The sequence below is a fragment of the Dromaius novaehollandiae genome, chromosome W (genome assembly GCF_036370855.1).
Source record: "Dromaius novaehollandiae isolate bDroNov1 chromosome W, bDroNov1.hap1, whole genome shotgun sequence".
NCBI lineage: Eukaryota > Metazoa > Chordata > Aves > Casuariiformes > Dromaiidae > Dromaius > Dromaius novaehollandiae.
In genome coordinates this window covers 3,909,128-4,043,066 of record NC_088130.1, presented here as the reverse complement: position 1 = coordinate 4,043,066, position 133,939 = coordinate 3,909,128, and the positions used below count along the sequence as shown (strand labels likewise).

The following is a 133,939-nucleotide window of genomic DNA, read 5'->3' as shown; positions in this document are numbered from 1 at the left end:
TCCTGCGAGTTAACAACTGGCTGTGTGGCTGGTGGCACAGGCAGCACTTTGACTTTTATGACCACAGGACTCTCTGAGGAATGAGGACTGCTGGGGAGAGATGGGATCCATCTGACAAAGTGGAGCAAGAGCATCTTTGCCAACAAGCTGGCCAACCGGGTGAGGAGGGCTTTAAACTAGGCCCATCAGGGGATGGTGATAACACCTTCTAGTGAAGTGAGGGACTGAAGGATAGAGGTGGAAAGTACATGGGGTAGGGTAATGGGAACAAGAGAGCCCTTAGGAAGGATAAAACAGGACAAAATCCCCCTCCCCCCACCAAGTGCGTGCACACAAATGCATGCAGCCTGGGAAACAAACGGGAGGAGCAAGAACCCTGTGTGCAGATGAAGAACTGTGTTTTCATTGGAATAACTGAGCTGTGGTGGGAGAGTGTGGCGGACTGATGAATGAATTTTTTGCCTTAAACATTTCTTGGTGCATGGGGTGCAGGCAGGCCACAACCCCGAACAAGCCATCTGTCCCTGGCGGAAACAGGAAACATGCTATCCAATCACATACTGTTCAGATGTGCATGCTAAATGAACATGTACCAATCACTGTATAGTTTGATTCACATGATCACGGTTAAGGCATATAAAAGACGCTATTTGGGCTCAATAAAGTGTCAGCATTTAATCATATTGATTGGCGTGCTGTCCATTTATCTCCCGCATTTCTGGGCCCCCTTCTTCTTTCCAAGACCACCACTTTTCAGGGACCCTTCCTTTTTGTCATTAGCCCCTGGTTTTCCCCACTCTAAATAGTCTATGTGCAGAAGCATAGTGTAAGGGTGAGGCAGGGGCACTGCCTGGACTCCCAGCAGGGACAGATACACAAACACAAGGCGTACGATGGTCAATATGGAGCGTTTATTACCTCTGCGTCTGAACGGGGGTTCCCTGGCGTTTTCCCGATCAAGGCAATAATGGAGCAGGGGATCCCTGGCACCGCTGAGCGTCGGTCCAGGGTGAGGAACACCGAGGGGGGGACACTAGATGAAGTTTTTATGCACCATACACATGCGCAGTAAGCACGTTGAGCTCATTGTTATTCTCGGTTCAAAGCCCAGGTGCAGTGCCACCCTGGCACAGGCTGTGGCGGACTGATGAATGAATTTTTTGCCTTAAACATTTCTTGGTGCATGGGGTGCAGGCAGGCCACAACCCCGAACAAGCCATCTGTCCCTGGCGGAAACAGGACTGGGCTGCTGCAACCCCTGAGATGGTCTCCCTGCGACCACCCGGGACACACCGAGCCTGCACTGAACGAGACCGCAATCGGGCAGAGACTTTGGGATCTGGACTGTAAATTATTGTCCGTTTTTAGCACAACTTCTATAAAACCTGCTTGGCATGAGTGGCTAAATTTGCTGAAGCCTTAGGCCGCACTCCCTAGTACAGTGAGAAAGGGCCCAGAGCTGCTGCAGGCGGGAATGATAAGGGCGTTACCAGCAATTTACATTCCTGTGCACTGCTGAAACAGTGCTAATTGCTGGAGTTATCACCTTCTTTGTCAGGACCTTGAGAGCTAATGGCTGGACCTAAGAATGGAGACACACCTGTCAGCAGAAAACGGCAACAGTAAACGGCCTACCTAGGGACAGTGATGAGACCCAATAAGGAGCAGGAGACCCCAGACCCAAATATTACTATTGGTCTGAACTACCACGTGAGGGGTGGGAAAACTTAATTTGAAAAAGCTGTAATTGCCGAGGGATTTCTTTGTTTGGCCCCCCCCCTCTTGCTCCCTCTCTCGGCCCTCGCTCCTCGTCCCTCGTTGGAGGCCCCCCAGCTTGAGCTGTGATTTGAGCGGAGTCAGCGGAACATCATCGGCCTCGGAGTGGTGGTAGCTAGCTTCCTCTCTCCTTTTCCAACTTTTCTCTATCTTTTCCCCTTACCCTTGTTCCCTTTTTCCCTTCGCCTCCCCTTCGCCTTCCCCCCCCACACACACACACACGCCTTTTCTCCCCAATTCGTGGAAAATAAAGGTAAAAGGTTGTACGATATTTGACCGGTTTTAGCGTCTTAATCTCGTCCTTGGGATCGTAACGGAACCCTCCCGATATTGGATCGGGACAGAGAGCTCTAATGCAAATGACATGTACAGGAAGTGGTGGCAGGCTACTAAGGAGTTACATAGAAACATTGCTCAGGCACACAGGGATGGTGTTAGGAAAGCCAAAACTCAACTAGAATTGAGATTGGCAAGGGATGCCAAGGGCTACAGGAAGAGCCTCTGCTGCTATATTAGTAATAAAAAAGATGAACAAGGAAAACATTGGCCCACTGCTGAATGGGGCAGATGACTTAGTGACAGCAGACACAGCTAAGGCTGAGATACTCAATGCCTTCTTTCCCTCTGTATTCACCAGCAAGGTTTCTTTAGCCCTTTGTGCCTAGAGGCAGGGTTCAAGGAGAAGAGGAACTACCAGCAGTGGAAGAGGATCAACTTGGGCATCTCTTGAAAAGTCACGACCCACACAAGTCCACGGGACCACATGAGATGCATCCAAGGGTGCTGAGAGAGCTGGCTGATGCCACTGTGAGGTTGTTCTCTATCATCTCTGTAAGGTCATGGCGATCAGGGGAGATCCCCAATGACTGGAGAAAGGCCAATGTTGCACCCATCTTCAAAAAGGGCAAGGAGAATGATCTGGGGACCTACAGGCCAGTCAGCCTGACTTTGGTCCCTGGGAAAATCATGGAGCAAGTCCTCCTGAAAGCCATTTCTGGGCACATAATGGAGAAGAAGGTGATTGGGAGCAGCTAGCATGGATGTACCGAGGGTAAATCATGCTTACCCAACCTGACTGCCTTCTATGATGAGATGACTAGAGCAAGGCTTTTGACATCGTCTCCCACAGCATCCTTGTATCCAAGTTGGGATGTTGCAGTCTGGATCATCTGGCTCAAAGGGTGGTGGTTAATGGTTCATATTCTACCTGGAGCTTGGTTACAGGCAGAGTTCTTCCAGGGGCCTAGCCCAGGACTTATCCTGTTTTTAATATCTTTATTAGTGACCTGGGGGAGGAGACTGATTTCATTCACATCAAGTTTGTGGATAACACAAAAGGGGGCAGGGAAGGGGCAGTCAATATGCTCATGGTCAGGGGCTACCATTCAGAGACCTAGATAGGCTAGAGCAAGAGGCTGAGATGAACCTCATGAATTTCAACAAGGACAAGTGACAAGTCTTGCACCTGGGGTGGACTCACCCCCTGCAATGCTACAGGCTGCAGACTGGTTGGGGAGCAGCTCTGCAAAAAAGGTGCTGGGGGCACAGCTAACAGAGGCAGCGAACAAACGCAGCAGTTTGCGCAGCAGTTCGCGCAGAAGGGTGCAAGAAGGCACCTTCATTTCCAATCCTAGTAGTGTACACTTCCTCAGATATGGTCATGACACGCCGCAGGGCACATTCCCCAGTAGCTGTTGGAGTCGCTGCATCAGCCGTGTCAGAGGCTCCGACCCAGACAGACCCTCTGACAGCAGCTGCAGCTCTACAGGTCTCAGGCTGTAGGGAATACTTGGGGCCTCTCCATGAGGCCTGGGCTGACAGTCAGCTCTCCTGCAGAAGGTGTGCTGTTGTTGACGAGTTGTGTCATCAGGTAAAGGAGTTACGGGAGGAAGTCAGTAGGCTGCGCAGCATCTGAGAAGATGAGCAAGAGATAGACAGGGTATTCTCGGAGACCATACAGCTCCAGGAGTCCCAACCCCCCCACAGCAGTGGAGTTGCCGGAGGGCTCTGTGCTGTGTGAAACGGTACATCATAACACTGTAGAAGGCAGCTGGAAACTGGTCACTTCTCGTAGGAGGAGAAAGGCTCTTACTCCTCCTGAAGACTTGCAATTGAGGAACAAGTTTAGTGCCTTCCAGGCTGAGGAGGAGCTGGGCATGGCTTCAAGGGAAGCAACTGGGCTGACAGACCCTGTGCCTTGCAGGAACACCCGGAAGAAGCAGCAAGTGATTGTTGTGGGTGAGTCCCTGCTGCAGGGGACAGAGGCACCTATCTGCCGACCTGACCTCTTGTCCAGAGAGGTTTGTTGCTTGCCAGGGGCTCAAATATGAGATGTCATGGAAAGACTGCCAAGGCTTGTCCACGCGTCAGACTATTACCCTCTGCTGCTCTTCCATGTGGGCACTAATGATACCAAGGGCAAATTGGAAACCATCAAACAGGATTTCAGAGCTCTGGGGATGGTGGTCAAGGGTCTGGGAGCCCAGGTCATTTTCTCCTCAATCCTGCCAGTGAGGGGGAAGGATGGGAGGAGGAGTAGACGGATTTTCCAAGTTAACAACTGGCTGCTCCACTGGTGTTGGCAACGGGGTTTTGGTTTCTATGACCATGGGATCCTGTTTGAAGATCAACAACTGATGGGGAGAGATGGGATCCACCTCACTAAGCGGGGCACACGTGTCTTTGCCAGCAGGTTGGCCAGCCTAGTAAGGAGGGCTTTAAACTAGGAAAGATGGGGGAAGGGGAGAGTTATAGAGACAGGGTAGTCAGCAAAATGCTGCTCAAGTCGGGATGCCTCCAGCGGGTGCATGCAGCTGGGGAAGTGCATACAGGACATGACTATGGAGGATCCTCTTGCACCCTGCCTGGGAAACCTGCATGCTCGATTACCTCTCTGAAATGCCTGTACACCAATGTACACGGCATGGGGAATAAACAGGAAGAATTAGAGATCTGTGTGCGGTCACAGGGCTATGATCTCATTGCAATTACAGAGACATGGTGGGATAGCTCGCATGACTGGAACGCTGTCATGGATGGCTATGTGCTTTTTAGGAAAGACAGGCCAGGAAGGCGAGGTGGTGGAGTTGCTCTTTATGTGAGAGAGCAAGTGGAATGTATCGAGCTTTGCCTAGGGGTGGATGAAGAGCAAGTCGAGAGCTTATGGGTAAGGATTAAAGGGCAGGCTAACATGGGTGACACGGTTGTGGGTGTTTACTACAGGCCACCTGATCAGGAAGAGGAAGTTGATGAGGCCTTCTACAGACAGCTGGAAGTAGCTTCACGATCACAGGCCCTGATTCTCATGGGGGACTTGAACCACCCTGATATCTGCTGGAAAGGCAACACAGCTAGGCACAAACAGTCCGGGAGGTTCCTGCAGAGCATTGATGATAACTTTTGGACACAGGTGGTGGAGGAGCCAACAAGGAGAGGTGCGCTGCTGGACCTTGTACTGACAAACAAGGAAGGGCTGGTTGGAAATGTGAAGGTTGAGGGCAGCCTTGGCTGCAGTGACCATGAGATGGTGGAGTTGAGAATCCTGCAAGGAGGAAGCAGGGCAATAAGTAGGATCGCAACCCTGGACTTGAGGAGAGCAAACTTTGGCCTCTTCAGGGACCTACTTGGAGGAATCCCATGGGTTAGGGCCCTAGAAGGAAGGGGGATCCAAGAGAGCTGGTTAATATTCAAGCATCACTTCCTCCAAGCTCAAGATTGGTGCATCCCTATGAGCAAGAAGTCGAGAAAAGGGAACAGGAGACCTGCATGGATGAACAAGGAGCTCCTGGCAAAACTCAAACAGAAGAAGGAAGCATACAGAAGGTGGAAGCAGGGACAGGCCACTTGGGAGGAATATAGGGACGTTGTCAGAGTATGCAGGGATGTGACGAGGAAGGCTAAGGCCCATTTGGAGTTTAATCTGGCAAGGGATGTCAAGGACAACAAGATGAGCTTCTTCAAATACATCAGTAGCAAAAGGAAGACTAGGGAAAATGTGGGCCCGCTGCTGAATGGGGTGGGTGCCCTGGTGACGAAGGATACAGAGAAGGCAGAGATACTGAGTGCCTTCTTTGCTTCAGTCTTTACTGATAAGGCCAGCCCTCAGGAATCCCAGACCCTGGAGACCAGGGAGAAAGTCCGGAGAAAGGAAGGCTTCCCCTTGGTGGAGGAGGATCGGGTTAGAGATCATTTAGGCAAACTTGACACCCACAAATCCATGGGCCCCGATGAGATGCACCCGCGAGTGCTGAGGGAGCTGGCAGATGTTATTGCTAGGCCACTCTCCATCACCTTTGAAAGGTCATGGAGAACAGGAGAGGTGCCTGAGGACTGGAAGAAAGCCAGTGTCACTCCCGTCTTCAAAAAGGGCAAGAAGGAGGACCCAGGAAACTACAGGCCAGTCTGCCTCACCTCCATCCCTGGGAAGGTGATGGAACAGCTCATCCTGGCTGTCATCTCTAAGCATGTGGAGGACAATAAGGTGATCAGGAGTAGTCAGCATGGATCACAAAGGGGAAATCATGCTTAACTAATCCGAGAGCCTTCTATGATGGGATGACTGGCTGGGTAGATGAGGGGAGAGCAGTGGCTGTTGTCTACCTTGACTTCAGGAAGTCTTTTGACACTGTCTCCCATAACATCCTCATGGACAAGCTCAGGAAGTGCAGGCTAGATGAGTGGACAGTGAGGTGGATTGAGAACTGGCTGAATGGCAGAGCTCAGAGGGTTGTGCTCAGTGGCACAAAGTCTAGCTGGAGGCCTGTAGCTAGCGGTGTCCCCCAGGGGCCAATCCTGGGTCCAGTATTGTTTAACTTATCCATCAGTGGCCTGGCTGAAGGGACAGAGTGCACCCTCAGCAAGTTTGCTGATGATACAAAACTGGGAGGAGTGGCTGATCCACCAGAGGGCTGTGCTGCCATGCAGAGGAACCTTGACAGGCTGGAGAGATGGGCAGAGAGGAACCTCATCCAGTTCCACAAAGGGAAGTGCAGGGTCCTGCACCTAGGGAGGAATAGCCCCATGCACCAGTACAGGTTGGAGGTTGACCTGCTGGAAAGCAGCTCTGCAGAGAAGGACCTGGGAGTCCTGGTGGACAACAGGTTGACCATGAGCCAGCAGTGTGCCCTTGTGGCAAAGGAGGCAATGGTATCCTGGGGTGCATTAGGCAGACTGTTGCCAGCAGGTGGAGGGAGGTGATCCTCCCCCTCTCCTCAGCCCTGGTGAGGCCACACCTGGAGTACTGTGTCCAATTCTGGGCTCCCCAATACCAGAGAGACATGGAACTACTGGAGAGAGTCCAGCGTAGGGCTACGAAGATGATTAGGGGACTGGAGCATCTCTCCTATGAGGAAAGGCTGAGAGAGCTGGGACTGTTCAGCCTGGGGAAGAGAAGACTGGGGGGGGGCGGGGGGGGATCTTATCAATGTATACAAATATCTTAAGGGAGGGTGTCAAGAGGATGGGGCCAGACTATTTTCAGTGGTGCCCAGCGACAGGATGAGAGGCAACAGGCACAAACTGAAACACAGGCATTTCTGTCTGAACATGAGGAAAAACTTCTTTACTGTGAGGGTGACTGAGCACTGGACCAGGTTGCCCAGAGAGGTTGTGGCGTCTCCTTCTCTGGAGATATTCAAAACCCGCCTGGATGCGATCCTGTGCAACGTGCTCTAGGTGACCCTGCTTGAGCAGGGGGGGTCAGACTAGATGATCTCCAGAGGTCCCTTCCAACCTCAACCATTCTGTGATTCTGTCCTAGTGGACAGTAGGCTAAACATGAGTCAGCAGTACACCCTGACAGTGAGAAAGGCTAATGGCATACTGAACTGTATCAACAGGAGCATGGAAGTGATTATTCCCCTTTACTCATCACTTGCTAGACCACATCTAACTGCATCCAGTTTTGCTGCCCTCCCCCAAATACAAGACAGACAGTGATAAACTGGAGTGAGTTCAGCAGAGGGCCACCAGTATCGCCAGGGGGGCTGGAGCACATGCCCTGTGAGGAGGGGCTGAGGGAACCAGGCTTGTTCAGCCTGGAGAAGAGAAGGCTTGGGGGTGTGGGGGAATGACACCTAATATCAGTCTTCCAGCGCCTCCTCTTAAGTATGAAGAAGATAAAGCCAGGCTCTTTATAGAGGTGCACAGCTGCAGCCTATGAGACACTTCAAACAAGGTGGTGAAACAAGGGAGGTTCTGACTTGACATAAGGAAAATCTTTTTCACCATGAGGACAGTCAAGCACTGTAATGGGACCAGAGAGGTTGTGGAATTCCATTCCTTGAAGGAAGCCCTGAGTAACCTTGTCTGAATTCAGTGTTGACCCTGCTTTGAACAGGAGGTTGGATGAGTTGGCCTCCTAGCATCCCTTCCAACCTGAAGGATTGATTCTATGAAAATAAGGTGACTCACAAACCAGATGATGGAGGTACCTCAAATTGCCTATTCTACTTCATAGTTTATAGCTTAGTTATCTAATATAAATTCTTAAACCAAGTGGAACAGATTCTACAGAGCAAACATACTCCTCCTTCCCTAGATTTATGCACGAGTTCAGTGAGGAAGTTATTCCCCAAGATGACTTTCTTCCAAAGGAGGCAAAACCAGGACTTGTGATCAAGTCTATTTTCCTAACACTGAAGACATGCTTAAGAAGTGTGAGCAGGCCAACTCCAGCAATAGGATGGGAAGAAGGTCATTAGCTACAGTCTTGACATTTCTAAGTAGTAGAAGCCAGAACAATAAAATCAGTGCTATTCCCTAAGCACCTAACTATTAGCAGGCACAGGCAGGCTGTCAGCATTTCACACAGTGGAAGAAGCCCCTCAAGTGTCAGAATACCGCAAAAAGCAGGTAATGTGGGGCTTTTTTTTAAAAAAAACCTTTCGGTGTAGATGTAGTCATGTACCATACTCCCGCCTGTTATTCATAACTATAAATGGCTCTGTTCTCACATGCTGCTTTTAAACCATCTTACACTGTTGCTCTTTATCTAAAGAATCTTCAAACTCAAGCTCATTTTCTTCCCCTCACACAGCTGTCTGAAGAACCAAGGCACAGTAACACTCTCTCTCAAAGGCAGAGTTGTAAAAACAGGCAGTTTTAATATGCATTCATTCCCTCCCTCTATTCCCTTCCCCCCAAAACAGGAAGTGACACCAGATAATTGCACTTCAATCTTTGACATATATACCTCCACCTCAACACAGTAGGTGAATCAGATCATAAACAGATGACAAGGAATTATCTTGCTGAACACTTAAGTTGCATTTTGAGCAATGACCACATTTTCTTCAAAAAAAAAATCACACTGCACTCTAGAGTAGGCTAATGTGGATTCTTCAAGTGAACAGAGTCAAAGTTCATTGCTTTAACTATTGAAAGGCTTTCTACAGGCTCAAATTATTTATAAGAGACCGGCCGCTTCTGCCCCAAAGAGGTCACATTATATCTATTTACCTCTAATTTCAGTTAGTATAGCAGTTTGTCAGAAGTGATTGAGACTGTTCTCTCCCCTCTGTAAGCAGATAAGGGGGTGAAGCAGGAAGAAAAAAGAGCATCCATCTTAGACTCAGCTTCTGAGTAACAGCAGACTCAATTGCTCAAGTTTTGGCTTTCAGATACTAAAAGCCAAATTTGGTCCACCCCCAGGAATTAAGTATAGCCACAGCTGCAAACTAGCACTTTCATATGCTGATATGATTACTAGTTCAGCTATACATAGCTAGTAAGGACCATTACAGAAAGTGTTTGAACAAAAGTACACATACAAATAAGCCAAACTGCATATTTAATGCATTTCTATCCCCCCATATATGTTAAGCTTTGAAAGTACAGGTAGTAAGGTTTTCCATTGTCAACACTAGACATCAGAAGAGCAATTGGTTCTGAAGCATAATGGAATACTTTCCTCTCCTGCTCCTCCAGGACCATAAAGACAAAGTTGGGAAATAGCATCTTTGCCAAGAGGCTGGCCAACTCGGTGGGGAGGGCTTTAAATTAGGCCCATCATGGGATGGTGATAACAGCTTCTAATGAAGTGAAGGACTGAAGAATAGGGGTGGAAAATACATGGGGCAGGGTCATGGGAGCAAGAGAGCCCTTAGGGAGGATAAAACAGGGCAAAAGCTGCCCCCCTCCCCCTGCTCCCCCTGTGCCTGCACACAAATGCATGCAGCCTGGGAAACAAATAGGAGGAGATAGAGCCCTGTGTGCAGATGAGGAACTGTGACTTCATTGGAATAACTGAGCTGTGGTGGGAGATCTCATATGAGTGCAGTTCTGTAATGGATGGATTCAGGCTCTTCAGGAAGGACAGGGATGGAAGAAGAGGAGGAGGATTACCCTCTATGTTAAAGAGCAGATTGAATATATGGAGATCTTCTATGGAATGGGCAATGGGCTGGTTGAAAGCTTGTTGGTCAGAACTTGAGGAGAGGCCAGTATGGGTGACATCGTGGTGGGAGTTTGTTACAGACAATTCCACCAGGGTGAAGAAGTGGACAAAAGCTTCTTTAAGCAATTTGAGGAAGTCTCCAGATCACAGACCCTGGTTCTTATGGGGGACTTTAACTTCCCTGACATCCCCTGGAAGGGCAACAGAGCATGCTTCAAGTAATCCAGGAGGTTTCTGTAGCGTATTGGGGACAACTTCTTAACATGGGTGCTGGGTAGGCCAACCAGGAGTGATGATCTCTTGGATCTACTTCTCAGGAACAAGGAAGAACTGGTTGAGGGTGTGATAATCAATGGTAGCTTTGGCTGTAGCGACCATGGAATAGTGGAGCTCAAAATCCCGAAGGCAGTGAGGAAGGAGAGTAGCAGAGTACAGACCCTGGACTCCAGGAGAGCAGGCTTGGGCTAATTCAGGTACTGGTAGGTGGGATCCCATGGGAGGCAGCTCTGAAGGACAAAGGAGCTCAGGAAATCTGGCAGGTCTTTACAGACAGCCTCCAAACACAAGAATGGTTCATCCTGATACTCAGGAAAATGAGCAGGCAGATCAGAAGAGCAGCTTGGCTAAACAGGAAGCTCATGACTGAGATCCAATGCAAAAAGGATGTATAAAGGAGGCAGAAGCGAGGACAGGCTACAAAGGAGAAATATGGAAACTTTGGGCATGAAGGGATGGTGCTAGGAAAGCCAAAGCTCAACTAGAGTTGAGAGTGGCAAGAGACATCAAGGGCAAAAAGAGTTTCTGATTAAAAGAACAAGGAAAATATGGGCCCACTGCTGAATGGGGCATGTGACTCAGTGATAGCAGGTACAGACACGACTGAAGTACTCAATGCTTCTTTGCTTTGGTCTTCACTGACAAGTTATCCCAGGCCATTTGTGTCCAGAGGCAGGGTTCAAGGAGGAGAGGAACTACTAGAAGTGGAAGAGGATCAACTCAGGGATTACTTGAGAAAACTTGACCCATAGAAGCCCATGGGACCAGATGGGTTGCATCTTAAGGTGCTGAGACAGCCAGCTGATGTTATTGCGAGGCCACTATCTATCTTGAAAGGTTCTGGAGATCAGGGGAGGTCCCTGATGACTAGAGAAAAGTCAATATTGCGCCCATCTTCAAAAAGGGCAAGAAAGACAATCTGAGGACCTATAGACTGGTCAGCCTCACTTCAGTCCCTGGGAAAATCAGAGAGCAAGTCTTCTTGGAAGCCATTTCTGGGTACATGAAGGAGAAGGTGGTGATTGGGAGCAGCTAGCATGGATTTACCAAGGGTAAGTCATGCTTGCTCATCCTGAGTGCCTTTTAAGATGAAATGACAAGATCTGTGGATGAGGGCCAAGCAGTGAATGTCACCTACCTTGAATTTAGCAAGGCTTTTGACACTGTCTCTCAGCATCTTTGTATCCAAGTTAGGATGTTATAGTCTGGATGGATGAACTATTAGATGGGTGAAAAACTGGGTAGATCATTGGGCTCAGAGGGTGGTGGTTAATGGCTTGTACAAAATTCAGGTGTGTGGTCCTTCCCAGGTGCAAGATTTATTGACTAACCCCTTGCAATGCTACAGGCTGGAGAATGATTGGCTGGGGAGCAGCTCTGCTGAAAAGGACCTGGGGGTCTTGGTAGACTGCAAGCTGAACATGAGCCAGCAGCATGCCCTGGCAGCAAAGGCAGCCAACAGCATCCTGGGCTGTATGAACAGGAGCATAGCCATTAGATCAAGGGAAGTGATTATCCCCCTCTACTCAGCACTTGTTAGACCACATCTAGAATGCTGCATCCAGTTTTGGGCCCTCCAATACAGGGAAGATATTGATAAACTGGAGTGAGTTCAGTGGAGGACCACCAAGATAGTCAGGGGGCTGGAGCACATGTCCTATGAGGAGAGGCTGATGGAACTGGGCTTGTTCAGAAGAAGAGAAGGCTTTGGGGAGACATAATAGCTGCCTTCCAATACCTACAAGGAGGTTATCGAGAAGATGGAGCCAAGCTCTTCAGAGAGCCTCTTCACATGGTACATGGTGGGATGAGAGACAACAGGCATAAGTTGAAACAAGAGAGGTTCAGACTGGATATAAAGAAAAGCTTTTTCACCATGAGGACAGTCAAGCATTGGAACAGGTTGCCCAGAGAGCTTGTGTAGTCTCCATCCTTGGAGATTTTTAAGACCCAACTGGATAAAGCCCTAAGTAACCTGGTCTAATCTCATTGCTGACCCTACTTTGAGAAGGAGGTTGGACTAGAGACTGAGGTCCCTGAATTATTCTGTAATTCTGGAAATTGCATCAGCAAACTTACACAAAGTAAGTGAACAAATGGCATGGAGCCAGTAATAGACTGCTCTGAAAAAAGAAACCACAGAACAACAACAAAAAGGATAGTTTCTAGGGAGAATCAATATCTGAACTTCTTTAAAGTCCACAAGCACTTTGGATTGGGGTACTAATTTAGATGCATTTCTGGTTTGAAGCCAAAGTTCTGCTGAATCTTTGGAAGGCCTAGAATAACTGTTTTAGTCAGGAAATGGCAAGTAGAATCATAGACTAGTTGAGGTTGGAAGGGACCTCAGGGGGTCTCTAGTCCAACCTCCTCAAAGCAGGGTCAACATTGAATTCAGACCAGGTTGCTCAAGGCTTTGTCCAGTTGGGTCTTGAAAACCTCCAAGGATAAAGATGCCACAACCTCTATGGGCGACCTGTTCCAAATAATTTTTTCCTGATGTCCAGCCCCCAACCATCTTGGTGGTCCTCCACTGAACTTGCTCCAGTTTATCAGTGTCTATCTTGTATTGGGGAGGGGGAGGGGCAAAACTGGATGCAGTATTCTAGATGTGGTCTAACAAGTGCTGAGTAGAGGGGGATAATCACTTCCCTTGATCTAATGGCTATGCTCCTGTTCATACAGCCCAGGATGCTGTTGGCTGCCTTTGCTGCCAGGGCACGCTGCTGACTCATGTTCAGCTTGCAGTCTACCAAGACCCCCAGGTCCTTTTCAGCAGAGCTGCTCCCCAGCCAGTCATTCTCCAGCCTGTGTTGTTGCAAGGGGTTCTTCCTTCCCAGGTGTAGGACTTGGCATTTGTCCTTGTTGAATTTCATGAGGTTACTCTTGGCCTGTTCCTCCAGCCTGTCCTGGGCCTTCTGAATGGCTGCTCTGCCCTTGAGCATATTGACTAGCCCCCTTCTGTCTTCTGAGTTAAATGAGTGAGTGTCTCACCCCAGCTATCAGACTTTCTTTGATATTGCTAAACATATCTTTATTAAACACAGCCAAACTTGAACAACTGTACTTACACATCACTGTTTGTGGTATAAACACTGTAATTCAATGATTCAATTGCCATCCATCGCACTGGAAGCCGTCCCTGGAAATTGTTATCAGAGTTGATTTATTAGCAATTATGTTAGTAGTTGGGATAAAAAATTATACTGTACAGATTGTTTACAGTAGTTATATTATTGAAAGCTTAATTTGTATAAGTCAACATTATTAAGTAGAGTTATTTTCTTAGGTGTTCCACAACTTGAGTTGTACATTCAGTTTCCAGGTGTACAGCTCACATTAAACCTAACAAAACTTAGAAATGATCCTGTTTGAGTGATGTCTTGATATCTCTAAGCATTCCTGGTCTATTGACCATGAGCTATTATTCATGGTCTGGATTTGCATGAGGTTTATTAGGCATATAACTCACTGCTTCTGGAATATTACCTCTGACAGTTTCTTCTTTTCTCCCTACAGATCTTCGTATGCCTCTGATCGTCATTTTGTTAACTTGGGCCCTGATCATTAGAATTAGATCACCTCACCTCAGCTGAACAAATTCTGGCATAAAAGCTTAATTTTCATAGCTATGTTCATACACACACATATGCATTCATATATATTTCCATAATATAATTTGCTTGAGTCTCATAACTGGCTTATAAATGTAATTATTTTATCATCATCTATATTAATAGAATTAGTTTTCATTTATATTATATATGAATAGTTTTATAAATGCATATTATAGAATTTGTTTACATACATATTTATAATACTAAACATTTAATATAAATAGCATTTTAATATATGTAATTTGTTATAATAATAGATATAAATATACAGTTTTGTTTATATGAAAATAAGAAATAAGGAAAACAAATAGACTATACTAATTTGGTTTGAACCTTACCATGGTCTTCTTAACATAAATTTCTTGACCTCTTGATAAGCCAAAGTCAGCTATTTTTGCAACATAGTTTTCTCCAACCAAGATGTTCCTTGCCACCAAGTCTTGATGAATAAACTTAAATTAAAAAAATTGAAATTATCATGGTAGCCATGAGCTTTGCATATATTAATTCTATATTGAAAACTGTAGACACCCAAAACCAAAGGAAAACTTTTGTTTTTTATTAATTTTTGGCAAAAGAAGAAAGTAGTTACACTATCAACTGTAAGTTTCTAATATTTCTTACATGATTCTCCATGATGTAATATTTGAAGTGGGCCAAATGACCCCCCCCCCAAAATATGGTTGTCTATCAGGCAGGAAGTATACAGAAGGTGGAAGCAGGGACAGGCTACCTGGAAGGAATATGGAGACACTGCCCAAGCATGCAGGGATGGAGTTAGGAAAGCCAAAGCCCAGCTGGGACTGGAACTAATCAGGGATGTGAAGGGCTTCTGTATGTACATCGGCAGCAAAAGGAAGGCTAAGGAAAACGTGGGACCACTGCTTGATGGGGCAGGGGGCCTAGTGACAAAGGACATGGAAAAAGCTGAGGTACTCAATGACTTTTTTGCTTCAGTTTTCACTGGTAAGGTCTGCTCTCAGGTCCCTGAATCTAGTAGCAGAGTCTGGGAGAGTGAAGCATTACCTACAGTAAAGGAGGATTGAGTTAGGGAGCACTTAAGCCATTTGAATATATACAAGTCCATTGGACCAGGTGGGATGCATCCAAGGATGCTGAGAGAGCTGGCTGATGCCATTGTGAGGCTGTTCTCTATCATCTTTGAAAGGTCATGGCTACTGGGACAGGTTTCTGATGACTGGGGAAAAAAAGCAAATTTCACACCCATCTTCAAGAAGGGCAAGAAGGAGGATCTGGGGTCCTAGGGCTGGTCAATCTTACCTCAGGCCCTGGGGAGATTATGGAGGAAATCCTCCTGAAAGCCATTTACAAGCATGTGAAGGACAAGAAGGTGACTGGGAACAGCCATCATGGATTTACCAAGGGTAAATCATGCCTGACCAACCTGATTGCTTTCTATAATTAAATGACTGGCTCAGTGCATGAGGGGACAGTAGTGGATGTTGTTTACCTTGACTTTAGCAAAACCTTTGACACTATCTCTCATAGTATCCTTATAGTCAAATTGGTAAGATATGGACTGAATAAGCAGATTATAATGTGGGTGGAAAACAGGCTGGATTGCTGGGCCCAAAGACTTGTGATCAGTGTTACGAAGTCCAACTGGTGTCTGGTCACTAGTGGCATCCCTCAGGTGTCAATACTAGGTCCAATACTGTTTAATGCCATTATTAAAAACCTGGACAACAGGACAGAGTGCACCCTCAGCAAGTTTGCAGGTGATACCAAATTAAGGATAGTGGTGGGGTTGATATTCTGGAGGGCAGGGTTGCTATTCAGAGTGTCCTCGACAGACTGGAGAAAAGGGCTGACCGGAACCTCATGAAGTTCAACAAAGGCAAATGCTAAGTCCTGTACCTGGGACTTGTACCATGCAACAGGACAGGCTGGGGGCTTACTGATTAGAAAGCAGCTTTTCAGAAAAGGACCTGGAGGTCCTGGTAGAGAGCAAATTGACCATGAGTCATCAGTGTGCCCTTGCAGCAAAGAAGGCCAACCACATCCTGGGCTATATTAGCGAGAGTGGAGCCAGCAGGTTGAGGGAAATGATTCTTCCCCTCTGTTTGGCACTTGTGAGACCACATCTGGAGTGTTGTGGTCAGATTTGCATTCCCCTGTACAAGAATGACATGGACATACTGGAGTAAGTCCAGCAGAGGGCCACCAAGATGGTTGGGGGCTGGAGCATGTGGAAGGAGGCAAGGCTGATAGACCTGGGTTTGTTCAGCCTTAAGAAGAGAAGGTTGGGGGGAGGGAGTCTTATTGTTGTCTACAACTACCTAATGGGAGGGTGTAGAGGAGACACAGACAGACTCTTCTTCTTGGAGGTGCACAGTGACAGGACACAAGGCAATGTATACAAGTTGGAATATGGGAAATTCCAATTAGATATTAGGAAAAAAATTTTACCATGAGGCTGGGCAAACACTGGAACAGGGGCCCAGAGAGGTTGTAGCACCTCCATCCTTGGAGATATTCAAAACTTGACTGAACACAGCCTTGAGCAACCTGCTCTAACTGGCCCTGCTTTGAGCGGGGGTTTGGAGACCTCCAGAGGTCCTGTCTGACCTATATGATTCTATGATTCTAGAAGCTAAAATTTCAAACATTTTGATTTCATTAAGATACATAGTCTCTAAAAAGAAATTGTTGTGCTCTCAAAAGGCAGGGAGTTCAGCACTGACCTGTTTCTGGCTTAAGTAGTCCATCCCTCTTGCTACATGTGCTGCAAAATGCAGAAGTTGCTGAGAAGATAGTGTAGAGGCAGTACTGTTGGTGATAGCAAATGCTGGGTCTGTCTCTAGCACTCTGCTTTTCCGCAGGAACTCCAGCAGATTTCCATGGGGGGCATATTCAATAGCAAGGTAAAGATACCCTAATGTAAAAATCAGAGCAATAATTAGTACATCACAAGGTAAAAAGATGATCAGTAATAGTATTTGTGCATTTCCATTACTGTAGGTTAAAAAAAAAACAACGGATGAAAGGAAAAATATCAAACACTATAATTTCCAGATACAGAAAAGAAGTTAGAGCTATTGGTGGTCATCAATTTCAGAAGGATTCTTGTGGTTTTGTAGCTCCATACCCAGGTTTGTTTGGCTTTTTAATAGAAATGTTGCAATTCACAAGGTCACAGAAAGGAACTGTATATGACATGCTCACAAACCAGTGGTTCTATATGCTATATTATTTCTTTTATAACTAACTTTTTTAATACATGTACCCAAAAGTCTCTTACCCTGATGTTCACACGCTCCCAAAAGATTTATGATATTGGGATGATGACCAAGTTTACAAAGAACTTCAAGTTCTCCAGCAAAGTCTCTGTGATCATCTTTTGAGGCATACTCTGGAAATCAAGCAAACATGCATTTTTGTTTTTCTTTGAACTGAATTTATGATGATATTGTTGTTAATTATGATGACTTTGGACTGCCTGGGGTACTACTGCTTCATCCCTAAAGAAAGAGGAAGACTCTAAGATACATCAATCTTTATAAAATATTAATGTTTTTTCAATTAAAATGAACCATGTCTGTAGCAGCCATCTGCACCAAAAAAAAGCCTTAGCGCACCACACGTCATTTCCTCTATTATTTGAGAATGTAGCATCCTATAGCAGATCATGCAAATCTAGGAGTCTAAGGATTCTTCCTGTTGTGTGCTGTTGATCATATCTGCCTATACGCAGAACCCGGTGCTTACCTTTGTTGATCATCATATTTAGAGTCTGTCCTAATTTCCTTATATAATTACCTAGAGAATTGTAAGAAAAAATATCTCAATTCTTGTAGTATTCTAGTTATTGTGGGTATTTCTGGATCTTGGCAATCATGCCCATTAAGTACAAAGTTAAGTGATCCTGATAGTATAGTGCTATCTGAACTACTAAAGTAAGGCAAGATGAGCAAATTTTGTGCCGCAAGGTGAGCTCTGTGCCACATCACTATGAAATATATCTTTTAATAGCTCCCACACAGCAGATAAACTTACACATGAGGTTCAGTGCTTACTACTACAGTACGAATTGAGCAATAAATAATAATTGTTAGTAATTAAAAGGAAATAGAATTGTTACTTCACATAGCAGAAATACAACCCTCAAGACAAATCTTGCTCTGATTACAGATGATATGATTTCAAAATTAATTTGGAGTATTGAGTATTTAAAATTATTTTAGTGGGGGGGCTATTAAGCATTTGTTATGATAGGGCAGCACTTGGCAGGAATAAAATAACAGGTCTTCAATCTCAAAGAGTCTGTGATTTTTACCAACCTTTCATCCTTTTAATTGCAGCATCCATGCGTAAGCCATCCTTTTTAATTCGTGCTTTAAGGACTTGCCCAAAGTTACCCTCCCCAATCACATCTTGAAATTTGATGTCATTCCACTCAAGAACTGGATAGACAGTGGGATCTGGGCTGCTTTTAGCTTTCCTGCTTAGGGTGAAAGTACCTGCATTAAACTGTACAGTTGGCTCTTCCCTCTGTAATGGAATTAAGCAAATGACATTAGCTGTGGTTTATATCTTACTGAGCAAATCTTTGATTACACTGACTGTATGCATGTGCATTCACTGTGTACAAATACAGAGCCTGATCCATCTCTTGCTTACATTGAGTGAAGTAGAACTTATGCCTATTTCCGACACTGATTGCATCAAGCACTTGTGCCTAGAGCCACCAATCAGGCTCCTAACTTGTACTTTTGTAGATTTAGGCCTCCTGAACGATTTTATGATCATCTTGGAGACTGAAGGGGCTGAGCAAAAACTCACAGGTAAAAATGCTTTCAGAACCAGTTTTAAGTTTCAAGGTAAGATCTAATTCAAATTAGGATTGACCGAAGTCTATGCCAATCAGGCTCAATAACAAGAACGAGGAAATAAGAAACATGGTATGAAAAGACAGAGAAAATTATCTTCTTCAGTATTTGAGGAAATATCTCCACTTCAGTCATACATGCCCATGGAACACTTCTGTGGGGAAAATATTTTGAGGACAAGGCAGAGCTATGGAGGATGATGAGACCAACATGAATAACCACACTGACACAGGAAGACTGGAAACCCACCACCACATTTTGGAAGGCCTGAGCCATTCTGTGCTGGATGTTGGTTCGCTTTAATTTCAGTATGATGAGAAAGGCCAGGAGGACTGTTATACAGGTCATCCCCGCTGAGCCAAAGATAGCAATAAGCAGCATTTTATCTCCTTTTGATTTGTATAGAGCTGTTGAGAGAGGAAAAAAAGGGGTCTTAATTACATCCAGTTAATCCTGGGAGAGCTGTGAGTTAGTATATACCATAGGTAAATACTCTCATCTTACAGACAAACAGTATAAATGCATGGAAATGTATCTATTTGCTTTCCAAAAATGGCACAGATGTTGGATGGTCTGATTTTTAGATGTCTGAGCACCTGCAACTGCCCTTGTATTCAGTCAGAGCTGAGAACATGCAACTTCTCTGCAACTTGAGTAAACTTAATAAAATTCACTGGCTAGTGTAATCTAGAAGGTCAAATTCAGTGATCCTTACTTATCCTCAGCTCCATGAATTTATTGACTGTTGGGCACCCACTAGTAGAGACACACAAACACTGTATGTTGTCATTTCGCCAAGGCCATGCAATGAGCTGAGGATCAAACTCTGGGGCTGTTCTGTCTGTGTGTGATGTGTGTCAAAAATCAGAGCAAAATCAAAGTAATAAAAAAATTAAATATTAAAATTTCTGTTCATCTAGCTAGTCTATACCACCTGCCCTGGTTTGTGCTGAGTCCAACATGCTGGAGTGACCTACCTTTTGTTTCTGGAAGAGTCTTCAATTCAGAAGATGTGTTTGGGTTGCTCAAGCCAATGTTGTTTTGGGCACTAATCTGGACCTGATATACAGTGTTTGGCTCAAGACCCTTGAGATGATACTGAGTAATGGTGGTATTCTTTATCATAATATTGATGTGGTTGTATTCAGCTTTGCCATAAATTTTGTAGCCGATGATGATGGAGGAGATGGAACGTCCTTCAGGAGTTGTCCAAGAGATGACTGAGGATGTGTCTGTGGTGTTAGAAAACTTGATGTTGTATGGTTCAGGAGGGATTCCTATGAATAAACACACACAAAATATCCTAGCATACATCCACTCTTTTCTCCTTCACTCAGTGGAACAAATACTTTCCTTAATGTTCTTGCTGTCTTAAATGGAATCAGATTTTTTTTTATAAGCTATGAAAAATGAATTAAAAAAAAAAACAACTTAATGTGCTGTATTGTCACCAATATTGCAGTACTGCATACTTCCAGCAGCGGTCCCAATAGCATTCAGTATGCATCTGTTCTTGGAAAAAGAAGTGAATGTTCCAGGCAGTACTGCAAGGACAATATGATTGCCTTTGAATTAATGCAGAGCAGTTCATTTACTTCTATATTGAATTGTCACCCCCGTGTGATTCCAAGATTACATACTTTCCACTGCTGCAGAGGATTATTCCCTGTCAGGCTACAGGCTGTTTTAGAAAGGAAGGAAATCAATACCAGTATTCCCAAAAATTTCATCAGGAAATCATCAACAGGATTAAGACTTTGACTTGTGGCTACACCCACAGCTGCTAAGATAAGTATCTTCTCTCAGAAAAATGTACCCTAGTCATTTGGGTTTTTTAGTGCAGGTTGGCATCAGAGGTCAGGTAAATAGTGTATGACAGCCATTGATATTTCTGTAAATATGTGCAGGGCCTAAGTCAGGGTCTCAGTGAGGGCTTCCTCACATGATCTTTAGGGATTAAAGAAGTAGTCCAGAGCCACATTACTGAGTAGTGCACCTCTCCAGTGTATGGTATTGGCAAGTGGTGCTTGTCAGGCAGGCACACTACCTCTGTGAGCAGCCCTCAGGGAGAGGGTCTGTTGTGCCATTATGAAAGGATACTATTCTTACCACTTCCTATGCACTTTGGGAATTCAAACATGCTTATTGACCTTCAGTGCAGCACACTCAATTACCCTTCTTTCTCAGGGTCTTGAAAACATATTGCATCTTCTCTAAGTATCAACTTTTTCAGTATTGACATAACTGAATTGACAGGGCCTGAAGATTTTTTTAGAACAACAAAATAGCTTGGAGTATAGAACTCTATGAGTTCATCATTCTAAGGTGAAAAAGCACCTAAGTGAGTTAGAAGCATGAATCTCACTGAAATATAGAAAGCCTGGGCATCCAAGTTTTCTGTTTGTTTTTTTCCAATTTTTGGAAAACATATTCTTAGTGCCTGATAATTCCCAGGATAATAATTTGTTTGGTCACTTAGCTTGCCCTCTTAAAAATAGAATCATAGAATCATGTAGGTTGGAAGGGACCGCTAGAGGTGTCTAGTCCAACCTCCTGCTCAAAGAAGGGCCAATTAGAGCAGGTTGCTCAGGGCCTTTTCCAGTCAAGTTCTGAAGAGCTCCAAGGATGGAGATCCCATAACCTCATTGGGCCTCTGTTCTGTCATTTGACCACCCTCATGGTGAATTTTCTTCCCTAATATCTAATTAGAATTTCCCATGGTGCAGCTTGTGCCTGTTGCCTTTCATCCTGTCATTGTGCACCTCTGAAAAGAGTGTGGCTCAGGCTTCTCTATTCCCTCTTATTAGGTAGTTGAAGATAGAAATAAGATCCCTCGTCAGCCTTCTCTTCTCAAGACTGTATAAACACAGTTCTCAGCCTCTCCTTGTACGTCCTGTGCTCCAGCACCCTAATCATCTTGGTGGCCCTCTGCTGGACTCGCTCCAGTATGTCAATGTCTTCCTTGTACTGGGGAGCCCAAAACTGGACACAGCACTCCAGATGTGGTCTCACAAGTGTCCAATAGACCTGATGGCTACACTCTTGCTAATACAACCCAGGATGTGATTTGCCGCCTTTGCTGCAAGGGCACACTGCTGCTGCTGCTGCTGCTGATGATGACGACGATGATGATTAGTGGTCATCAGAAACTGTGTGTTACCAGAACAAAGGAGGATTACATTTAATGGAGTCATCAAATGATAGTCAAATTCTGATCATTGGGGGAAAAGGAAGAATTAAACAGAAGGAAGTGAATCAGCTACTTACTGTCACTGAAAGTCCATGCATATAGGTGGTTGCTCCATTCTCCTTGGGACCTGGTGTTCACCCATACCCTGCACACATATTGCTGCCTGGGCTCAAGGTCTTTAATGATCAGAGTGGACACATTTCTTGGCACTTGGGTGATAACACTGTTCTTACCACCATTGTCATTCACACTCTTCCTTTCTACCTCAATATGAATGTCATCCTCTGTCCTAGGTGTTAAAGGATGCCATGACAAATTCAGTGATGTCATACTTTTCAGAAGGAGAATGAGACCTTCTGGTGGAGGAAGACCTTAGAGAACCCACAGTGAGAGAGGGAACATTATTTTATGTCCTTTGGATATTTGCACACCCATGCTAGTATTAATCAAGAATCTGGTTCTGCCTGACTGATTTAGTGCCTGCTGGTTCCAAATGAAGCCATCATTCTAATGTGGTTCTCTAGACCTAGCAGAGACATGGATTGCTGCTGAGGCAGCATGCTCAGCACAAGAAGTGAATGCTTTGTTCTGTTTATCTGGGACACTGGAAATGGTTTTAATGGCATGATGTATCTTTTTCTCAGGCAATGGGATATGAGCTTTGTGGTACAGAGGAATAAAAAGAGGAAGGTTCAAAAACAAGGGTCTGATATGCTAGCTAAAATAGCTGGTCCCAATCACATGCCTTCTCTCAGAGTGACAAAGGGAACTCCTCCTCCCCCCCCCCCCCCAAATTTGGCAACAATTACATGAGTGACTCTTAGATGTTGATAGGCTCAGAGTACCTTATCAACAGTCCTTGGTGTGGGTGTCAACAAAAGGGTCCCTTCACTGGACCAATGATGTAAAGTTCACTTTTTAGCCATGAGAAGGAGCTAGCTCTTTCACTCGTTAGATAATTTCTACTGGAATGTTCATTTATTTTGTATTTCAGTATTCAATTCGGGCTGTATCTTCAATGAACTGAAAGTTTTTCTGCTTGTTCAAACATTTTAATTTTAAAAATAAACTGATTAGTATTGAGAGGAAGGACTGGCATACAGAACTGATCTCTATCCCCAACACTACTGCATGTTCACTGAGTAATAAGTATCAGGCAAAATATCCAAATTTTCCATTCCAGGTTTTCCCACCTACAAATCAGGGAGAATAATATCTATCTATCTCCCCTAGATGAGGTGCTTTTTTTCCCCTTCTCATTTTTCTTTGCTTTGCCTGAGATTACTTTCATAGGATCTGAATAGACTTTAGATTAAGCCCTTTCTCTGTACAAATGAAAGTGTTCCATCGGAGTTCAGGGAACACAGAGAAGACTAGATGAAACCTTGCCTTTTTGAAATGCCAAGATCATGACATACCAAGCGCAGCTGTTGTGAAGCTGGCCTCTGGTCCAGGATGGCCTTTTCCACCTTCCCCCTGCCGACTCAGCTGAACACAGAACTGATACTCTGTTTCTGGTTCCAGATTATCAAATCTTTTGGTTTTTCCTTTTACTGAGAACAAAAGGAGAAAGGAACAGTAAAGCCACATGCTAAAAGTGATAAGGAAGAAAAGACTTAGAAAATATTCCTGAATCACAGTATATGCAAGGTAAGACATTCAAGCTCTTCTGTTGTCTACACACTCTAGGACAAGCTATTTAGAAGTATAAATTACTTATTATTAATGAATATAGCATAAACCGTTTGTGGCCACTGGGCCCAGATCCAGCCCAAGGGATGTTTCTATCTGCTTTTCCTTCACAGTAGAATGAGCCTGATTGCTCAAGCAGTGTATATTGACAAAGAGCTGACCACTGCCTCCTGTGCATAGCCCAGCACTTCAAGGCCAGACCGCCACTGCCACATCCATTTGTGGAGAGCAAGGTGTGTTGGAAGCATACCTTTGCTTGCCCATGTGTGTGACTCAGCAATTAAAGCTGCTGTCACACAGTATACAAGGAGAAGCAGGCCAAAATCTGGAACCTGACCCCAGTGTGTCCAGATTTTGGACTACCTTGTTTATTCATTATTTATTAAAGCCCCTATAATGTTTCCCATAATGTTTTAGGCCTTGCATGGAGTCATAGAAAAACATGGCTGTTAGAGATCTTCTAGTCCATTTCCTAACACAGGCAGACTCACCTTTACCTATACCATTCCCGACAAATGGTTTGTTTAAGATCTTATTTTTAAAGACTTTCAATGATAGACAGGAAGGCAGATTATATATGTTCCAGGGAAGCTCTGTAGTGCTCCCTACTTTTGAAAACCTGGTATCTGAATGAGAGTTTTCAGCAGCTGAGCCCAACAGTGAGGGGTATTTATTTTAGGGCAGGAGTGGGGAACCTTTTGGTTACTGAAGGTCAAATAGACCTTTTTAATAACTTGGTATACCACATCCACATTAACATTATACACTAATATGAGAAGAGTCACATGGCCAATCATAAAAGAGCCAAGGGTAAGAGCAAGCACCACATTATAAATATGTTTCAGCATGCAGATGAAGTTTGTGTTTGATGGAATTAAGGAATCGCCTCTTACCTTCCACAGATAGCCAGGACTGATCGTATTTTGCTGGCTTGTACAGGAGTTCTGTTGACACAATGGGTCCATCTCCAAGATGGGAATCAGCATTGATATTAATAATGAGAAAATTATGTCCACTGTCTGTCAGCCTTGGGGCATATTGCGGCACAGGAGGAACTGAACAAGAATGAATGCATTAAACCAGCCTTTTAATTCCCTGTATCAGCAAAACTCTGGCATCTTCCTAGATTTACAGGAGAATGGGAGAGAGTCTTTCAAACTCTTGCAAAGTAGACAGAGGTTTGTACCCTAAAGCTGAAGGTTTAGATCTTTCCCAAAACACTTGTGTTTTCTTTTACTCCATGCCATCACATTTATTTTTCAATACACATAATCAGGCTGCTGCTTATAACAGGCTTCTGTTCATATTTTGAATGTAGATATTTATTAAGACATTTTCCTGAAGTGCAGAGAATAGAAAGCCCTGCCATGTTGGATTAGCTTATAAACCTCCTCCCTTAAAAGTAAAGAGGCAAAAACATTTAAAGTGATCTTCAATCTTACCTTTAACTGTAACTTGGAATAGCTTCTCTGTCATTCCTGCTACTGTCTGAACACTGCAGACCCAGGTTCCTGTGTCACGAGGCTGGATTTGATTAATAGTAAACATTGCCTCTGAGTGATTGCTGGTAATAAGTAAGGAAGGCTGAAATGGCAAAACACATACAGGACCTGAAAAACATGGGCATTTGGGAATATGCCCCATGTCACTTTTCTCTCAATTTAGGAACTCATCTAGAGTTCAGTGATGTCAATTGAAAAGCCCTATGAAGGTCCATTTCATATATTCCTGTTGTGTTTCCATTCAGGAGTTCTTCTAGTGTAGATAAGGAAGCCCTGATAACTGCTGGATTTGACCATGCATCTCATTTCCTCATGTGTTAGTCTACAGTTTTAGTATTCCTATTGTCATGGTCCTGAGTGCATTCCCCCTGTCTAGGAGTTTAGCTCTCCCTGCTCAAGGCCAGCTGGCTGGTAACAGCTGTTGTGAAGAAAACAAGAAGAAGCTTCAGCAGAGGCTCCCCTCCACACTCCCCTCCTTTCCCTTGGCAGCTGCTTTTAAACTGAGGATCTCTCCCTGGCCCTACCTGAGCCACACTGCAGCTGCATTGCAGCTATGTCTGTGCCTGAGATTGTACCTCCCTCATTATCGACCTCAGACCTGCCTCATCACTACAGACTTGCCTGGTGATCGCTGGACTGTGGCTGACCCTGGTTACTGTCTCCAGATCTGATCCTGACCCTGACTTGCTGGCTTGACTTCCTGGCTCCTTGTCGGTGAGGCCACTGCTCTGCCTGACTTGCTGTCACCCTCAGCTCCTGGCTCCCCTTCACTTGTGGAGCAGCCTGCCCTTGCTGCTTCTTGACACTTTTTTATTCTTCACATAATGAATATAACTTTCATTCACAATATTCTGTCCAAATAATCACTACTTCAGAGACAGAGGTCGGTTTCCACTCTATTTAGTGACAAAGTTTACATTTTTATCAGCTCTTTATATAGGAAGAGCACTGTAAAATGAGGCTAACACCACAGTAGATATGTCATGGCCATTTTTCCACTTTATCCAAAAATTAAGACTTATTTCTGTTCTCATTTTTGAGAATTTCAACATAGTCAGACTTATTTGTTGAACAGTTCATGGATCATGTGTTGTTCATGAACCACTCATCTAAATTATTTGCTGTTTATTATTTGGGGGGTTGGGGTTTTTTTTTTTGGCTGGCCCTCTAAGTCATGTGGATTCCTGATGTGTCCTGAATTTTTTTAATAGGAAGACAGAAAATAAGAAATAGCAAACATGAATAATGTGGTCATCTCAGAATACTGGAATTTCACACTTCATGCCTGAAAGGCATAGTGTGCAATATTTATAAACAAAAGCAATAAACATAAGAAATAATAGAAAGTAATTAATCAAGGACCTACCTTAAGGACAGTTCCATCTTGTTTCAAAAGTTTAAACTCTTCAGATTTAGGAAGTGGTTTGCCAGTAGCTATACAAAAAGGCTTAAACTCTACACCAGAATTGAGTTCCACAGGTTCTAATAAATTCTCTATCTGAGGTGAAAGATCTGCTGAACCTAGAGAAGGTATACAGTATTTATAATGTCATCTTTAGAAGAGAACTTTAAAAAGGTAGCTCCAATCCAGATTTAGGAATATAATGAACACACATACTGGACATCATAGACAAGGTGTTCAATTCTCCCCTCACTCACACAGGCATACACAAGGATGAATACCTCAGCCTATAATAAAAGAAGCGTGAAATCAGGAGAGGATAGAATCGTCTGGTTCAATTATGGCCTCACTTTTCCCACTCTTTTTGAGCATGAAAGCTTCTAAAAGCTAACAGCAGGTTTGTCACTTTCTTTAACAAGCAGGAATAATAGATGCTGAGGGTACTTTATAAAATATTGTGTGCCAACCTTGCCTGAATCCCAAGAGTGCTATGAGATAGCAACCATTTAAATTCATCACCTTCTATTCAGTTCTGCAGGTTTAATTCTCCTAGAGATAGAGCCGCTCTGAACTATAGAGTTGTCCTGATGTCTCAGTATCATGAGGTAGATGGTGTATGAGTATATGCACCTGAATAAAAGGTAGGCAATGGTAAAGCACCATGAGCCAATTCAAAGGTTGATCATTGCAGACCACATGTGCAACTTTTACTTGCGTCAGTGAGTATTGTAGTCATCCCTTGATGTTAATGTCAGTGTCAAAGCCTATGGAGTAAGGGGTGCAAATCTACCTCTAAAGAAAGATGTTAGATGTAACTCTAGCATACCAGATGGTGCAGAGGTTGTCAACCACTGCCTTACAACAAAGGTGTGTGGATGTGCCCTGGGCCCTTGTAATGAAACAGACAGTGTGGGGATATCAGCCTTTAGTGGAAATGCTATACCAGCATGAAGATCAGTTTCAGTCACACTGGAAAAAGCCATTTACTACCATGTTACCTTGCTTTACCTTCTTTTTCACATTGCAGACCATGCCAGCCAAGGGAGCAGATGCAGCCCTTAAATCTGTCGCATGTTCCTCGACTGTGACAATTACACTTGAGTTTACAATCCGATCCATAAAAACCAGGTTTGCACTCTGCAAGCACATGTGTTCCTGGTAAGTGTAATGATACTAGAAAATGTCTTCTATTAATTCTAAATCTCATGAATCAATTCTCCAATACAGTTTACTTCCCCCAGTTGGGCTGAGTTTGAAACTGTAAGTGTTAACATTAAATCATCAACAGACGATCCTGAGAATCTATTAGAACTAAAAAAATGGAGCAAGTTTGTATCCATGTTTGTCATTTTTAGGCTAGATGTCACTATGGAGGCATCTTCAACCCCCATTGTTGTTTCACTTGCACTGCAGTAGTATCCAAAGGCTTCATTAGCGTTATGACAACACTGAGCACCATGGTACACAGTCATAAAGGAGGATGTACTTCATGTCCCAAATAGATTACAGTCTAATTAAATCAAACAAGGCTGACCATGATTAGTATTTTGCAGCAGTGAATATATATATAAAAAAATATTATATTATCCACATGATATAACAGATATATAATACAACAGGACCCTGGATATTACAGAATTTTTAACATCTCAGCAAAACATCAATTCATTTTGTAGAATAATTCAAATAATTTGCAAATCTGTTGTAACCTTCTTATGAGGAGCTCATGGCTCCTCCTAGGTGGATAAATATTCTTGTCTCTCTTTTACAGATTCAGAAAATTCCTGGCTTTGATCCTCCATTGTTAGTTCCCTTCTGTATTTTCCATGTGCTAAGCACTAATGACTCTTCAGTATTCTCCATATTTTTTATTGTACCTTTATCACATTCCAGTCCCATCCATCCTGCGGCACAAGAACAACCATATGGATCTGGTAAGCAGAACATATAGTATTTGCAGCCAGAGTTTTCTTTACAGGTCTCTTCACACGTTCTGCCAAATGTATTGGCTCCACAAGCTATTAGGGGGAAGCGGGGGGAAGAATGGCCCAACAGCATTAAGTCCACAAAAGAGCTAATACTTCCAATGATACAGCCTTAGGCAACAATAAAGATAAAGTAAAATGAAAAAAATAACTTTTTTTTACCCTCCAAATCCTAACATCCATAACACCCTAAACCACTGCTGCACTAATGGTAATTTCAGGCAATAGAAACAAACATAGTTTTTCTCCCTATGTGCTGCCTGCTCCAATTATCCCAGAGTTCAAACTAATTAGCACAGATGCAGATATACACTACCACAGCTATACTGCTAATGCCCCTCTATAGAGATGCCCTTGGCTTTGAGAATGCACCAGCTTGTTCAGAGATAGCCTGGAGATCTCTAACACAGGGCTGCATTTCCCAATAGCGATGTACCCTTAAGACCTTATATTCATCCTCTCTGTCAATAGAATCTCTTTTGGAAGGGGAGAGGGACAAGCTAAATCATAACCATAAGAACAGACATACTGGTTAAGAGCAAGGGTTCATCTTGCCCAACATTGTCCTGTCTCCAACACCGGCCATAAATGGACGTCTAGAGAAGAATAAAACAGAGCAAGCATATTTGATACTTCCCTCTCAATACTCTGCCAACCTCCATTACTGTGTACAAATAAATGAGCAATTTACAAAAAGAATGTTTGCTTACCTTTCTCACATGTTTTTCCCATAAAGCCTGGAGGACAGATGCATTCCCCAGTATCTTCATGACAAATGCCATTGTTCATGCAAATAGGGCAGCGAGAGCTACAGGTAGGGTCCCATTTCTGAGCTTCACACCCTTTTATTTAAAAGTATAATAGAACATGAGTTGTTTTTCTTATTCAATAACAAACTAATCAATCTGTAAAATTCCTTTTGATTAAGACAAGTGGTAAAGGCTTTGATATATAGCAATGTGATCCATGAGGATGCCCAAAAGCCCTGGCCAACCGACCTAATGTAAGGAGACACTTCATTCATTATGGAAGTGCCCCCCATTTTTGGAGCAGAACTGTTTCACAGTACACAAAAACACTACGCAACATCTTCAAGGCATGAACTGAAAATCTCTTCATTTTTTTGAAACTAGAGGTAATTTTTTTAGGTTGGAAAATTTTGTTTGGAAGTTGGCAAAGATATTATGCTTAATAATTCTATTCTTGTGACAAGGGCCCAAGACCTACAAATCCTCCAGACTTCAGCATTCTGGTTCACCTCGAATTTATTGTGCTTATAGTATGCCATTAGCTTATAGATCAGCATCATCAGCATGGTGCCAGTATCTGGCAAACCATTAAATTTTCTGTAACAATATTTTTCTCAAAAGTATATTAGGCCAATTTCATATCCTCTGTATCTTTACTGTCTTCATTGGAACTTTATACCAAGGATCAAACAATTGGGATGCATTTCTGGTAAACCAAGAACAGTCAGTATCAGTCAGTTCTAGTGCCTGTTGTGAGTTCTTTCCTATTCCACAGTTTAAAAAAGTTACCACTATTAATCCTGCCAGTGCCAGTTTTGACACTGATTCACTAGAAGCAAAGATCAGGCTCTAAACTCCATTATAAGAACATATGACTTTCTCATGCAAATTTTTAATTTATTCCCTCAGACACTTTTGAAGTCAGTGGGAGGTGAGAGAACTCAGTAATTTTCAATATTTGAACAGTAACAGTTTCTTATATCATTGAAAGTAGTCTTCATGAGTAGTATAAGGACAACATTTCTCCCAGATAAGAAGTGACAGGTGCCCTGCCCCCAACTTCTAGTGGAAGCCCTGCCCCTACTGGTGGTCACATGTCCCACTTGCCCCAGAAGTCCCTCCCCTCTTCCAGTCACATGATCTGTTTATTCCATATCTTTTTGCCCCTGGGGGCCACCATTTTATAAAACGTCGCACCCCACGTGTTCACAGACTGCCCTGTGATTGGCTGGCAGGACCAGCCACCCCCTTCCAGTTTACCCAGAAGTACGTCAGAACAGGAAGCCCACAGGGGCTACCATTTTGCTTCAGACACAATTTTAAGGTAGGGAGCTGCCATTTTGTAAAAAGTCATAACCCATGTGTTTTCATACTGCTCTGTGTTTGGCTGACTGCCATTTTCTGGCACCATCATACCGAACATGTTCTCAGACAGCCCTGTGATTGGCTGGAAGGACCAGCCACCTCTTCCTGTCTACCCCAGAAGGATGTTAGAACAGGAAGTCCCCTCCTACTAAATACACAGGGACTGCCATGTTGTTTTAGCACCCATTTTTGCAGATAGCCACCATTTTTGACAATGTCATACCCCATGTGTTTTCAGGCTACCCTGTGATTGGCTGGCAGAACTAGCTGCCCCTTCTGGTTTACCCAGAAGTATGTGAGACCAGGAAGCCTCCTCCCACTACATATGTGTGGGGGGGGTCACCTTTTTTGACGACACCATACCTCACATGTTTTCGTACTGCTCTGTTACTGGGGCAGCCTTTGGGCTTTGCATGGTGCCGCAAGACACAGGCAAAACACTGTCTGCAAAAATGGAAAACCAGAACAAAATGCCAACTTCAGAAGAACATGTGTGTGGGGACAATAAGGAAAAGCCCCAAAGGAATTCCACATGCAGCAGTGGGAATGGCCAATCCAGAGGCTAGGCAATACCTGGAAGAATACAGATTTTTTAATTTAAATCAGGTATACACTACAAGAAGCTTATGAAGTATTTGTTCAGGGTGTAGAGAAATTTTTTGATGATTTACACCAGCTGTTTGAACCTGGTGATTAAGCTCAGTTCCATCTTGAAGCTGTCAGCGTGCACAACTCTATATTCTCCCACTAGTAATTTAAGCAATACGAATGTGGAGAAATTTTTAGACTGGGTCAGTACTCTCCTGCAAAGTAAGAGAGAGCTCTGTTTTGATCATACTTTCTGCCTGGCTATCATTATTGTAAAAGCTGTTGCGGGTGGGGTATGCAGAACCCCACAGTCTATCCCCCATTCTAAAATTATAGCCAAAAAGTGGCACTATTTAACTGAGCTAAATAGCAGTGACAACAATCTCTGTTTTGCTGGGAGTCTCTCAGTGCTTACAGCAGTGAGGGATCTGACAGATGCAGACTGTTGTACAGGTCTGGGGAATGTTTACAGAGGCACGAGACCCTGGCTATTAAATGAATTGATTTTTTGGCTATGATTTTCTGTGAGAAGGGCAAGACCTCTGTGGAAAAGCCTCACAAATGGCTGGAAGTGGGGAATGTGCTATGGACAGATCTGTAACATAAACCAGCACCAGTGCTTCATGCCCGTGATCACCAATCCAGAAGCAGGGCAGGGCTACATTATCTATGCCAGGGAATGTATGCAGGAAACTGGGCCACATGTACCAAATTGCACTTTTGCCATGGAGTTAGCTCTGGATGCCCCTTGGGATGAAGAAGAAGAAGGGGTGGAAAGGAAAACTGAAGGAGAATGGGAGTTAAAAGGGAACACATGCCTCATGGACTTTATTTGGTTGTTTAGGGAGACAGTTTTGGGGCTACACTTTCATAGTGCATAACACCAAAAACCATGTTGACTATGTTGACCTGCCAGGCCCTCTGCACCCACAGCGATGAAGAAAGCGCCCTTGTGGGCACCCGGCGTGCCCCAGAACTGAACAGGGCCTGTGAAATCTATGAGGGCTGGCATTTCGAACAGAGGGGCAGCAGCCTTTTCTCACATTATATAAAACCACACCTCCGCCAGAAGCAGGAAGCTTCAGGCTGCCCGGCCTGGTGCACAGATGATGACAAAAAAGCTAAATATGTTGAAAATTACAGGCAGAAAGAAGACATTGTTTTGCAGCCTGAACATATTAAGAAAAACCCTGCCAAACACCAAATTGCCGAACTGTTTTTAAATTCTCTGGGGGAAAAATTTGGGCAGAGATCCAAGCTACCCAGCACCACCATTGTAAGAGAACCAGATGAATTGTATGGTTATCGCTTTTTTCTGGCTTATGATGTGTCCTCCTGTGATTTTACTGATGAAGATGTGGCCGCTGTCTCGTGGAAGCACGCCAAAGGACGTGTGACCCTAGAGTGCAACACTAACATTTTTATAGCTTGCTTCATTACTGCATATGCACACCTAGAGCTTTACGATCTCTTAGATGCCCTGTGAGACCATTGCCTTTATCATGACAAAGACTCTGTGATATTCGTGAGTCATCTGGGGGATTGGAACCCCCCACTCGATGACTATTTAGGCGAGTTGATGAGCGAGTTGCCACCAGATAAGCACATTACTGAGATTGTGTCATCAGGCCCCGAATCCTACAGCTACTTGCAGTCTGGAGGAAAGTGTTGTTTAAAGGTTAAAGGCATCACTCTAAATGCAACAAACAGAAAAGGTCAATTTTGAAGCACTGAGGGATCTCATGTTGGATTATGGCATAAATCCAGACAGTGACGACCCTAGAAAGATCGTGATAGGGCAGCACTCTATCGTCAGGAACAAGCAGAAGCGGACGATAGAAACTAGGCCCCTCCGGAAGGCACAGAAGGTAGTCTATGACAGAAGGTTACTGACTAAAAATTTTAACAGCCTCTCCTATGGCTTTTGATGAGGGGCATGCGCTGGAGGCACCCCTTTCCCGCTATTCTGGCAGGGCCTCGCAACTGTGGGAAAAGTTATTCTGTAAAAAGTCTTTTGGGGAATGCCGACCGCTGGCTTTCTGTTATGCCTGAGAATACTGTGTGGTGTTACAGTTGTTGGCAATCGTTGTATCAGGAACCACTCTGTAAATAGCCTTTTATCAAATATATGGAGGAATAACCTGAAAGTCTTAGTGATAGCCATTTATTTCCCCCTAATAAAGTAAACATGGCTGTGATCGATGATTTGATGAACTCTGCTTGTGAGAGTGATGAAATTGAGAAAGTTTTTACCAAGTATGCGCATCACAGGAATCTTAGCATCCGGTACATTGTCCAGAATGTTTTTTGCCAGGGTAAAAAGAGCCGCACCATCGCCCTGAACACAAAATATATGGTGTTATTTAAGAACCCCCCCCCCCCCCCCGAGATAAGCTCCAGGTTGCGTCCCTGGCCAGGCAGATGGATCCTGGCAAGGTCCAGTTCTTTTTAGAAGCGTTGAAGATGCTACGCAGGCACTATATGGGTACCAGGTTGTCGATTTAAATGCTTCTACGCCTGAGGCTTTTAGGCTAAGAACTGGCCTTTTCTGCCAGAGCAGCCAGCTATTTACATATTGGAGGAAAAAAAAAAAAGACTGGTGCTTGGGAATAAATAGAGAGGAGCCGGACTGACACCCTGCATTGCTATTGGTGCAGACTCGGGAGCATGATGTCCAGAAGATGATAGAAGCGGAAAAGCCCCTTGAGCCTCCTGAGGACCCCGACCCTGTTCAGGAAGTGTTGGATAATGTGTGTCCACGGTATAGGAAGAATGCACAAGTGCTCCTAGGTAAACTAGGGCAACACAGACATATTTCTTCTTGGGACAACCAGGGAAGTTTTGCATACAAAGGAGATGCCATCAAGGGGGTCCAGCCTGCTCAATTTAGTCTGAGGCGTCTTTCAGACTCATGCCCCTTCTAGCCTGAGAACACCTAAAGGCTGGAATGTTTTTATGAAAGCCGTGGCTGCAGTGAATGTCCTGTCTTCTGTCATGGGTAGGACAGTGAACTGGGTTCTCTGGGAACAACTAAAGGTGACTGAGGAGGACCGAGAAGCACCACACATACCACCTAAGAAGAGAAAGATACCTGAAGCCCAGTGGTTCACCCTGGAAAGTTTGCTGTTGAAAATAAATATTCATAAAAACCTTTAAACTTTGTTGTCTGTTGTGTCCATTTAAAAAAAACATGTTGGGAGGGTGTGGGGGTGTGTGTGGGGGAAGGTTAAAGAACACACACACACACACACACACACACACACAGCCCTTCAGTTGGGTTGTAAGTTTTATTTGCATAATACATTTATGAAAATGATTGCAAGAGATGCAGGTTGGGGTCTTTTGAAACATATTTTGAGTAGCCACGGTCATGGGGAAAGCTCCATATTCATTTTTTACAAAATGCATCACCATCTGGTCATTTTGGACTAAAACATTAGAATACAGTTTTAAAGGCTGTTCAAGCAATACCCCCTTGTTGTGGTGATGTAGGAAAAAGATGCAGCGGTATCCGCAGGCCATGGAGAGGGGATGTTGCAGCTACTTCCTCTGGAAAGCAATATCCATAGTGCTGCATTTTAAAAAAGATAAGATGTTTTCAGGAAAGAGAACGCTGTTTGGTGGGTAGCCGTACGAGTCAAAAAACTCTGCGTGGTTCTGATCTGCCAGGAAAACTGCCAGCCAGTGCTCTCCAGGCTGGTTATGTGGATGCGCATTCACAAGCACGCTCGCTGGTCTTAGAGAAACACGGGCCCTAGGGAGCCAGTCGCTCGGGTACACGCCTAGGAATGTTTCTCTGGTGTAGGGGTCTGCTGAGAAAAAAACAGAAGTGCTGTTCAGTGTCCATCTTCACATGTAGTCGAAAAGTATGCGTCTCCTCCAGTTTATGTCTATGACGTCAAATACACTGTACACGATCATATTAACAGTGGCGGTCAAGCCCCCTGCAAAGCGTACTTCTGCTCTCAGATTTCCTGTTATGATCAGGGAATAGTGATCAGCACAGTCTTGGTCTGGAGACAGATCGAAGGTGAACAGAGTATAGCCATGGGCGAACTCTTCTCAGTCGACCGGCAAGAATGATCTTTCATATGACTATCTGAACAAGCTGCATGTATTCTCTCATGCAGCAGCCATTCTCAAAATCAGGCTGCAGCAGTTTCAACGAGGCTTGTTCACCATCCACATACAGGGCCACAAAATCTATATCATAATGTTTAAAGTTGAAAGGGTTCTTAGTGTTAAGGAAATTATTGAACTGAAACTGTCTAGAGGTAGCCGCTTAGCACAACTTATATAAAACTTGCCTAGCATGAGTAGCTAAAGTTGCTGAAGCCTTAGGCCGCACTCAGATAACATGAGGATCTTTCACCTAGTTCAGTAAGAAAGGGCCCCAGAGCCGGTTCCAGCTGGAAAGATAAGGAAGCTACAAGCAGTCTGCGTTCCTGTGTCTCACACTCCGAAAGGGAGGATGTCAAGGCTTTGAAATAAGGCCTGTGCAGGGCATCAGGACCTTGAGGGACAAAGCCTCCTCTCACTGCTGGGGCAGTGTTAATTGTTGTGGTCTGGAATCACCTCCTCCTCGTCAGGACCTTGAGACACAATGGCGGGACCCAACAAGGAACGAAGGCACATCCGTCAGCAGAAACCGCAACAGTAACGATAAGGAAAGAAACAGCCTGCCTAGGAACAACGATGAGAGCCAATAAGGAGCAGGAGACCCCAGACCTGAATATTACTATTGGTCCGAACTACCGCGTGAGGGGTGGAGAACTTAGATTGAAAGGTTATAATTGCCCAGGGATTTCTTTGTTCGGGGTCCCTCTTCGGAGGCACCCAGCTCGAGCTGTAATTACGGCACGCGCATCATTAAAGTTTAATTATTTAATTTGCTTTGATTTGGCTCCGAACTTTTCTGCGGGAACCTAGGGTGGGACCCTGTTATGGTGGCCGGCGAGCCTAACCTTCCATAACAGTTTGGCGACCCAGGTGGGACCCTAGGCGACCACTGTCGGGGCCTCTTGTCTCCAAACGATCATCTGGTGCCATCGGGTGAGTTCACCTGGGATCTTTGGCAACGAGAGGCCCCGAAAAGGTGAGTCTTAAATTCCCACCTAAATTCTAAATTCTGGTCTGGTAACAGAGTGCACTGTAAGGGGTATGCGGGCTGATCACCAGAAGGCGTACCAGGCAGGGGGGTACGCAGGTTGGCCACCGTAAGGTGTACCAGGGGATGGGTATGAGTCCCATCCCCAGGGTTTGAGTGGCTTGTAAGTCCCATCTCGGTCCATCTGGAAAGGGGAATGCGCAGCCTGATCAGCATAAGGCGCACCACGAGACTATAAAAACAGAAATCTAGAGTCACTGTGACTGGTGTGAGCGTGAACAGTGCTGTGTGTGTGAGTGCGTATAGCCTGGGAACCAGCCGGGGCGCCCGTCGGCTGAGGAAGCCGCGCACTGCGAAGGGACAGCAGTCCTAGCAGTCAAAGACTCGGGTGGTGTGAGTGCGGTTCCCAGAGAGTGAGAGAAAGAGAGTGTGTGATCACACCAGCCACAGGGGCTGGTGTTACTGGTAAGGAAGTGCGCTGCCTGATCTGCATAAGACGCGCTTTTCAAAAATTCAATATGGGGAATAATTTCGGCATAGAAAAGGGGACGCCCTTAGCCAAAATTCTGCAAAACTGGAGTAAGGTTGATGGTACCAAGAACTTAAGGAAAAAAAGGTTGGTCCAACTATGTCAGGAGGATTGGTCGTTCCTGACAAAGGAGGGAAACCCGGTGGAACGGTGGCCACCGCAAGGGACTTTTGATCAGCAGGAAATAACTCTTGTGAAATCATCTAGAAGACAGGTTTCCAAGTCGAATGGATTACTGGTATGTTTGGGATAATTGGGCATGGGCGCGGGAGCATTCCAGCCAGGAGGGAGGGAGGAAAGGAACCCGCTGAAGGTAACACTCGTGCTAGCAGACACTAGTACCCCGGACCGCGCTCCAAAAGTTTCTGCTCCCCCTTATATGCCTGATGATCTATCTGTCATTACTTCTCCTTCTCGTCCTCCTTCTCCCTCTACTCTACCGGCTGCCGGACTCTATCCTGTGATCTCCAATGTGCTGACTAACCCTGCCGCTTTACAGCCAGGGGAAAGGGAGGGGCCAGTCCCCCTCCTCCTGTGCTGCAGGTATTTACTAATCAACCCCGGGACCCTGGTGATCTTGCCTTATGGGGGGGGGGGGGGGGTGTAAAATGCCGAGATTAAGAAAAGATGCCGAGCAATGTGTCCAGTTGTTTTCTAATATATGCACCAGGCTGTGGCGGACAGATGAGTGAACTTTTGCCTTAAACATTTCTTGGTACATAAGGTGCAAGCAAACCATAACCCCGAACAAGCCATCTGTTCCCAGCGGAAACAGGACTGAGCTGCTGCGACCCCCAAAATGGTCTCCCTGCGACCACCCGGGACACACCGAGCCTGCGCCGAACCAGACCACGATCGGGCAGAGACTTTGGGACCTGGACTCTAAATTATTGCCGCTTAGCACAACTTCTATAAAACTTGCTTAGCAAGAGTTCCCTAATTTCCTAATACCTGCAGGGACAGTGACGAACTGGGTATGCTGTAGTCAGCCAAAACAAGTAATAGAGGCCGAACTGCTTCCCACATGAATGAGTGTGCAAGGAACAGAACTAGTAGCCTTGACACATGCAGCGCACCTAGGAAAAGGAAAGCGAGTCGATATGCCTTTGGGGTATGGCATGCAACTGGGACGTTACGGAAAGAACGAGGATTTTTTACGTCATCAGGAAAGAAAATAGCTAATGGAGAAGAAATATGTAATTTTCTGGAAGCAGTCCAACTGCCCAAAAGAAATTGCTGTAATACACTGCCCAGCCCATACTAAAGACACTACAGAAATTAGTAAAGGAAATGCTTTAGCCGACACTGCTGCGAAGGCTGCAGCCCGACAACCTCTGAGAGAATGTATGGGGGCAGTTCCAAGGATGAACCAAAGTGAGTGGCCAAATTTAATAGACCCCAAAACCATGTATGAAAAGGACTGCTCAGTGGAAGAGAAAAAAACAATGGGAACAGTGGGAAGCAAAACAAAATGATGATGGAATATGGACACTTGGGGGAAAACCAATTCTACCAAAAAATATGTAATTACTATAGCTAGGCGGTTTCACGATAAAGCTCATGGGGGAGCCGAGGTGGTAGCTAACCAGGTACAGAAAGTATGGGCCGCTCCAGGAATTTACGTGGCTGCAAAAAGAATAACGAATAGCTGCCCGACCTGCCAAAAGTTTACAAGCAGCAAACCAAGCTCAGAGTTAGGGGGACGACCATGGGCCTACTTCCCTTTTCAAAGGCTACAAATAGATTACGCGGATATGCCATCCGCCAATGGGTACAAACACTTGTTAGTGAGAGTAGCTCAGTTATCAGGCTGGGTAGAAGCTTTCCCAACAAGAAAGGCCGACGCAGGGGGAGTAGTAAAAGCCTTACTGAAAGAAATCATACTCAGGTATGGGGTCCCAGAAGCCATTGATTCAGACAGGGGTGCCCATTTTACGGCAAGCATAATCACTCAATTATATAAATCATTAGGAATAAAAAGAAACCTACGTACCCCTTATCACCCACAATCTTCAGGACAAGTAGAAAGAATGAATAGAACATTAAAAGAAAAAATAGCAAGAATATGCACACATGTTAGCCTAAAATGGCCAGAAGCATTAAACTTAGCTCTATGGGATGTTTGAAATGCGCCATGACAACCCGCAGGACTAACACCAGCAGAAATTCTCTTTGGGAGACATTTAGCTATACTAGGGACTTATATTCCAGCTAAGACCAGCCTGTTAGACGGAGATGAACAACTAACCCAGTATGTTCTAAGTATGCAAGAAAAGGTTTGAAAATCTTAAAAAATATGCTCAATGATATCAATCCACACCACCTGAAATACAAGTGCCTGATATACAGCTTGGGGTTGAAGTTTTAGTTAAAGTATTTTTATGAAAATCCAAGTTAGAACCTAAATGGGACAGGCCATATACTGTCATACTATGTTCTTATTTTGCTGTTAGAGTTGAACTGTACTTGTATATATTGAAAAAGGATGTGTATGTGTAAGAACACTTTGTAATCTTATATTCATAGATAACATTGTTGTAGATACAAGTAATTACTCAAATATTTGTATTTGTAACTTTACCCAAAATTATGGGATGCGACTTTAATTATTCAGCTCCTATTAGATCTTATCAATTGTTACAATCTAATTATACACTGAGTCAAAATTTAGTACCTACCCCCATTAGAATGAATCTTACACTGGTGAAGAAACTACTACAACGTGATGATTTGCGTCGACTGCTAGAACGCACCCGAAACAATGGACAGAATAATCACTGTTCATCATGATGCAGAAGAGATACACCACATCTTGGAAAGGGTAAAGAGGGACGAAAAACATCATGGTTGGGAAACTCTTCTAGGATGGTCACCAACTGCAAGAGGGATTTATAATCACGTGTTTCACCCAGTAGTAGTTAAGTTTAACTGTGTTATGCCTGTTCCTTACACTCATATTACGTAAGACTATGGAAAGTGATAATACGCCTTGAAAGACTTCGAGAACTCTGTTTAAAATATTAGCAGGGATGCTTAAGAAAAACAAAGGGAGGACTAACCTTCCATAACGCTTAGCATAATTGCCACTAAAAGTGCCCTTATCTATGAACACAATGACAACAAGCAGTTGTCCCAGAAACAAGTTTTCCTGGTTGCTGACACAGCTGCTGGCCAGTATGCTAAACATTTTCACGCCCGCCTGGTTTAAAAGTTCTTTTCTCTGGTCAGTCTGTAATTTCTGAGGTGTGCGCCCCCTTCTAAAAATGGTTTTAAAAGCCCTGGTTATTTCAGAACCCATTTTGCCTTATAGGCCAAAGGCCCAGGCATGCTTGGATAATGTCTATCACTGTTAAGATGTGCTTCATACCATCGTTGTATTTGGAAAACTGCTGCATATCCACCAAGTCTGCCTGCCATTGAGTGTCCACCTCTGCCACAATCACCTTGTTCCTTTTAAAGCGGTTTCTTGCTGCCTTGTGTAAGCTGTAAGCGTCCTGGTTTGCAAGTCAGATTGGCAGTTCACCTTTTAGCAGCTTAAAAAAGGAGATTTTATACCCCCCAAAGCTTCCCACCTCCCTAGGAGCTGAGTACATGTCTTTTAAACAAGAAGCAGTGGTGCAGACATGTCTACCAACACGCTGCTACTACACACATGTAAGAAATGAAACACCAGACAATCAATTTAACTGATGCACAGAGACACTTTATTAACAGGGTATGAGGGGTGTTGGTCGCCAGTCAGGCTTCTCCAGCCTTTTTCCTTTTTCCCTTGAATGCTGTTGTCTCTTCTATGCTCTCTCCCCTTTCTTTGCTGCATGCCCAGGCAGGAAGGCGAACAGTTCACAGTACACATTTGTCTTCTCCCCCCTCAGTCAGTCAGCTGGAAATTTTTAAAGCATTCTATAAGGTCATCATCGACCTAAGGATAAGGAAACACACATAGCAGCAGCCTGCACCCCACAATGGTCTTACAGGTAGCTATAAGCTCCCCCACAGCCATGGGATTTCTTTGTTCGGGGTCCCTCTTCGGAGGCACCCAACTCGAGCTGTAACTACTGCACGCGCGTCATTAAAATTTAATTATTTAATTTGCCTTGATTTGGCTCCGAACTTTCCAGTGGGAACCTAGGGTCGGACCCTGCTCGAGTTGTAGTTACTGCACGCGCATCGCTAAAATTTACACCCAGGGTGAAGAGGACCAACGGGATGCCGCTGGATCCACGGGTGGTGATATCTCTTTCTCTCTCTCCCCCTCTCTCTCTCCTTCTCTCTCTCCCCCCCCCTCTCTTTCTCTCTCCTCCCCTTCGCCTTTCCCCACCCCACTTCGTGGAAAATAAAGTTAAAAGGTTGTACGATATTTGACCGGTTTTAGCATCTTAATCTCGTCCTTGGGATCGTAACGAAACCCTCACAATATTGGATCGGGACATCTAATTGGCATCACGGACAGGATCCCTTGAGACGAGAGTGTCGTACAACCTTATGGTGTGCTGAGCGATTGTGTGTGTGAACGAGACGTACGAACAAGTACGAAGCGAGTGCGGAGTTCCGATCCGCGGTTCCGCTCTCCCGCGAGGGAAGCGGCCGGAGATGAAAGAAGCGTGAGGAAGGAGTGAATGGTGAGATCTTTAGTATACTAGTTTACGGTTTGGCCTCCTGAGGGTGTATAGGGGAAACTTGGATTTTAAGGTGTGACCCCCTCAGGACGATATCCCCTTTGTAGGACATTTTTTGTAGTAGTTTACGGTTTGGCCTCCTGGGAGCGTATAGGGGAAACGGACTCTTTAAGGTTTGGTCCTCCCGGGACAAAATCCCCTTTGTAGGATATGGCCGCCCAGAAGGCAGGCGATTTTTGTGAGGAAATCGGGAAATTATATGACCTTTTGGAAGCACACCGTTCTCGTCCCTCGCCCCCGGGACGAGACTGGGCACGGGACCATTGGTTCCACTTGCAAAGTGTAGTGGACCGAATAGCGGTCTTGCAAAAAGAAGCTAAAGTTAAGAGAGGAAAAGGGAAAGCTATTGTTTGCGCCATGCTAGGAGCGTGCCTAGCAGCTGCGGTGGAGGACAGGAAGCGGGCACCTTGTCAGGCGCAGGCTGTGGTTGCCGCGCTGCAAGCGGCGCTAACGCCGCTGCAAGAACAATTAGGGGAAATCAAGCGTGTGCTGGAGGAGGAGAAGCACCAAGGTCTGATACTGAAAGAGGAGCTAAGAAACCAGCTCCTGAGGGAGGCAGACACCCTCACCAAAAGTGAGGTGCTGCCCAAGGGAAAAGGGGTACGCCAAATGTACCCCCAAAGGGACCTAAAAAGACTAAAGGAGGCCGTAGACGGCCCCCCCCCTCCATATGTGCCCACTAGTCAAAACGGAATATATATACGAGGACGACAGCGACAACCGCCCCCAGGTTGTTACCAAAGAAATCCCTTTCACAGCTACCGAATTGGCCAAGCTGCGAAAAGATTTTGCCAGAACGGCTAGGGAATCCAAAACTGAATATGTGTGGCGGGTATCCCTGTCGGGGACGGGGGGACGGAATCCTGCTATCGGAAAAGGAGGCAGAGGGATATTGGGGCCCGGGCATGTTCCTGACGACCGGCGATCGCCGAGCCCTGTGGTCCCTGACTCAGAGGGCCGCATGTTGGGCGGGGGGGGCTGAACCCTTTGGAAAGGGGGGATCCCCTAGCTATAACAGGTTCCATCGATCAATTGCTGGAAAGCGTACAAAAGGCAGCTTGTCTGCAAATGATGTACGATCGGGAACTCGAGCCGAACCTGAGCTCTCCGATGTTATTGCCGGTAGATCCCGAGCGGATGACGCCCCTAATATGGGGACTTCCTGATTCCCTGAAACCTATTGGGATTCAATTGCAGGGGAGAATCCAAGATGTGCCCCGCGAGGAGAGAATCGCGGCTGCCCTGGAGGGGATGGTAACCACTGAGCATCGGTGGCTGGGGAAAAAGGTGTGGACCTGGGGGGAGGTAGCCCAGGAATTGATCAATTATGGGAGGAAATACGGGCCAGTCGGCCGGACTTACCAAAAAGTGGAAACTAGGGCCATGCGGGCGGCAGAGCCAGCAAACAAGCCGCTGGCATTTTCTGGGAGGAGCCCAGACTTAGCCAGAAGAGAAAGATCCCTGACCCGGCAGGGACTATGGCAATTGGGGCTGCAAAAAGGCATGCCCCGAGATTTGATGGATGGGCTCCCAACCAAAAAACTAGAGCCAAATATTGCTGACTTAATAGCGACTATCCAGGAACAGTCCCACCCTGTGATGGCAACAATCGATGTCAAAGGCATGTTGTTTATGGTCCCTTTGCAGCCTGAGGACCAAGAGCGTTTTGCCTTCACGTGGGAGGGACAGCAATACACATTCACTCGACTACCTCAGGGGTACAAGCACTCCCCTACGCTAGCCCATCATGCGCTAGCACAAGAGCTCGAAACTGTCCCCATACAGGCGGGAGTCAAAATTTATCAGTACATAGACGACGTGCTCGTAGGAGGGAGCCAGGTAGAGGACGTTGAGAAAATGCAGCGCGACATTATTGCTCACCTAGAGCAGATAGGGCTGACAATTCCGCCCGAAAAGATCCAAACTCCCTCCAGCGAAGTAAAATTTTGGGGAATCTCGTGGAGGAGGGGGATGACCTGCAGTCCCTCGGATACCCCGTCCTCGTTGGACTCAATTAAAATGCTGGAGTCCAAAAAGGACCTGCAACACGCTCTAGGGCTGCTCGTATCCTGGAGGAAGTACATTCCCGATTTTTCAATTGTTGCCAGGCCATTATACGACTTACTACGGAAAAGGGCTCACTGGGAGTGGACCTCGGTCCACGATGAGGCGTTGCGGCTGCTGGTTTTTGAGGCGAACGCCTACCAAGCTTTGGGGCCAATCCACCCCACCGACCCTATCCAGACCGAATGGGGGGTTGCCCGGACCGGGTTCTCTATCCACCTGTGGCAGAAGGGGCCAGAGGGGCCTACACGGCCCATCGGGTTTTATTCACGCAGCTTCAAAGATGCTGAAAAGCGGTACACCACGTGGGAGAAGGGGCTGTTTGTAGTCAGCCTCGCTCTAAGGGAGGCTGAACGAACTATTCGAAAGCAACCCATAGTTCTCCGAGGTCCGTTTAAGGTGACCAAAGCGGTCCTGGCAGGGACCCCGCCCCCTGACGGGGTGGCTCAGAGAGCCTCCGTACGAAAATGGTACGCACAAATAGAGCATTATTGCGAAATTTTTTCCATAATGGAAGGAGCCGCTAAAGTATTAAATATACAAGATGAGGCAGACTTGAATAAAGAAACCCCCCAACTCCCCCCTGTAATTCAAGTAGCTCCCCCATTTTCCGATCAGATCCTAAATGCATGGTTCACAGATGCTTCCTCAAAGCGGAAAGGGAAAACCTGGAGATACCGGGCTGTGGCGCTCCAAGTGGGGACTAAGGAGCAGATCATTACAGAGGGAGAGGGCAGTGCGCAGGTGGGAGAGCTGGTTGCAGTGTGGAGCGTGTTCCAACATGAAAGCCAGGCTACTTCCCCTGTACACATCTACACGGACTCATATGCGGTGTTCAAAGGCTGCACGGAATGGCTTCCTTTTTGGGAGCAAAACGGCTGGGAGGTTAATAGAATAATAAATATACTTGGAGAGCAAAAGATGCTAGTGGGAAAACCCACTAGATTCACACAAAATGGATTATTCCCTCCTCCTGACCCGAGGAGCGAGTTTGTTCTTATTTCTGTTTTCAAGGGCAGCGATCTGACCAAGATGCACCTACTGCTCTAGACCATCCTGATTCAAGGATGCATCCACGAGGGTGACGAACGACCACTCCCTCTACCTTCCCCCAACCCATTTAATCCCTTCGAGAACAATGAGTTCGTGTTGCTAGCGAAAGCAGTAAGCCATCTTTCAATTTAAGCCACTGCTGGGTTTGCGGAGGACCGCTAGGGTTGTCAAGCTGGCCGTGGACGTCCACACCCCTCACCCCAGACCAGATCGTAAGCAATTATAGTGAAACCGCGGACGACACGTGGGACGACAGTGGGACCTGGCCAATTCAATTTCCAGCCATGGAGCAATATTGTTTAAATCGTACCCAGGAGGGAGGGATCAAAGTGGGGGAAAGTAAATGTCGATGGACACTCACTTGTAAGCTGCTCGATAAAGACGGGAATCTCCACTCACGGACGTGGCTCAATGAAATGGGGCGCAATCGGGGATTTGAGGGATACTGGTCAAACAAAAATGAAACTTTAACTCTCCAATGACCCAATTATCCCCCTTACAAGCGAACCTGCAAATGGGAAGGCACTTCTGGGGCTTGGTATTGTACTGGCCGAATAGGTGATGGGGCAACCACATTTGTCAGCCCTCTGGGTGACAGAGACACAACTTACTTTCAATTCCCACGAGGGATAGATGGGCCATTTGCTCAGGGCATTGGAGCTAAGAAGGGGCATTATTGGATCTGCGGACACAGCATATAAAATTTTACCCGCGGGATGGTTGGGAATTTGTTATATAGGGATTATCAGACCTTTGTTTTTCCCTTTTACCAGAAACAGGCAGACCTCGGTTAGGCATAAAGGTATATGACAACCTCGGAGACAGAAGGGTTGCCCGTAAGACGCGATCCATTAAGGTAGATTTGGGGGGGACGCAAAAATGGGGAAACAATGAGTGGCCTCCTGAACGAATAATTCAACATTACAGGCCTGCAACCTGGAACCCCAATGAACCAATATCGGGGGCGAGAGAACCCATTTATAACGTAAACCGAATAATCAGACTACAAGCGGCTCTGGAAATTATTACCAACAAAACCGCTGATGCAATAGATCTTTTAACTCGGCAGTCCCAACAGATGCGCACGGCAACCCTTCAGCACCGCATGGTTTTAGACTATCTGTTAGCTGAAGAGGGAGGAGTGTGTGGGAAATTAAATATTTCTAACCATTGTTTGGAAATAGATGATGTAGGCGAAGTAGTTCTCCAGGTAACCAAAGATATCAGAAAAATAGCCCACGTCCCCGTCCAAACCTGGAATGGCTGGAGTGGCGATTTGTGGTCCTGGTTACCGGGGGCACTGTGGGTGAAACAGTTAATATTCTATTTGTTATGTGCGGTTGCCGCTTTAATGTTCTTACCTTGTATAATTCCTTGCTTTGTTCAATTAATCTGACATGTTGTGTCAAATATGCAATTTGTTCCTACCACCTCGCCTGACGGCATAAAGAAAATCTGTGCCATCTGTTGGCCACAGCCAACCACAGTACCTATCATTTAAACCCATTCCCAGTTTATCCTGAAGGAGGAAATTGCATATTGACATCCACCACGCATTTGCCAGCTGTTTTATACCTGTTGTAACAATCACTTACCTCGTTAACTCAGTTTTGATGCTTGTTCTGTGAAGTTAAATGTTGTTAAAGTTGTTAAAGAATGAGCCTGCATTGAGCAAGACCTCTGTTTAATCACTGTTAAGCACCTTTTTTTTTCCTACCCAAACCCATATCGTTCCTTTTACTCTTCCCGCGACTTGTCAAAAATTGTTCATAACTACCGTGCGTGCTTCTACCTTTTCTATACTTCCTTCTGATCTTTCTCTATCTCATATCACCACCGTGGACGAAGGCTATGAAGACTTCAGGAAGGAGACGTACCAATCAATGTTTAAGTCACGGGGTGGTGTGGCAGACAGATGAGTGAACTTTTGCCTTAAACATTTCTTGGTACATAAGGTGCAAGCAAACCATAACCCCAAACAAGCCATCTGTTCCCGGCGGAAACAGGACCGAGCTGCTGCGACCCCCAAAATGGTCTTCCTGCGACCACCCAGGACACACCGAGCCTGCGCCGAACCAGACCACGATCGGGCAGAGACTTTGGGACCTGGACTGTAAATTACTGCTGCTTAGCACTACTTCTATAAAGCTTGCTTAGCATGAGTAGCTAAATTTGCTGAAGCCTTAGGCCGCACTCCCTAGTTCACTGAGAAAGGGCCCCAGAGCTGGTGCAGGCTGGAAAGATAAGGGAGTTACAAGCAGTCTGCATTCCTGTGCTTCACACTCCGGGAGGGAGGATGTCAAGGCTTTGAAGTGAGGCCTGCTTGGGCGCCAGGACCCTGGGAAACAAAGCCTCCCCTCACTGCTGAAACAGTGTTAATTAAGGGGGGGGGTCTGGATTATATCCCCTTCCTCAGGACCTTGGGAGATAACACCTACTGTCACTGCTGGGGCAGTGCTAATTGCTGGAACAACACCTCTTTGTCAGGGCCTTGAGAGACAAGGGCGGGATCTGAGGAATCAAAACACGTCTTGTCAGCAGAAACCCCAACAGTAACGATAAGGGAGAAAAGCAGCCTGCCTAGGAACAACGATGAGACCCAATAAGGAGCAGGAGACCCCAGACCTAAAAATTACTATTGGTCTGAACTACCGCATGAGGGGTGGGAAACTTAATTTGGAAAAGCTGTAATTGCCCAGGGATTTCTTTGTTCGGGGTCCCTCTTCGGAGGCACCCAACTCGAGCTGTAACTACTGCACGCGCGTCATTAAAATTTAATTATTTAATTTGCCTTGATTTGGCTCCGAACTTTCCAGTGGGAACCTAGGGTCGGACCCTGCTCGAGTTGTAGTTACTGCACGCGCATCGCTAAAATTTACACCCAGGGTGAAGAGGACCAACGGGACGCCACTGGCTCCACGGGTGGTATCTCTTTCTCTTTCTTCCCCTTCCCTCTCCTTCTCTCTCTCCCTCTTTCTATTCACATTTTTGCTTTAATTACTCATTTCATTATCCCTTATTAAAGAATGTCCTGCCAGCCAATCACAGGGCTGCCTAAGAACACATGGGGTATGATGGTTTCAAAAAATAGCAGTCAGCCAATCACAGAGCAGTATGAAAACATGTGGGCTATGATGTTTTTACAAAGCGGCGGCTCCCTGCCATAAAACAGTGTCTGAAACAACATGGCGGCCCCTGCGTATGTAGTAGGAGGGGCCTCCCTGTTCTAACACACTTCTGGGTAAACTGGGAGGGGGTGGCTGGTCGTGCCAGCCAATCACAGGGCAGTCTGTGAACACGTGGGGTGCGACGTTTTATAAAATGGTGGCCCCCAGGGGCAAAAAGAGGTGGAATAAACAACAGATCAGGTGACCAGAAGAGGGGAGGGACTTCCAGGGCAAGTGGGATGTGTGACCACCAGTAGGGGTGGGGCTTCCACTAGAAGTTGGGGGCAGGGCACCTGTCATGTCTTCTCTTGGATAAAAGTTGGCCTTATACTACTTTCATGAATTCTTCTAATGTAATGCTGTGATTGTGAAGGTGATAAATTAGAAAGTCTTGAGGCAGCCTCAGTAAAACTGAAATAATCCAGACTTGGAACGAAATTTTCAGTTTTCAGGATGCGTTTCATGAATCAACATGGCATTTAGAGCTTTTTACTCTCCTCTTCCCAAAATGCAACTCTCCGATGGGGTTACTTAGAAGGAAGCTTTGCTAGAAAACCTCAGGCTATGTCTATAAGAGCAAATCCAACAGCACTAGGACATGTGTTTGAGCAGTGGCATATGATCATCCATGCTGTTTATTGTTAGCATGCTCCCAAGTACTCTCCCAAGGACTGTTCCTAATAAGCAGTATGGACAAGGCCTTGTGGGGGTGGGGGGGGGGGGTTATGGACACAACCTTTGCTGTACCACCTCATCTCAGAGGCAGAGAACAGATCTAGGAACATTTTATTGAGTAGTAGAGACATAGCCTCAAAATCCAAACGTTGGGTCTCACATTAATTCATTTGCAACTCCCAGAAATATCTTTTGAATATTTGCAAATAAAATATGGTTTACTATGGAAAACATTTGTTGCATAATATAAGAGCTTTGAGGAGCTATTTATTTTCACATATCAGGATTACATTTCTATTCAGGTTACTAGGATTTTATTTACACCTGATGAAAATGGGCACAACAGCGTGAGTTGCAAGACATCTAAAGAACTAAATGGAAAATGTCTACCTGCATTTTAAACTTGCTCTTCATATCCACTCGGAGATGAGCTTGAACAGCTAGACCAATTTTGAACACACTGGGGTGGTTTATGAAATGAAAACACTGAAAGCCAAAGATGATGTCCTCAGGATAAATGTGGTTTGGATTCAGCCCATTGTAGAGAAAGGAGACACTTGAAAATTCTTATTTTGTGTTCAGATTACATTCCACATCAGATATTCAGGGAATTCCTTGTCCCTTGTTCTTTGTTCAAACCTATGTGAGGTTTGAAAAACCGAGATGCTATTTCTTTGCACTTCTAGGTCACAGTTAAGATGAATTGGCCCTAAATCTGATTTCTTTTTTTAAATCTCCCAGCTGTTTAAAGCAGCATCAGCTTGTACCAGAGATGCTTGGGCAAAATTTTCTACTGATGCAAACTGATGGTGTTTTATGCCAACAAAGATTTTTGTCCCTTATTTGGGCACATTAGAGGTTTCATCTTAGATTCAATACAACAACTTTAAAGAATTAACTATCAGCACACATTAATGGAAACTTACGTCTTACAATCAGCCTTGTATAAGCAGAAGTAAAGAGGTTTCCTCCTATGTATCTGGCAGAGTAAATCCCTGCATCCTGTGGCTGAACTTGGGAATAGGACACTTGTAGTTCACCCGGCACTTCGTGTCTGGGCACAGAGTGAATGAAAGAACCTGAGAAAAGAGCACACAGGCACAATTGACAAGAACATTTGCAATGGTAAGTGGAATGTGAGAGCATCTGCTTCATTAAGGGTATCATATCAAGGAACTTTTCAGTTCAAAGGGAGTCATGAGCAACAGGGAAAGCAATAAACAAAACATAGAGACACAAGGGCTAACAGAGACAATGACAAAGACCAAAACTCTCATGTCGCTAACTGATGGGCCGTTAAGAAACTACAGGCATAGCTTTGGAGAGAGCCAACCTGGATTTGTACCTGATGAGAAGGGGAAACAAGATGAACATGAAGATTTTGGATGTTTGAGGAGAGGGCTGCGGGACTATGCAAGATTTATTAAGGAATGTTTAGGGGAAGGGGATCAGGAAAGAACAAGGAGAGGGGAATGGCGAGGAGGGGGTATAAAAGGGATCAGTCACGTGTAAGCAGGGGCCGGTCAGTACGCTTGCCTGACCGAGCCCTGCGCCTGATCACCGCACTCTCTCCTATCTTCTTATTAAATCCCTTCTTAGCTATCTCTCCGTGTAATTTCACTCGCTATCCCATGTGCGAGTGCTGCAAGGTCTAAGGGCCAGCAGCTGGAGAGACAAGAGTGAGTGAATTTGGGGCCAGCAACTGGAGTCAGACCTCAGGTGACAGCAGCCCCGTGTCTGTGGCGCCAGCAACTGGGGCGAGAGAGGGTCTCAGCGTCAGCCACCGGAGCGGGACCAGGGGTCGTAGGGCCCGTGTGCCTGGGCGGACCAGAGTGTTTGCACTGTCCCCTAACCTGGTGTGCGTGTGTGTAGTTCGCTAGCAAACTTCAAGCTGGACTTGCCGGTGAGTCGGAGGCCCAGGATACAGGCAGGGATCTCAGATGGGCAGAGGGGCCGTGCTGATACACGAGGGATCCACAAGCGTGGGGTGCTTGTGAGACGAGTGTGCGAGTTTGCTAGCGAGCATCAAGCTGGACTAGCCGGTGAGTAGGAGACCTGTATAGTGAGTAATGGGGCCCAGGATCCGGGCAGGGATATCAGACGGACGGAGGGGCCGTGCTGATATTGGAGGGATCCTCGAATGTGCATGTGAACCAGAGCGTGAGGGCGTGTGTGCTTTCGCTAGTGAATGGCAATGCTTACTTGCCGGAGAGGAGGAAGGGGACTCGGCGCTCTGTGCTTATGTGTTATGGGAGTTCTGGTGGTGTTGTAGGTGGGCGGTGTTGAAGGCAGCGCCTTGTCTGTGGCAGTCTGTGTAGCTGGCCGTGTCTGTGTCCGTGTCCGTGTCCGTGTGTGTGTGTGTGTGTGTGTGTGTTTGGGATACACACTCAGCCTTGCTACTGGTTGAACCTGCAAACAGGAAAGCAGCTGTTGTGTCCATTGGCCTGGGACGGGGAGATCCCTGGGTTTCCGGGCGCACTGGGCTGGGCTCCAGCGGCCGGGCAGGAGGGATTCCTGGGTCCTGGAGCCCACCAGAGGCAGCGGCCCTCATAACATCCCTTAACAGAACTCATTCACACTTTACAGCGAGAGAAGTTTGACTCAGCTACTGAGGGAAGACAGCTGGGATGAACTGAGCAATCCATCCCAGAAAATGTATTTATTGGTTACGAATTTGCAGACAATCCTTTAGCTATACTACAGTTTTTGGTAATTGGAATGGTGTAAGTAGAAAGGAAGCTAGTTCTTGAGGAGGTTCTGTGATAAAGGGGATAAACAACTTCTAGTTAAGCACTGCTTTACAAGAGTGTTGCTTGTAGTCTACTGATAAAGAATGTTAAGTATTTCTTGGCTTTTGATGAAGTAAGTGGTAATTCTCTGTAAGGATTCACGTGTGGCTGCTTGGAGTCAAATAACAAATGCTGAATAGGTCCTTTTTAATCTCAGTAGCACTGGGATTTACCAAGCAGAACAAAACAGGAAGAGCACAATGTGTTTTTTCTTTTCTTCCCAGACTTGACATATTTCTGTCTCCTTTCTATTTTTCACTGAAGGAGCTCATCTGTGTTATTCTAGGTTTGCAGTAGTTAGTCATACATGTGCACTAAGTAATGCAATAATATTCGAGCTTCCTCCCTCCCCTCTGGATCACTGTGTAACAAGATCTGAGCATTGGTTACATTGATACTGAAACAAGATAAGGGGCTAAAAGTTAATGTGCCTCTAAAAGCCATTTGGAAAAGCAAAGGTATGCACTTGAAAAGCAGTAGAAAGGCAAAAGAGGATGCAGGGAAGAAGCCCTCAGAGCAGCACAGCAAAAAAAGAATCTGAAGGCAGCAAAGCAAAGATATGAGGAGATGGGGAGGGAAAGAAAAAAGGAAAATAGGAAAGAAAGCAAAGGCACAAAGGCAATTTGGGATTGTGGAGGGGGAGCGAATAAATAGGTAAGCTCAGTATCTAGATGGTTCCTTTTGGGAGCATTAAATACACAAGGAATCATGCCTTCTCTAATTTCAGCATGTACATTATCAGCAATGACTTTAATGGAGTTACATGGGCATTTGGCTAAGAGAATGATAGTAGGGAGAGGAGAAGGGGCAAGAGAGGAAGGGAGATTAATTACCATTTTTGTAGATCACTGCATCTTCCTCTTTTGCTGCCATTCTGATGAAGGAAATTTTCACATGTTCTCCCTTATTTGCTGTAAGAGTTAAGGCCACTGGATGGAATGAAGCTAAAATCAAAACAGGAGAGAAGCATGGAATCAACAGTTCTTATCTCTGGGTGATCCCTGGGCTGAAAGCTGAGAATGGTTTAAAGCACAGTCCCCTATCATAGCTTTTTACGTATGAATTTCTTGCTAGCATGCGCTGACTCTTATAGCACCAGCAACCTCATCTCTGTGTTTTGGCAGGGACAGAGGACTCACCTATACCCTGGAGCAAGAATACAACTAGAACCTGGGACATGGAATTAAGACAAATTAGATATTTACCTGGCTAACTGTAAGTACTTCCTAACTAGGAGCTCCAACTGGCTGTGAAATACTTTCCCAAGTTTCTTCATTCCTAGATACATATTTTTTAAACAGAAAGGGAAGGGACAGAAAAATCTCACAAAATGGTATTTTTTGTACTCAATGAATGGAAATTTTAATTACAACACATCATTTTGAAAAGTTAGGATAGTGTCCATTCATTTAATTGGAAAATACCAAGGAAAAGCTCTGAGTTTTTTTGTGAGACCAAGTAGGGGTTTTCTGACTACTTTTAGCTTGGAGCTTTTATGCCATGCTCTTACTGATATGCAATGTGGTTTAAAAAAAATACAAAAAGTCTTTTAAGAATTAGGGAATGTTCATTTTTCAAACTATTCAGATCTTGATCTGAGTCAAAATGTTACATCTTTGTACTTTTTCTTTTAGTACATCAGAGGAACTGGGGCACTGTATACTACTGGTCCCTTTTCTCTTTCTATATTTGAGGATATTTAGCCATAGAGTTCCTCCTGGGTAAGTTCCTTCTCTGTCTTGTTTTTTGTTTAACTCTCTGAAGCATCACACTGCTGCCACCTTCTCATGAGCAAAGTGAGCTGGACCTGGCAGACAGAAACTCTCACTTGGGCCTCAGCTGGAAGGAATCATTCAAGAGTAATTCATGCTCTTAATCAGTTCCTCATTTGCTGAGGTCTCCTTTTTACTGGTCACATTTATTTTATGTGGGGTATTTTATTTAAGGGACACAGATACAAGTTGGTAGAAATCGTGAGATAGTTTATTCATAAAATCTTCCATTTATGCTTCTTTTTTGGTTCATTTATAGAAAACTTTCAAGCATGTATACTTTGGTTCATACCAATGGTTATAGAAACCAAACTGAGGTATATGGCTGAAATTTGTTTTTGAAGAAATTGAGTAGAAGTAGGATCAGAAATTGACAAAAGGAAGATCAGAAAGCAGAGATAAAAAATATGAACTAACTTTCTGTTCTCTTAGATATTTGTTAGAGCTGTTAAAAAACAGCTTCGATGTTACATCAAAGTTTATATGAAGCTGAAATTGTGTTAGTGTCCCCAAAATGTTATTTTGGAAAAATCTGAGGGGAAAAAAAAGTGGTATTCTTAAAATATTTGAGGAATGAACATTTTAATTTTTCCATTTTAAAATAAGTTTTTATTCAAATTGTAAAACATTTGTGTTACATGATGCAATATGAAATGAGGAGAATTTGAGGGGGGAAAAATCAAGACATTTCAGTCAATCCAAAGCAATGTTTTTCTTGGGATTTTCTTTCTTGGAGAATGTTGACATTTTAAGGTTTCATTTCTAACTGGAAATAAGACAAATATTGAAAACTCAAAATTCTTTTCAAAATGGAATTTCTGTCCTCTCCACAGTTCTAGTGTTTATTCTCTGAGCTTATTTATTCTCTCAGCTTACATATATGCATATCATTTTATGTTTTTGTGTATAAGTGTAGTTCAGTTAATTTCAGCAAGACTGTGTGAAGTTAAGCAGATGCATTTATGTTTAGAGAACCAGGGATGGACAGAGCACCAGTCACATTGTCTAGTCACTGGTATCTGGACTTGCATAGTAACCTAGATAAATAGAGAATTCTCATATGGAACAATCAAATAAGTTCTCACAAGAAACAGGAAAACAAAATCTGTGAGCAGTTCCAGCTTGCTGTCAACTCGTAAGTTGAAAGTTATTTATGAATAACAAACACACAGCTAAAATCATGATCTATTTAAGAAAAGAAAATTGAACAGCTTTCCCCAAAACGAATTGTTAATTACAGATAATTCTAAGTGTTTTAGTCGCAGTGGGGTTTAGACCAAATTTAGAGAGCTACTATTAATTTCTTTAATGAGAAATTCACTTTCATTTTCCCATTCTATTTTCTTTGTGTGTTGTTTAAGCTTATTCACAAGATTTTTTCTTCACAGTATTTTTGCAGTGGAAAGGAACCCACACTCCTTGGTGGACTTAGCTCCAAAGTATTTGTAGATTGTGACTTGCATTCCATGATTTCACAATTTCTATGCACCAATTCTTTATAGAGACATAATGAGTTGCAGGACAAGTGCCGTAACTCTCTCCCACTGTAGCAAGTTTCTGCGAGGGTAACCCTCCACTTCAAATATATATATGTATATTAAAATATGCATATATTGTATAGAGCGAGTGAATAGACTATATTAGACTAGCTATAGAATAGACTATATAGTATTCTGTTCTAGATATATACACTGTAACACAGAACTCCCCCCAGCTTGTGCCCAGGCAATCCACTGACTCACAGCCATGCTGGCTGAAGCAGGGGGTCAGATCCAAAGCTGCAAGGGTTAAACAGTGAGGTTTGCCTAGCCGTGCCTAAGGGTGAGTCAGGCAGGAGCTGCTGGCAGTAAAGAAGAGTAAATGGGCTTGAGTCAGCAGTCAATCTCAAATGCCTCTGAATCAATTGGACGCGCTCCGGTGCCAGCTCAGGGATCGCAAAACCTATGGTGTCCCGATCCAATATCGGGGGGGTTTCGTTACGATCCCAAGGATGAGATTAAGACACTAAAACCAGTCAAATATCGTACAACCTTTTAACTTTATTTTCCACGGAGTGGGGAGAAAAGGTGGGGAAAGGCGAAGGGGAGGAGAGAGAGAAAAAGAGAGAGAGAGAGGGAGAGAGAAAGGGATATCACCACCCGTGGATCCAGCGGCGTCCTGTTGGTCCTCTTCACCTCTGTCCACCACATCACCCCGTGACTTAAACATTGATTGGTATGTCTCCTTCCTGAAGTCTTCATAGCCTTCGTCCACGGTGGTGATAGGAGATAGAGAGAGAGATCAGAAGGAAGTATAGAAAAGGTAGAAGCGCTCACGGTAGTTATGAACAATTTTTTAACAAGTTGCAGGAAGAATAAAAGGGGGGGAAAAAAAGGAAAAAAAAAAAAAGGAGGTGCTTAACAGTGATTAAACAGAGGTCTTGCTCAATGCAAGCTTATTCTTTAACAACTTTAACAACATTTAACTTCACAGAACAAACATCAAAACTGAGATAACAAGGTAAGTGATTGTTACAACAGGTATAAAACCGCGTTGTGGATGTTAATATGCAATTTCCTCCTTCAGGATAAACTGGGAATGGGTTTAAATGATAGGTACTGTGGTTGGCTGTGGCCAACAGATGGCACGGATTTTCTTTATGCCATCGGGTGAGGTGGTAGGAACAAATTGCATATTTGACACAACGTGTCGGATTAATTGAACAAAGCAAGGAATTATACAAGGTAAGAACATTAAAGCGGCAACCACACATAACAAATAGAATATTAACTGTTTCACCCACAGTGCCCCTGGTAACCAGGACCACAAATTGCCACTCCAGCCGTTCCAGGTTTGGAGGGGGACGTGGGCTATTTTTCTGATATCTTTGGTTAACTGGAGAACTACTTCGCCTACATCATCTATCTCTAAACAACAGTTGGAAATATTTAATTTCCCACACACCCCTCCCTCTTCAGCTCACAGGTAGTCTAAAACCATGCGGTGCTGAAGGGTTGCCATGCGCATCTGTTGGGATTGCCGAGTTAAAAGATCTATTGCATCAGCGGTTTTGTTGGTAATAATTTCCAAAGCCGCTTGTAGTCTGATTATTCGATTTAGGTTATAAATTGGTTCTCTCGCCCCCGATATTGGTTCATTGGGGTTCCAGGTTGCAGGCCTGTAATGTTGAATTATTCGTTCAGGAGGCCACTCATTGTTTCCCCATTTTTGCGTCCCACCCAAATCTACCTTAATGGATCGCGTCTTACGGGCAACCCTTCTGTCACCGAGGTTGTCATATACCTTTACGCCTAGCCAAGGTCCACCTGTTTCTGGTAAAAGGAAAAACAAAGGTCTGATAATCCCTATATAACAGATTCCCGACCACCCCACGGGTAAAGATTTATATGCTGTGTGTCCGCAGATCCAATAATGCCCTTTCTTAGCTCCAACGCCCTGAGCAAATGGCCCATCCATCCGGTCTGGTCTGGGGTGAGGGATGTGGATGTCCACGGCCAGCTTGATAATCCTAGCGGTCCTCCGCAAACCCAGCAGTGGCTTAAATTGAAAGTTTGGCTTACTGCTTTCGCCAGCAACACAAATTTGTTGTTCTAGAAGGGATTAAATGGGTTGGGGGAAGGTAGGGGAAGTGGTCGTTCATCACCCTCGTGGATGCGTCCTTGAATCAGGATGGTCTAGAGCAGTAGGTGCATCTTGGTCAGATCGCTGCCCTTGAAAACAGAAATAAGAACAAACTCGCTCCTCGGGTCAGAAGGAGGGGATAATCCATTTTATGTGAATCTAGTGGGTTTTCCCACTAGCATCTTTTGCTCTCCAAGTATATTTGATACTTTAGCGGCTCCTTCCGTTACGGAAGTACGGAGGGTCTCTGAGCCACCCCGTCAGGGGGCGAGGTCCCTGTATTGATTAAAAAGGTTACGGGCCTTTTCTTCAGCCCCACTGCTACAGTGATTAATAAATCTCCTTTGTTATTGCAGGCGAGTTGTCTTATAAACATCCACCCTCCGCCTCCCCCCTCACCCTGAGGGGGCGGAGGAGCTAGTTTTCCGCCTCCCTTTCATCCCCCTCAAACCCCTCTCCCACGTTTAACACCGCTGCGGAAGGTGGTTTCAGTCTGGGGGGGGGGTCCCTGTCCAGACCACCTCCGTACCAGGAGCTCTAGTTTTTTGATCGGGAGCCCGTCCATCAAGTCTCGGGGTACGCCTTTTTGTAGCCCCAGTTGCCATAGTCCCTGCCGGGTCAGGGATCTTTCTCTTCTGGCTGGGCTCCTCCCAGAAAATGCCAGCGGCTTGTTTGCTGGCTCTGCCGCCCGCACGGCCCTAGTTTCCACCCTTTGGTAAGTCCGACCGACTGGCCCGTATTTCCTCCCATAATTGATCAATTCCTGGGCTACCTCCCCCCAGGTCCACACCTTTTCCCCCAGCCGCCGATGCTTGGGGGTTACCATCCCCTCCAGGGCAGCCGCGATTCTTTCCTCGCGGGGCACATCTTGGATTCTCCCCTGCAATTGAATCCCAATAGGTTTCAGGGAATCAGGAAGTCCCCGTATTAGGGGCGTCATCCGCTCGGGATCTACCGGCAATAACATTGGAGAGCTCAGGCTCGGCTTGAGTTCCCAATCGTGCATCATTTGCAGACAAGCTGCCTTTTGTACGCTTTCCAGCAATTGATCGATGGAACCTGTTATAGCTAGGGGATCCCCCCTTTCCAAAGGGTTCAGCCCCCCCCGCCCAACATGCGGCCCTCTGAGTCAGGGACCACAGGGCTCGGCGATCGCCGGTCGTCAGGAACATGCCCGGGCCCCAATATCCCTCTGCCTCCTTTTCCGATAGCAGGATTCCGTCCCCCCGTCCCCGACAGGGATACCCGCCACACATATTCAGTTTTGGATTCCCTAGCCGTTCTGGCAAAATCTTTTCGCAGCTTGGCCAATTCGGTAGCTGTGAAAGGGATTTCTTTGGTAACAACCTGAGGGCGGTTGTCGCTGTCGTCCTCGTATATATATTCCGTTTTGACTAGTGGGCACATATGGGGGGGGGCGTCTACGGCCTCCTTTAATCTTTTTAGGTCTCTTTGGGGGTACATTTGGCATACCCCTTTCTCCTTGGGCAGCACCTCACTTTTGGTGAGGGCGTCTGCCTCCCTCAGGAGCTGGTTTCTTAGCTCCTCTTTCAGTATCAGATTTTGGCGCTTCTCCTCCTCCAGCGCCTGCTTGGTTTCCCATAATTGTTCTTGCAGCGGCGCTAGTGCCGCTTGCAGCGCGGCAGTCACAGCCTCCGCCTGACAAGGTGCCCGCTTCCTGTCCTCCACCGCAGCTGCTAGGCACGCTCCTAGCATGGCGCAAACAATAGCTTTCCCTTTTCCTCTCTTAACTTTAGCTTCTTTTTGCAAGACCGCTATTCGGTCCACTACACTTTGCAATTGGAACCAATGGTCCCGTGCCCAGTCTCGTCCCGGGGGCGAGGGACGAGAACGGTGTGCTTCCAAAAGGCCATATAATTTCCCGATTTCCTCACAAAAATCGCCTGCCTTCTGGGCAGCCATATCCTACAAAGGGGATTTCGTCCTGGGAGGGCCAAACCTTAAAGGAGTCCAAGTTTCCCCTATACGCTCCCAGGAGGCCAAACCGTAAGCTACTACAAAAAGTGTCCTACAAAGGGGATTTCATCCTGAGGGGGTCACACCTTAAAATCCAAGTTTCCCCTATACACCCTCAGGAGGCCAAACCGTAAACTACTACAAAAAGTGTCCTACAAAGGGGATTTCATCCTGAGGGGGTCACACCTTAAAATCCAAGTTTCCCCTATACACCCTAAGGAGGCCAAACCGTAAACTAGTATACTAAAGATCTCACCATTCACTCCTTCCTCACGCTTCGTTCGTCTCCGGCCGCTTCCCTCGCGGGAGAGCGGAACCGCGGATCGGAACTCTGCACTCGCTTCGTACTTTTTCGTACGTCTCGTTCACACACAATCGCTCAGCACACCATATGGTTGTACGATACTCTCATCTCAAGGGATCCTGTCCGTGATGCCAATTAGATGTCCCGATCCAATATTGTGAGGGTTTCGTTACAATCCCAAGGATGAGATTAAGACACTAAAACCAGTCAAATATCGTACAACCTTTTAACTTTATTTTCCACGGAGTGGGGAGAAAAGGTGGGGAAAGGCGAAGGGGAGGAGAGAGAGAAAAAGAGAGAGAGAGAGGGAGAGAGAAAGGGATATCACCACCCGTGGATCCAGCGGCGTCCTGTTGGTCCTCTTCACCCTGGGTGTAAATTTTAGTGAAGCGCGTGCAGTAATTACAACTCGAGCAGGGTCCGACCCTAGGTTCCCGCTGAAAAGTTCGGAGCCAAATCAAGGCAAATTAAATAATTAAATTTTAATGACGCGCGTGCAGTAGTTACAGCTCGAGTTGGGTGCCTCCGAAGAGGGACCCCGAACAAAGAAATCCCTGGGCAATTATACTTTCCAATCTTAAGCTCTCCGCCCTTCACGCAGTAGTTTGGACCAATAGTAATATTTAGGTCTGGGGTCTCCTGCTCCTTATTGGATCCCTAGGTAGGTTGTTTACTGTTGTGGTTTCTGCTGACAGATGCGTTTTCATTCTTCGGGTCTTGCCCTTGTTGGAAACTTGCACGGGAGGAGCCGACGGAGGGAAGACCCAGACGCTCAATATGAGTGATCAGTGTACTTCAACTTTATTAGGTGTGGTCTTTCTTTATATAGCACAGGACTAATCAGGCTCATACATATTGCAAAAGCTGAGCTCCTTATTGGTAACAGCAATTTGGTTTACCCAGCAACTTCTGCATTACATCACCCGCAAGTTCCCAGGACTAATCATTGATAACACCTTGGAGCCAAGGACAATGTGTCCTTGGCTCTAACTGTTTTTACTCTCATACGGGACTTGGCTCACATTAACTGTGTACGATATATACTTAGTTCTGCTTCCTTTAGTTGTTCAGTCTTCACATGACCTCTGCCCTCAAGCCAGTCCTCCACAATTCCCCCGTTTTTATTTTGTGCGAGAAAGACCTTTTTAGTTAATTGTTCAAGCTTTTGTGTTAAGCAGCCAAAAATCACTCTTACAGCAATTAAAATTAATACAATTATGAATAGAATACGTAGCCCTTCTTTGATCAAGCTCAAAATCCAGGTACTCACATTACCAAACATCTTTCTAAACAGATCATCAAACCAATTATACTGTACGGTGATTCTCTGGGTGTGGTTCTTTAGCCATTTCAATTGCTCATGGATTGACTGTCCATGATCAGAAAGATTAAAACAACACATTCCTTCAAAATCCTCACACCCGCGTCCCTGTGCCAAAAGCAGAAAGTCTATAGCTGCTCTATTTTGCAACACTGCATGTCTCAGGCTATCCATATCCTGTGACATTTCAGAGAGAATTTGTGTAGTAACATTTGACTGCCTAACAGCCCAACAAGCAAGTTTATTTAGATTAGACATGGCATGCGCAACTGCAACGTTAGGAGCTAAAGCCGCGGCGAAAAACCTTTCCGCAGGCCCCCATAATTCTACATCATCAGCGCAATCTGAACCTAGTTTTTTCAATTCACGCTTGCCTCGACGATTCTCACTTCTTCTATATTTGATTGCTGCAGTCAGATTTGACCAACGCTGATCATGTAAGTCAGGGGCGAAGAGTGTCCTAATGAGTTCGGCCAGCGTTGAAATTTTTTCTTGAATAGTTCGTTTTGGTTGTAACGGTGGTGCTATCCATTCTAGTACAATGGGTTCCGCCAACCCTCTTTTTTCCCCCGTTTTTATTTTGTGTTGTGTAATGGCTCCCATTAGGTATTGTGGGCCACATAAAATAGTAAGATCAAGTGGCTGATTTTCCAGGCGTCGGTGCGTAGCACGCGTAGTAATTAGCGATGCAATTTCCTGGAGTACCCGTTGCTGTTCCTCTGTGAGCGTGACGGCAGCCGCTGGGTCTGTTCCCTTCAGCAAGGGGCGTAGCAGATTTAAGAGTTCATTAGGAATGCCGACAACCGGACGGATCCATTGGAGGTCTCCTAATAGTTTTTGAGCATCATTGAGTGTTCTTATGTCAGTCCTGATTGTCAATTTCTGTGGTCTGATGGTGGCATTCGAAATATGCCAACCTAGATACTGCCAGGGGCTGGATTCTTGTACCTTTTCCGGGGCCATCACAAGTTCCTTTTTCTTTAATTGTGTGATTAGATCAAATTTTTGTTCAGGAGAAAAAGGGTTTTTTTGTGCCAACAATATGTCGTCCATGTAGTGATATATCATGGTCTCTGGCCACTGTTGACGTAACGGTTGAAGTGCCGCATCGACATAGAGTTGACAGAGGGTTGGTGAGTTTCGCATACCCTGCGGTAGTACTGTCCATTCAAATCTTTGGTCTGGCCCCTCTCTATTGATAGCAGGGAGTGTAAATGCAAATCGCTGTTTATCATCTTCATGGAGGGCTATGGTAAAGAAACAGTCCTTTAAATCTACGATTAGCAGGTGCCAGCCTTCTGGGATCATTGCTGGGCTGGGTAACCCCGGTTGTAAAGCACCCATGTCATGCATCTGTCTGTTTACAGCACGTAGATCGTGTAAAAGTCTGTATTTGCCGGATTTTTTCTTGATCACAAATATTGGGGTATTCCAAGGGCTGGTAGATAGTCTTAGATGACCTTGTTTGTACTGTTGCTTTACTAGTTCATGTGCTTGAATGAGACTTTCCCGTTTAAGCGGCCATTGCTCTACCCACACAGGCTGATCAGTCCTCCAGCTGAGTGGGATTGGGAAAGTCCAGGCAATGGCCGGTGCTATAAAGGGTGTTCCGAGGTAAGCACCATACCCATCTGGGCAAGGATATCGCGCCCTATTAATGCTTGCACTCCTTCAGGTAGGGGTAAAATGGAAACGGAGCAATTAACCACCTTGTTCCCTATAGTCCATTGTAGCGTCGATGATTTTCGGGCGAGGGTGACCCCGCCTACTCCAGCTACCGTAGAGCTGGTCTCTCGGGTTGGCCAATGCTGGGGCCAGATCTTAGTGCTAATTATTGATACATCCGCTCCAGTGTCCAATAAGGCATTAGTGCGTATAGATTCTTCTTTATACTTTACAGTCACGGTTTGTCGGGGCCTTTGATGCATTCCGACAGTCAGTAATACTACACTTCCAGTGGAACCAAAAGCACCATAGCCTCGTGGTTGCTCTTTCGCTGGTGCCACCCCTACAGTCAGGTGGGGAAGCGGAATAAGTTGAGCTATTCTCGATCCTTGTGGTATGTGCATAGGTGGAAACATTGCTGAAACCACAATTTGTATTTCCCCGAAATAGTCCTTGTCGATCAATCCTGTCAAAACTTGTAATCCTTTCATTGTAGCGGACGATCTTCCAATCAGTAAGGCACCTATCGGCTCATGATTAATAATTACTGGTCCGTAGACATTCGTCCCGATTCTTGTTGGCTTTGTATCCAATAAGGTGGCGTCTACTGCTGTTGCCAAGTCCAGTCCGAGACTCCCTCTGGTGGCTGGTCGAAGACAAAGGGGTTCATGGCGTTCGGAGTGGAGCTGGGCGCCGGCTGAGGTGGTTGTGTTAACTGCGGGGGTTGCTGAGTTGTTGTGGTGAAGGCCGCCTTTTGTGTCGTCGCGGGGCGGCTCGTCCCGCTTCTTTGGGCGTTTCCCGAACCAGCCTTCCAGCAAGCCGCTCCATCATGTTTGTTGCTTTTGCAGTTGGTGATCAGGGGGGGTATTTCCGCCGAGAGTTTGCAAAGGAGCAAGGGCAGCGAATACCTGTCTTTGATTCTGTTGCATATTATCCCGCAACGCCTGTGCTTGCTCTCTCATGCTCTCTCCTAATTGTTTCACCGCCTCTACTAGCATAGCTTGCGGTCCTACAGGTACCTGCGCCATTCTTTCTAGCCCCTCCTCAATAGTCCATGTTCCCGGGAGTGTGGCTAAAATACTACGCGTTGAAGGGCTACTATTCTGTATTGCACATTGTTTCAAGATAGTCCCTTTCAGATAATCTGGTACCCCTGCTGCTTGTATAGCATTGGCTACTCTGTCAATAAACAAGCCGAAAGGCTCTTGTCGGCCCTGCTTTATTCCCATATAAGATGGGATACCCCTTTTTTTCTTTTTTTTTTTCTTTTTTTTTTCTTTTTTTTTTCTTTTTTTTTTCTTTTCTCTTTTTTTTTTTTTTTTTCCAAACTGCTTTTATTAGTGGTTTCTGACCATTAATATCATAGAGAAAAACTTATTTCACATTGATAGCCTGAGATGGGTGTCCTCAGATAACTGTGGCCAAAGGAAGAGGAGAAGGAGGAGAGGAGAAAAAGGGGGGGGGGAAGAGAGAGGGGGGGAGAGAGAGAGGGGGGGAGAGGGGGGGGGGAGGTGGGGGAGAGAGGGGGGGGAGGGAGAGAGGGGGGAGAGAGAGAGGGAGGGGGGGGAGGGAGAGAGGGGGGAGGCGCTGAGGGAGGAGGGGGGATCTGCCGCATGGTCAATGTTGCTCCTTTTGGCAGGCCTGTGTTCCCAGACCCTCCCTGGGCAATAGTAAAGGTTCGAGGGGGGTGATGGGTATGGGGACACAGGGGACACCTCTGCATGCGGGGGTTCCTTGAACCCATCGGGGCTTCCCAAACGCTCCGCGGCAGTGGCAGCTACCTTTTTTTTTTTTTTTTTTTCCCCCCTTTTTTTTTTTTTTTCCTTTGAGGTGCGAGAGCATTAGTAACTGCCCTCCACGGCTTCATCAGCTTTTTTGCTGTCTTGTTGTCACTTATTACTTCATCAAACAACTTGTCCCCAAATTTTTTCCATTCAGTTTGTTCGAACATGGTATCTGGGTTAACAAAACACCCCTTAGCCACTCCGTCAGCTAATAGCCCTGGGAGTTCCTTATCTGGGTTAACAAAACACCCCTTAGCCACTCCGTAAGCTAATAGCCCTGGGAGTTCCTTATGACATTCTATTCCTTGAGTACCTCGCTTTTCTAAAAAGCATCTTAATAAATAATAAGCCGCTTGTCGCTCCGTGGTTACTCACTTACCGTTGCAACCTTTGCAAGACCTGCGGCGAGACTTTCTGGCAGGACCCCGTCTCGTCCTGGGCACGGACCCCCTTTGTTTGTGTCCTCTCCACCTCCTCTGTAACTCTGGCACGTAGACCCCCTTTTGTGTCACGTCGCCTTTAGCACAGCAGGACCAGCTGTCTCTAGCACTCTGTCGACTCCTGAGTTTTTAATCACCGAGTCCCTGACCGGCAGGGTCCCTGTTCGGGCGCCATTTGTTGGAAACTTGCACGGGAGGAGCCGACGGAGGGAAGACCCAGACGCTCAATATGAGTGATCAGTGTACTTCAACTTTATTAGGTGTGGTCTTTCTTTATATAGCACAGGACTAATCAGGCTCATACATATTGCAAAAGCTGAGCTCCTTATTGGTAACAGCAATTTGGTTTACCCAGCAACTTCTGCATTACATCACCCGCAAGTTCCCAGGACTAATCATTGATAACACCTTGGAGCCAAGGACAATGTGTCCTTGGCTCTAGCTGTTTTTACTCTCATACGGGACTTGGCTCACATCAACTGTGTGCGATATGCACTTAGTTCTGCTTCCTTTAGTTGTTCAGTCTTCACATGACCTCTGCCCTCAAGCCAGTCCTCCACATGCCCTTATCTCTCAAAGCCCTGACAATTTATTACTTCCCCAGCAGTGATGGTAGGTGTTATTTCCCAAGGTCCAGACAAAGAGAATATGATCTGGACCCCGAGATAGCCCAGACCCCCCAATCAGCATTGTTTCCGCAGCGAGAGGAGGCCCTGCTCCCCAGGGTCCCGGTGCCCAAGCAGGCCTCACTTCAATGCCTTGACATCCTTCCTCCCGGAGCGTGAAGCATGGGAATGCAAACTGCTGGTAACCCCCTTGTCTTTCCTGCCTGCACCAGCTCTGGGGCCCTTTCTCACTGAACTAGGGAGTGCGGCCTAAGGCTTCAGCAAATTTAGCTACTCATGCTAAGCAAGCTTTATAGAAGTTGTGTTAAGCGGCAATAATTTACAGTCCAGGTCCCAAAGTCTCTGCCCGATCGTGGTCTGGTTCGGCGCAGGCTCGGTGTGTCCCGGGTGGTCGCAGGAAGACCATTTCGGGGGTCGCAGCAGCTCAGTCCTGTTCCCGCCGGGAACAGATGGCTTGTTTGGGGTTATGGTTTGCTTGCACCTTATGTACCAAGAAATATTTAAGGCAAAAGTTCACTCATCTGTCCGCCACATGTGGTCTACATGGGATGGGAATGCATGATAGTGCAATTCTCCTTTCAGGCAGGATAATACGGTCTCCTTCTGTGGACAACTCCCAGTACCTCGAAAGAGCTGGAAGAGCTTCTGTTAGCCCTTGCTGATCCTGCTCTGGGTGCGATTTCCAAGGTAACAGCTCTCTGGAACCTCTGGCAGCAGCCATTGACTACTCCCCAGACTCAGCTCAGAAAGAACAGCAATCTGTTATTCTCTGCCGGTACTGCCCCAAACAGAGCTTTTAAGCTAAGAGCCCCTTTTTGTTAACACACATATATCTAAAAAGACTCCACAAGAACGAATGTAAGTTTTTCATATAAATATGGGGTCTGCACATAGTGAGTGAGCGAGGGAGAGAGACAAGAAAAAGAGAGAGATCCAAACCTGACACCAGGGACCTTGACTCCACTCACCAAAAAATTTAAGGACAGGTATAATTCTCTTCACTTTATTCATGAGAAAGTGACACTCTCTCTCTCACACACACTCTCTCTTTTCCTAATGCTCTCAGAGACACCTATCTTTAGTCAGTCATCTTTGCTGTAAGTTTCTTTCCTCTAAATTGTAATTGGCTAATCTTCCAAATTCTGGGGGACCCCTTTGTCAGAGGAATTCCTGGGGATATAGCCTCTAATTGCTTAAATTGAGAGTGGCTAAATTAACAAAGAACTGACTAAAGATATGATTCTTTGTTTATAGTAGAAATCTTGCTTTACCAGTAACTACTTTTAGGAAACCCTATAACAAAATGTGTATGCTTGTACATTCATGTTCCTGTATTTTATTTCTGTTAATAAGACTTGGAATTTATGAACATCGTGATCTCTGGTTGTGGCTCATTGGGAATTTGGACCTTAGCCTGCGTGCTTGCTACCCTCGACCTTGGAGATCCCAAATGTGTAGGCACCATTTGAACTAATGTCTCCAAATCAGTTTCATTTTTGCACTCTCTCTGAGTGTACATGTGGCTCCTAGTCACATGCAAAATCCCTACACGTAACAACACTATATATAGTATAATCTATTCTCTTTCTATATAAATAGTATAGTCTATTCTCTCTCTCTCTCTCTCCATGTATATATATTTATACACACACACACACAAATATTAAATGCCAAGCCATAAATATAAAAGATACAGGAGAACAGGCTTCTTATTTTAAGAATAGCATATGTATAGATTCAAACAGGAAACTACATCTCTTATCTTTCCATATCATACAGGCAAAGATCTTGTAAAATGAACAGCAGAAGTTTCCATTTTTAATCCATTTTGGGGAGGATTTGATAATATCTATAAGTACATAATTAGGCAGATAAGAAATCCCATTAAAATCAGTGGGACTAATCAAATGCTTAATGCTCAGTGAGTACTGCAGTAGCTTCATAGCCTGAAGCACTGAAACAGTGGCTAGATTTCAAAAGTGCTGGTCATTCTGCTGTCTTCAACAGGAAACAGTGCACATTTCAACTCTTGCCCAATTTTGGGTTTTGAGAAACGTATTCTGCCTTTAAAAATTATTCAGACAGTAAAGGAGGAAAAGGCCTGTTTTCCAGCTGTAGTAGCATTGCCAAAACTCACAGTCCTTCACTAGCCTCTTCTTCCTCTTTCTGTGGCCTGTAATAGCTTTGAGAAGTTCTGTCTTTCTCACCCACCCAGCACTATTAGATTCTTCACATTCTCTGATGAGATATGAGCTCAAATCATGTCAGCCAAAGCTTTAGCAAACAAGATCTGAGAAACAGATTCAGGACCCAAAAATGACTCTCATAAATCCACCTACTGCTGGCATGAATGAACGTTGTGTTATTTCTGGTTAGAACAACTTTTGCCATACAGTAAGCTCTCAAAGTTTGATTACTTTAAATTCTTCGTTCCTCAGGCCACAGCCCCTTTTACACAGAGTGTAAAAAGCTACCACTGATTCAGAAGATCGCTACCCATGGAGGTTGTCCCACAACTGTCCCAGGGATCGGCTCAGCTCATTGGCTTCCTATTGGAAGCAGGGTCAAATTCAAGATGCTATCCCCTCTTTCAAACTTTTCCATGGATTGTTATGTGAGTGGTAGGCCTTCCCTCCCTCACTCCAACCTCCCTTGAAACCTGGAGAGTTAGGCTTATATACAGAGCTTTCTTGGCGATCTGCCTGACCCTCCAAAGAGCACATTCTGTCAGAAAAACACAAGCCAAAGCAAAATGCATTGTCCTGACACCTTTCCCTTAACATTCCCATATTAAAATAAACAAACACACACTAGCCATGGCTCAGACCAAAATAAAACATCTTTTTAAAGTTTTTTTGTATAATTTTAGGAGATACCTACAATAATGGTTTCCCATATTAAAGTTCAGAAAGACAAATGGAGAGACAGATTAAAAAGTGTCCTTGCAGGCTAACTGTTGTGATATAAAATGTTGGCAATATAATAAATTCTGCTAAACATTAGTGGAATTTCTGAAAGCTTGATTTACTGCAGAAAATTAGCCAAAATTTCTTACACTTCTCTGGAGCTTATGGTGATCTCTTTGCTTTGGAACTCAGTCTGGACATCTGTTATGGAAATTAGGCTTGTCGGCCACCATAACAGGGCCTGACACTAGGTTCCCGCAGAAAAGTTCAGAGCCAAATCAAAGCAAATTAAATAATTAAATTTTAATGACACGCGTGCCGTAATTACAGCTCGAGCTGGGTGCCTCTGAAGAGGAACCCCGAACAAAGAAATCCCTGGGCAATTATAGCTTTTTCAACTTAAGTTTCCCACCCCTCACGCGGTAGTTCAGACCAATAGTAATTTTTAGGTCTGGGGTCTCCTGCTCCTTATTGGGTCTCATCGTTGTTCCTAGGCCGGCTGTTTTTCTCCCTTATCTTTACCGTTGCGGTTTCTGCTGACGGCTGTACCTTCGTTTCTTGTTGGGTCTTACTGTTGTCTCTCAAGGTCCTGACGAGGAGGAGGAGGTGATTCTAAATCATAACAATTAACACTGCCCCAGCAGTGAGGGAAGGCTTTGTCCCTCAAGGTCCTAATGCCCTGCACTGGTCTTATTTCGAAGCCTTGACATCCTCCCTTTTGGAGTGTGAGACGCAGGAACGCAGACTGCTTGTAGCTTCCTTATCTTCCCAGCTTGAACCAGCTCTGAGGCCCTTTTCTTACTGAACTAGGTAAAGGTTCATTATTTTATCCAAGTGCGGCCTAAGGCTTCAGCAAATTTAGCTACTCATGCTAAGCAAGTTTTATATAAGTTGTGCTAAGCGGCTTCCTCTAGACAGTTTCAGTTCGCTATTCTTTAACACATCTAATGAGATACAGAAGTATATGAAATTTCTGGCATGGGAAGAGATGATTTAATGGCCAGAGCACTAGTTCCTAGGAACTCCCAGCTTCTAACCTCACTACCTCCCTGCCTGATATAGGATTTTTTTTCCCCTACTGTCCATTGTCTTACAACCAGGGTGCATTTTGCCTAAAATTGCAGTCAGTAGTGAAATCCCTAGTTGATTTTTGTGGACAGTTTTCTTAGATTCACAGAAAATACTTTGGAGTTTCTTTTTGCTATTGTACTGGATTTGTTTAATCTTACTGATACTGATTGTGCAGATCCAGTTTTGCTGAGCCTGAGCTTTCCTGAGCCTTAGACAAGGCACTTAGTTTCAGGCTCAAGTATCCCATTTGTAAAATGAGGATAGCAATATTTAGCTATCTACCTCATTGAGCTGTCAAGATTTGAAATGGATTCATGTTTATAAAAGGCTTAGAAGATGAAAAGCACAGTACGAGAGTTACCATATTTATTATTTCATGGCATTGATGCCTCCAGAACAGCTGCTCTTACCTTATTTTAATACCTGCCTTTTGTGTTCCTGGCTGTAACCAGATATAGGCAGAATATCCACAAATGTCTGACTAACATCTGTAAGAAAATGACTAACCATCAATATTACTAATTATCTCTGCACTTTAGAAAGAAAACATGGATTTGAGCCAAGTCCATTTATTGCATCCAAACTGCCTTGCCCATTCTGGGGCCAATTCTGTACCCACTTCTGTTAACCAAAGGTAACTGCCAGATTGCAAGTAACGACACGCACAATTCAGCTTTGACCTCCATACAGTACCTCCTAGTGGCATCTTCATTGTATGTATCCTTGTCACCTCATCCTTGACTTTCCCTTCACAGTAGTACACTCCAATAGTTTCACTAGCCTGTTCCCTTTTCCACACCACTTTTTTGGCGGTTGTTCTCTTCGAGTCTTCATTAACTTCCAGCAGCTCTCGGTGTTGGTTTGTCACATCTGCCTGATCTCTGTCTATTGTGATAGGCTCACTGGAATGCCATTTGGAAGCAATACAGATAAGTGAGGTCTCTGAGTTGCCCACCAGAGGGAATGAATTGATCAGTATCAGGTCCAGTGCTGCTTCCACTTTACCTAGGAAGAAAACCAGCAGGTGAAAAGATTTTTACTGCAGAGTTTGCATATCTCTTTGTTCTGATCACTAGATAACCCCTTTCACCTAATACTTGGTGCTTCCCTGGCTGGTAGTTTACTGAGTGTTTATGTGAAATAAAAAGGCTGTAAATTAACTATTCTATTATATTGACTTTAGGCTTTATTTTATGAACATTATGAACAGATGTGGTTTGCTCTTCATGTCTTTGTTTTTTGCAGAAGAGGAAATGACCCTCCCAAACTTGTGGAGCATCTTTAAAGAGATGATGCAGAAGCCCAAGGAAAACCTTGTGCTGTCTCCACAGATACAACTGACTCCTTGGATAACTAGCCACATATGTATTTGTCCCAAGTCTGATGCTTTGCCAGAAATATGGTTGGTTGTTCATAAGACTGTCAGTGTAATAGAGTTGCTTATTGTGTTCTGTAAGTGGGTTTAACAGCTTTCTTGACGAGTGGCCATAAACCAAGTATATATTTCTTTATGTATTATTTGATATAGTGCATGCATGTCTCTAGTCATAGCAATTAGTAATAAATATTTTGCAAGCTTAGAATACTTTTTCAATTATTTTATGAATTTCAATTATTGATTTCATAATCATTCATATATTAGGGCATTTGTAGCCCTAATAAGCAGCAGAGAACCACAGCACAAAAATTTCTTCCCAAAGGTAAATAACAAGTCAGTGGCAGAAGTGGGAATAGAGCCAGTTTTTTGTAATGGTATGCTTTAACCAATAGACAGGGCTCCCTTTGATAAACAGAATTTTAATAAAGACATGGAGATGCAAGATCTTTGAAAATGTAGCTACAAGCCTAATTAAAATATTGTCTCTTAGAAAGTGTTCTAGGTAGTAGTGGTTCAACTGCACATAGCAGGAGGGAAATACAGCATCTCCTATAATTAGCCCTTTGCAAATAACCGGCATTTCCCTTTACTTTTGAAATTCTAGGTAAGGAGAAAAGAAACAGTAATATTTTTTCCAGCTAAAACAGGAAGAATAATTGATTTATTTTATGTATCACCTTTATTTTCCTGCTTTGGATGCAAATATATTTTGTATGTACACAGACAGGCTCAATATTTAATGCCATTCAGCTTGCAAATGGTACTCTGTTTGAAAGAAATGGGTATAGTCTTAGGTAAAGAGGTCAAAGAGTCTTAGTGCTTACTGCAGACTTTGTGTGTGTATTTTGTGCTTTGGGCCAAGTGAGGAGGTCCCTCTCTGCATTCAATGCCAATGACCACTCTGGGGACTAGAGCATCTTGACAGCACACTGATGCTCACCACACCCATCCAGTCTGCTACAGTTACCATCCTTTGTGGTGCCAACCCAGATAACTTGAAGTTACATAATGGAGAAACAAAACCTTCTGGAAAAGATGCAAAAACAATTAAAATAAATATTGTATAAAGTCACAGGTCAGCGAAGTCAAGTCATCCTGTAGCATGCTACAAAAATGAGTCCTTGATTCATGACTTCAAAACACAGATTGCAAAGTGAAAATAGCATGTATCCCATCCGCCCCCCCCAAAGCTCAGGAGCATTTTAACATCCCAAGAAAAAGCAGTAGTATCAGTCTGAGGTCTGAGGCCTGGCTTTTGTGTTGCCTTTGATCCCTATGCAAAATAGGGGCAAAGCAATATCATATCAGATTCAGAGCACTTGCTACATAATTTTCTCTTTTTTCAGAGTGATAGAAATCACCTAAATCAAGGTATAAAGCAATTACAATTCAGGCCTATTGTTTAGTTACACTTGTGATTATCCCAGAGGAATCAAAATCTAGCCATTGGTGGACAGGATCTGGTTGCCTAAAAATAGGTGTCTAGCATCATTTTAGACCTTGCAGAGTAGCCTACATGAGGCTGGCAGATATAACACAGATAGAGATCCATGTCCTTTTGGAGAAAGAGCAGGAGGCCTGTCCCGATCCAATATCGGGAGGGTTTCGTTACGATCCCAAGGACGAGATTAAGACGCTAAAACTGGTCAAATATCGTACAACCTTTTACCTTTATTTTCCACGAAGTGGGGAGAAAAGGTGTGTGGGAGGGGGAGGCGAAGGGAAAAAGGGAACAAGGGTAAGGGGAAAAGATAGAGAAAAGTTGGAAAAGGAGAGAGGAAGCTAGCTACCACCACTCCGAGGCCGATGATGTTCCGCTGACTCCGCTCGAATCACAGCTCAAGCTGGGTGCCTCCGACGAGGGACGAGGAGCGAGGGACGAGGAGCGAGGGACGAGGAGCGAGGGACGAGGAGCGAGGGACGAGAGAGGGAGCGAGGGGGGGGGCAAACAAAGAAATCCCTCGGCAATTATAGCTTTTTTCAAATTAAGTTTTCCCACCCCTCACGTGGTAGTTCAGACCAATAGTAATATTTGGGTCTGGGGTCTCCTGCTCCTTATTGGGTCTCATCACTGTCCCTAGGTAGGCCGTTTACTGTTGCCGTTTCTGCTGACAGGTGTGTCTCCATTCTTAGGTCCAGCCATTAGCTCTCAAGGTCCTGACAAAGAAGGTGATAACTCCAGCAATTAGCACTGTTTCAGCAGTGCACAGGAATGCAAATTGCTGGTAACGCCCTTATCATTCCCGCCTGCAGCAGCTCTGGGCCCTTTCTCACTGTACTAGGGAGTGCGGCCTAAGGCTTCAGCAAATTTAGCCACTCATGCCAAGCAGGTTTTATAGAAGTTGTGCTAAAAACGGACAATAATTTACAGTCCAGATCCCAAAGTCTCTGCCCGATTGTGGTCTTGTTCAGTGCAGGCTCAGTGTGTCCCAGGTGGTCGCAGGGAGACCATCTCGGGGGTCGCAGCAGCCCAGTCCTGTTTCCGCCAGGGACAGATGGCTTGTTCGGGGTTGTGGCCTGCCTGCACTCCATGCACCAAGAAATGTTTAAGGCAAAAAATTCATTCATCAGTCCGCCACAAGGCCAGGAAGGGTAACTTGGGTGTCTAAAAGAGCATTAAATACCTGTGCAATCATTCCCCAAGAGTCATTTAGTCCTTGGCAGTTAAAGTTTCATGGATTGAATCTATTGCAAGTGGAAATGAAAATATAGTCCACAGTTTTGCAGTAATAGAACCTGCATTTTTAAGTGCATTTTTGAAGGACCATGGAAGAGCTTGTCTTAGAAGGCACTGAGCTCCTTCAACTCAGCATCTAGCAGAACTGGCCTTTTACAGGCCCAGTGCTCAATGAAGTGATAGGAAGGCTTTTTTTTTTTTTTGACTCCACTGGGATTTACTGCCCTCAGATTGGGGAAAAAAGCAGAAAAGTATAAAATGGATTTCTGCTCCATGCTAAGGGATTCCTACAGCATCTCTTTCTGGCAATGCATCTTAGATTAATCTGATTGTCCTTGCTGAGAAGGAATTTACACTCCTTAGTCTGGCAAAACAGGCAAATCCTATCCTTACGGAGAGTTTTTGTCTATACTGGGACTGAATAAGCACAACAAATACAGCCTGTCTGTATCAGTGAAGATCCTCTGTGTTTCCTTGAAAAAGTCCTTTGACTCCTGTCCCTCTCCTTGAAGAACTGACCTCAGCAGGAAAGTGATTTGCTGTGTGTGCAAATGGATTTTGAAAAGAACTTGGGAAGAACTTGGGAAATGTCATGCAGAGAAGATGCATTGCTCAAACATTAGGACACAGGCTCATTGTTGCCCAGCACAGCTTTGTGTCCTTTTAGCGTAGGGAAAAATGGAATCCCCTGAAGCAGACAGTTTGAGTAACATCTTCTGCCTGTACCCACTGTAACTCATATGGCAATGTGAATACAGGGAGTTCAAGTTCCACTTGACCATTCTTAACTAAAAGATTGCACTCTCTCTTGTTAGGTTTGCCTGGCAGTATTGGCCTGGGCAGCACCAGAAGGACCTTACTATCATTCTTTCCCAGTTTCTCTAGTACATATTCAACTGGAAAAATCATGCAGAACAGGAAATATCATGCTCTCTCTGCAACCCCTGTGTATTCTCATTCCCTACCAAAATGCTGCATTCATACAGGCATGGAGTCTCCATGTTCGCTGTGCTGTGCTGCTCCACAGAGCAAGCCCACATCATTGTTCTCTGCAAAGCTCAGTCAGGACTACCTGAAGCACTGCCTCTGAGAAATTCCTTGGAACACAGCCCAGACACATGTCAGCTCATGGATCAAGTCTCTTAATAAAATTTACAACATTGCTTTCTTAAATCAGAATTGGTGTTAGACACTAGCTCAGTAATAAAACAATGAGGCAATCTCAGTTTGAGGCAGCTCAATGACATAGATTAATAGATACAGCATGTGTATAATAAGAATAGAAAAGTGTTATATTTTGTCCTTTTACCTCTGAAAGTCCCTGCCCAAATACTTCCAGATTCGCACTGTTAACCCTTCTCTGGGCCCCAAGGAGAGCATGAAAATATTCAAGACAATGTATACATACATGAGACCTTTGAAAAGTTGCCTAGAAATTGGAAACCTCTGCACAATGTTGAATGTGGAGTGGCTAGCACTCCTCCATCATAGCAATCAGTCAGAATAGTCAGTTGAACTGGATCAGAGACACAGCATCTTTAAGGAGGGAAAGGATAATCCTACCCCAAACATATTTAATAATTAGTCAATATTTACATAGTGTTTTGAGAATGCAAAGTGCTGAGCAAATGTTTTAGTTAATTAGTACTGAGGTGACTTTATGAGGGACACAGGGAAGGAAAGCAGCAGTGGGAAGAAGGAAAGAAAAAGAGTTTATAAACTCTAAAAAATCTAATGATGTATCTGTTTTCTTTAAATTTGTTAAACATTACTATTAATTGCCTGAAGTGGTTAGAAACTGGAAGTCCTTGCCTTTGAATCTGGAGCATAACAGAGAAAAAAGAACTACGGCAAGAGGCAGGTGGAAGCACTAATACTTCTAAAGGTGAACAGTCTATTTAACACATAAGCAGCCAGGAGCCAAGGCCCAAGAGTTTCCTTGCTAATCTGAGTTAATCTGTTTTTCCCTATCACTTGCTCATTCACATATCTAGGCATAATTCATTTTTACATGCTCTGTTTAAACCTTATGATTCACACCTCTGCTTTCATTTTTTCACTTGTTTGTCTTATTGGGGTACGTCCACACTCACATAGAGTAGAATGCAGAGTGTAGCTCTAAATGAGATAACTTGGGTCCTGAAATCACACTGTGTAATCTACCCTGTTGGGTGCAGTGCAGACATGCCCTATATTTAGTTGATCTTCATATTTCTTCTGGCTCTTTCCCTTGAGCAGAAGATCTTTGCTCTTTTCTTAGGAAGAGCTATCTCTGAATGCTTTGTTTAGTAAACAATGCTGAAATAGTCTAGGCTCCTCCAGATTTCAAGAACAATTAACTCTTATCCTTGAAGGAGAATTCCACTCAGACCAGGAGTAGCAGCAGAGCATGAATTAAAGCGGAGAATTCAGAGAGCCCTCTCTGCAAAAGAAACTTGGCCATAACTGGGAAGAATTTTCGACCAGCTTCAGGTAATGCAGTATACCAAAGCGACTATATTCGGCCTAAAATCCAGTCCCCAGTGAAGTCAATGGCAAAAGTCTTAGTCTTAAGACAGCTTTCAGCAACTGTTTAAAAAAAAAAAAACATAGAAAAACAAACTCAAAACATTATGTTCGGATAATAGTTCAATACTTGAAAACCCCTTCAAGACACAGGACAAGTGCCTCTGTGTACACTTCCTAGTGCAGGATAAGTAGAAACTCTCCCTTCTTGCTGAACACTTGGACTGTACTAGCTTTCAGAGCACTGAGCAGTTTGTAGGAGGTAGTCTTCAAATCTGAAGCAGTAGTCAAAAAAGCAAAAAAAGTTTTAAGATTTGGGGGGAGGCGAGTCAGGAGATAAGACAACAAGGTTTTACCCAGTGACTCTTCCATGTACAAATCCCCCCTTTTATCATCATGTGTAGAGAGGTGACTGCAAAGTGATATAAACTCGAAATGCTTAGGCAGATCTCTGATTTCCTGCCAATAACAACAACAAATATAACTGTTTCTTCTAGTAACTATCTTGAAATATGGATATAAATCATATGGATGCTATACTAACAGGGGGGCTAGAATCTGTGCTTAGCATAGATTTACTGTTGCATTGCCTGTTGAGAGTAAAATAATCAGTTGCATACTTCCTTTATGATACTAACTGTGGGATTTAAGAATTATTCTGAATCTGTTGCAAAAATATATTCCAGACTGCCAAGTCACCAGCCCGTCCTCTTTCAAGTCTCTTAAAAAGTAACACTAAACACATGGTCTGCTCAAAAAAGTTTTTCATTTAGAACAAACATTACTAAATCTTCTGCACCTCAGGATTTCTCATTGTGTCCTGTCTTGGTACTTATATTTTCAACTGTAACCTCTTTGACTGTCTTTAATTCTGTGTATAAAATCCATTATTGAATTACAAGAATACGACTAATCTATTTAGGAATCCAAGTGGCAATCATTTGAGCAATTTTGTCAAGAAAGCCATCAAATCTTTAGAATTAAGTTCAGTATTTGATTAATTCTTAGCATAGTATTAAAGTAATTGATACCAAAAGGTATTAATTAATTAATTTGGAAAGTAATCAATATTGATCTAATGTAATTGAAAGTCAAAGAAATGAACAAATTAGAGACCTGATCTGCCCATCTCCCCCCTTTTTTCTAAAAAAAAAAAAAAAAAAAAAAAAAAAAGTGGACTATTCCTTATTTGACATTAAGTTAATAAGAAACATCCAAAATATTGGCTGTGTGGGCATTTTTTGGGTGTGTAGAGTGGAATATTGACCAAGCTTAATATTTTCACCAAGTAATTTTTCCTTCCTTTTTTTTTTTTCTTGGCCAATGCAAAATTTCTCTCATGAATCTCAGTTCTTTTTTGTTCTTTCTTTCAAAAAATCAATTACTTTTTATGGGCTTTGAAGTCACAAATTCATTTTATGGACTCCATAGTCTCTTGATGCCCTGGAAAATGCCTAACTTCTTCTGTGATGCAAAGATACCAGCAACTCAGATAATTTCTCACAGTGAGTCAGAATCTCCTCTGACAACTCAGTCCTCAGCAGGAAAACAATGCTGATATATTGTTGCCAAGAAATTATTATTACCCAAGTAGATCAAGACTGTCTGCCACAGAGCAGCAGCAAAAAAAAAGAAAAAAAGAAAAAAAATGAAAAAAAAGAAAAGAAAAAAAGAAAGGGACAAACTTAAAACTATTGAAATTATTGCTGATAAATAGCAGAAATGAACAAAACTTATGTCAAGTTTGCCAGGAATCTCATTGTAGTCCATGGAAAGTATCTAATTGCTTTTACAGCTTACAGTCTAAACCAGACACCAGTTCTCTCCCCTCTGTGTTTTCCACTTATCCATTCTCCTAAAGCAAGAAGATTGCTCTTTGAAAAAAACATGGCTCTCATAATGCTGCTCTGCAGTTTTGGGACTGATTATAACTCAGAGAATACTGAGGCCTTCTTGTCTTTAAAAATAGAGCTCAACATTACTGGAGGGGGTAGGGCGGTATTAAACTAACTGGTTTGATACTTAGTAATAGTGGAAAGACCAGAGCATAAGTCTGAAAAATAAAATAGTCTCTCATAGCTAATGCTCTCTCATGGGCCCTGGGGTACTTCAGGAGCAACTCTCATGAAGAAAATGCAATTACCTTGATGTAAAATAGTGTAAAATTGTTTCCCGTACATTTCGGTCTGTTTCTCAACCTATCAGTGCACTCTGCTAAGCTGAAAGAAAAGCTAGAAAAGACACACTGGTGAAATATGGTTTTGGGTTTCCCAGTGAGGTAGTCTAAAAATATGGGAGGGTATTGAAATGTATAAAGAAGAAAAATGCTTTCACAACACTGCTGTCTTGCTGAACATAAGCAAGTAAAATGAAAAGCAAAGTATTTGCAAAGATTGCGTGTTGAACAACAGTCTGACAAAGCTAAGTAATGCTGGAAAAGGATGAATAATGTGAATAGGCTTGAGTAGAACAGGCCTGTTGTTCAGCTGAGCCTAGCTGGATTTGCAGAGATCCAAATATGGGTCCTAAGGTCAAAAAGTTACTTGCAAACTAGAAAAACTCTATATAACAAGGATGCTTGTGCCAGATGCATAATGAGGATAATGATGTGTGTTCGTGTGCATGTGCTGAAGTGTACTAAATAACCTATATAACCAATTAGTCCTGATAGAATATATCAGAGCATATATTGTGTATAAGGTGAGTAGTGACTCACAGAATCACAGAATGGTTGAGGTTGGAAGGGACCTCTGGAGATCATCTAGTCCAACCCCCCCTGCTCAAACAGGGTCACCTAGAGCACGTTGCCCAGGACCCTGGCCAGACGGCTTTTGAATATCTCCAAGGTAGGAGAGTCCACAACCTCTCTGGGCAACCTGCTCCAGTGCTCTTGAAAAATAAAGGCCTCCTCTTCCTCCTCCAGTGACCTTAGTGATATGGAGTATATTCCCCTCAAGCAATATATCCTTTCCTGTATCATGATGGGAGCTGACTTTGGAACCATATATATCCATTTCACAGAAGTAGTAGATGCATCAATGCTTGATTTTCTTCTGTGCTAATACAAACTCACCCCCCCCCCCCCAACACACACTTCTGAATCTTTCCTGGAAATCTGGAGAGAGTTTGAGAGTTTGTCTGTGCTTAGGAGACAGGTGTAGGCTGTGGAATGTGCAGGTCCAACTCTGCATGACTGATTCAGAGCAGATTTTCATCTCAGGTGATTCTCATGTGATCACATGAAGGACCAGCTCTAGATCTCCCATATCCTAAAGCTTAACTGCTTAGCTGAAGTCAGTCTCTGGCTTTTCTGCTTCCTCCTCTACTCCTGAAGTCTTCCAGATGAAACTTTTGCGGAGACCAGACCATCTCTGCAAAACATTACAGCTTCACGTTTTCTCTGAAATTTCAGCAAAAAATGTTCCATCCAACCAGTTCTAATTATTTATATATGAACAATAGCATATGTTAACACTTGTGAATGTACTGTGATTTAATTTCACCCTTTTAGATTTGGTTCCTCAGGGTCTGATGTAATGCTTTTTCACCCTATTACCAGCTGCTGGAATGGCCCTTTGGAACAGAGGCTTCCCAAGAGCTATTCTAACTTTCATTAAGGGCTGAACCACCTACAGACCAAAAGCAAACTTTAAAGCTAAAAAGGGAGGGTATCAGGCCACTTTTGTAACTCCACTTAGTGTAGGTGCACAGAGCAGCCTGCACAGACTGAAGCTGCTGTTTTTGGCTGCTAGCTGCAGAGTCAGAGCACGATGAATAAGATCACAGCTGGAACTTTTTTTTCTTTGCAAATGTATAGCCAGAAATGTAATTAAAACATAATGTAGGGGCAGACAGCGAAGGATTGGACAAGATAGAGTTAAGGAGCTGTGGCGGACAGATGAGTGAACTTTTGCCTTAAACATTTCTTGGTACGTAAGGTGCAAGCAAACCAAAACCCCGAACAAGCCTTCTGTTCCCAGCGGAAACAGGACCGAGCTGCTGCGACCCCTGAAATGGTCTCCCTGCGACCATTCGGGACACACCGAGCCTGCGCTGAACCGGACCACGATCGGACAGAGACTTTGGGACCTGGACTGCAAATTACTGCTGCTTAACACAACTTTTATAAAACTTGCTTAGCCGCACTCCCTAGTTCAGTGAGAAAGGGCCCCAGAGCTGGTGCAGACTGGAAAGATAAGGGAGTTACAAGCAGTTTGCATTCCTATGCGTCACACTCCGGGAGGGAGGATGTCAAGGCTTTGAAATAAGGCCTGCTTGGGCGCCAGGACCCTGGGAAACAAAGCCTCCCCTCACTGCTGAAACAGTGTTAATTGGGGGGGGGGGGGGGGGGTCTGGATTATATCCTCCTGGTCAGGACCTTGGAAGATAACACCTACTGTCACTGCTGGGGCAGTGCTAATTGCTGGAACAACACCTGTTTGTCAGGGCCCTGAGAAAGAAGGGCAGAACCCGAGGAATCAACACATTTGTCAGCAGAAACCGCAACAGTAAAGATAAGGGAGAAAAGCAGCCTGCCTGGGAACAACGATGAGACCCAATAGGGAGCAGGAGACCCCAGACCCAAAAATTACTATTGGTCTGAACTACCGCGTGAGGGGTGGGAAACTTAATTTGAAAAAGCTGTAATTGCCCAGGGATTTCTTTGTTCAGGGTCCCTCTTCGGAGGCACCCAACTCGAGCTGTAACTACTGCACGCGTGTCATTACAATTTATTTATTTAATTTGCCTTGATTTGGCTCTGAACTTTTCAGCGGGAACCTAGGGTCGGACCCTGCTCGAGTTGTAATTACCGCACGCGCATCGCTAAAATTTACACCCAGGGTGAAGAGGACCAACGGGACGCCGCTGGATCCACGGGTGGTGATATCTCTTTCTCTCTCCCCCTTTTCTCTCTCTCTCTTTCTCTCTCTCCTCCCCTTTGCCTTTCCTCACCTTTTCTCCCCACTCTGTGGAAAATAAATTTAAAAGGTTGTACGATATTTGACCGGTTTTAGCGTCTTAATCTCGTCCTTGGAATCGTAACGAAACCCTCCCGATATTGGATCGGGACAGGAGCCGAAAGCCTTGGGAGGAATAAATAGCAGTATGTAGATAAGGTAGTAGCCGCACGGAATGAGAAGGAGTGATGATGGGAACATGACCTTCGGGAAAGTACCGATCCGGGCTAGAGCTTATATATAGGGCTTGCTTGCTTGAATAAAGTTGATTCTGATCCAGCACATCGGAGTCCGTGAATCAGACCACCACAACATAATAGCTCTCTCCTCCCAAAATAGAGATCCAAAGGTTTTGTAGTCATGATCATCCAAACCAAACTTCTATATAAAATTACTAATGTACTGTGCAACTAATCCAAATGTGGCAGGCAGATGCAATTGCTGGATCACATAAAGCAAATATTCTTCAGGGACAAGGACTATAAACCCTAATTGTTTTCTTCTGCAATTCAGATTAGTAGATGTTTAAAAATTTAGGTGTGTTAAGGACGCTATTTCAGTCTAATGGCTAATGTCGAGACAAAATAGTTCTGAAATACCTGACTTCATAAACTCAAATGTGACTTGTATCACTGGCTTTAGCTGTCAGAGGCTAAAAAATCCAGAGCTGTAGCCATAGAATAGAACATGTTCGAAGTTTAAATTCCATTTAATTCTGGCAAAAGCATATTTCAAGGTGCTCATACTGTGCTAGGACTAGGGGAAGAATGACTTTCCCGTGAACAACTTTCCTGTTCACTATCACAGACTTGTATTAACCAAAGTGTAGAAGATTTCAATATTTTCTTTAGGTTAGGTTAAGGTTAGGGGGAAGTTTCACAAAAGGAAAAAAAAGTCTTGAAGCAGAAGTGTTAGAACTTTCCAGTTTGTGTAACTAAAAAACTGAGAAGTACCACTTTTATGTAGTTTTGAAGAGCCCACATCATAATAATGATGCTCAATATAATTGTGTGCATATGGTACTGTAGCTTGAATAAACTTGTTTAGCTTTATAAATGTGAGCCATAGAATAATTTTAATATATATGATTATATCTTTTTTTCATGCTAATGCCTACTAATCCCAAGGAAGGTTCATCAATATATAAGGATTATACATAGTTATCACTGAATTCTACTGCACTGATAGTTTCACTGTAATCCTTTCTTAAAACGTTAGTGTAACTGTTTGTGTCTTTCACCATATATGGATTGAAATGCAACAGCAAAATTGCCAAAAATTGTTCTAGTATTTTTAGAAACACTGCTTCGCCCATTATTGGTAGAGTACAAAACTGTAGCACATAAAATTGTCTGTCTTTGAAAACGTAGACATTAGAAAATGTATTTGTTTCCTGACAGGAAGTCTATTAAATGTATTTGAGCCTGCTTTTAATTGCTGTTGTTTTCCACAAATCTCTTGCCGATGGTGGCCATCTTGCTAAAATAAATCTTACACACTAACATTCCTGGATGTTATCCCACTGTGAGAAGCTGTAAGTGAAATTTCAATCCATCCAAGACTCTTGTTAACAGTCAAAAGACAAGCTATAACATTTGTCCCTTGTTATATCCTCAGCCTTTCAAGTGAATAGGTGAGTATGGAACATATCTCTTCTCAGGATTTACTAGAGACATTATCAAGCCACAAACTTGGGGTTTGAATCCACACTTGTATAAATGTCAGGATCATTTTGATTCAGCCCCTCATGAGGAAAATGACTGTCTGCAAAATGTCGACTGGAGCAGAATTAGCCAAAAGAAGAAAAAAAAAAGTATGATAATGCTTGGTTTGCTTTCAAGCCTTTCACTAGTGTTAAATTCGACCTTTTGTCAGTATAAAGAAACATGTGCTGTGGCAAGCAATGATTATATATACAGTGCGAGAGAGAAAGTGAGGATGAAATATATTGTGTACTGAACAGTATCTTTCAAAGTCAAGTCTTTGGCTTTAGCTGACAATGAGGTTCTGTTATAAGAAAAAGAAATTAAAGGACATTTCTTGTAACAGGGAGCCAAGCTCGGAGCCATGGTCCTTACCTGGGAACAAGGGTGGAACAGATTTTTACCAACCCAGCAACACACCTGCAAGAGCCCATATCATTTGGGACAAGGTTAAATCTGTTCACTGCCGATTGCATTGACTTTAATGCCTCTCCTGCTCAGGGAATGTCAATACTGCTTTTCTGAACTCCCGCTGTATCTAGAGGAAAGCAGGTTCACATAGTCTTCCACTGCTGGCCCCAGGAAACATGATATCACACCCAAACAAAAGCGGGAAGGCTGACAGATCTATTGAGATGGGTGTGACTACAATACGCACCTAACTGGTCAAGCTCTATGGCTAAGGCTGTGACTGGCAGTATTCAACACTGAACTGCGTGCGTTGTCAGCTAATTATAGCTAATCTGTGTAGCTAGCTTTTTGTCCCTCACATGCTCATGACATAATGAATGTTACTTCCTTCCTATAACTGGGTATACATTACTATGTAGAAGTTGGAGACACAAGAGAAGATTTTTATCCTGGGAAAAGCGGTTGGATTAACTGAAAAAGTTGGAAGTGATCTGAGAGTTAAATAGGGTGAATCAATGTGCAGCTACAACAATCAAGAAACACACACCACAAAATAGAAATGAATAAACAATATGCAGCCTATTACAGCAATGGCTAGATAGCAATACTCACATGCACACATTCACCAGATGTTAATTACATTCTCTTTCCTGTATATCTCCAGAAATCAAACACATCAAAAACATCTCAAATCCATTTCTTCATCATTTCACTTAACTATTAACATTTTGCAATTCATGAAGATCCAGAAACTGTAAAGCAAGTTATGCTTCAATGAAGACTTCTATCTTTTCTTGCTACCATCTGTTTCTCTTTGTAGCAGTGTGCAGTTTTACAGCATGTTATTTTTTGTTCAGAGATGGACTGGAACTGCGTAAAGTATCAAGCCTATTTCCCTTTTACAGGTTTTGCTCTGTATGTTATCCTCAGGAAACTGACTAGAAAATCAAAATATGGATGGTGAGAGCAACACTTAAATGCTGAGCAACTGAGAATCCCATGGGAAGAAAACAGGCTTTCTCAGGATTCTGAATATTATCAGCATCTCTAACATTAAGGGTCAGAATGCTAATAAATAAAATCTTACTGCATACCTTTTCATAAACCTGTCCTTTATGACTAGCACTATTTCCCTCAGTTGTATTTGAAGTGCATTAATTAGCTGTATACAATGTATATTCTACTTTTATATCCACTGATTTCTATCTAGATTTGACAATTAGAGAACCTAACTAAAACCAAGTACTAGAATGCCAATACTAGAAAAAACAACGTTCCCTACTACACAACCAGCTCGTGAAGTAGGCGGGCAGTAAGAGTCAACATCTAACCTATATTTATAACAGATTTTTTTTTTGGGGGGGGGAATGTTGATCATTTCAAAGTAATCAGCTTTATGTAAAAGTTAATAACATTATCCAGCAGAGGAAATCTGTTACAATGTGCATATGTGTGAACAAACAACCTCTACAGTTAAAAAGAGTTGGTGACAGATCCTAAACATAGACAAATTCTACCTGATAATTTAGTCACAGCCCTGCTCCCCTCACTCGGTGCAAGAGGGCTTCACAGAAATAAGTGGTAAATTAGTAAGGATAAATCAGTAGAATAAGGATGGGGGATTGTGCGCTTTGTGTGAGAAACAAGAAAATCATGCCATGTTGAAAGCAGAAATTAAAGCAAAGGCTTACCAGAAATCATCAGGCTGAATCCATAGAGAGCTAAATGTGCTAAAGCATCCATGATTTCCAAAATATATCCATCCAGTTTTTACAGCAGCTCATGGAGTTAGGAGTATCCTTTTACTGGGGTAGAAGGTTTACTGGTTACTCTTCCTTTGCATGGTACGCTGAATCTTGTTTACAAGTCACAGGCAAGAAAGTGCAGTGCTGGAGCAAGCTGGAACAGTCTCATTGCTGTCTGAGTACAGGGAGTTTAAGTTCCTTTTTCCTGTTTCCTTTGTAGATTAGGATGGTAAAGGCAGGATCTTAAAGGCATTTTGTATCAGCAGGACTGAAGGGCATGCAAATCCCATCCATATAGCAATACATCAAAACAATTATCTGGAGCTGCTGGATGGGCAGAGGACTGATCTCAAAGAACTGGCAGCACATGGTCAGCAATGTAGGAACAATAATGGCATCCCCCAGTAGGCGGAAGGGTGCAAATAACAAACCTTCCACCTAAGTACAGTTATTTACTATCCATCAGTTATTTACTTAATCCATGTAAAAGGTGCTGACTGCAAGGCATCCCAGCATGCAGTTATAAAAATACAAAAAGAAACCCTGATGAAACAACCAGTCAAATCCAGTATAGACCAAAGCCAGCAACACTTTAGCAAACTACACCATTAGTTCATGTATTTTACTGGAAATGATTTTTCTCTCCATTCGACAATTGGAACCAGACTAAAAATTTGATGCAACAATAAATCACAACCTGATTTTTTCTGGCTTCAGTGGAACTAAAATGCCACATCACTCAAGGAGGCCTCAGAACTCAGAAGCTAAACAACACACAAGGAAAAAAAATGCAAAGAAAACCACAAGAATTGAATAAAATTAATCAAATCAATGGACAGGCAGCACTCAAATAAAGGCAACTGCAAATAAAGGGCAATCTTATTTGCCACTTGACTAAATATAACCCATGACAATATAGCATTTGAAAGATCTGTATTCCTGCCAAGACGCTAACGCCCAGAATGACTTTTACAGATGTACAGAGAAGCTAATGCTCAGCATCTTTTGGGAAATGGGCTGTGAGTTGATTCTACTTTAATGTAGTATTTCTAGGATAGCCTTATTGTCTTCAATTGTTGCAGGTTCCACAAAGGAAGCCCTTCCCACCCCAGATACCCTGTCCATGTGGCAAGTGATCACCTACAGAATTTACAATGGCTTGGCCCCAAGCTGTTCTAAAATGGCTCCCCCTCCCCCAAAATAAAACCAAAAGCCAAACCAAGTATGGACTTAGAGTGAAATACTTCTGTGTGCAAAAACCCAGTGTAAGGCCTATGTTCCACTAAAATCCTTTTTTAAGGTTTAAAGGAGTGTGATAGTTTTCTGGTATTGGTCTTTTGCATGTGTATGTACTTCATCCCTCTCAGATATTTGAAGGCATCTTTCTCTATTTCTAGACATGCACAGTAATTGTTTTATTCACACAAACGTTCTAATTGCATGTCAGACTTTACAAACCAGCCGGGATAGGTTCCCCCAACATCTGAATACTTGGAGTATTATATAATCCTCCCCCCCCCCCCCCAAGCAGTGTGGGTTACAAGCACACACCCCCACCCCCCCACCCCGTGGGAGTGTGGGTTCCCCCACTTGCACACCCCTCCTGTGGGAGCTGCGGGTGCTCCAGCTATAGGTGCACCCGTGCTGCTCCCTACAACCTGCTGATCCACATGCTGGTGAGAAAGCCCCCCCACGAGGCCTGTGCACACCTGAGGGGCGGGTCCCTATGTGTTGTACCCTGTGCTGTCAGTCTGCTAACTGGATGCAGGTGCTCGCGGCATCCAACGGGGTGGGGTGGCTGCTCTGTCAGGCCTAGGCAGAGGTCGCGATGCCAGTGGGGCCACTTCTGGCAGTGCCAAAGGTGGTTTGACTGCTGCTCTGTTACTGTCTTCTCATTCTGAGATCTCTCTCCACGATCACAATTTTTCATGCTGCTTTTATACTTCTTTTCGAGATGACTCCTTTTCTCAAAAGTCTCTTGGTAATCTCCTGGTTACTGTTTAATCCAGTTGATGGTTGGTCTTAAGCAAATTTTGTCATTGTTAATTTCCTCAAAGCATTGTCAGTTTTTGGGCAAACATCCTCTCAGAATAGACAGTTTTGGGTGTCCTATTCACACACGCTGTTTACACTCACATTCCTATCTTAACAGCTGTTGCTATCCAGGCCATGTTACCAAGAAGGGGGGCTGTGCAGATTCCCCCACAATGACTTTCCATAAATCTGTTTGGTGAAGACTGATTTTACATGTCAAAGGAGAAGGGGGGGGAGGAGAAGGGTAGAGTCAGGTAAAGAGACTGGGCATCGGATAGCGAGCAAGAGTGGGAGACAGGAAGAGAGACAGAGGGAGTAAACAGAGAGATGAAAAGAGGGAGAGTGAGAGACAAAAGAGAGGGAAATAGAGACAGGAAAACAGGGAGATAAAGGGAGAGAGATGGGAAAAGAGAGAGAGGGAGAGAGGAAGAGAGATGAAGAGAGAGGGACAGAAAACAGGAAAAGAGAGAGGGATAGAGAGACAGGAAATGAGAGAAAAGAGGGAGAGAAAGAGAAAAAATGGAGAGACAGCAAAAAAGAGAAGGGTAGAGAGAGGGAAAAGGGGGGAAAGAGTGGAAAAAGAGAGAGAGAGGAAATGAGAGAGGAAGAGAGAAAGAGAAACAGAAAAAGAGAAGGAGGAGGGGAGAGACAGGAAAAGAGAAAGAAAGATAAGAAAAAGATATGGAAAGAGAGGGAGTGAGAGAAAAAGAAGGGAAGAGAGAGGAAAAGAAAGAGGAAAAGAGAGAGGTCTACAGAAAAAGACAGGAAAGGGAGAGAGGGGACCAGGGAGATATGGACAGGAAAAGGCGAGAGAGACAGGAAAAGGCGAGAAGAAAAGAGGGAAATAGAGTGAGAGAGAAGGGAAGAGAGGAAAAGGAGAGAGAGAGAGGGGAAGAGATATAGAGAGGAAAGAGCGAGGAAAAGATGAAAAGAGGAAAAAGATGAAGTGATTGGAAAAGAGGGCAAAAGAGATGGAAGAGAGGGCAAGAGAGGAAAAGAGAGAGACAAAAGAGGGCGAGAGACAAGAAAACGGAGAGAGATGGGAAGAGAGAGATGGGAAAGGATGGAGAAGGAGAGCAACGGGGAGACAGGTAAAGAGGGCGAAAGAGAGAGAAGATGGTGAGAGAGACAGGAAAAAGAGAGAAATGGAAAAGAGGGCGAGAGAGAGAGATGGGTAAGGAGGTTGAGAGAGATGGGAAAAGAAGGTGAGAGAGAAAGAGAGATGGGAAAAGATAGATGGGGAAAGAGGGCAAGAGAAAGAGCAATGGGAAAAAAGAGAGAGAGACAAGGAAAGGGAGACAGGAAAACACGGTGAGGGAGGGAGAGATGGAAAAGACCATTAGAGTGAGAGAGAGGGGGGAAAAGAGGGCTAGAAAGACAGAGCCAGGAAAAGAGAGAGAGAGAGAGAGATTAGGGAAAGAGGGTGAGAGAGAAAGCAATGGGAAAAGAGACAGATGGGAAAAGAGGGCTAGAAAACAACACGAAAAGAGAGAGAGAAAGAAGGAAAGAGGGTGAGAGTGATGGGAAAAGGGAGAGAGAGTCAGAGAGTGGGAGAAAGACAGAAAAAAGGCAGATGGGAAAAGAAAGGGGAAAGAGAGACTTGAAAAAAGAGGAGAGATGGGGAAAGGGAGACAGGAAAAAGGAAGAGAGGAAAAGAGATGGAGGGAGATAGACTTGAAAAGAGAGAGATGGGGAGAGAGAGGGAGAGAGAGAGACAAGAAAAGAGAGACAGGGAAAGAGAGAGAGAGAGAGGGGAAAGGAGAGACAGGGAGAAAGCCAAAAAAAAAAAAGAGAGAGGGAGACAGGAGAGAGAGGGAGAGCAACAGAGGATAAGAGAGAAGGATGGAGAGAGAGAGGAAAAAGAGAGGGAGAGGAGAGAAAGACAAAGGGAGAGAGAGAGAGGAAAAGTGTGAGAGAGGAGAGAGTGAAATGAAAAGAGAGAGGGATAGAGACAGGGAAAGAGAGAGAGAGGGTGAGACAGGAAAATAGAGGAAGAGAGAGGGATAGAGACAGGAAAAAATATAAATCTAAAGTATAAATACCTGATGGGGGGGTGGAGTAAAGAGGACGGGGCCAGACTCTTTTCAGTGGTGCCCAGCGATGGGACGAGAGGCAACGAGCACAAACTGAAACACAGGCATTTCTGTCTGAACATGAGGAAAAGCTTCTTTACTGTGAGGGTGACAGAGCACTGGACCAGGTTGCCCAGAGAGGTTGTGGAGTCTCCATCCTTGGAGATATTCAAAACCCGCCTGGATGCGATCCTGTGCAACGTGCTTGAGCCGGGGGGGAGGGTTGGACTAGATGATCTCCTCAACCATTCTGTGATTCTGTGACAGAGTGGGAGAAAGAGCTAGAGAAGGAGAGACAAAGTGAGACCGTGTGAGAGAGACAGAGTCAGAGAGCGAAAAAAAGAGAGTGAGGCAGAGAGAGAGAGAGAGAGAAAGAGGAAAGAGAGAGAGAGGCCAAGGCAGAGAGAGAGAAAAAAAAGATAGTGATGGAGAAAGATACAGTGGAGGGTGTTAAAGAATATTGAACTGAAACTGTCTACAGGTAGCCGCTTAGCACAATTTATATAAAACATATATATATATATATTAAAAAAATAGCATGAGTAGCTAAATTTGCTGAAGCCTTAGGCCACACTCAGATAAAATAATGAACTTTTACCTAGTTCAGTAAAAAAAAGGGCCTCAGAGCTGGTTCCAGCTGGGAAGATAAGGAAGCTACAAGCAGTCTGCGTTCCTGTGTCTCACACTCCGAAAGGGAGGATGTCAAGGCTTTGAAATAAGACCAGTGCAGGGCATTAGGACCTTGAGGGACAAAGCCTCCTCTCACTGCTGGGGCAGTGTTAATTGTTGTGGTCTGGAATCACCTCCTCCTCCTCGTCAGGACCTTGAGACACAACGGCGGGACCCAACAAGGAACGAAGGTACAACTGTCAGCAGAAACCGCAACAGTAACGATAAGGAAAGAAACAGCCTGCCTAGGAACAACGATGAGACCCAATAAGGAGCAGGAGACCCCAGACCTAAAAATTACTATTGGTCTGAACTACCGCGCGAGGGGTGGGAAACTTAAGTTGAAAAAGATATAATTGCCCAGGGATTTCTTTGTTCGGGGTCCCTCTTCGGAGGCACCCAGCTCGAGCTGTAATTATGGCACGCGCGTCATTAAAATTTAATTATTTAATTTGCTTTGATTTGGCTCTGAACTTTTTTTGCGGGAACCTAGGGTGGGACCCTGTTATGGTGGCCGGGGAGCCTAATTTCCATAACAGAGGGGGGAGAGAGAGAGGGAGTGAGAGAGATGGATGGAAAGAAAGAGAAGGAGAGAGAAGGAGAGAGAGAAAGCTAGAAAGAGAGATAGAGTGGCAGAGAGAGTGAGAGTGAAAGACAGACATGGTGAGAGAGAGAGAGAGAGACAGACAGAGAATATAGAGAGACATAGGGAGACAGAGAGAGAGAGACAGACAGAGGGACAGAAACAGAGAGTAAGAGACAGCAGGAGGCAGAGAAAGAGAAAGTGAGACAGATAGAGACAGAGAGACCGAGAAAGAGAGAGAGAGAGAGAGAGATGGAGAGGGAGACAGAGATATAAAGAGAGAGAGTGACAGAGAGAGCGCAAGAGAGAGGGCGAGACAGACAGAAAGAGAAATATAGAGAGACAGAGAGAGAGACTGAGAGGCAGATACACACATAAAAAGAAAGAGAGAGGAAGAGAGAAAGGGAGAGGGAGGACAGAAACAGAAACATGTTGTAGCTGAATAATAGCTTAAATAGTGAACACTGATAGGCAGCTGATAATTTTTGCCCGGGGGGGGGGGGGGAGGGAGGGAGGGAATATCTAAAACTGAACTTTTGAACTCTCAAGCACAAGCCTGCTACTTGCTAGCTACAACCAGTATGGGCTAGTTGTAATTTTTGATAACACCTGAGACACCTGAGACCAGACAGACAGACAAACAGAGACTGAGACGGAGACGGAGACCGAGATGGAGACAGAGGCAGAGAGAGAAGGAAGACCAGCCTTCACGTAGTTATGGTGCATTCTGGGAGATGTAGTTCTTGTGGACTATCAGGTTAGACACAGCACATTGCTGGCGGGGAGGGGGGGGATTTCAAGGCAAATGTTCTATAGCATTCCCTGGTGCTCAGTTGTGCAGCTGACATTCACGGGTACTCATGGTGGTCCTATGGATACTGGAGGAGCATTCTCATCTCAGATTAAAGTTGCAGAGCACCCAATGACACAACATGGATTAAGTGGAATGAAAACTGGAATAAATGTTTGAGTGTCATTGAGGCATCTGAAATCTTTTTAGAGGAAGATATACAGAGACTTTTTTTCTTAGCTGTACAGATTATAGCTGCAACTAATAGGGATGAGAGAAATGAGAGGAAGATTAACAACCCTTCTTTTTTATCTTTTGCTTTTTCTGTGCCTGAGCTTTGCTTATGATGCTCACATCTCTTGAGCGATCTTAAAAAAGAAGTGGATCTAAATCGTATCTTTCAGCACTGCAAAACAATTAAAAATACCTTGTTACTCTAAATATTTATACAACTGATTAAGTAATGTATATCTGCACAACAATCAAAAATGGATTTCTGCTTTCATTTGTATTAACTGAATAAAATCTATTTGAGAACATTGAGAAGGTGGCAGTTCTCTGCCTGGAGTATAGTTCTACAGATTCTTTGTTACCATAATTTACAACTCATCAAAATGAATAGCTTTCTAACAAAGTGTCGTTTACTCTCCTTTGTCAGGTCCTTAGCAACAGATAATGGATAAATCCTATTATCTTGGACCACTTAGGTATGTTTTAAGAATACATTCATACAGTAGAAGGCTTAATGTTCTCTTCCACTTGATGTCTCTCTTTCCACTTATTTCAAGGAATGAAATACAACAACATGAAGTTATAGTTGTACTTATCAATAACATGGGCTAATTGTTGTTCAATTGTGATGAAATGTATCCTGTTATAACAGTTAAGAAGGCCCCTTTGCAGATTCTTTGTCAGGAGAAGAGGAAATGTATGCTTATATCTAGGTACAGGTAGATTTGTTTGCTATTTCCTTATTGGGATTGTTAAATTATATACGCTCAATTTAACAATTCCTTAACTTGGTCTGTGAAAGCAGGCCAACTGCAAAGCTATAGAATACTTGGATCAATGGGGAATGTTTGAGTCCCCACGGCATTAGTAACTTGAGTGCCAGTGGACTTGAGCTACAATGCATTATGCCTGATAGGTCTGATAGCTCCAGTTGAGAGAACCAGCATCTCAAACTCAGGACTTCTTACTGTATGTGTCTGTTGTCTGTGTCAGGCAGTACTTAGATTATATATTGAGCAAAGACTAAAATTGTATAATTCGCTTTGTCACTTGATCACATTGCAATATTGAATAAGCAGTCCTAAATCTCATCATTTTAAATATGGATGATCATATCGTGAAATGATTTTATGATTTTCATATTCACCCATCTGATAATTCACATGTGTTTTACCAAAGGGGATAAAATATTTTATTTTTCTTTTTATTTCTTATCCAAGCTTTCTAGTAACTGTTTGAGATTTTATCTGATAGAACCACTGGCTTTTTTTCCCCCCCTCTCATTTCTCCAGCTATTCCTTGAAATAGTGAATTTGAAACACACTGCAATGTGAGAAAGAGATATTGATTGCACTTCACTTAAAATGTTATTTGTCTTAACAGTGTCTCATTGCACACCGGGCAACGAATCCGCTTTTCGGACAACAGTTTTCTGGCGACTCTGGTGGGACCTTCGCTGTAAAGCCTTGCCCGGATCGTCTTGCCAGTTCCGGCGGGGAGACACTGCTCATCGGACTCCAGCGCGCACCGACCGTTTTGTTCGGGGACTCCGTGAGCACCCTCCCTGGTCGGAACAGGTAAGCGACTCAAAGGTGCAACGCAGTAATTATTAAGAGACATTGCATAAAGGGTATGATACAAGGGTAATTGGTTGTGGTAACCAAAGGTAAGCTTTGTACACGTTTGGACAGTGACGACTGGAGTGTACGAAAGCGTAATTGGTAAGAACGTTCTTTTAAGGGTGGTAATATGGGAACAGGACAATCTGTGGGGGTATCCTCCTGTTCTCCTTTAGGATGCATCCTGAAACATTGGAGTAAGTTTGGTGGGAATCCTTTAACAAGGAGAAAATTAAAGGAATACTGTACTCAGTGGTGGCCAATGTATAAACTGGAGGATGAGGAAAAATGGCCAGAAATGGGAACGCTAAACTATAATACAATCTTGCAACTTATGTTGTTTTGCAGAAGACAGAACAAATGGGATGAGGTCCCATATGTAGATTTGTTCTTCTCTCTGAGAAATGATCATGAAACTAGAAAAAAATGTAAGCTATTGATCTCTGACTCAAATGTGTTAATGATGATGGGAAACAAAGAGAAAATGCCTTGGTGTTGCTCTGCTTGTAGCATTGGGAAAAGATGTTTAAAAGTGGGTGATGAGGAAGAGGATGTACAATTATTGGTCTCTCCGGAAAGAGATCAAGATAGTGTCGATAGCAGAAATGAGGGAAGTGAGGTATGTAGCCCGATTGCAGGCAGAACTCGGGCTACTCGGGCTCAACAAAATCCCGCGATTCAGGCCCCGCTGCGTCAAGCAGTCGGACCAGACGGGATGCCTGTGTATGTGAAGGTCCCTTTTTCAACTACAGATTTAATGAATTGGAAGGAGTCTGCCGGGTCGTACCGAGAAAATCCAGAGAAGATGTATCAATCCTTTAAAATGATAATTGAAAATCATAATCCAGATTGGCAGGATTTACAGGTGCTTTTAAATACTTTGCTTTCACCTGAGGAGAAAAGAATGGTATTAGACAAAGCTCAAGAGGAGAATGAAAGGCAAAATGCCAGAGACGGACCAGACCGTTTTATGCCGACCCGGGAACCGGGTTGGGATCAAAACACAGGGGCAGGCAGGTTAATGACTAAACAGTACCAACAGTTAATATTATATGGGGTAAAGCATGGAGTACCTAGGCCCAAAAATATTGCAAAACTATATCAAGTCGCACAGGGTAAGAATGAGGATCCCTCTGCATTTTACGAGCGGTTATGTGAAACTGCCCGAAAATGGACAGACTTGGATCCTGAGGACAAAGCAAATAAAATAACTTTTACTACATTATTTGTAGGACAGTCAGCACCAGATATAAGGAGAAAGCTTCAGAAAGTAGATGGTATGTCGGGGATGTCGATATCGCAATTAATAGAAATTGCATATAAGGTGTACAATAACAGGGAAGAAGTAGAGAGAAAGGAAAAACAAAAGGAGAAACTGAAAGATAAGAGGCAAAATGCTGCAATCTTGGCAGCTGCATTTGCCCAAGCACAAACTCCCTCTCAGGGAAGGAGTTTTCCGAAAGGACAAGGACGTGGAAGAGGGTATAGAGTAAGAGGGAATTTGGGAGATAGAATTCCGCTAAGGAGAGATCAGTGTGCAATTTGCAGGGGGAAGGGGCACTGGAAAAATGAGTGCCCGAAGAGACAATCAGATCATTGGGAACCTCAGTCTGCATCTGTTCCAGAGGCAGATTTGCTCATGATTGGTACAGAGGATTCAGACTGACGGGGACCGGGGGTTGAGGAATTGGATTCCCCAGCCGAACCCCTGGTTTCAGTAAAGCTGGGGAACGAAACAGTTAAGTTTTTAGTAGACACTGGAGCAGCATACTCAGTACTAAATAGCTGTAAGGGACCAATGAGTAAATTCTCTATGCCAGTAATTGGGGCCACGGGAAAGCGAGAGGTCAAACCTTTCTGTCAACCAATTAAATGTGAAATAGGAAATAGAGTGTTAACACATGAATTCTTATACATGCCAGAATGCCCATTACCCCTAATGGGGAGGGATTTACTGAATAAACTGGGGGCACAGATAACCTTTGATCAAAACAAAGTTAAGGTGCACATTCCACAAAGTGACGCCTGGAAGGCACAAGCATATATGTTGCAGAAAGCACTGGATTCCGAACAGGTGGAGGATGGACCAAGTGAAATTCCCTCTGAAGTAATGGACGCAGTAATCCCTTTTGTGTGGGCAACGGAGAGACCTGGAAGAGCCAGATGTGCAGAACCGGTAAAGGTGGAATTAAAACAAGGAGCCAAACCGGTAAGGCGAAAACAGTATCCCATGAAGTTAGAGGCCCGTGTTGGACTGGAGCCTATGATTAATAATTTCTTAAAGTATGGAGTGTTGCGAGAATGTCAATCCGAGTACAATACTCCAATCCTGCCTGTAAGAAAACCACATTCACAAGAATATCGTCTAGTACAGGATTTGCGAGCTATTAACCAGATAGTGACTGATGTGCACCCGGTGGTACCCAATCCATACACTTTGTTAACGACGATAAATGATTCCAATGTCTATTTTACAGTATTGGACTTAAAAGATGCTTTCTTCTGTATTCCTTTGGAGGAACAAAGTCAGCAATTATTCGCCTTTGAGTGGGAAAGTCCTACAACGAAACGCAAAATGCAGTTGTGCTGGACAGTACTCCCTCAAGGATTCAAGAACAGCCCTACAATTTTTGGTAATGTACTTGCAAAAGAATTAGAATTATGGCAAGGTAAGAAAGAGACCACTACCTTATTACAGTATGTGGACGATATCTTACTGGGGGCAGACACGATTGAAGAATGTAGAGAAACAACCATCAGTTTATTAAATTTTTTGGGAACAGCGGGATACAGGGTGTCTCAGAAAAAAGTACAGATCATGAAGGAAAACATAATCTATCTAGGATTTGAAATATCCCAGGGGGAGAGAAAATTAGGAATCGAAAGAAAAGAAGTGATTTGTCAGATCGCCCCCCCAAAATCAAAAAGAGAACTCAGGGGATTTTTAGGAATGGCTGGGTGGTGTCGCCTGTGGATACCTAATTTTGGATTAATGGCAAAGCCTTTATATGAAGCTGTTAAGGGGCCGGGAGACTTGCTGGAGTGGACTCCAGAGTGCCGAAAAGGATTTGATGAAATCAAGATTGCTCTCATGAGTGCCCCTGCATTAGGACTTCCGAACCTAACAAAGCCATTTGAGCTTTATGTACATGAGAGAGGGCACCAGGCTTTGGGAGTACTTGTACAGACTTTAGGAAATTGGAAAAGACCTGTGGCTTACTTTTCAAGACAGCTGAATAAAGTGAGTGCAGGGTGGCCAGGATGCCTCAGAGCAGTTGCAGCTGCTGTGCTGTTAATACAAGAGGCACGAAAATTGACATTGGGACAAAAAGTGACTGTTTATGTGCCACATGCTGTTGCAGCAGTTTTAGAACAAAAAGGGCATCACTGGTTATCCCCAAGTAGGATGGTGCAGTACCAAGCAGTGATACTTGAGCAAGAAGATGCAACCATGAAGGTGTCTAATACCCTTAATCCGGCATCTCTATTACCACTTCATGAAGAGGGGAGGTTGGCTCATGACTGTCTGCAAACTATTGAGTGAGTATATTCCAGCCGTCCAGATTTGAGAGATATTCCATTGCAGAATCCGGACTGGGAATTATTTACCGATGGGAGCAGTTTTATAGTAAAGGGAGAAAGAAGGGCTGGATACGCTGTTGTCACTTTGGAAGGAGAAATCGAAGCAAGATCGCTACCAGCAAATACATCCGCCCAGAAAGCAGAACTGATTGCTTTAACCCGGGCTCTGGAATTATCAGAGGGAAAACGGACTAATGTGTTTACAGATTCAAAATACGCCTTTGGGGTCATACATGCCCATGGCGCAATTTGGAAGGAAAGAGGATTGCTATCTTCTCAAGGGAATCCTATAAAATACAGTAAGGAGATTATGGGACTACTCAAAGCAGTTAATAAACCCAAAGAAAGAGCAGTAATGCATTGCAAAGCGCACCAGTCCGGACAGACTGACATAGTTAAAGGGAACAAAAGGGCCGATGAGGCTGCAAAAAGGGCAGCATTATCCGTGTCGGTGGCAGCCTTAGTTCCAGAAAGAATGTTAAAAATGGAAATTCCAGTATACACTGAAAAAGAAAATAAATTAGCAGAAATACTGAAATGCATAAAAACTCCCGAAGGATGGTGGGTGACATCTACTGGACAATGTGTGGTAACTTTGCCGATAATGAAGAAGCTGATGAAGCAAATACATGACAGCACCCACATGGGAGCCGAGTCACTGGTTGAAACAGTTAAAAGATTTGCTGTGGGAGTCAGTATGCTAATAATTGCAAAAGGTATTACACAGAAATGTGAAATCTGTCTTAGAAATAATCCCAAGATTCAGAAGAAGCCCCCCCCAGGGGAAGTAAAAAGGGGCTTCATGCCCGGGGATTACTGGCAAATTGATTTTTCTGAATTACCAAAATGTAATGGATATAAATATTTGTTAGTGATTGTTGACACCTTTTCAGGATGGCCTGAAGCTTTCCCGTGTCGTACCAATAAAGCCAGGGAGGTAGTAAAAATGTTATTAAAAGAAATTATACCAAGATTTGGGGTACCAGAAGGGTTTTCTTCAGATAGAGGACCTCATTTTATAGTAGAACTAGTACAGCAGATCTCAAAAATACTACAAATTAAATGGGCCTTACATACCCCCTGGAGGCCACAATCCAGTGGAAAAGTGGAAAGAATGAATCAAACAATTAAGAGGCAGGTAGGAAAATTGTGTCAGGAGACTCAGATGAAATGGACTGATGTTTTACCTCTGGCATTATTAAGAATCAGAATAACCCCAAGGGTTAGGGAGAAAGTTAGTCCATTTGAGATTCTGTATGGTAAACCTTACACTGTAAATCTAACTGGAAATGAAGTTCAAATGCACGTTAAGGGCGATCAAATTTTAAGTGATTATCTCTTGTCTATGGCAAAGGTTCTTACTTCTCTCCGTAGGTACATCCAGTTAAGATCTCCTGTACTTTTAGATTCACCTGTACATTCATTCCAGCCGGGAGATCAAGTGTATCTTCGGACCTGGAAGGACGAGCCATTGGTAGAAAAGTGGAGGGGACCGTATCTTGTACTGCTAACAACAAATACTGCTGTGAAACTGCAGGGAATTGATTCCTGGATCCACTACACCCGAGTGAAAGCAGTACCTCGAGAGACGTGGAAAGCTGAACAAGTTCAACCTCTAAAGTTAAAAATATATAAAGATATATGAGTTGTATTGGAAGCGAATCGGTTTTAAATTTAGATTGTACGCAGGAAAGAATTGCTTTAATCTGTTTGTTAGGAATAGGGTTAATATTGTTGTTATGGTATCTATGGTATCTGTGTAAAAATGATGTTCTCCCAAATAACCAGGGGAGAAATGTGGTGGTTAGTTTTTCTAAGTTACCTGAGCCAAACAATTAAAGGGAATCAGGAAGGATTTTGGAGCCATAATCTCCATTTGGAAGTAATTACGAAATCTATGAAGATAATTAACCAGAAGGATTGCTGGGTGTGTACCCACTTCCCTGAACATTCCAACAAGGGCTTCCCCCTAATTGGAGTGCCTCTTAATTTTTCCTTTATGGAATTTATGAAACAGATAAGAAATGATAGTGATCAAACGAAATATGATGAAACAACCGAACAGGAATGAGAAGTCCAGAGAGTGACAGGAGATTATCATCAATGTATCCGAAGATGTAATAATAGTAATAGATGGTGGGAAAAAACTGTACCCTATGGAAAGCAGCTGATCAACTGTACTGGAGCCATTAAGGTGGGAGGTTATAAAAATTGCTCTCATATACCTGAAATAGGTTATAAGTGGCCAAGTAAGGAACTAAATGGGTGGCGTGTTCCGAAAGGTAGTGGATGGTATTGGTTGTGTGGGAACAAGGCACGAAAAGTGCTACCTCCTAATTGGTCAGGGACGTGTACTTTAGGGGCAATAATCCCTAATGTTACTATAAGAAAAGAACTGAGTAATAAATATCAAAAATCCTGGCTAAGAACATTCATGAGGAGACAAAAGAGGGTCAATAATCCTTTAATAGATCGACCTACTAGGTTTCAGTCATTCGTAAGGTGGCTGTTTCCACAATTGGGAGTGAGTGAACTTGAAAAAGCAATAGTAAATATTTCAGCAGTTATTGAAAAAAATAGGGAATAAAACCTCTGATGCCATTGCAGCTTTACAAGAGGAGGTTTCAGAAATTGCTAAAATAAGTACCCAAAACAGGATGGCTCTAGATATGTTATTGGCATCTCAGGGAGGAGTATGTACAGTAATAAACACTAGTTGCTGTGTATATGTGGATCAAAGCGGGAGAATTTCTACCGATCTAAATGAAATCTGGAAGCAGACTGAAATCTTACATGAGGTTCAGAAAGAAGATACTTCTTTTGGATTTGAAGAAACATGGAAATGGTTGACTTCCTGGTTCCCTGATGTGAGCTCATGGGTTAAAAAATGTTTAACAATTCTAGGATTGGTGCTAGTAATTTTTGTATGCGTTTATGTAGTGATTCAATGTATTTCTAAGTGTTATATGAAACTAATATGGGAAAGATTTTAAGAGAGTGAGACTAATATGAAAATGATCATATAAGTCTCAAAGGGGGGAATTGTTACAAGACAACCCTGAGAAGCTCAGAAAGAATGTTTGAAGTAGGTAGATTTGGATAACTTCTATCTTAGATAGAACTTGCTTAGCATGAGTAGCCGCACACTTGCTTAGCATGAGTAGCTGAATTTGCTGAAGCCTTAGGCCACACTCCCAGTTCGTTAAGAAAAGGCCTCAGGGCTGGTGCAGGCTGGAAAGATAAGGGAGTTACAAGCAGTCTGCATTCCTGTGCCCCACTCTCCGAAAGGGAGGATGCCAAGGCTGAGAAATAAGGCCTGTTTGGGCGCCAAGACCTTGGGAAGCAAAAAGCTTCCTCTCACTGTTAAAACAGTGATGATTAAGGGGTCTGGATTATGTCTTCTTCCTCAGGGCCTTGGGAGATAACACCTACTGACCCAGCTGGGGCAGTGTTAATTAATTGATCAGGACCTTGAGAAGCAGGGGTGGGACCCAGGGAAATGTGAAGAAATCATTAACCAATCAGTGTAAAAGAGGAAGGAAGTCACAAATATGGCAAATAAGAGGAAGGAAGTCACAAATATGGCAAATTTGATTGTATAAATGCTACCTGAAAAGTTTGGGGGGGGGGGGGGGGGAAAGGGTGTGCTTGATTTGTGGGAGACCACTGAGCACCCAGGCTTGTGCAACTCTGAAATAAATAAATAAATGTCTCTCCTGAGTGTGTAATTATTGGCTTATTGCACACCGGGCAACGAATCCGCTTTTTGGACAACATTAGTAGTATGTTTAAACTTGAGTAATTCTTTTTTTTTTTTTGATTTCCTGCAGAAACAAAATAAGTGAACTCACAACTGAAATTAATAAGCTGCAGAAAGAAACAGAAATGTACAACCAAGAGAATTCTGCCTGTCTCATATGAAAAGAGGTGAGATGTGTTCCAGCTAATGCACTGCTAGCCTTCCTAGCCACAAGACTGCATCCTAGAATGTTGTGCAAGCTTCAGGGGACAGTAAAATAATTTTTTTTCTTTGATTCTATTTTTATGTAGGAAACCCTTCCTGTTGAAAGTTTGCATTTCTGTTTTGTATTTAGGGTAGAGGCTTTAGTTGATGAAATATTGTATGCTGTTGTCAGCTTTGGATACTGCATACTGTCCCTTTTGTTTTCTACTTGGAATGTCTTTGCTTATTTTTCAGTATCTCTTTAATTGACATTTCTCTGTAAAAATGTTAACACTGCTTTTTATTCAGTTATTAAAAAGGAAACAAATAGAAAATAGGAAGAATATAAAAGAAGAAAATATACCAGATTTTAGGAGAAGCAGATGCATGTGAATTTAAAGAAATACTGCTACATAATGTTTGTGTTTTCAAAAACTTGCGTACAATGATTAATTATTCAAATTACCAAATCATATTTTTCCATTTGCAATAACAGAATTTTGTTGTCTTTGTGACATGTGAGTTCCTACCTACTTGTTTGATGTTTTTGTTATGTAATTAAAAGAAGACAGTGCACTAACTGGTTGGACTTCTGTCTCATTTCACAGCTAGTGGATAAACTTAACACCAGTACTGATATGGAGGAAATGATTAGTGATTACAGTATGGTAAAAATTGGGGTATTTTCTACATTTGAACATATTCACAATAAAAAGCTGTATTATTATATTCTTGGCAGTTGAAACATGCAGTTTTGTGATTTCTATAAGAAGAGTAGCACTGAATTAAAACCTGAATATTTTTTCTCCAGCTATACTGACCCTAATACCTGAAGGTATATGTGTTGGCAGTGAGCCAACTGTCTTTAGAGTTACCTTCAAAACCCTACAACAAGTTTTCTGTGTTTTAAGTAAGAGAAGGCCGTCTTCCCAACCTAAGTTACCAGTATTAACATGTATCAGTTTTTATTTGAGTAGAAAGCATAGAACATTCATTTTCTGAAGGCTAGATCCTCCGGACTACACTGCCTTGTAAAATTCCCTGAGCTTCTTGAGATTTATTTAAGTCTCTTGTGTCTTCTGCCCTTTGAATGACCTCAGTGTAATAATTCATAAATATGGCTGGCCATGCCATAGGCCTAGAAACCATGAACTTTGTTCTAGCTTGAGTTTCTTTCTTGATTTTCTAAGTCTGTTAGCATGTGCCTTTAGGTGTTAAACACATGCCATTTCTTGTGTTCATTTTGTCCATAAGTGGAAGGAACAACTCTTTGAAAAGGTTGTTTTGATACTTGTTCTTAGCCAAAACACACATTATATGCATAAATATATATGCCATTATGATTTTTTTCAGTGGAACTATTTTTAATAGAAAGCATCAAAAAAAATCAAATTTTCTTCTAGAATATAACTTTATGTTTGAATTAAAGTGTGTGGAAAATGGTGCTGATTTATTTTCATCAATGCTAAAAATGATTCTGGAATACTTTCCATCTTGGAAGGTATAGGCACTATACTATTTCAGTCCAAATCCTCTAATTTGTAATTAGTTCTATATTAAGCAAGGTCAGCTATAACATCCTAGTAAAGGAGCCGAGACCCATTTAAATCTTCTATTCATGTATGTGATCCAATGTAAAAAGCAAAAAAAAAAAAAAAAAAAAAGTAAAAAACAGAGTAAAGCTTTTAAATTAGCTACTCATCACTGAAAGAGGTATCAAACCATTATATATATATATATATAAAAAAAATACATCTGCTAAAGAAATGCATCTAAAAATTAATGCAATTTATATGCCTTCCACCAAACTTTGGCCCAGACCACCAAATCATTTCAGCATATCCTTAGATTGATGGAAATTCTTATATGTTGAAAATTAAATATGTACCTTTATGCTTGGTTGGATATTGGCTTATTGGAACAAGAACAACTCTTGAAAGTGGGCCAGTGCTGGTGACACTGGTATTAATGAGCAAGCAATGAGGGATTCATAAGCTGCTGAGTCAGACTAGAATATCACATGATAGTGTTTTCTTCAAGACAGTTGTAAATTTAATTCCTTAACAGCCATTATTTTTTTTCTTACATGCTGTAAAAGGCTCCTGTACTGCTCATTTAAAAAGCCCTGAGATACCCTAGTATGTATTGAAATAAGCATTGGAATACATCCAAATCATATTAAACTAACTTATTAGATATACTTCCATTATACTGAGTATGTAGTAAATGGAAAAAAAATACAGAATTTGTTGCATAATACAACTCTGGAAGTTTCATAATTACAAGGACTAATTTACCTTGTTGAAGATAAGAATATTTCTAGGCTCCTAACTAGAAATACACTTGCTTTATATTCATATGTTTCTATCTGACCAGACCATCTGTCCATTAGCAGTACTTTGGGTATTCAGAGGAGGATGAGAGCTAAGATCCCAAAGGCAGGATATGGGGCTGAGTGACAGGTTAGATACAAAATGGCACTCCATAGCCAATAAAAACACTATATGGATATCATATTAAATTCTGGTCCTGCAAACACTTACCCAAGAGAGGAACCATACAGAGATGCTAAAGGGACTATATGGAAGTATAGAAACTGCTGCATAGGAAGGCTTTACCTCCTTATACAGTGTATAACACTACTGTCAGGGGCCTGAGCACACCAATAGGCCTTAATGGCCCTGACCAGCCTCACCTGGGGCCTCCACCCACACCCCCCCCTGCCCATGGGCCCAGGAGCCCCATTTCAGCTCAGGCCTGGGCTTTTAGTCTCTGCCTGAGCTATGTTGTAGGAGTATGGATCTGCAGTGCTATCGTAGCTGTACTTGTACCTGGGTATAGACCTCATTGATTTAGGGCTTGGCCTTGGCCCTGCCTTGTCACTATGGACTTGCCTGGTGGTCACTGGGCTGTGTCTGACCCTGTGTCCCGATCCAATATCGGGAAGGTTTTGTTATGATCCCAAGGACGAGATTAAGACGCTAAAACTGGTCAAATATCGTACAACCTTTTAACTTTATTTTCCACGGAGTGGGGAGAAAAGGTGGTGGGGGGGGGAGGCGAAGGGGAGGCGAAGGGAAGAGGGGAACAAGGGTAAGGGGAAAAGATAGAGAAAGTTGGAAAAGGAGAAAAGAAACTAGGTACCACCACTCCGAGGCCGATGATGTTCTGCTGACTCCGTTCGAATCACAGCTCAAGCTGGGTGCCTCCGATGAGGGACGAGGGACCCCAAACAAAGAAATCCCTCGGCAATTATAGCTTTTTTCAAATTAAGTTTTCCCACCCCTCACGTGGTAGTTCAGACCAATAATAATATTTGGGTCTGGGGTCTCCTGCTCCTTATTGGGTCTCATCACTGTCCCTAGGTAGGCCGTTTACTGTTGCTGTTTCTGCTGACAGGTGTGTCTCCATTCTTGGGTCCAGCCATTATCTCTCAAGGTCCTGACAAAGAGGTGGTAACTCCAGCAATTAGCACTGTTTCAGCAGTGCACAGGAATGTAAATTGCTGGTAACTCCCTTATCATTCCCGCCTGCACCAGCTCTGGGGCCCTTTCTCAGTGAACTAGGGAGTGCGGCCTAAGGCTTCAGCAAATTTAGCTACTCATGCTAAGCAAGTTTTATAGAAGTTGTGCTAAAAACGGCAATAATTTACAGTCCAGGTCCCAAAGTCTCTGCCCGATCGTGATCTGGTTCAGTGCAGGCTCGGTGTGTCCCGGGTGGTCGCAGGGAGACCATTTCGGGGGTCGCAGCAGCTTAGTCCTGTTTCCGCTGGGGACAGATGGCTTGTTCGGGGTTATGGTTTGCTTGCACCTTACGTACCAAGAAATGTTTAAGGCAAAAGTTCACTCATCTGTCCGCCACACCCTGGTTGCCCTCACTGGACCTGATCCTGACTTGAATTTCTGGCTTGACTTCAGACCTGCCTCATCACTGTGGATTTGCCTGATGATTTGGACTCTCTGTTGACCCTGGGTGCCATCCCTGGGCCTACCCTGCTTGCCTTGCTTGGGTATTGTGGGACTGGGCCCTGGCTGGTGAGGCCCCTGCCCTGCTGGCCTTGTTATCATGCTGGACTCCCCCTCCCTTAGGGAGCAGCTGCCCTTTGCTCCTCCCTGGCAACTAGAGACCTCATAGTTGACCCTGCTTTGAGCAGGAGGTTGGGCTAGATGACCTCCTGAGGTACCTTCCAACCTGAATTATCCTATGATCACTATGAAAGCAATTATTTCTTTCCTTGCATTTAACTGAAAAATAAACCCACAATGACCAGATCGTAAAAGCAAGAATATTTTGCAAGTGTCACGTTTCCATTCCGTCTGCAGGCTTAAATAGTATTTTACTAGGAAGCATCCCAGCAGGAAATACCACAGTAATAAGTGAATTGACTTGTTATAGCCTTGATTGTATTCACTACTGAAATGGAGACGCTGCATGTCCTCTTCCTCCCTTTGATTTCACATGAAAGACTGCAGTTTCAGAAACCATTTCTTCAATATCATCTGGGAAAACTTCTGGAGCAGGAAGCCCCTACTACTCCTTCCTTTTTGCATTCTGAGCAACCCCTTGCTTGTTTAAATACAACTTTGAATTCATGCATAACATTTGTATTTTTTTAAGCACTTCTTATATTTCATGCCAAAATATCTTACTGTTTGATATATATATATTATTTATTTATTTATTTATTTATTGGGGGGGAGGGGCGCTTGGTTAAAATAGGGAAGACTAAGAACTGATCTAATTCAGAGGTTCCCTAAGTGGTATGCATGCAACAAGTGGTGGCCAAACAATTTCAAGATGATACATTAGTGCCAGGCTGTGGCTATAGTTCCTGGCTTTTAACTCTACTGAGTAATTGCTGTAGAGATGCTTACCATCTCGTTCAGGAAGAGTTCAGGTGGCAGCAGAGACTTCTGGATTGTTGGGGCTACTGGTGCCAAGGTCTTGGTTTTTGGAGGTTGGGCTGTGCAGTAAGAGAGTGGTAAGAGTAGATAAAATTGGGAACTAGGATTGGGGTTACTATCTGAGGGAGTGAGGGTGTGTGGTGGGGAGGATAAGGACAGCGAGAGGCTTACAATAAGCCAATAAGTTCATGACGGTAGCATGTGCAGTAATAGACTGAGAGAGTTGAGGTCATGGGATCGAGATCCTAATTTCAGGACATAAGGTATACAGTAGAAAGAGGTATGGTCCTGCTTTGAGGTAGTAAGAGCATGTTGCAGTAGGGTGGAAGTAGAAAGAATAATATGTGGCCCTGGTGTGTGAAAGTAGTTACAGGATGTGGTAAAAGGTGAGGAACGTAGATTGGGAGATGGTAACTTGATAGGAGGAAGTAGAGGATAAATTATGTTGTGAATGCTTCCTTTGATGCTTCCTGTATTAATATCAGTAGTGAAAAACCTTAGTATTGAAGAGGTGGAGGAGTTACTCATGCCTTCTGTGCTTGCCTTTAACATAAAGCAGAGCTGAAGGCTGTTGTCACAGTTGCTGTTGAGGGCATCTGCTGCCATTAGTGATACCAAAACAAATTAAAATTGGGAATTCCTAATTTAATTGATAGGTGGTACTTTTCTCTGTTAAAACACATCTAAGAGTTGGGAGCATACTATATCAGTGTTGTCTAACTGAAATTTCTTTAAAACATTATTAAGCAACTTTTTTATTCATGTCCAGTATACTTCTAAGGCATATTCAAAAATATTTTAAAATATGCTTTAATAATGGCAATTTCTAATTAGCTGAAACACTTGATTGATAGGTTTATTCTTTTATATCACTGCGTGTGACTCAACTTCAAAATTATTTCAACTTCAAAGGTATTTGTTCTATTTCTTGGTCCTGTTTCTCTATTTGACATTAAACTGTCACTGAGTGAATCCCTCTAGAGGCATAGACATTCAGATCCTGACTGGCCGTAGGCATCGGTATGTTCAGCACTCATGACTGAATGATTCTATGAATGCACAAAGGCACATCCCTAGCTATCATCTGGGGAATTTTAGTCAGAAAATGAGATGCCTGAAAAGGTTAGGTATCTCAGAGATTCTCAGATGACAATTTTGGATTTAGATGCCTCCTGTTTTGACTCTGATCCTTATTTTGTAGTTGACATACACAAATGCAGTCAGTTACAAATACAAATGTTGAAAGCTAATTAGTGGGGGGGGGTTAAAATACAATATATGTGTATGTGTGTATACACACACACATACACCATCGAACATAAGATTTTTGTGACAACTCCTTAGTGAGATAACTCCTTAGTGAGAAGTCTGTGCTTTAAAATACTTAACTCATGCCATTGACTATCCAAGGTTATATTAGAATCATATTTGAATTCTTATTTTTTTCAGTCCTGTAGATATTAAAATATTTTAACCAGTTTTGATCGAAACCTGTATAGTGAAGAACATTTTGCTACACTTTTAATTTACATTCACTTTTGTGAAATATAAAAAATACATTGGTATTAACTTTTTTTTGTAGCCTACTATAAGTAATTTGCTAAGGAAAATATTCTCTGTATCTCAGCAATAAGATTTTATGCATACATAAACATTTTGGAAAAATGTGTCAATTAAAAATAAGACCCTTTTCAACAGAGGAAGGGCTATATTTTCTATGACATAAGATGTATGCAGGAAACTGGGCATCATGTCTCTAATTACATATTTGCCCAGGAGTTAGCACCAGAAACATCATGGAATGAAGGAGTGGAAAGAAAAGCTAAAGGAAAATGGGAGTTTAAAGGAAACGCATGTCTTGGACTATATTTGGCTTTCTATTGATCCAAATTTTGGGACCACACCTTCATATGCATAATGTCAAACGCTATGATGGCTACTTTGTCATTAGCTAGCTTCTGAAAGAAAAAGCGGACATGTAATTAAGCACCTGGGGGAAATAAACTCATGTGCATAGAAGTTCCTAGCCTGAGTATATGTTTCAGAGACTCTTTAAACTTTTAACTTGTGAAACTAAGCATTTGAGGGCTGCAAAGGTTATTCCCCCCCCCCTCCCCAGTGTTTTTCAACACCACTGAAAAATCAAAATTATGTAGGCCCTATTCTACAGCCTGAATGTTATAGGGTTGACAGCATGATGCTTGAGGAGGAAAAAGCAATTCTTGGCATGACACACAGCTAATCAGAAGATTTTTTTTTGACCTGCAAAAAGAATTGTGTTTTTGCCAAAAAGATGTGAAAATTTTGAGGGAGCATGTGATAGACGCTACACAGGCAAGCATAGGACTCAGGATGGTGCAGCCCATAGAAGAGGGGCTTGCTCTGGGGTGCTCCCCAAGAGTTTAGGAACCCCGGGTGCACCATGGCCAGAGTCACCACACTGTGGGGTAGCCCTCCAATGACCCCACGAGTGCTGAGCAAACCTAGTCAGCAAAGGGGAAGTGACACCGCAGACTCACACCGTAAGCATCTCGGTACTGTGGAACTTTGCACTTGGCTATCTGTTGAACATCTGCACTGTTATCTGTTGACTATGCATACTGTTATCAGTTGACCGTACTGTTGCCCATCCTGTTGGTATGCGTACTGTTATCTCCTGTTATCCACTGAGGCCATCTGTTCTGACTGTATTGCGCTTTTCTGGATACAAGCCATTACTTTGGCCTTGACATGCTAGTAAAATGTGTGTTTTAGTAGGAGGCAGTAGAACACCCTCAGAAATTACTACCAACTGCAATCAGCTAATGTGAATCACAGGCTCACATATTACAGAGCTTAAGCTTCTTTCCTGCAGCTCCTATTCTGCACTGTGAAATAGCTGATACTCTGGTTTTAATAGTTGATTTGCTTGATTTGAGTGTCCCTGCTGAAGAGTTTCAGTTACCTTTTTTACTCTCTGTCCTATATAGGCACATATAAAAGATAATTCAGGTTTGCTGAAAGTAGCTTTGCTCAGTTTTTCCTCTGCATTTTTCTTTTTTTTCTTTTTCTTTTTACTTTTCCTAGGCCTTCTGGAGACCAGGGTGTGGAGAAAGGCTGAGCATTGAGAGGTTTTTTTTTCTCTTTCTTGCTAGTGAAATGAAAAGGCAGTTACAACAACAAAATTAAATGCAAAATCTTGAGGGATTATCAGACTTCTTTTGAGAGGAAAGCTTCAACTGACAAAATGATACAGCAGTACCAAACTGAATTTAAGGTTTCTGCATCAATAAGATTACTGTGGAAAAACACAGGCCTGTTTGACAGAAACCTAATGTATATATTCTGGAAACTATTTTACTTTGAGTTGTTTATATATTGCTGAAATAAGCTTTATGTTAATAGACTAAAACAGCCTGTTGCCAACACATGGCTAGGAAAAAATCATTCTTGTTTCCCAATTCTTTGCTGATAAAAGGGGCTAAGAATATTTTAAGAAGTGTTGAGAGAATGAAAGTATGAGATGTAAGAGTCAACAATGGTGATGGTCACTGATGATGCCAAACATATATGTGAAGTCATGTGAGTGAGAAGAAAGTAAGCCAGTGTATCCCACTGCTGTTGCATGAAGAGAACAAAATTGTCACTGCTTTTTAATCCCATTGTTTTCCTATTTTTTGGAGCATGTCTGCTGTGGTTTTTAAAAGATATACTAAAAGGGGTGATTTTGAACACACACTAAATTGACCTAAATTCAAGCTCCTGCTTTTCTGCCAAGACTGGACCAGATTCTGGGAGAGCAAACCTAAGGGATGTTAATGCTCTGGCTTTCCTAGAGTAAGTACAAAGTCTGGAGAAGAAAGACTGCAGCCTGTGCCAGCCTTAAAGGGGCATCTTCCAACATGAGGTAACCAGAGCTGATGAAGAAGCTACAAAGTTCATATTTTTCTGTAATTTTTTTTCCTGTTTATTTTGTTACTGCCTTCCTACGTAGTATTAATTTTTCTACAACACATTCTGAGGGATGAATGAGCTTACATGTTTATGTTTAAAAGGTAGCAACTGCATATCCAAATACTGATAAAATGTTAATGTTAAATTATCCCAAATCATTTTGGGGAATTAAAAATAAGTCCGTCTAAACTAATTTGCCATTAAAAAAAGGGAATTTGAAAGTTTCAAGCCTCATATTTGAGCATTTTGGAGAAATAAAGATTAATTGTATAAGCTACTCAATAAACAAAGTTTGAAGGCTTGGCTCTTGCCTCCAAGGGCTAGGAAATGGGCTATGCTACTTAGATCTCAGGGTTCTGTAAGAATCCATTAAAGTTATATAACCTCATTCTTTGACTCCTGTTTGCATTCTTCTAATTCACTGATCTTTCTCTGAATTAATTTCATACTGTTAATGTTATTCTTGTGGTAACCTTGATTTGGTGACTGCATTGTTCAACTTTAAAGTCATTCGGATCTGAAATGGATTCTAATCTATTTTTAACTCACCTAAATTGTCATATAGTCCCCCAAAAGTATACAGAAGCATTTTTCTTTCAAAAATGCAATATTGGCCACAAGCCTTCCAAGATCAAAAATAATTTCAAGTGAGAAATTTGCTATCTACTTTTCTCCACTTCCAAATTTACCTTGCACTGGGATAGACTCAAATCTTGTCCTGATGTAGGAGAGTCATGCACACACTGTTGGTGAGTTGCAATATAACAGCTCCTTTCCTTAAGCTTCTGCTTTCTCTTCAGTCTTAACTCTGAAAGGGAAGAAGACTTCCAAATGGTGAGTTTTGTTTGAGATTTTGAGCAACATCATTGTAGCTACCCTTGAAATAAAAAGTATGAAAAATATACTGCTCCTATTGAGATGAGAAGTTAAAATCTAGATCTGTATATGATTAAATGGCTTTATCAGTATTCTGGACTAAGCTCAACAAACCTGAAAAAGAATATTTTCAAACAATATTCTTTCAATTACAGCAAGCCTGAAAACAAATCCAAGACAATAAACGGGGGGGGGGGGGGGAGGTGTTTAATATTGAAGAAAAGATGAATAGGAGGTATTCTGGAAAGTATGTATTTTTCAGGGTAAATGAGTAATACTGCTTGATAATATAAGCATTGCAGTGCCCTTCTTTTCATACAACATATAAGGCCTGATTTTCGGAGGTGCTGATTCTCCGTAGCCCCACTTAAAATAGTCTCTGTGGGCGTCCAAACCCAGAGAATGCAGGAGAGAGTGTTTGTTATGACAGACATTTGGAGAACAAAACAAAAGCCTGTGAACTTTAGTCTGCTATCTTACATAATCAGCGCTATGGTGTAAAAGCATTCTCTGCCCAGAGTGAAAGGGAATTGCAAGCAGTTTGTTCCTTCAGTCTACAGCTTCTTTCTGTTGTTCATTATGTTATTGTAGCACAAGTGGAATTCAGCAGGCGATCTCACTGATTGATGAAGGGTCTAAGTGGTGAGAATATTAGACTCTAAATTTATCTCAGCAAATAATGGTCTCTCTCTGGAATAGCTGAAACTTTGAGAGGAAGGAAAAGACATTAGTATGAATTTCCCCTAGATAACAGACTTTGGTTTATAGAAATTCTGTTCCATCATGTCTAAATATTATATGGACATAAATATAGAGAGCAATAGGATTTACTGAGCTGAATCTGGAAACAGTGCTCTTTGCAAGAATCTTCAATATATTTGTTTTATGTAACCTTCCTGTGTGCTCAAAATGCTAGTCAGATTTGGATAAACAGAGATGGAAAAGACTGAATTAATGTATATTTTGCCAATCACAGCAAACACTTCTTTGTGTAGTCCAGTTTTATAAGGTGAAACAGATAATCTGCTCCTTTCTTTGGAAGACTTTTCTAAGGTAGTAGAGCAACTACCAATCCAGTTTCTGCTGCTTTTCTTTTTTTAATAAAAGATCAGCCTACACTCTAGCTAGGATTCCTATCTATAGTTAGCTGTACTCTTTTCTCACTGACTGTAAGGTGGAGGAAATTATCAATAGGAAGTTGATACAGGTAGGATGCAAGGGAAACAACTAAGGGGACTGTTATCTCCTGTTATCCACTGAGGCCATCTGTTCTGTTGGGTAACTGTGGTCTGGCACTGATTGATCGGATAATGAATTAAGCCTGGAAGGATAAAAGGAAGTAAGCCACATACCTCGGTGTGGACTCGGACTCATCGTCAGGTGGCCTGCAGACCCAACAACCCACCCATCAGCAGGGACGCCCCTGATGCCGACTGCCAGGGAGAACCTGAATCATCTTGGCACAGCTCGAGCGTGGTAAGAACAATCTGGGGAAAACTACACCGGAGGGGTGGCCCATAAGGACAAGGAAAGGGCGAGAGCGGTCATTGTACCGTGCATCCGTGGCTTAACCATAGAGCTCTGATATGTGTATTCTAGTTTTAGTTCTGTTATATTTCTAGTCCTTTACTATACTTTTCATCTTTGTTATACTTGTAGATTGTCTGGTGTTAATTGTTTAGTGTTGTCCAGTGTCCGTCATATGTGTAGAACTGCTTAGCTCTAATAAATTCTTATACTTGACAAATGATGATCTCTTGAGTTCAGTGCAACTAACCCCAGAATCTGAAAGAATCCCGGACACCCCTCTAGTGGCGCATCACAGCGTGTCAAAGGTCATGCAACCCTAGAGTGCAACAGTAAAATTTTTATAGCCTGCTTCATCACAGCATACGCGTCTAGAGCTTTACAACTTCTTAGATGTGCTGCAAGACTATTGCCTTTATCACAACACAGACTCTGTGATATTTGTGAATATGCAGACGTGTATTCACAACCATGCTCACTGGTCTTGGAGAAACACAGGCCCTAGGGAGCCAGTCACTTGGGAATACACCTGAAAACATTCCTTTAATGTAAGGGTCTGTGGAAAAAAATACAGGAGAGCTGCCTGGCATCCATCTTTGCATATAGTCAAACAGTATGTGCCTTCTCTGGTTTCTCTCTGTCATCTTGTCAAATATGCTATACATGATCATATTAACGGTGATGGTCAGAGCTCCTGTAATGTGTATTTATGCTCTCAGGTTCCCTGCTTTAATCAGGGAATAGTGGGCAGCACATTGTTGGTCTGGAGTCAGGTTGAAAGCAAACTGTAAGGGCCCTGAGAGCATCCTCCCTCCTGGAGGTTTGGCTGCCTGGGCTCAGGGCCAGCTTAGAGAGAGTGCAGCTGAGGGCTGCTCCCTTCCCGCTGGTGATCTTGGAGAGAGTGCTTTCAGACAGGTCTGCTGGGAGGCCTCAGCCAGGGCTGACCCCCCCCCCTCCCCTTCCCCTGGGTGCTGCTGTTAAGCTGAGGATCTACTGCTGGGCATTGCCTGAACTACAGCTCTGGCTGTGTTGCAGCTGTGCCTGTGCCTGGCCATGGGCCCGTTGATCTGGACCCCGACCCATGGACCCGTGGTCCCGGCCTGACCTCAGACCTGCCTCATCACTATGGAGATCACTGGGCTGTGTCTGACCCTGGTTACCCTCACCAGGCCTGATCCTGTCTCTGACTGGCTGACTTGTGTTCCCAGCTTGACCTTGGACCTGCCTCATCACCATTGACTTGTCTGATGATCTGGACTCTTCGTTGAACCTGAACACCATCCCCGGGCCTGCCTTGCTCACCTTGTTCTGGTACTGCGGGACTGGGCCCTGGCTGGCAAAGCTCCTGCCTCTGCCTGCCTTGTTATCATGCTGGGCTCCCAGCTCCCCATCCCTTAGGGAGCAGCTGGCCTTTGCTGCACCCTGACACAAACCAGATGACGAACTCTTCCCTGTCAACCAGCAGGGAATGTTCTTTTGTATGGCTGTGGGTTGTCTGTACAAGCTATATATATTCTCTCATGCGGCAGCCCTTCTCAAAATCGGGTTGCAGCAGCTTTGCCGGGGTTTGTTTGCCATCCACATATGGGGCCACAAAGTTAATATCATAATGTTTAAAGTTTGAAGGTTCTTAGCATAATTGTTACTAAAAGCATTGTTATCCACAAACCAGATAACAAAGCAGTTGTTCCAGAAACAAGTTTTCCTGGTTGCTGTCACAGCTGCTGGCTGGTACACTGAATGCTTTCATGCCCAGCTGGTCAACCACCCTGGGTGCCACCCACACTTTGTTCACAAACAGCGAGGCATAGGTGATAACCAGCTTGCAGGCCCCTGCTGCCAGGGAGCTCATCCAAGAAAAGCTGTCTTTGCTGTGTATCAGCTTAATTTTTATGTCCACACTTTTCAACAAAAGCTTTTCTTGAAAAAATAGGTTGCTGTGGAGGAGGCCCAACAAGCCAACCTTCCTACTCTTGGCCCTCAGGACTGAGCATTCCCTAAACCCCCAATTACAAATGCCATCCAGCATGATGGCTGCCTAGCCGTGTCTTTGTAGAAGAGGTCCATGGGGAAATGTGTGGACAGTGATTTATGGCTGTAATTGAGAAGCAACTCAATGAAGGCACAGTACGGGTAACAGTTGCTGCTCTGGCTTATAAGTCAGTCCTCCAGTGTAACATCCAGCTGGCTGAAAACAGATGCCAATGGGTAATTCACCAGGCCCATGGCATCTCTGGCACCAAGGTCGGACCTGCCAGCTTTCACAATCTTGCAGCAAAAGTACAGCAGTGTGTTGTAATCTTCACCATTCACAGCTATGAAAAAGTGCAAAGGTGTAGACTCTGCAAGGGGGCACCTCAATAAATAGGATTTTCTTGATGCTGGTGTATGTCGGGGCCACTTCAAACAATTCCAGCTTGGATTTGATATGTTCTGAGCAGCTATGAATGAAAACCATCTCTGTTAAAATATATCTCCTTTTCTAGCAGTAGAACAGACTCTCTTTCCCTTGGCTTCCTATTTCTTCTGCATCGTTTGGCACGGCTTGTTTTTCTTTTTTCCTTCTCCTCCTGGCCAGAATGCTGCCTGGCACCATCCATCCATTTTCTTTTAAGGGGCTGGGGTGGGCCTTCCCTCTGGGGGCATGATGTGTCTCTTCTATAGCTTTTTCTTTTAATTTAAATCAGACCTGAGCCCTCCTGCTTTTCCAGTGTTTCCAACTTGTCCAGAATATCTTGGGAGACACGTCCAATCACATCTTTGACAATATCCTGAGAAGCACTTTTAATGCGCCTTTAAATTACTTCCAAACCCCTTTTCAAAAGCAGGCACAGCTTTTCTAAAGCAGCTGTTTAATATACCTCCTACACCAGCCCCATACATCACAGGAATGCCCTGAAAACCAGGGAGACCATTGCCAGCCTGGGCTCCATTATAATTCACGTACGAAGACGGGTCTCCATAATTCTTTACCACTACCATGTTGATATGCTTTCTTAAAATATCAGAACCTTCTGGGGACACAGATGCAACTTCACAATCACCTTCCCAAAGTGAAATGAGATGTGCTTGTTCTGGTCAGTCCTTATTTCAATGCTGATTGTGTTGATGTGATGTTGGTTCACAGGCACATAATGCAGCTTATCTTATGCCACTGTAATGGTCTTGTTTACCTTCATATTACAGCCATCTAATACTTCTTGGGCGCTCCCACTACACTCTAAATTTGTCATAGAACCTTGAAAGTCTAAACTCCCATGTCTCTTCATCATCAGGCTCTAAAGTATCTTTACACAGTAGGTCACCATACTGACTGAATTTCTACTAAACGTATTCAGATTCCTGGGGATTATAGATCTTTCTTAGAGCCAGTTAAAAGGTTCTTACATTTCTGAATATTCTTCTTGAAGAACCTTCAAACTGTTTATAACTTGGTGGAAATCTTCACTATTCCTTCAGCCTGAGAGTATCCTTGGGCAGGTCCATCATTTTGCCTGATCTGAGTTTGAGGGTATTCTTGCTCATAATTGCTGGACTAATGGAGTCAGTCACACAGGCTGCAAATACTGGTGATTGAAGAAAGGTTGATGAAAAACAAAACAAATAAAAACCCCAAGCAAACCCCGGAGGAAGATTTCCAGATGGTTTCCTTATTTGGACTTTGGAAACAGGCAACCTAAATGATCTTTCAATAACATGGACTATAAAGGGAAGGGTTTGGGGGTATACTCTTCAGCTTCTGTACAGTTTTGAATCATCTTCCTATATTTTATCTTCAGATATGTTCACAAGTTCTTTTGTTGCCATATAGGCTGAGGTAAATTTTGTACCTCCCCAATGTAACTGAGGAAGAATGAGTGAGACCTGGCCAAGGTTGGGTTGTGGTCAGCAAAGAGCAGAAGAAGAGGGGTTTGAATGCCACAATCAGGAGATGTGACATGCCTCCTCCAGCCCAGGATGGTTGAGGCCAGCTGGGGTGTGCAAATGCATCCGCCCCCAAGGAGGACTTGGCCTACTGCCCCAGAAAATTCCAGCAGGGACTCAGCCTGGTGACCTGGAAACTATAAAAGGGCAGAGGCCAGGAGCAGCCACAGGATTTGTCTTGCTACACATGCTGAATCAAAGCTGTAGGACATAGTCTCCTTCAGGAACCCCGACAGCTCTCTGAATATCCTTTGGTCCAGCCAGCTGAGCACCCAGGACTGGTATAAGCATGACTGTGTGTGTGTGTGTGCATTTACACGTGTGTCTCTGAGCATTTTCCTCCTGAATTCTGCACGTTTCTCCCCTCTATTTTGATCAGCTACTCTCAATAAAACTAAGTTGGATGTAGCTTGTATCTGACTAGCAACTCCTTTGGGTAACAATTTGACCCTCTGGCTTTTCAGGATTTTACCAAAGGAATTTCATACAGATAAGGCATTGCTCAAACCAGTGAGAACTCTTCCCTATGCATCCCTTGACTCTACTAATACATTTACCTGTAGCTTACTACAGCTGCAGTACTTGAGCAGTTTTTAGTTATAGCCCTTTGGCTTCCCAATGGATTACAAGCATGAGTCAGGAATCTCAGAAATTCTCAATTGTTTTATTCTTGCATGGAGGAGGAGCTCCACAATGCCTAAGACTTGTAAGCAGCCTTTCATTCTTTAAGAGTTCTTAAATTCATTAATAAAAAGTCTTCTTACTATCCTTACCTGCATCATCAAGTGCTGGCATCTATGTGATGTGTTTTCTTTACGTGCATTCACAAGTCACATTCTTCTTTCTTTCAGAATCCCTGATCTGATTCCAAGAATTCAGTGATTGAGAGCAAGGGGGAGGGAGGAGTGCACTTTTCCTGGTTTTGGGGACTATGCATGAAGGCAAGGTGAGTGCCTCAGGGAGCACTGTATGTGCACTGTGAGGGTAAAAAATTCTTCTGCTACTGATTGCCACAGTGTGAATGTTTGCATAGATCACACAGCCCCAAGAAAATCAGATACAAGTAAGTAATCCCTCTTCTGAAAGTCTGTTGAATTTTGTGTTAATGAATCCTTTCAGGAAGGTTGAAAGGGGACCAAAGTTTGGAATAGGTGCTTAAAATGAATATCAACTTGTCAGGGCCCTGAGTGTACCAATAGGCCTTAATGGCCCTGACCAGCCTCACCTGGAGCCTCCACCCACACCATCTGCCCATGGGCCCAGGAGCCCCATTTAAGCTCAGGCTTGGGCCACACATCCTTGCCTGAGCTATGTTGTAGGAGTACTGGGCTCTAGATGTGCCTGTGCCATAGATCCTGACCTGTGGACTGACTTGCCAGCTTGACCTCAGACCTGTCTTGTCATTATGGACCTGCCTGACAATCACTGGATTGTGGCTGACCCTGGTTACTGTCACCAGATCTGATCCTGACCTGTGGATTGACTTTCTGGCTTGACCTTGGGTCTGCCTCATTGTCTCAAACTTGCCTGATGACCTGGACTCTTGGTTGACCCTGGCTGCCATCCCTGGGCCTGTCCTACTTGCCTTGCTTGGGTACTGTAGGGCTGGGGCCTGGCTGGCCAGGTCCCTGCCCTGCTGGCCTTGGTATCATGCTGGGCTCCCCCTCCCTTAGGCAACAGCTGGCCCTTACTGCTCTGTGATGCAACTATTAAGTGTTAGAGCAAAGAAAAGTTAATTCAATCTGTGGAAGATACTGAATGGGGGGAGGGGGGGAGTAGTGGTTGACATAATGAAAAACATGTCTTAAAAAAAATCATCCTAACTATATGGAGATAAAGGCTATAAATGAAAAATTAAGGAACAAACTTGAGAGAGTACTTGCTTAAAATGTTTCTGAACCTAGCTCCATTACTTCCAGTTTCAATAATAAAAATAAAGAACTGATTAATACAATAGGAACCATTCTGGTATCTTAATCATCAGTACTGTGTGAATGTCTGGAAAAATGCTAACTGCAATTGATTAAAAAGAAAATAATTTCTACTTACAAAAAGAACAAAGTATTTAAAAGGTAAATGATGCTCATAATTATCCCCCTTTTAAAGATGGCAGTGAAAACAGATGTGTAACTTGTTTGCTTACATGGTTAAGCACGCAAGTAAAAAACAACATAAGAGAATTCCCCTCCTCCATTTTTTTCTTCCAGTTCACTTTGAGGTAGAATATTTCTTGTGCACAAAAATGAATCTGACTTGCGTTGCCAACAGGATGAACAAGAAAAGTATATATATTAGGTAAATCAGCCCCCTCCCTCAATTCTTGCAGCTTCACTAATACTAACAAAAGAAAGGAAGGCATATAAGGTGGGAACAAGCTCATCTAATTTTAGACATCTAAAACTTAGACATATAATCTGAGTAAGACTCCCTTTAAAGGCAATGTAAAGATGTGAGTACCTTCTAAGGTTAATTCTTCCCACCTATTTCAGGATGAGCTGAATCACTGTCTCTTTATTGACCAAAAAGAAACTATGGTGACTAGCTCAGATTTAAGACATCTGATTTTGAGAGACCTAAATTAGAGAGGATCAATTCAACTCTTATTGTTGTCTTCTAATAAAAATGGTGCAAAACCAATTTTTGATTATAGATCAAGTACAAATAAGTGATATAAAGTTTATTCTCTTAAAACCTTGATACTGAAACTAAGTCAATAGGGTTTTATACTTGAGCTGTTTGGAGAAGTGGGACATAATCTAGTCTCTTATATTCTTAAAAAGAACAATGAGATGCTTTACAGCATTTACAGGTATTTATTCAAGATGGGTGCTGCTAAAGCTCTTCTGTATTAAAAGGTTCTCATGTTATAGAGGTCTCAGCAGCAGCTAGCTGAGGATGAAAAGAAACTATGTCCTATTGTTAGTACACTGTAATAGGAAGACTACAAAAAGCATTGGTCCGTTGCTCAGCAGAGGGGGAAAATGATCAACAGATTATGCCAAGAAAGCCAAAATATTAAATACTGTTTTTGTATCAATATTCACCAAAATTATTGACTAGCACCAACAATGAGAGAATAAGATCTCAGCTGACAATAAGGAAAGATGAATAAAAGAATACTTAGACTTTCTATATTTTCGAATTACCTTGTTTGATGAATTTCATTATAGGTTACTTGAACTGGCTGACACAGTCATAGAACAATAAAATGCTGGTGAACTATAAGTATGATTCTGAGGTCCTAATTCCAAAACGTCAGTCTCAATTTTATAGAAGTGTTTATAAGCATATATGTGGATGTCACATGCTTTGTTTTTGTTCTCTAAGGAATTAATGTTCAATAAAGCTTACTGTTTAAACCTTTGTTTTGTATTTATATACATGTGAAAATATCTTTTTTTCCCCCTAAGTTAATTTATTTCATCTCTCTGCCTTCCCTACCTAAATGCTTTATATGATTCAAAAACCGCATTGCCTACAGTTTCTCTGGAACAAATAAGTAGGTCCAGTCTATCAATGAATATTGTAGTCAACTTTTCTTTTAAGTGCCACCATAGGAAGTTATTTAAGGACAAATCCATGCATACAGTTCCTCTTGGTAAGATGCATCAAAGGCCAGTTGTCCCTATGGCATAATCTGTTGTATTGTTCACAGAATGACTGGGGTTGGAAGGGACCTTTGGAGATCATCTGTTCCAACCTCCCTGCTCAAAGCAGGGTCAGCAAGAGCAGGTTGCCCAGAACCATGTCCAGTTGGGTTTTCCATATCTCCATGGATGGAGACGCCACAACCTCTCTGGACAACCTGTTCCAGTGTTTGATCGCCCTTACAGTAAACAAGTTTTTTCTTATGTTTAAATGAAATTTATTGTATTACAATTTGTGACCATTACCTATTGTCCTGTCACTGGATACCACTTAGAGGAGTCTGGCTGTTTTTTTTAACACCCCCCCCCCATCACATGTTTATACATATAGACATCAGGTATGTATGCAGGTACACATTATGAACATTTGTAGTCCAAGATACCTAATTGCTTGGCACATCACACAAATTCCCACTGCTCAGCACACACATCACCTGCACCCAGCTTCAGCCTCACAAAAACAACCTCCAGCTCCCTCCACCCAGCAGCACCCAGACTGCCGCAGTCTCCCTCATCTCCAACTAAGGGCCAACCACCTTCCGCCCACCCAGCCTCCCTCATATATGAAGCAGCCTAGGACTTAGCTGTGCTCACACTGCAAGTCAGAGCTCATCCTCTGTGTTCAGCTGCAGATCTCTGCAGAGACTCCAGCTGTGATGCTCCTTCAACCACCAGACTATGCTTCAGCACCCTCTATGCTGCTTTACTATGCTGTTGTAAAGAAGCGAACCCGACAATAGAAAAGATGTTAATGAAGCCTTTGTTCACTGTTAGAGCATGAAATAGTTAAATGCAGTGCAAGGTTTTCTGTTAGATTATCTGGGTGATTCTAATTGTACAAATGACCATTAAAAATATTTTAACAGAAAAAAAGAAAGAATAGTTCAAATATTTTAAAGTATTAATAATTTAAATATAATTATTTTCTTTATAACCTTTCCCTTACTTCTGCTATACTCAGATATTTTCTTAATAAAGAAAACTTCTGTCTGAACCTTTCACAATAATAAATGGTATGAAAGGTGCATTAAATGTCCGGGGGGGGGGGGAGGCTGTTATTGTTAATGTTATTAAAGTATGATTATGTTATCTTCAAGATGAAACAAGAAAAGTTCACTCTACAGGAAAAGAAAATCAGAGAGAAAATAAAATTTTGGTTTCTAACACTAGCTTTGTTTGCAGCCTGGCTGCTGGAGAAACACGGGCTTGGCAAATGATCTCATCCATCACTCAAAACTTGGCTAGCTTTTATCAATGGCAGGCTGTTTAAACTTTGTTTTTAACTACATTTCTGGTTACTAGTTCACAGGGATGTTGGAAAAAGTAAATCTTCTTACATACGTGCCAAATATTATTTTTAACAGTCATTAGTCTGTGTTAGGTGGACCAAGACTTTATCTCAACTTTGTGAGCCAACTAAACCTGTGTCAGAACTGGACAGTGTTTTTAGCAGATCAACTAAATATATTCCAGACTAAGATGCGTTGTCTAATACCATTCATTGGCATCTATGAATCCATATCCCAGATGTCTTTAATCCTGAAATTTTGATTCAGATCTCCTGCATATCTGGCCCCTTCCTCTAACACTATACATGATCCCCTCTGAAAGTCTTAGAAGCTATAATCTGTGAGCTTCTCAGTTAATCCTTTCATGGATGGCACAGCAGATGAGAAAGTAACTTAGGCGTAACAATGGATTTCTTATCCATAATTATTGTGTTATTAAAGTTACAGGTCCTTGAAAAATATCAGAAGCCCTTTGAGCCACACTTCCCTAGTCAGACCTCAGCCCTTCTGTGAATCAAAGATTTGTCAATATTTCCATTAAGTAGAGTCCCTCCTGTCTTCTTTCTTTCTTCTCAAGTAGACCTTATTGAATCCAGCCATTGTCTAAGCCTTCTTGTTCAAAGAAGCACTTCTCTTTTGTGTTCAACTAGAAGGTTTATAAGCTCTTAAGTTATGTCCTTGCATGCTCCTGTGTATATAAAGCCATGTTCCAAGGAGAGCCAGAAGGTGAGGGACGGTCATAATTTATAGCCCTGGGTGGTATCTTGATGAATCTCTATGACATTTACGTGAAGTGTCCAGCACCTTTCTTGGGCAGGTCTGTCACCAGAAATACAATTTAATACGCCTAGAGCACAATTAGACTGTATAGCACAAAAGAGACTTCATAGAGAGATGTGGTCATATCAAACTATCATAACTGTTTTGTCAGACTCATACACTTATTAGGATAAACATAAAAGGAGAGACATAAGGAGGAAGAAAACTAAAGTAGCAAAGGAAAATTCCATAGTAAGAAAGAGGTGATAACAGGTGGATAATGATGCTTAGTGTTTCCCATTGAATAGCAACACCTCACCTAAGCAATATCCAAAAGGGTGGCCACCAGTAAACAGCCAAATACATTTCTCTGCAAAATCTTACATAGCTGTCATTACAACCCATAACTTTACAAGGAATCTCAAGAATTCTACCATCAATCTTTTAAAGAAAATATTCATTTTGCAGTAGCCCACCTGGAATTTTGTAATATATCAACTTAAAATACAATTTTACCTAAGAACTACTAATGCTTGTGCTGTACCCATATAAACAGCAGACTCCTTTATCCTATTTGTTGATCTAGACACTTTTGAAGAAGTGAAGATCCAGGAATTGGAATAAAAAGCCCAAAAAGAAGTCAACATTGTTGCACTACTGGAGCACTCAAGTAGGGTAAGAGCATTTCCCCTCTCTCTGGTAAATCAGGAGTTTATAAGCTCAGAAAAGGGAACTGAAGGGGTAGCACAGAAGGGTTGAGGTTGGAAGGGACCTCTGGAGATCATCTAGTCTGACCCCCCTGCTCAAGCAGGGTCACCTAGAGCACGTTGCCCAGGACCCTGGCCAGACAGCTTCTGAATATCTCCAAGGATGGAGACTCCACAACCTCTCTGGGCAACCTGGTCCAGTGCTCTGTCACCCTCACAGTAAAGAAGCTTTTCCCCATATTCAGACAGAAATGCCTGTGTTTCAGTTTGTGCCCGTTGCCTCTCATCTTGTCCCTAGGCACCACTGAAGAGTCTGGCCACATCCTCTTTGCACCCTCCGTTCAGATATTAATACACCTTGATAAGATCCCCCTTCAGTCTTCTCTTCTCCAGGCTGAACAGGCCCAGCTCTCTCAACCTCTCCTCATAGGAGAGATGCTCCAGTCCCTTAATCATCTTAGTGGCCCTTCACTGGACTTGCTCCAGTAGCTCCATGTCTCTCTTGTACTGGGGAGCCCAGAACTGGACACAGCACTCCAGGTGTGGCCTCACCAGGGCTGAGGAGAGGGGGAGGATCACCTCCCTCCACCTGCTGGCAACAGTCTGCCTAATCCAGCCCAGGATGCCATTGGCCTTCTTGGCCACAAGGGCATGTTGCTGGCCCATGGTCAACTTGGTGTCCACCAGGACCCCTAGGTCCTTCTCTGCAGAGCTGCTTTCCAGCAGGTCAGCCCCCAGCCTGTACTGGTGCATGGGGTTATTCCTCCCCAGGTGAAGGACTTGGCACTTCCCTTTGTTGAACTGCATGAGGTTCCTCTCTGCCCACCTTTCCAGCCTGTCTAGGTCCCTCTGGATGGCAGCACAGCCCTCTGGTGTCTCAGCCACTCCTCCCAGTTTTGTATCATTTGCAAACTTGCTGAGGGTGCATTCGGTCCCATCATCCAGGTCATTGATGAAGAAGTTAAATAATACTGGACTCAGTATTGATCCCTGGGATACCCCACTAAAAAAAGGGTAAAGAAGGATGATGATGTTTTAAATATTATCCAGTAATTGCTTGTGTAATTATCTTTAAGAAGAAGAAACAGATTCCTTTACAGTTGTAATAAAAACAGAAAGAAATTGTAATAAAAAAGGAAGAAATTTCATTTATTTCTGTCACTGTCTCAAGGAAAATAGTTATGTAAATTAGATGATACCTGTTACCAGAATAAAAGGAAGGCCATGTAGCATTGCTGTAATTCAGCATTGCTGTAATGAACATCATTCAGTTCATGCTAAAACATTTCAGAATAGTCCAGATATGGATTTTGCACTATTTTGTTTATCTAAAGTCTGCAAATCTTAGTTCATGGGAATTCTGTCACCACAGTTAGGTAACTGGGATTTTTTCAATTATTTATCTGATCTATTAAAAGCACCTCTGGAATACCTACCTGTGTAATATTTAATGACTCTATAAATACTTGAGATATTGTTCCCATTGTCAGGGAGCAGTGAGAACCAGCTGCTTCCTAAGGGATAGAGAGCCAGGAGTAAAGAGTGATAACAAGTCAGGCAGTGGCCTTACCAGAACAGGCCCAGTCCCAGAGCTCCCGAGCAAGTCAAGTAGGACAGGTCTGGTGATGGTAGCCAGGTTCAGCCAAGATTCCAGCTCGACACACAAGTCCATGGTTATAAGGCAGGTCTGAGGTCAAGTCTGAAATACCAGCAGAGGCCTAACCAGCCAGTCAGGGACAGAATCAGGTCTGGTGACAGTAACCAGGGTCAGACACAGCCCAGTGATCACAAGGCAAGTCTGTAGTGATGAGACAGGTCTGAGGTCAGGCCAAGAAGCCAGTCTGTGGGTCAGGATCAACAGGGCCCACGGCCAGGCACAGGCATGGCTGCAATGCAGCTGGAGCTCAGGCAAATCCCAGAGTCCCAGCAGTAGATCCTCAGCTTAACAGCAGCTCCCAGGGGAAAGGGGGGGGGGGGTGTCAGCCCTGGCTGAGGCCTCCCAGCAGAGCTGTCTGGGAGCCTCTCCCCATGGTCACCAGAGGGAAGGGGGCAGCCCTCAACTGCACTCTCCTCCACATGGGGCCTGAGCCCAGACAAACCTCCAGGAAGGGAAGATGCTCTCAGGGACCTTACACCCATTTACAGGGGTGGGTGTGGGTGTGGGTGTGGGTGTGGGTGTGGGTGTGGGTGTGGGTGTGGGTGTGGGTGTGGGTGTGGGTGTGGGTGTGGGTGTGGGTGGCTAGTCACCTTAAAGAAAGCTGCTGCAAAGAAAACTAGAAAAAAAACTCAGTAAAGACTCTCCCCTCTTTCCCTTGGAGGAGCTTTTAAGCTGAGGCACTCACCCTGGGCCCTTGCCTGATCAGCAGTTTCAGCTGTGTCACAGCCACACCCAGCCCAGGCCATATACCTTATCGATCCTGACCTGCTGACTTGACTCCCTGATTTGGTTTTGGACTCATGTGTCATTACCCATGAGCTTGCCTAGCAATCTGGACTCTCAGCCAAACTTGGCTACCATCCCCAGGCCTGCCCTGTTTGCCTCACATGGGTACTGTGGGACTGGGCCCTTGCTGGCAAGGCCACTGCCTCTGCCTGCCTTGTTATCATGCTGGGCTCCCAGCTCCCCATCCCTTAAGGAGCAGCTGGCCTTTGCTGCACCCTGATATTTCCCTTTTAACATTCTTGATTCCCATAGGGCTTTTTTGTCTTTCAGCTGAATAACATTTTGATTCTATGCTCCTACTCTATTTCATCATGATATACTATAAGGTATATGTTATGCAATGAATCTTACTTTAGGCAAGATGGCCATGGAAACACAGTTTAGCCTCATCTCATGTTTATCTCATCCTCATTGGTGTTTCAAAACATCTTTCGTCAAAGGTCTGCAGACCTAGAATGAAAAGTCATTATAGTTAAATAGTTTCTAACTATTTACATTATTTTCTCTGCAGTATGTTGTAGAAGAGCCAAACAACAGATAATGTATTAGCAAAGTTTCTTATTTGTCAGTTAACACTCGCAGTTTCAAAGGTACAAAATGGTCTCATTGTTATTATTGGTAACATGCAGAATGTGAATCATATGAAACAAATGTCATCTGTTACAAATCAAAAGCTGAAGACTATGCAAGAAGACCTCACTTTCAAATCAAAAGAAATGCATAAATCTCACTTGTCACATTCTTAGCAGTGATTGATGATGAGCAATGAATTTTCAAATTCATTCCTTTACTCCTTTAAAAAATATTGACCTGAGTTGTTACACTCATAACAAAGTACAAGGTCAGTGATTTTGAACACTCTATGGCAAGTTGGTGACTTTCTGAAGCTCTTGCAAATATCAATTTATTTATATTCCATAAGTATTGCCCTATTATCAATACTTGATTTTCTTGCTTGCATGGATTTATGTTGTACAAATATATTTTAATACAGGGGTACAGTGTTCCCTTAGCTAGAAGTTTGATTTTGATTTTATTAATATTCACTTCAAAATATCAGTTCTTCTCAATTTTAAAATAATATTTAATAAACAGCAGTAGAGAATTGTGCAGTTAATTAATCATATATTATTTGTAAACGTAGCTCTTAGCATCACTTGCACTTACATATAGCTTGTGCTTTTCTAAAGGGACATGTACCAAGGAGACTTACAGGCAGCTATGGTGTGAATAGCCCACAAGATCAAATTCTCAGCTTTTGGTTATATAAAATGAATATTCATGTTGACTTAATTTTGGGAATACTCAAATGCTTAAAGTTTAGCATAAGAGTTTGCAGGATCTTGCCTATATTCTCTAAAAACAGACAAGATATTTTTTCTTTCATTTCCATAAGTATCTATTTAGTTCTTTATTTGCACTGTTTGTGGTGAAATTGTTCTCATAATTCTAAACTTTTGGCAATATCATTATTGATTCAGCAAGCCTTTCCTTGTTTGACAAAGGAAGGGGCAGGAATGCAGAAGCATAAATCATTTTGCTAGAAGGCATGCTGTACTTGATAGTAATTTTCAAAATAGAAACCTGTGTCATGACTACAAAGTTGTTATATGTAAATAAGCAGTTGCTATGCACAAAATCACAGAAATTAACTGTTTTGTTGTGCATTTGAACATGTTCTGTACACTTATCTGTTTGTAAAAGTATACTTTGCAGTCATAGCCTACATACTTATTTCAAAAAAGGGCCATAGATTAAAGGTCCAAATATGAACATTTTTTTCTTTTGTATGAGCATCAATTTTAATTTAGTGTATTTCTTATTATTTTATAAAATAATAACACTCTAGAAGCACAAAGTGCTAGAGAGACATTATTGAAAGACAGTTCTTTCTTGGCAAGGAGAGAGGAGAAGGTTACACTCTATTATTTTCAACAGATAATTTAAATGATTCATAAATAAACTTCCTAAAACTGGGAATCACAGTAAAGGTATTATAATAAACATACTTCAGATTCTTTAAAAAATGTAACGATTGTGCAATATCCTCAGTTGGAGTGATTCCTAACCCTTAAATTATAGTGTGGTCATCTTCAGAATTCTTTTATTGTGATTAAAATCTAGATTTCTATATTTTCTTGAATTAAAGATGTAAAGGTCCATCAGCAGAAGGCGTAAAAACAAAAGAAAAGGAAACTAGAGAGGGTAAACAAAAGTGCTGATGGCATAGTTTCCCAAAAACATTTTGCTGGGTCAGAGCAGTTTGATCTCAGACTTTGATACTATGTACACATTGCCTGCTAGATTCTGCACCTTCATGGCATATCAGAAGCAACTGGGCTGCATCCTCTTCCTGTCTCTTCCCCTAGAGAAGTTTTTAGGCTTTCTTTTTAGTTTGCTTTCCCTCCCCCCCAGTCGAGGCTGTTGTTGGACGAGGATAAAATCCACCCTCTCTAGTTTCTTCTCTTATCTCTAGAAAGAATGACAGGATAGTAATACCCCATAGCTGTCTCACCATAGCTTTTACCAGCATATGGATAGAACAGTCCAGGAATCCTTTCCTATCATTTTGGCATTTATATAGTTATTATTCTTTGCATATAAAATAAATCCCAGTTAATCAACTATATGTTATTTTAAAATAACAAAATTATTATTAAAATAACAATATTTAAAGCAAAAATGTTTTCAGAAGGTATAAACTTTTAAGAAAATCTGAAGTCGCTTTTGCAGATATTTCAACTGATGGGTTTCAGTTTTTTAAATCTTAAAAAATTTAAAATTATTTATTGCTTTTAATGCTAAGGTCTAATTCATCAAGATTCTTAAGCATTTGTCTATCTTTAAGCTGCAATGCTGTAGCACCAAAAGAAGTAGATCAGAGCAGTGGTATATTCAGTGCTGTTCTAGGATCTGACATAAGCAAATACAAAGCAAGATTATGGACAGTTATGAAATAACCTAGAGACAAGGAAAGTGAATTCTTAAGCCCTACATGATGGAAGAGAGCACAAACACTAAATCACTTTTATATAATACATTTCTAAACCTTGTATTTTTAAAGCTTTCTTATTACAAATGTGGAAATTTTTAGTATCCTGTCGCGGCCCGAAAGGAGTCGTTCAGGACGACCTCCCTCCCCTTGGGGCCAAACGACCAAGTTCGTGATGCCCTTGGACTGAATTAAGGTGAAACGACACCAGCCAACCAGTTTTAAGATTTATTAACACAAAGATAAGGCATGTGGTCAAATAGGATAATTCAATGGCGAATACTGCAACTAGCTAGACAAAACAGATCTTACCAACATTCAACAAAAGAGAGGGGGAAAGAGAGAGAGAGAGAGAGAGAGAGAGAGAGAGAAAGATATCACCACCCGTGGATCCAGCGGCGTCCTGTTGGTCCTCTTCCTTTGGGAGTCTCGGCAGTGGGGGGGGGGGCTCCCGTCTGGTGGTAGGTGGGTCCTCTTCACCGTGGGTGTAAGTTTTGGTGGTGCGCGTGCAGTAATTACAACTCGAGTTGGGTCCGACCCTAGGTTAGCTCAGAATGACACGCGTGCAGTGGTTACAGCTCGAGTTGGGTACCTCCAAAGAGGGACCCTGAACAAAGAGATCCCTGGGCAATTATAGCTTTTTCAAATTAAGTTTCCCACCCCCACGTGGTAGTTCAGACCAATAGTAATTTTTGAGTCTGGGGTCTCCTGCTCCTTATTGGATCTCATCGTTGTTCCTAGGCAGGCTGTTTCTTTTCTCCCTTATCTTTTCTGTTGCAGTTTCTGCCGACAGGTGTGTCTTCCATCCTATAGGTGTGTCTTCCTTCCTCGGGTCCCACCATCATCTCTCAAGGTCTTGACAAAGAGGTGGTAACTCCAGCAATTAGCACTGTTTCAGCAGTGCACAGGAATGCAAATTGCTGGTAACTCCCTTATCGTTCCCGCCTGCACCAACTCTGGGGCCCTTTCTCACCAAACTAGGGAGTGCGGCCTAAGGCTTCAGCAAATTTAGCCACTCATGCCAAGCAAGTTTTATAGAAGTTGTGCTAAAAACGGATCCCAAAGTCTCTGCCCGACTGTGGTCTCGTTCAGTGCAGGCTCGGTGTGTTCCGGGTGGTCGCAGGGAGACCATCTTGGGGGTCGCAGCAGCCCAGTCCTGTTTCCGCCAGGGACAGATGGCTTGTTCGGGGTTATGGCCTGCCTGCACCCCATGCACCAAGAAATGTTTAAGGCAAAAAATTCATTCATCTGTCCGCCACATATCCATATGAAAATGCATTCATTTTTTGTAAATGCAGAACCTTTTCAGTCCTACTTTATGGAAACGGGTTCCTCAGGATAATTACATATTGTACACAAAATTATTTACTTACCTTGTTTTTGAGATTACTAAAGGAATCACCAAAATACCCTATAATAAGTCAAAGATGTTAAAGCAATTTCAGTCTCAAAAAATGAATATGTGGCATAGATACACAACTTGAGAAGGGGGTGTGCAGGTGCTTGCATGACCCACCCTCAGCAAATGGCCTAGATAACAATTGTTAAGATAAGAATGTGACTGTACAAAGTATGTGTGCATGTATGTCTGTGTTGAGTGAATACACAAACTGTCTGGAGGGCATTGTAAGGAACCTGAGCACATCCCCCACTCCACTTTGCTCCTGGAGGTTTGCCTGGGCTCAGGCCCCACATAAAGAGAGTGCAGCTGAGGGCTGCCCCCTTCCCTCTGGTGACCATGGGGAGAGGCTCTGGGCCCTGGCTGGTGAGGCCCCTGCCTCTGCCTGCCTTGTTATCATGCTGGGCTCCCAGCTCCCCATCCCTTAGGGAGCAGCTGCTCCTCATTGCTCCCTGACAGGCATTTTCTCAAGACTGATAACCCTAAAGAGGAAGACAACCAGCAGCCAGATTAAACAGTAACCAGCAATTCACAAAGAGACTTTTGAAACATAGAAGGATTCAGCCTGAAAAGAAGTATAAAAGAAGCATGAAAACTTTTGAATGTGAGAAGGGGTCTTGGAGAGAGAAGTGGGTAACAGAGCAGCAGTCAAACTGCAGTTGGCACTGCCAGAAGTGGCCTCGCCAGCATCAGGACCATCCTAGGCCTGATGGAGCATCTTCCATGTTGGACAACATGAGCACCTGCATCCAGGTATCAGACTGACAGTACAGGGTGCAACACATTGGGACCTACCCCTTGAGTGTGCATAGGTGATCTCATGGGGGGCTTTCCCACTGACATGTGGATTTGTGGGTTGCAGGGAGCAGCATGAGTGCACCTAATGCTGGAGCACCCCCATCTCCCACAGGAGGGGTGTTGTGCTTTAGGTCAGAACAGACTAAATACATGCATTAATTACTATGCAATAATTTGATCTATGTGAAGGAGTTTGGATGTTTGGAGTGATTATTAATGTACAAAATACTACAAAGTTATAGAAAAGTGGTCATATCTACTTCCCCCTTCCTTGCTGACAGGAGCGGCAGTTGTCAGAGGTCGGGAGGAGGAGGGTGCAGAGCATATTGGTTCTGGCTGTGCGAGCTTGGTCCCAGGCGTCCCTGGAGGTCCTCTGTAGTCAGGCGCCCCCGAAGGTAGAGTTGTGCTGCCCCTCTTCGGGCTGAGGTGGATGAGTTGTATGAGGTGGAGAGCATCTTCCAGATCATTTGATCTTTGCTGGTTGGTGGACTGCTCCGAGCTGTTGCTCATTGATTGGTGTAGCGAGTCACCAGGCAAAAGTATTCTTGTGCAAGTCTAGTTCTGCTATTTCTACCAATTGCATGGATTTTTTTCATAGCGTCTGCCTAATTGTGCTTTATCTAACAAAAGTTACATCCCTAACAACTACACAGCAATATACCGAAGGCCAAACTGGGCCTCTGACATCAGCCTAATAACTCGAGTGATGTCAGCTCAGTAGGCCAAGACAAGGGGCATGCAAGTGGGAGAACCTGCACTCCCACAGGAGGGGTGTGCTTGTAACCTGCACTGCCTGGGAGGGTAAACGTGACTGTGTATGGGGGATTAGAAATGTGTTGCAAGAATGTAAAGTTGTTAAGAGTTCATCTGTGCATCTTTCTTTCTTTCCTGATTATACATACCTAAACCATTAGAGCAGGGCAAATGTAGTCTGGAGCTTTTACGCAAGCCTCCCCCATAACAATTATCTGTGCTTGGTTTGTTTTCCTAGCACATAGCAGAATCATCTAATGAGTTAAAGCTGAGCAGATGTAGTCAAGGTCTCACTTATGTGAGTGATACTTTTGTTTAAGCTTCACCCCATGACAGTGTTGTGAGGGGAGGGGTGTGATTAGAACTTCTTGGGATGAGTTAAAGGAGGGTGTTTAGAACTTCATAGGTGTTTATTAACACTGTGTAAGTATCTAGTATTGTTGTTTATCTGTTGTAGTGCTGATATTGATCCTGAATGTGTAGTTCACTGATTGCCAGTTAATTATGTGTTGTTAATAAATTAATAAACTGCTTCAATCCTTAGATTAAGCAAAAATATGAGAATGGAGTCATTTTTCCCTGTGACAATGGGGTACCACTAATAACAAGACTTTGGGTATGACAGGGTCTTGATTAGGTGAGATTTTCTGAAATGTCCCCAAAAGAAACCACAACCATATTGTCGAGAAAGATGAATTCATTCATTTCCATATGTTTTCATTCTCTGACACTCACTCACTCACTCCCTTCTACCCCAAAGATCTCTTCCACTCTGATTAACTTGGGTGAAATTTTCTTCTGTAATACTTTTTCCAGATGATCAATATGAAGCTGAACACATGAGCAGAATATGCCATCTATGCCCTGAAAAGAACCTTTGTATTACCCTTTTCCCATACTGTAGCCCGCTTCCTCCAATACTTTAAAGGAACATAGAAATAAACCTCAGGAACCAAATTATGCACTGAAAATGCATTAATTGCATCATCCTTCCAGGTGAAATAAACCTCTGAAGCATAAAATTTAACCAACTATGTGTTCTGAACATTCAGGACCACAAAGAAAATATAAGAATGAGAAGGCCAGAGGTCAGAAAATCATCAGACATCACCAGGACAATCTACCCCCATCTAGTCTTCCACGCTCTGTGCGAATAACTTACTTCCAAAACTGGCTCAAAGTGTATATTTTATATGTTTTTATTGTATCCTCTTTTATTCATCTCCCTTCATCTAAGGATCCCTCCATGCTTCTAATTCTTTTCATTACCCATCTTTGTTATCTCTTTTTAATGGATTGCCAGAAGTGAACTACATGATCATTTTAAGCTGTGACAATTCTTGCTATTTTAAGGTTTTGAAAGTTTTACTACTTTACAGAGTCAATATTTAAATCAAATTTGACCCTAGATTTAGTTTTATATATATATATACACACACACACACACACACACACACACACACACACACACACACACACATATATCTTGGTTTTGTCAGATAAACAAAACATTAAAAACAACTAATAAATTAAAACAATTTTCTGCAGTTACAATCATCATTTTGTAATTTAGTGCTGCTGCTTTAAAACTTGAAATTGACTGTTATTATGAACAACCTCAGCAATAGAACTACCACACTGTAGTATGTGAAATCACCATGTTTTCATTATTCCTCACCTAAGGAATATAATATAGTAATTGTAATGTAGGAGCTGACAGACAGCACAGTATGAGAGTCAAATCCTATTCACTTCATTCACATAAACAGTCCAATGGATGTCAAAGTCAGAAAGATGAGTATAAGCTGTTTGTATTATTTGAGTATAATATAAACCCTTTATACACTAAGGAATGTATTATGAAGGAAAAATAGTGCTTGAACTGGCTTCTCTTAAAGACATAACTAAACAAACGACAAAGGATTTGGAGATGTACAATAATTTGCCATCTCTGAAAGCATCAGGGGATAAGAATAAGGTAATAATAGGAACAAAACTGAGAATCATACAGAAGATAAGGATTTTTTTTTTCCTGTTTGTTGAGCATCTATTACAGGAAAATCCAGGTCTATGATTGGGGATCCTGAGTCCTATCCCAAAACAGGTAGATAATAATGCCTTTGCACATAGCTAGTCTTTCCAATTCTCTGACTGAAATTTGGCATCTAATGTTCAAACAAAACCTTGTTTGCATACTTAAAAGCATTGTACAAAATTTGGTTTTAAAGAATGTATAATTGCAGAATGGCAAAACTACTTCTAAAATGCTTTTTATTTCATTTGGAACAGCGGGACTAATTTAAAACAGTGTGGAAGTAAAAGACAATCAATAGCAGGAAGACTAACTCCATTTTTACTAGCCACTATCTTGAGGTAAGAACAAAGGAAGAATCCCTGAACTTTGTATGAACTGACCAACTCCTGCCTGGCATCCCAGGGATTCGAGCTAGATAGAACTGGCTAGGAGTTGCAGAGTTTTCCAGTGGAAAATTCTATTTTCTTTGTTCTTTACTTTGGATGTATAGCCAATCAAGAGAGTGTTAGATAGTAACTATACCAACCAAAGAAATGTATACAAGTCATTCACTTATGCTAATTGGGGAAGCCTCTGCCTGATCTGTGCATCGGACATGCTTCCCCTGCAGCTGCCGGTGTGTGTGTGTGAGAATAAAGGCTCTCTATAAACTAAATTACGACAAGTAGAGTTTTTCTACGACAACAGCTAGGGAAAGCCTCTAAAACTAACCTTGTTCCAGAAAAAGTAAGAGCAAATGATAAAAAATTTAACTTCATTCTATTTGATATAATATCAGTCTGTGTCAACATTCTTTAGAAGTAACATGAAGCCACATTATGACTAACAACTTTTACAGTTTTTAAACAGACACTTGTTTTGCATTTTACTTCACTATTTGTATATTGTCAGTTATGTTACCCTCATTTTGGACCTTAGGATCATCCCCTTTTGGCTGAAAGACAGATTGGCTACCATCTGTCTATCAAGATAGAGAATTTTTATTTAACCAAACAAGTATGGGATCTGGACAATGTGGGAGATGACCTTGAATTACAATACACAACATTTACTGTGGATGGTGATATGTGCACAAGCCAAAACATCATCACCCAGCAATGACCAGAAGAGCCACAGTGACAACAGTAGCCAATCAGGAAGAGACCAGCTGTGCCTAGAGACACATTCCACTAATCATGAAGGAATGAACACTCCAGAATGACCCATGGACCTATAAAACTTAGGACTGCAAAAAATTGTTTAGCAGAAGATTTGAAGAACCATTGCTGTTCAGTCCTCCTGGCTGACTTCCAAACTGCTGCAAGATAGTGTAGTGGAGCTTCTGCTTTGGTACCAGAAAATTGCAACACATAAATACTGTCAAGGCATATGCTTTTAGCACACAGATAGTAGGAATAGGCCGATAAGTACTTTCTCAGTGTTGCACTGTGTTGAATGTACAAATATTTATAGCTTTGCAATTATTACCATACATTGAGTGTATCTTATGTAAGTGGTTATAGTGTGGTAGTCATTTAAATAACATAGTAGTAGGTATTGATAACTAAAGTGTAAATGTGTAATTTACAAGTTTAAGTGTGCATTGCTTTCTGTATCCAGAGAGATTGAACCTTAACTAATTTGCTCAGCTGGTCTGAGCTATTTGCTCAAGCTATACTATCACAGACAACCAAAGTACTAGTCCACCCAAATCTCCTATATAGTCAACAGTCCTTTTCTTTCATTAACTTTCTCTCAGCAGTGCAAATGAATCCAAAGAACTAATAGTTCTTTATTTTTATATGGGAGTGATTAACTAGGTACATGGGCCAGGCTATCAGTTGGATACCCCTTCAAAGCTTTCATTCACATAATTTTCTATTTATGTCACCAATCAATCTGACCTTGTCTGCTATAACTTATGACTATCCATAAGCTTGAATTTAACAATCTCACCACAGAACTCAAAGAGAAAAAAAACATACGTGATTCACTGTAAAACAACCACCATCTATAGCACTTCCCCTTTTCACACATGCAATAAGTTTCTGACAAGTTTTCAATGTCAGAGTTCCCACTCTTACTGATTATGGTAAGGTTTAGGTCTACAACTTGGTCATAAGCAAGTTCTTTCTTTTGC

At 43.2% G+C, this 133,939-nt stretch overlaps 1 protein-coding gene and 1 long non-coding RNA gene across 2 annotated transcripts; both read right to left on the bottom strand.

Annotated features, from left to right (window-relative positions):
• Positions 1–13,514: 13,514 nt before the first annotated feature.
• Positions 13,515–84,745, bottom strand: LOC135324356 (angiopoietin-1 receptor-like). Its single transcript, XM_064500412.1, has 19 exons — positions 84,258–84,745; positions 69,628–69,939; positions 52,281–52,391; positions 49,585–49,737; positions 29,396–29,527; positions 28,578–28,718; positions 27,709–27,837; positions 26,665–26,819; positions 25,239–25,380; positions 24,690–24,851; positions 23,523–23,657; positions 22,182–22,475; positions 19,892–20,191; positions 19,164–19,321; positions 18,366–18,576; positions 17,327–17,437; positions 16,770–16,960; positions 14,403–14,516; positions 13,515–13,589 (listed from the first exon to the last, which is right to left on the bottom strand). Exons 1-19 carry the CDS (start codon positions 84,307–84,309, stop codon positions 13,515–13,517), a joined length of 3,078 nt encoding a protein of 1,025 aa, XP_064356482.1. The 5' UTR covers positions 84,310–84,745.
• Positions 84,746–115,103: 30,358 nt separating this feature from the next.
• Positions 115,104–128,337, bottom strand: LOC135324259 (uncharacterized). Its single transcript, XR_010385624.1, has 3 exons — positions 127,220–128,337; positions 124,195–124,293; positions 115,104–122,403 (listed from the first exon to the last, which is right to left on the bottom strand). It is a non-coding gene; the product is annotated as an uncharacterized LOC135324259 (long non-coding RNA).
• Between the last annotated feature and the right edge of the window lie 5,602 nt (positions 128,338–133,939).

Excerpts from the sequence above, each read along its gene's own strand:
- LOC135324356 (XM_064500412.1), bottom strand. The coding sequence starts at position 84,309 with ATGGATGCTTTAGCACATTTAGCTCTCTATGGATTCAGCCTGATGATT. Across the intron at positions 19,322-19,891 it reads GACTCTTCCAGAAACAAAAG|CTCTATACAAATCAAAAGGA; the intron begins GTAGGTCACTCC and ends CTCTCTCAACAG. Across the intron at positions 17,438-18,365 it reads TGCAATTAAAAGGATGAAAG|AGTATGCCTCAAAAGATGAT; the intron begins GTTGGTAAAAAT and ends CTTGATTTCCAG.